Source organism: Alnus glutinosa, chromosome 2 (assembly GCF_958979055.1).
Source record: "Alnus glutinosa chromosome 2, dhAlnGlut1.1, whole genome shotgun sequence".
In the NCBI taxonomy this organism is placed as follows: Eukaryota; Viridiplantae; Streptophyta; class Magnoliopsida; order Fagales; family Betulaceae; genus Alnus; species Alnus glutinosa.
The window spans coordinates 30,482,532-30,626,710 of record NC_084887.1 but is presented as its reverse complement, the minus strand read 5'-3'; the positions used below and the strand labels follow the sequence as shown (position 1 = coordinate 30,626,710).

At 35.6% G+C, this 144,179-nt stretch overlaps 12 protein-coding genes and 1 long non-coding RNA gene across 18 annotated transcripts; 8 read left to right on the top strand and 5 right to left on the bottom strand.

Annotated features, from left to right (window-relative positions):
* Positions 1–1,604: 1,604 nt before the first annotated feature.
* Positions 1,605–7,286, top strand: LOC133859631 (transcription factor MYB1-like). The gene is made up of 3 exons (XM_062295100.1): positions 1,605–2,041; positions 2,178–2,307; positions 6,675–7,286. The coding sequence occupies exons 1-3, from the start codon at positions 1,924–1,926 to the stop codon at positions 7,165–7,167; spliced, it is 741 nt and encodes a 246-aa protein (XP_062151084.1). The 5' UTR covers positions 1,605–1,923; the 3' UTR covers positions 7,168–7,286.
* A 34,081-nt stretch (positions 7,287–41,367) lies between these two features.
* LOC133859517 (uncharacterized) lies at positions 41,368–43,780 on the bottom strand. The gene is made up of 4 exons (XR_009898768.1): positions 43,618–43,780; positions 43,476–43,541; positions 42,993–43,047; positions 41,368–41,613 (listed from the first exon to the last, which is right to left on the bottom strand). It is a non-coding gene; the product is annotated as an uncharacterized LOC133859517 (long non-coding RNA).
* Positions 43,781–47,753: 3,973 nt separating this feature from the next.
* On the top strand, positions 47,754–48,976 carry LOC133860496 (uncharacterized). The gene is made up of 3 exons (XM_062296087.1): positions 47,754–47,966; positions 48,031–48,747; positions 48,845–48,976. Exons 1-3 carry the CDS (start codon positions 47,754–47,756, stop codon positions 48,974–48,976), a joined length of 1,062 nt encoding a protein of 353 aa, XP_062152071.1.
* Positions 48,977–51,229: 2,253 nt separating this feature from the next.
* Positions 51,230–51,994, top strand: LOC133860495 (uncharacterized). Its single transcript, XM_062296086.1, has 2 exons — positions 51,230–51,308; positions 51,441–51,994. Exons 1-2 carry the CDS (start codon positions 51,230–51,232, stop codon positions 51,992–51,994), a joined length of 633 nt encoding a protein of 210 aa, XP_062152070.1.
* Positions 51,995–60,132: 8,138 nt separating this feature from the next.
* On the top strand, positions 60,133–61,470 carry LOC133860494 (stemmadenine O-acetyltransferase-like). Its single transcript, XM_062296085.1, has one exon. The coding sequence runs from the start codon at positions 60,133–60,135 to the stop codon at positions 61,468–61,470; it is 1,338 nt and encodes a 445-aa protein (XP_062152069.1).
* Positions 61,471–68,093: 6,623 nt separating this feature from the next.
* Positions 68,094–69,663, top strand: LOC133861579 (stemmadenine O-acetyltransferase-like). Its single transcript, XM_062297372.1, has one exon. It carries the CDS (start codon positions 68,152–68,154, stop codon positions 69,481–69,483), a length of 1,332 nt encoding a protein of 443 aa, XP_062153356.1. The 5' UTR covers positions 68,094–68,151; the 3' UTR covers positions 69,484–69,663.
* A 15,157-nt stretch (positions 69,664–84,820) lies between these two features.
* Positions 84,821–89,252, bottom strand: LOC133859371 (probable calcium-binding protein CML23). Of its 5 annotated transcripts, none has more exons than XM_062294764.1 (2): positions 88,605–89,252; positions 84,821–85,246 (listed from the first exon to the last, which is right to left on the bottom strand). In XM_062294764.1, the coding sequence occupies exon 1, from the start codon at positions 89,088–89,090 to the stop codon at positions 88,620–88,622; it is 471 nt and encodes a 156-aa protein (XP_062150748.1). In that variant the 5' UTR covers positions 89,091–89,252; the 3' UTR covers positions 84,821–85,246; positions 88,605–88,619. The 5 variants fall into 5 exon arrangements, with proteins under 5 accessions (XP_062150748.1, XP_062150749.1, XP_062150745.1 ...); XM_062294765.1 differs by having other exon boundaries at positions 84,821–85,243; XM_062294761.1 differs by lacking the exon at positions 84,821–85,246 and adding an exon at positions 87,783–88,011.
* A 7,237-nt stretch (positions 89,253–96,489) lies between these two features.
* On the top strand, positions 96,490–103,533 carry LOC133859368 (probable fructokinase-6, chloroplastic). The gene is made up of 7 exons (XM_062294758.1): positions 96,490–96,910; positions 98,646–98,854; positions 99,680–99,892; positions 100,689–100,886; positions 101,010–101,147; positions 102,113–102,229; positions 103,254–103,533. The coding sequence occupies exons 1-7, from the start codon at positions 96,766–96,768 to the stop codon at positions 103,386–103,388; spliced, it is 1,155 nt and encodes a 384-aa protein (XP_062150742.1). The 5' UTR covers positions 96,490–96,765; the 3' UTR covers positions 103,389–103,533.
* Positions 103,534–105,821: 2,288 nt separating this feature from the next.
* On the top strand, positions 105,822–106,154 carry LOC133859370 (polcalcin Aln g 4). Its single transcript, XM_062294759.1, has one exon. It carries the CDS (start codon positions 105,827–105,829, stop codon positions 106,082–106,084), a length of 258 nt encoding a protein of 85 aa, XP_062150743.1. The 5' UTR covers positions 105,822–105,826; the 3' UTR covers positions 106,085–106,154.
* Positions 106,155–106,188: 34 nt separating this feature from the next.
* Positions 106,189–110,039, bottom strand: LOC133859367 (probable serine/threonine-protein kinase PBL21). Its single transcript, XM_062294757.1, has 6 exons — positions 108,820–110,039; positions 108,481–108,738; positions 108,221–108,393; positions 107,861–107,940; positions 107,594–107,741; positions 106,189–106,785 (listed from the first exon to the last, which is right to left on the bottom strand). Exons 1-6 carry the CDS (start codon positions 109,382–109,384, stop codon positions 106,432–106,434), a joined length of 1,578 nt encoding a protein of 525 aa, XP_062150741.1. The 5' UTR covers positions 109,385–110,039; the 3' UTR covers positions 106,189–106,431.
* Positions 110,040–128,188: 18,149 nt separating this feature from the next.
* Positions 128,189–131,172, bottom strand: LOC133859364 (pentatricopeptide repeat-containing protein At1g77360, mitochondrial-like). Its single transcript, XM_062294754.1, has 2 exons — positions 129,519–131,172; positions 128,189–128,713 (listed from the first exon to the last, which is right to left on the bottom strand). The coding sequence occupies exon 1, from the start codon at positions 131,073–131,075 to the stop codon at positions 129,519–129,521; it is 1,557 nt and encodes a 518-aa protein (XP_062150738.1). The 5' UTR covers positions 131,076–131,172; the 3' UTR covers positions 128,189–128,713.
* Positions 131,173–131,979: 807 nt separating this feature from the next.
* LOC133859363 (double-stranded RNA-binding protein 4-like) lies at positions 131,980–137,343 on the top strand. 2 transcript variants are annotated; one of them, XM_062294753.1, is made up of 5 exons: positions 131,980–132,317; positions 133,292–133,545; positions 134,806–135,016; positions 135,121–135,697; positions 137,073–137,343. In XM_062294753.1, the coding sequence occupies exons 1-5, from the start codon at positions 132,089–132,091 to the stop codon at positions 137,128–137,130; spliced, it is 1,329 nt and encodes a 442-aa protein (XP_062150737.1). In that variant the 5' UTR covers positions 131,980–132,088; the 3' UTR covers positions 137,131–137,343. The 2 variants fall into 2 exon arrangements, with proteins under 2 accessions (XP_062150737.1, XP_062150736.1); XM_062294752.1 differs by having other exon boundaries at positions 131,981–132,317; positions 133,283–133,545.
* A 258-nt stretch (positions 137,344–137,601) lies between these two features.
* LOC133860493 (benzyl alcohol O-benzoyltransferase) lies at positions 137,602–138,981 on the bottom strand. The gene has a single exon (XM_062296084.1). It carries the CDS (start codon positions 138,979–138,981, stop codon positions 137,602–137,604), a length of 1,380 nt encoding a protein of 459 aa, XP_062152068.1.
* Positions 138,982–144,179: the final 5,198 nt, after the last annotated feature.

Here is a 144,179-nt window from a genome sequence, read left to right as displayed (position 1 = left end):
AGAAGTTTGAATGTTGCCATCAGCTGATGAGACGTCTTTGTTTTTTTATAATATATGAGAAATGATATGCTTTTCAAAAATTATTTTTCAAATTTATAACTTTTCAAATGAATGATGGGTTAGAATCTTATCTTATTTATTATTTTGATAAATGCATTATAGAATTGTGACATATTATTTGAATAACAAATTTAAAAGATTAATTTAAAAAAGTGTAACATTTTTCATATTATATATCTCATCAGTTTTAGCGGAGTAGTACTTAATTGGATGCATGTTTGGGTGTTTGGAAAAGCCACCACAAATGGGATTGATCATTTATTTACCAGTAGATAGCAGTTTTGATTTTATGATAGTATTTATTTGAAAGTTCTGAGTCTATGTTTATGATAAATGATATTGTTTAAAGTTGTTTAGTTGTCTTAGATAATTTTTTTATTTTTTATTTTTATTAATTTTCACTATAATATATTCCGAGAGTGAAGAAAATAATATGAGAGCATGGAAATAGCAAGGGAAAGGGTATTGGTAGTCTTTATCTTTGAGTAGTAATTGGCTATCAGTCGAGTCTTAGCTAAAGGGAAGAGTCATTGATCCAACATATTGTATGCCTGTGAACTCCTACCTTAAGTACTGGAGTATTATTCAATAAAATTCCTCTTCCGTTTCTACAATCTATATATCATTTTGGGGATAAAATCTCATTGTGGTCCCATTCAATCAAATTTCATTTAAATAAGTTGTTAGATGGATGACAACAACTATCCATCGTAATAACTCATAAAAAAAGAATCGAATCTCAAGATATCGGAATTTGAATATTTGAAATACTGCAGTTGAGATTACTTCTCAACCATCACATGAACATCAACAACGACAATGACTTAGCTACCAAAAACTTTAAAAGGGACACAATGCATCTGGTAAAAGGGGACAAAATTTTGAGTCCCCCCAAGCCTTTGGGTAGCTCCGCCTCCTGGGAGTGGGATTCAACTGGCACTCTCGATAAGCTTTTTTGTTTACTTTTATTGTTTTGCAGTAATCGGAATAAGCACCAACAAAAATATATGTCGACATTAATTGTACCAAAAACTGTTCTACCATATCACAACCCAATCTTCTACATCCGTAGAATCCTATCATAATAGTGCCTTCTTTACCATCTGATTCAGATTCAGACATCTGGCTAGTATTATAAGTTCATTAATCAACTAGCTAGGAAGAGTTTTATGGTCATTTAATTTTGCTGATTTATAACATATTTTCATTTGTGGTTAATGTGTTAGGATCTTAGTCCATGAATCCATACAATTGGTATCTGTTTCATAACTTTCATGGTTGTCCACAATAATTTAAAGGTATGGTGGGTATGGAACACTGCTATATATGGTATCACTCGGTGTGATTTGATGGTCCCTTTTTCTCATTATCATCTCTTTCGATTATTTAAGCGTCAGCTTTTTGTCATGTCCCAATCCATTGGCCAGTGAGTCTCTCAGTGTCTCTTGAATTTTTTTTTATGTTGAGCTTGGGCCCCTGTCCCGTCCTCACCCCAACCTTATCACCGTACCCTTTTTTTTTTTTATTTTTTATTTTGTTATTATTCTCTGTTAAGCAAATAAATCAAAAAGAAGTCGAACCCTAATTCGTGGTCAAGTGGGAAACACATGTGGATTTTGTGGATAGCGGGCATGCACGTAGGCGTGTCGGAATTGGGGAACCGCGCGCGCCTACTTAATTAGAAGTCGTGCATGCATGCTTCTCACAATACACTAATGGAATGATTTGTGTAACCACACGTGACGTCTAACCCCAAAGAAGAAGAAGGAGAAGAGCGCGCTCTGTATCAATTCCAACGTGCCTTTTGGTGGTACGTACTTTAGCTAGTTGGGGGTATAAGTACGTACGTTTTGCAGGCCCTCCATGGAGAGCTCTTTGGGTGTGAGAAAAGGTGCATGGACTGAAGAGGAAGATCTCCTTCTGAGGCAGTACGTTCACAAGTATGGAGAAGGAAAGTGGTACCAAATTCCTCTCAGAGCAGGTACGTACGACGTATTACAGATCGATCGAAGCGAGACATCGATCAATTCGATCGGTTGTTTTTTTCTCTCTTGAGCTTTTTAAATTAACTGATGAAAATGGAAAGTAAGTTTATATCGGTTTCTTGCAATTTGCAGGATTAAATAGATGCCGGAAAAGCTGTAGACTGAGGTGGCTGAACTACCTAAAGCCAAATATCAAGAGAGGAGGATTCACGGCGGATGAAGTTGACCTAATGATCAAGCTCCATAAGCTCCTGGGTAACAGGCAAGTATAGTTAATATAAGTACTCCAACTGATTACTCAGTAGTTAGACGTACATACAGGGTGTGTGAGAGAACGTATTCTTAACTCTTATTCATCCAAAAAAAAAAAAGTATTCTTAACTCTGCCCATATGCAAATGTAAGGGCATATATTTATATATATGAAAGCTGAGCTGTGAATGAAATATTTGCTATTAGTCAAGAAAGTTATATAAATTTTTCTTCTTTTTTATTGAATCTTGAAAATCATATTAAGTAAAATCTTTTTTTTTTCCAAACGTTCTTAATTAATGCTTGTAGTAATGCCAAGTGCATTACTTTCAACACCTCCACCTCTGCTCCTTCCTTCCTTCACGCCTTTCAACCAATTTCTTAATTACTGTCAAACTAGCTTGAAAAAATGACCTCCTTTGGAAAGCCCAACTCATTCCTTTCCTGCGAGGCCAAGAGCTTGTGGGTTTTATTAATGGCAGTCATCCCTGACCCAGCAGTCCTCCTCCCTTGATCTCTCTAGTCCCACTGCTAATTAATTAAAATTTTGTCGAAATTGGCTTATCTCTCATTGCTCATGCCTCAGCTAGCCCCTCACACTCTTTGGGATGAAGCATTCCAATCTGCCTGCAATCTGATAAATCGTTTCCCATCCTCTGTAACCACACTGATGAAGTCTCCATTTGAGCTTCTCTTCAATTGGAAGTCGACTACAATTTCTTGAAAGTTTTTAGCTGCCTCTGTTGGCCATTCATTTGCCCCTATAACACCCACAAAATTGATTTTCAGTCTCTTCCATGTGTTTTTGTTGGATACAGCAACTCCCACCATGGTTATTGTTGCCTTCATATTCCTACCGGACGAGTTTATTTCTCTTGTCATGTAGCCTTTGATGAAAGGCAAATTCCCTTTTTCTTCAACCTCAATCGGTTCATCTAACTCATCCTTTGCTGCACAAATTCTTCCCAAATACCATACAGATCTCCTCACAACAGTCATTTAATTCTCAGCGTCACTTGTCCATTAACAATTCTGACACCCACGGGCATTCCTCTTCCGAACCACCTGTGTTTGAGGATTTGTCCCACATACCATCTACCATGGAACCATCTGACCAACCTTCCTTTCCCACTCCTATTCAACCCAAGGACTACCCACATTTTTTAACGTACGCAATGGACCCTCTCCAGTAATTTCCATTTTTCCATTTTGGATGCATTACCCCGCGTACCTAATATATATATATATATATATATATATGTGCGTGGAGTCAGAAATCTTTTGGTGGCATTATTCCCACGTACCTAATGGCCTCAAATTTATATATATATATATATATATATATCTGCGGGCGTGTAAAATAAAAACATATAAATCTTAATCTCAACTTCATATTTAGTCATAAGTCATATTTGTATATAAAAATTACATGTCTATAAAATTATATTTAAAAATAACATTTCTTCTAAATACAAGTGTTGTACTTCGCTATATATAGACATGTACAAAAAAAACTTTGTATCTTCTTTGAATTGTGCTGATGATCTTTTAGATCCACCATCATTTCTACAGTGAAATCTTTATCAATTTCTTTTTCAATATAAACTAGTAAATGATCCGCTAAAAATGATTCTACCACGTAATCTAATTTTTACTAGTAGAGTAAATTTTTTGAAGGGGTTAGAATTTTATTTTCGTCGATGTCATCATATGATTAACCCTTAAAAAATAATTTTTTTTTAAGGGTTTTGAAAATTTTTAGGGGGCCATGAACCCCACCCTCTAAGGTGCCTCCGCCACCCATGCACCATCCCGTGCCCTTGTTGCCCAAATTTCTACACATGACGTTGAGCCCGCCTCTGTTTCCACGGCCATTACGTCAAGCCATGAATGTAGTATTTCAAGGGTCAAAATGGGAGTATTTTTGGAACAATTTGGTCAATTTGGTCACATTAATTGCAAGGCCCGTAACCACTTTTTCATTCATATTATTATTATTTTCTTTTATTTTTCACACTTCAAACACTTTTTTCTTTTTCTTAGCCCGAGTGTGTATCTTGGTGTGTTTAGAATTATAAATTACACTAGTCACGTAGTATAGTTTTTAAGCAATCGAATATGTCTTTATTGTTATTAATTTTAATTAAGAACAAAAGACCAGGAAATTATTTAACTTAAATCCTTTGGAAACGGAAAAAGGTAGTATAAATTATATTAAGAGTATTATTAGAGTTCCTTCTAGTGTTATTTTGGTGTCCATCTGGAATAATATAAGTGTAATTAAAAAAATTACATCTATGTCTTTCTAGATGACATTGATGTAATTTTTTAATTTTTTAATTACATTTATATCCTTCTAGACGAACACCAGAAGAATATTAGAAGGAGTTTTAGCATTCCTCTTATGTTAATTGTTCTATCACTATATAAGCAAAAATATATATATATAAAAAAAAAAGGGGCATTGCTCTTGGTTTCTTCCTTGAATAATTACTAGATAAAAGAGGGGTGCTACACATGCACCCCTCATCCCCCTCTCATCCTCCATTTTCATTAAAATCAATTTATTTAATGAAAAGGGGATGAAGGGGGTATGAATGATGTTTCTTAGCATTTCCCTTAAACTTAGCCCATTTACTATTACTGTACCCCTCTCTCTTCTAATTGGGCAGGGACAACTTTTATCAAACATTGATATGACCTCACAGAAAAATTTCAATTTTTGTTTTCAAAACACAACACTTTAAACATGTTTGATAATTAATTTGTTTTAAAACTAATTTTAAAAGTAAAAAGACAGGAACAATTATCAGATATATGTAGTTTTTTTTTTTCTAAAAAAAAAAAGGAAATTAGTATTAGATCTTGTCTAACTGATGTAGGGTGGGTTTCAATTAGACTTGCTTCAATACAAATGTCATATCTTTGAGTTTTTGACATCAGATGGGGGAAGTTTAGTGGCGTTGGAAAGATAATTCAAAGGCTTACAAATTAAGCCATGTTTCATGAAGTTTTGCTAATTTCAATATTTACTAAATCAAAATGGGATGCAAAAAGAAAACTGAAAAGTTGGACAGAAGTTGGCATTCCAAGTTTAGTTTGAATTGAACTTGGGAAGAGATGCTTCAAAGAATATCCAGTAGCTAGAGTTGCAAGTTCAGTTCAAACTGAACTTGGGACAAGTTGAGATTTTTTACCAGTTCGAACTAGTTGTGACAGTTTTTGTTAACCGACTTATTTAAGTATTCTACTAGGTTTTTGGGTTTTGTTACTATAAATACATATTATGTATAATCTAAAAACGCAGTTTTGATTGATTATCATTAAATAAAAGAAAAAAAAAAATCTATAAGCGTGCTTTTTCTTTTTTATACTTTTTGGAAAATAGTTATTAAACCACGAACTTTTCAAAAATAAAATACAATACACTCTTCAGAAAATATTCTATACTTTTTTTATATAAATATTTTTACGTGGGAAAGTAATCTTTAATTGTAATTACTTACAAAAAAATAAAATAAATATTTAAAATAAATAAAGAGGTGGTCACATGTCCACCGGCAAGAAAGGAGTGGTGTAAATGCCTTGCCACCTCTATTTTGGTCACGGCAAAATCTCTTTTCAAATTAAAGAGAAAAAAAAAAAAAAAGAAAAAAGAAAAAAAAAACATTTTTTTGAAAAACAATTATATATTAAATCAATTAAACATACACTTGCTTTTTAGAAACACTGTTAACTGTTTCAATCCACCGGACAAATTTTTCTTTTGTGGACCTCGATCATGACAACTTTTTGTCAACTTCAACCCCCAAAAAAATAAAATAAAAAAGTCTCAATTTTTCAGTTTTTGAGAAAAACTTTTCAAAACTTAAAATCAAAAACACTTTTTGCAAACCCTTAGCTCGATGGGACTTAATTACCTCGTGAATCACCCTACACCTTTCTTTTTGAATTGAGTAGGAACAACTTCTGTTAAATAAGAATGGGGATATTGGTAAGTAGTTGTGTTGTAGAATAAAAAGTGATCTGATATAAAATTTGAAAATATTTTATAGAAAAGTGAAAAAAATTTGTTTTGTAGTGAATTTTTTTATTTAAATAATAATAAAATATAATTGATGTGATATAAAAAGTATAAAAAAATTAAAATGTTTTTAATTTGATATTTTTAAAAAAAGTGAAAAGAAATAAAAGGAGAATAACAATAGGTTGCCGATCTAGCTCACTCTTTCCTTGAACTTATTCTGATTACGTCGCATTTAATTTTGTTAATAACAACAAACGGAGTCCTACCCTTCTATTATAAACAGGTTTAATATATAGTTTAGTGCATACTTATTGAACATTTTGTTGATATTTATATATTCTGTTTGTGTAGATGGGCACTCATTGCTGGTAGGCTTCCCGGAAGAACGGCTAATGACGTGAAGAACTATTGGAATACACACCTCCAAAAGAAGGAAATTTCTCGCAACAAAGACGCGAAAGAAAAAGCACAAGATATTGTGAAAGTGAAAGTGATAAAACCTCGACCTAGGACCTTCACCAAAAATTTCACTTGGTTAAGTGGGAAACCTACAACGACTGCAGAAAGTTTTGAACCAGAGGACAATGGGATCAGCATATCTCCAGCAATAATGGGGTCGGAGAGTAGGATTAAATGGTGGGAAAGCTTGTTAGATGACAAAGAAGATGATGAAAGAGCCACATGCAACACGAGTGCGTTAGATAAAGAGCCCAGCAGAGATCTTTGGGCCGAGAAAATAGCACCAGAGGCAAAAGGTGGGGATACTTTTGATGTTGGCGATCCGAGTTGTTTGGCTGACTTTTCTTTTGACATGAGCCTGTGGGAATTTCTGAATGCTGACTAAGAGAATATGGTCTAATGGTCAATAGCTTTTTCTGTGTTTCTATTGTTCTTAAGTACGTACGCAACATATGTAATGATTCTAGTCAATTATATTTAATTTGCAGAAGCAATTGCGCTCCAGCATTTGCTCGTGTGAACAGTGCTCGGGTTTGGGATAAGCAAGTTTTTCAAATCTTTAGAGGAAAAATGCCTCAAAATAAAATGTGATAGAGCATCTACGACTGCGTTACTTATTCCCAAAAAAAAAAAAATATAGAACTACGAGGGTACGTAAATAAATGGGTAACTTTTCAAATTATCATCCTTTGTTAACTTTTACATATTGACTTATTTCGATGCATGATCAAAACAAAAATTTAAGATTGTAAATTTTTTATCACTTCAATGTTTTGGTGTAAAAAGTTAGGTTTAGGAATACGAAGTTTTGACTGCCATAAGTAAGACCGTCCGATACCAGTCTTAACGGGATGCGTGATAAATGATTTCAAGAGGCTGAAAATAATTGAATTGCAAAGAGAAATTTTTTTGAATGATTTACATGCACAGAGAGCTACATGGACCATGGTAAAACTAGGCAACAAAAAGAAGTCGAACCATAATTCGTGGTGAACTGTGAAACACACGTGGATTTTGTGGATACCGGGCATGCACGTAGGCGTGTCGGAATTGGGGAAGCGCGCCTACTTAAGAAGTCGTGCGTGCATGCATGCTTTCTCGAGTCACAATACTAAGAGTTCGTCTATCCAGCTCCCTCCCATCCCACTTTCATCCGACTTTCATAATCACGTGGCACTTTTTTTTTTTTACTTTTCTTTTTTAAAAAATAATCAGTTCAGCTTCTAAAATACGAATTCCGAACCCCTCCACTTTTCTTACTTTTTGTTCCAAAATTTTCAAAATCTCCCTCCCCACCCAAAATCCTCCGCCCACCGCCGCCCCCCACCACCTACAGCCAAAGCCGCCCACCGCCGACCAAGAGACCTCTCTCTCTCTCTCTCTCTCCGACTTGTTCGTTCTTGAAAGTTTTTTTTTGTTTTTTGGTTTTTTTCTTTGAATCACAACCACTAGAGAAACGGAGGCGTGGTCGGAGCTAAAAGAAGCTGAAGACATGGCCACCACAACAAAGTTGGTGTTGGTAGCTCTTTTCTAGGGTCCTGATTTTGTTCGGAACCCTAGCTATCATTCAGGTACTTCCACCGTTTTATCTAAATTTTTCAGGATAATGAAACTAAAGCTGTATTTTTTTTTCTCACGATGCCGGAGTCTCATCTAAGGAAAGTGTTATCAGAAGTCAGCCCCACGAGGTTTGGAGGCTATCTTTTTGCTGTTCAAACAAACAGTTATGAATTATTTTTTCCTGTCTTGTGTTTTTTTTTTTTTTTTGGGTGGTTAAAAATATCTATTTGGTTTGAGTATGTGAACCAGAAAAACAAGTTGGAGGAGGATCTGGAGGAAGTGACCAACAAAGTTTTCTTCGATATTAAAATTGGTGGAAAAAAAAGGGTATGGCCTTTGTGGGTCTGTGTTTGACCATTTGTTGTGCTTTGTTTATTACCACAGAATTGGAATTTGAAATCGTTTTCACTTGTGCACAAATAAATGTATAAGCCAGTAAGCCTTTACTGTTTTGTCCCGCGGGATGATTCTTTTTTATATGGGATGGACTTGATACTGTGCAATATCTCTATTCTGCAAATATGATGCCGTTTTATGTCGTCAGATTTGATTCTTTGGTGAAGTGCAAATGGTTATTGCATTGCACTACAAAAATGTATGCACTTTGACACGTGCATTTTGACACGTGTACAGTGCTGTACACGTGTCAAACATTTAGACACGTGCACTTTGACACGCGTAAGACGCGTGTCAAATGTGCACGACATTAAGTGTACAAGTTGACACGTGTATCTCAATACACGTGTCAAAGTGTTTTGACACGTGTATCTCAATACACGTGTCAAACCGTTTGACACGAGTATTTTAAATACACGTGTCAAAACACTTTGACACGTGTATTGAGATACACGTGTCAAATTTGACACGTGTATCTCAATACACGTGTCAACTTGTTTTGACACGTGTATTTAGATACACGTGTCAAATTGGTTATATTTTTTTAAAAAAAATCCAAATCGAATTTTTCATTTAAATAAAATTTTAATTTAATTATTTAATTGTATTTTTAAATTAAATTAAAAATACGATTAATTAATTAAATTAAAAATTTAATTAAATAAAAAACCCAATTTGGATTTTTTTTCTTCAATTTAGTTTTGGTATTGGTTATTTAAAATTATTTGGTATAATAATTTTAATAGTTATTTCAAATTTTATTATTTCCGACCACAAATAACAAAATATTGATTTTACAGAAAAACTACACAAAATAATATTACACAAATCATAAGTTAATAACGTATTCGTTAACTAAGCAAATATTTACACATAAAAATTAATTACACAAAATATCTACAAATCTGAAGGGCGTCCCTGCGAATGAGGAGGTACCGTCCCAGGCGTGTTATCGCCAACCGGCGATTGCTGCGCAAGGAATGGTGTAGCGGGCGAAGGTGTAGCGACAATGGAATGCTGGGTCAGCCGTCGTCCAACAGGCGACAACGTACCAACCGTTGTCGAATTACCTGCAAATCATATAGACAATTAAAGTATATAATATTACTTGCAAAATTAAAGGGGTAATTAAAACAAATTGAAATTAATTTTTTCCTACACACAGTATAAATCATACCTGCAGATGCACTACTAACAGACGACGTACTACCTACGTGTGCAGGTGAAGGCGTACCAAGACATGGTGCTGATGCTCCCATGGAGGACATGAAGACCTCAACCTGTTGCAGGCGCTGCTCCAACAGGTCATTCCTCGCTCGCTCAGCCTGTAGCTCCGCTTGCATCTCTTCCATCTTCCGAGTGTTTTCGGCCCAATCCCGAGACGTGCCCTGAGATGGTCCCCCTTGTGACCGAGGCCTATATGAGAAACATGTCCCCCGAACAGGTGTGACGTTCGGCCCAACCTGCCGAACCCTCCCTGCATACTCAGGCCTCCCAACCGCCTGTTCGTAAGCGTCGTTCGGTGCCCAACGCACCGTGTCTGCGGAGACGCTTTGCGTGGCGGCTGGATTACTGGATAAACTCTGCGTCATCCTCTCCTGTACGTCGTCAACATGAACAAGTCATATATTGAATAATGACAAATTACACATAATTTTAAAAATAATAGTAAATTAAATCAGTAGCATACGCATAGGACCCGTGTACGTTCGTTCACGTGAGTGCCGTCCTTCCTCGTGTGGGTCTTCACGAACGACACGGCGCGAGTGGGGGGCGTGCCAGATGTACATGTCTGTCGTCATGCAGTTGACATATATAAGAAACAGATAGCGATAAAAATAGTATAAATAAAAATAAAAACAATTATCAACAAATATATAACATAAACATATATATTTTCATACCTCCTCGTGACTAAATCTGGCATAACTTTTAGATCCCGTACAATGAGGAAGGTCATTCTGCTCGCGCAGCCTCTTCATCCGTTCAGAGGTTGCCTACGCATTTAACATGAAAATAAAAATGTAAGCATTGACACACTTAAATTAAAACTAAAATTAAATAAACTGTTATTAAAAAACCACAACATTTTCTTGGCCTACATACGATTTTTTGCTCACGGCACCAATCTCTCAGCAGGAACTCTACATCTTCTGCGTCATAGTTGCCAAAAAAATTGTCCGGCATTCTCGCACGGATAATCTCGGGCGTGTCACCGTCTCTAATACGTAGTTTGGTTTTGAACCTCGACTTCCACGAGCGGTGCTTACGGCCAATATCACATAAAGCCTCCTGTTGTGCCCTGCGCGCGTCTACTGATACAGGTACATAGAACTCCTCCTGCACATTCAACACATTTTTGTTTTTTTCCTTTTCTAAAGGGTTTAGGGTTAGGGTTTGTAAGGGTTTAGGGTTTAGGGTTTAGGGTTAGGGTTTGTTAGGGTTTAGGAGGGTTTAGGTTTTTTTTTTTTTTTTTTAGGGTTTAGGGTTAGGGTTTAGGGTTTAGGGTTAGGGTTAGGGTATAAATTTAGAAAGTGTAAGATTTTTTTTTTTTAAAGGGTTTAGGGTTAGGGTTTGTTAGGGTTTATGGTTAGGCTTTTTTTTTTTTTAAAAAAAAAAGTGTAGGATTTTGTTTTTTTTTTTTTTTTTTTTTCTTTTCTTAAGGGTTTAGGGTTAGGGTTTGTTAGGGTTTAGGAGGGTTTAGGTTATTTTTTTTTTTTTAGGGTTTAGGGTTAGGGTTTGTTAGGGTTAGGGTTTAGGGTTAGGGTTAGGGTATAAATTTAGAAAGTGTAGGATTTTTTTTTTTTTTAAAGGGTTTAGGGTTAGGGTTTGTTAGGGTTAGGGTTTAGGGTTAGGGTTAGGTTATAAATTTAGAAAGTGTAGGATTTTTTTTTTTTTTAAAGGGTTTAGGGTTAGGGTTTGTTAGGGTTTAGGGTTAGGGTTTGTTAGGGTTAGGGTATAAATTTAGAAAGTGTAGGATTTTTTTTTATTATTTAAAGGGTTTAGGGTTAGGGTATAAATTTAGAAAGTGTAGGATTTTTTTTTTTTTTAAAGGGTTTAGGGTTAGGGTTTGTTAGGGTTAGGGTTTAGGGTTAGGGTTAGGTTATAAATTTAGAAAGTGTAGGATTTTTTTTTTTTTTTTAAAGGGTTTAGGGTTAGGGTTTGTTAGGGTTTAGGGTTAGGGTTTGTTAGGGTTAGGGTTTAGGGTTAGGGTTAGGTTATAAATTTAGAAAGTGTAGGATTTTTTTTTTTTTTTTAAAGGGTTTAGGGTTAGGGTTTGTTAGGGTTTAGGGTTAGGGTTTGTTAGGGTTAGGGTATAAATTTAGAAAGTGTAGGATTTTTTTTTATTATTTAAAGGGTTTAGGGTTAGGGTATAAATTTAGAAAGTGTAGGATTTTTTTTTTTTTTAAAGGGTTTAGGGTTAGGGTTTGTTAGGGTTTAGGGTTAGGGTTTGTTAGGGTTAGGGTATAAATTTAGAAAGTGTAGGATTTTTTTTTTTATTTTTTAAAGGGTTTAGGGTTAGGGTTAGGTTATAAATTTAGAAAGTGTAGGATTTTTTTTTTTTTTTAAAGGGTTTAGGGTTAGGGTTTGTTAGGGTTTAGGGTTAGGGTTTGTTAGGGTTAGGGTTTAGGGTTAGGGTTAGGTTATAAATTTAGAAAGTGTAGGATTTTTTTTTTTTTAAAGGGTTTAGGGTTAGGGTTTGTTAGGGTTAGGGTATAAATTTAGAAAGTGTAGGATTTTTTTTTATTTTTTAAAGGGTTTAGGGTTAGGGTATAAATTTAGAAAGTGTAGGATTTTTTTTTTTTTTTCAAAGGGTTTAGGGTTAGGGTTTGTTAGGGTTTAGGGTTAGGGTTTGTTAGGGTTAGGGTTTAGGGTTAGGGTTAGGGTATAAATTTAGAAAGTGTAGGATTTTTTTTTTTTAAAGGGTTTAGGGTTAGGGTTTGTTAGGGTTTAGGGTTAGGGTTTGTTAGGGTTAGGGTTTAGGGTTAGGGTTAGGGTATAAATTTAGAAAGTGTAGGATTTTTTTTTTTTTTTAAAGGGTTTAGGGTTAGGGTTTGTTAGGGTTTAGGGTTAGGGTTTGTTAGGGTTAGGGTATAAATTTAGAAAGTGTAGGATTTTTTTTTTATTTTTTAAAGGGTTTAGGGTTAGGGTATAAATTTAGAAAGTGTAGGATTTTTTTTTTTTTTTTTAAAGGGTTTAGGGTTAGGGTTTGTTAGGGTTAGGGTATAAATTTAGAAAGTGTAGGATTTTTTTTTTTTTTAAAGGGTTTAGGGTTAGGGTTTGTTAGGGTTTAGGGTTAGGGTTTGTTAGGGTTAGGGTTTAGGGTTAGGGTTAGGGTATAAATTTAGAAAGTGTAGGATTTTTTTTTTTTTAAAGGGTTTAGGGTTAGGGTTTGTTAGGGTTAGGGTATAAATTTAGAAAGTGTAGGATTTTTTTTTATTTTTTAAAGGGTTTAGGGTTAGGGTATAAATTTAGAAAGTGTAGGATTTTTTTTTTTTTAAAGGGTTTAGGGTTAGGGTTTGTTAGGGTTTAGGGTATAAATTTAGAAAGTGTAGGATTTTTTTTTTTTTGTTAGGGTTTAGGATTTAGGGTTCGTTATGGTTTAAGGTTAGGGTTTGGTTATAGAAAATGTAGGAATTTTTTTTTTTTTTTTAAAGGATCTAGGATTAGGGTTTAGGGTTTAGGGTTTTAGTTTCTTAGGGTTTAGGGTTTAAGGTTAGGATTTTTGTTTTTAGTGTTAGGAATTTTTTTTTTAGAAAGTGTAGGAAATTTTCTTTTTAAGGGTTTAAGGTTAGGATTTTTGTTTTTAGTGTTAGGGTTTCTTTTTTTAGAAAGTGTAGGATAATTTTTTTTTTTAGGGTTTAGGGTTTAGGGTTTAAGGATAGGACTTTTGTTTTTAGTGTTAGGGTTTCTTTTTTTAGAAAGTGTAGGATATTTTTTTTTAGGCTTTAGGGTTTAGGGTTTGTTAGGGTTTAGGGTTTAGGGTTTAAGGTTTAGGGTTAGGGTTTTTAAGGTTTCAAAGTGTAGGAATTTTTTTTTTAGGGTTTACGATTTAGGGTTTGGAGTTTAGGGTAAGGGTTTTTTTTAAGAACGTGTAGGATTCAAAGTTTATTTAAGGGTTTATTATTGTGTTGGTTTTATGGTTATGATTTGAAGATATAAAGTTTAGGGTTGGAGTTTAAGTATTTCTTAAAAAGTAGACGGTCAATTTTAATTTTTTTTTTTTTTATTCAAACCCATTTTATTTGTTGTTCCCATTTATTATTTTCAAAAGTGTCATCGTTGGTTTATAACGTTAAACTAATATCGGACATTGTTTGATTTTGTTTGACTAACAAAAAAACATTGTAATCCATAATAACACATTCAAAATATATATATATATATATATATATATATATAACCTCTCAAATAAAAAATTAGGACAGGAAAAATTAAAAACATAAAAAACACAACATGGCAAAAAAGAACATGGCTTTCAAAAAAATAAAAATACATATAACACTAAATGACACAAAAATACAAACGCCTACACAATTTCTAAATATCAAATGTGTACTAACACAAAAATACATGCAGCATTGTTAAAAAAAAAAACACAAACTATAGCAAAAATGAAATACCTACTCCAAGAAAACCCCCCCCAAAAAAAAAAAAAAAAACAGTAATTTAAGCTTACACTGATTCAGCAAAATTGAAAAAATAAAATATAACACAGTCCAAAAATTATTACAATTATCAATCAAGAACAAATGTCCAAATTATTACAATAAAAATTATTACAATATATATTCAATCAGTATTTCATTTACATGTTGAAAAAAAAAATGAAATACAAATTTAAGGGGAAATTACTCACTGTCGACGGTAGGTTGTGGATTTAGGGCTCCTTCTTTATATATATACCTGCATATTCGGATATACATTATGGAGAAAGGAAAAAAAAGTTAGCAAATGTATATATATATATAACACTAAATTTATCTGCAATATATATTAAGAGCACCGGCGACTGAACAGAGAGAGAGAGAGAGAGAGCCACTGACCGGACCGGAGGAAAGGGAACCGACGGCCTAGCCAACCCCTGCCAGAGGGACGTCCCAGTAGAGAGAGAAAGAGAGAGAAAGAGAGAGAGAGAGAGAGAGAGAGAGAGAGAGAGAGAGAGAGAGAGAGAGAGAGAGCGAGAGAGCTAGAGGGAATCGGTGAGAGAGAGACAGTCGGTGAGAGGGAGACGTGACGACGCCGAAGCTCACCACACCGGCCTGCTGAGCTCGCCGGAGAGACAGAGGGAGAGAGAGAAGAAATGAGAGAGAGAGAGAGCGAGAGAGAAGAAATGGGTAGCTTCCTCTGGAAGCTACCCATTTCTTATATATAAATATAAGTATATAATTTATATAATATAATATATATTTATATTATTAATTAGTTTTACGTATATAATATATAATGTTTGGCCAGGTGGCGCGCGGGAGAATTCCCGCGCGGCATCCGGCCAAACAGTTGGAGACGTGTTTATAAATACACGTCTCCACATGCTATATATATTTAATATTTAATATATATATATATATATATATATATATATATATATATATATATATATATATATATATATATATAATATCTATTTTATATAAACCCATGCAACCCTAAGTTCATGCAATGCATGTACTGCATGTACATGCACTGCATGAACTCATGTTAATTATTATTTTTTTTTTTTGGGTCTACATATATGCTTCACAAAGTTGGTTTAATTATGCATATAGTACAATATGTCAATTTAGGGTTAGGGTTTACGTACTTATAAGTACACCATATATATATATATATATATATAACTCATCATATAAACCCTAATCATAAGTGTATGTATTTTGTATAGCAAACAACGATAACCCTAACTGTATGTACTATATATAGCAAAAAACCCTAACCCTAAAATACACGTCCCCCATAGTAGAAATTGTATTTAATTTAAAAAGTAATAAATATATCTATATATATAATAAAAAATAATTATATATAGAAATAAATATATTATTTAAAAAATAATAATTTAATGGTCCAAAAAATTAAACTATAACCCTAAGTGTATATACTATATATAGCTATAAACTATAACCTTAAGGGTACGTACTATACTAAAACCTAAAACCATAAAAAATAAAAACTAAAACCTAACCATAAAATTAAACTCTAACCCTAAGTGCTAGACTATATATAGCTATAAACTCTAATCATGAGGGTACGTACTATATCTAGTCATAAACCCTAACCCTAATCCTCTATCCAAAAGTATATAGCTATAAAACTAAACCCTAAGTAAATGTACTATAACTATAACTATAACTATATATATATATATCGGAACAATCTAATTTTGAACTGCTCATGATTTAACATATATATATATATACTTAAAAGTGTACAATAATGACACGTGAAAAATATATTGACATTATTATTCATTAAACGTAAAATCAATAAACTTATAACACATAGCCTTAAGTGTATATATTATATATACCTATAAACCCTAAAACCCAAACCCTAAGTGTATATACTATATATATCGATAAACCATAATCCTAAGTATATATACTATATATAGGTATAAACCCTAGCCCTAAGTGTATATACTATATGCTATAAACCCTAACCCTAAGGGTATGTACTATATATAGCCATAAATTTACGAGGGACTAAACTATAAGTATTTAATTCATTATGTAGCGCAGAACTCTAAAAATAATTGCATTTACTATATATAGACATAAATAAAAAGGTTACTGTATATAGTTTCTAAACCGTTTACATGCATGCATATCTATATATATAGTATTAATTATAGGTTTTTTAACTTTGTTATGTTTAATTTTTTTTTTTTTTGGTTTCTAAACGTAGATGGTGTACAAAACTAAACCCTAATTTAAACTATTTAGTTTAATTATATATTTAGCACCAAATTTGTTTAATTATGCATATAGTACAATATGTAAATTAGGTTAGGGTTTACGTGCTTAATAGTATACTATATATATATAAATAAGGAACCTAAAAAGTATAAATTCCAACCAACAAATTTACATATAGCATATAGTACAATATGTAAATTAGGTTAGGGTAATCTACACCGTATTTTTGGATTAGATTTGTATGATTAATAATGTAAGGAGTTTTTTTTTTTGATTTTTTTTTTTAAATAATTAATACAACACAGAATTTTTTTTTTAATATATATTTGGCGAATTAATAAATTTTTGACACGTGTATTAATACACGTGTCCATTTGGACACGCATATGGAATACACGTGTCCAATTGGACGCGTGTCTATATACACGCGTCCAAAATGGACACGTGTATTCCATATGCGTGTCCAAATGGACACGTGTATTAATACACGTGTCCATTTGGACACGTATATGAAATACACATGTCCAAATGGACACGTGTATTTCATATGCGTGTCCAAATGGACACGTGTATGTCATACACGTGTCCATTTTGGACGGCTTCACAATTTGACACGTGTCTAAAATGACACGTGTCAATTTGGACGCGTGTCTACAGTAACGGGTACTGTAGACACGCGTCAAAATGAAGGTGTTTTTGTAGTGTTGGTTGGAGGGTTTTGTTTTCTTGAAAGAAAAAAAAACTTGTATTCGCAAAAGATATCCACCATGAAAATCGCAAATTGGATATACTAATGACTTCTGCATATGAAATGACATTGAAAGTGGTTTGTGATGCCTTTGAGGAGACTCTGTTACAGCATTGCTGTTTTTCTTTTCTTTTTTTTTTGTGTGTGTGTATAAGTGAAAGCTAATTTTGTATTTATTTGTTCACGAAAGTCGGACGAGAGTGGTGTTTTTGTAGTTTGTCTATGTAGAGTTTTTTGTTTAGTTATACATTTCTTTTTATTATTGCTCTTACACATTTCTTTTCACATCATTTTCAATTTTTTATGGTTACTAGAGATCTTTGTGTGCTTAAGCATTTTTAATACTCATCTAAGAAGCTATTAAAAATTTTAAAAATGTCTCATTGCATGTCTGTTGCTTGCAGGATGCTTGTGGAGTGCTTCAATCAATGGGATAGCCATGACATCTGGATTAGATGAAACATTAGAGTTATTACCAGATAATATAGAGATGAATGCCCATCTTTTCTCCTTGCAGTCATATGGGTTACATTCAACATCTTGAGTTTCACTGCTTCTGATGTGTTTATGTGAGCTGATAACATGGCATTGGCTATTTTGAATTGCGCCCAAGAATCAGAATTCAGAAGGCACCAATGAGGTTGATGCACCACAGTCTATATGGACTTCCTATATGCATGTACCTTCGTTGAAGATGATTTTCTGTTTTAACGTTTTTTGTGTTAATGTATTGTGTTTTGGAAGTTATTGGAGTTAATACTCAAGTATTGGAGTTAATTTGTTGTGTAATGGGAGTGGATGTATAACGGAATTTGATTTTTAGTGTTTTACCTTTGTGTAAAAGTGTAAAGAAAATATGCAGTGTAATGTCTCTTATCTTTGTGCACTAATCTGTAAAAGAACACTACAAAAAAACATGTAATTAGCCACGTGGCTACAGTAGCTGTTACTGTAGCCACGTGGCCAATTAGCCACGTGTAATAAATAAACGTGGCTTGATGACAGTTAGTCACGTGTATTAATTACACGTGGCTAATTGGCCACGTGTAATTAATACGCGTGGCTAAAATATTTATATTTTTTTTTATAATTTTTTATATTTATATTTGTAATTGGCAACATGTATTAATATGCGTGACCAAGTAGCAACGTGTATTTATTACACGTGGCCAATTGGCCACGTGTAATAAATACGCGTGGCTAAAATATTTATTTATTTTTTTTTAATTTTTTATATTTATATTTGCAATTGGCCACGTATATTAATTACACGTGGTCAATTAGCCACGTGTAATAAATACGCTTGGCTAAAATATTTATATTTTTTTATAATTTTTTATATTTATATTTGCAATTGGCCACGTGTATTAAATACACGTGGCCAACTGTTTTTGAAAATATATTTAAAATATAAATATAAAATAAATATATATAATAAAAATATATTTAAAATGTAAATAAAAAAGAATTCGGCCACGTGGCTTTAGACCACGTGGCCAAAATTGGTGCAGGTAGGTGCGTGGGAGTTGTCACGCGCGCCTACCTGCACCAGTTTTGAAATATATCATATATATATATATATTCTCTCGCTCTCAATTCTCTCTCTCTCAGTGTTCTCTCTCTCTCCCTCTCGCTCGCTCTCTCTCCCTCCCTCTCGCTCGCTCTCTCTCTCTCTCTCTCTCTCTCTCTCTCTCTCTCTCTCTCTCTCTCTCTCTCTCTCTCTCTCTCAGTGTTCTCTCTCTCTCTCCCTCTCGCTCTCTCTCTCTCTCTCTCTCTCTCTCTCTCTCTCTCTCTCTCTCTCTCTCTCTCTCTCTCTCTCTCTCTCTCTCTCTCTCTCTCCGTCAGACGCGCACCACCGGCCAGCTCCCCGACCACCGTGTGGCCGGCCTTCCCGACGTCGACGTCTCTCTCTTTGTCTCTAATACCTTTCTCTCTCTGTGTCTCTCTCACTCTCTCTCTGTCTCACTCTCTGTATCTCTCTCTCACTCTTTGTATCTCTCTAACTCTCGACGTCGAAGGGAAAAAAAAAAAAAAAACAAAAAAAAAAAGAAGAAGAAAATATAATATAATTGTATACTTCAGAATATTAAGTATACGTGGCCCAAAAAAATGTAATATATTTTTTTTTTTAAAAAAAAATACATTTAGCCTCGTGTATTTTAATACACGTGGCGAAATGGCCGCGTGTATTAAAATACACGCGGCTAACCCAAAAAATATAATTTTTTTTTTTTAAAAAACATTTAGCCGCGTGTATTTTAATACACGTGGCCAAATGGCCGCGTGTATTAAAATACACGCGGCTAACCCAAAAAATAATTTTTTTTTTTTTTTAAAAAAAAAATACATTTAGCCGCGTGTATTAAAATACACGCGGCTAATTGTTAGCCACGTGTATTTTAATACACGCGGCCACTTGGCCACGTAGCCAATACACGCGGCCAACTGTGCAGTTAGTGTCACCCGGATCCACCACGTGTATTTACGTGGCCACTTGCACGTGGCCAACAGTTCGCCACGTGTACAGTGACTGTACACGTGGCGAACTGCAAGTGGCAAAAAACAATTTTTTTTTGTAGTGGAAATAGAGGATTTTTTTGATAAAACTTTTATGTCATGTTCTTCTGATGAGATGACCTTTTGCCATTGAGGCAAAACTGTGAAATTGAAAAGAGCTTAATGCTTTTGGGCTGAAAAGTGTAAAACACAAAATTGATTCAATTATGGTCCAAGATTGAAGACTCCAAGTTAAATGGTCCTTCAAAACTTATGCCAAACATTCCATGCCCATTTTTGCATATGCATAATTAACATCAATCAATTTTTAACTTATTCCTGTTTGCGGTTTCTTCATTATCTCTTCAAACAAGCTCTAAACGTGCATATATTGGACAAAGTAAGAATTTTTTGGTCTGTATTGACTTCCAAATTGCGTAATAAGAAGGAAATAAACCCATCTAAGAAAATGATGAAATATTAATAAAATCATATTGGAAATATGTAATCAATCTTTAAACTCAGAGACTCAATCCCAAACAACAAAGCTCGTGAGTAAATCCAATCAACAAAGTGTTGTGCACCACCATCTTAAACACATACACATCAAAACGCCATCCATTTGCATGACAAGAGATTTCTGAAAATAAAATCAACTTTGTAACTATCTACAATCTCAATCAGCAAATAAGATTGGCATCTTCTTCATCCTTCTTCTGTTTGTAAGACTCCATTTCTTGCAAATACTTTTCCTTGTTCTCCTTTGCTATCTGCAAGCTTCAAAGAGTTTATTAAGTCATAATTGACGGGGCAGAAAAAGGAAAAGTTTGTGTCTGAAAGCAATCTAGGTGCTTTAGGCTATATACTGTTAGTCTATATAGGAGCTAAAACAATGAAACATGTATGCCGATCTAATCCGTGTTTGTGACTCCTGAAGTCTACCAGCAAAATGAAATTGAAAGTAAGCCTAAAGCAGGGAGTCTTTCAATGTAACATGTATGCCGATCTAGGTGCTTAAATAATCTATAATGTCTCTGCTTCTAAAATTCTGCTGAATTTGCAGGGAGTCTTTCAATGCCTAACAAAGAAACTTGAAGAACTCATTCACTCAGACAAAACAACATACACTTAAACTGTGTAACACAAAAAAAAAAAAAAAAAAAAAAACGAAAAAATTTGCAAATTAAGCTCTCCGTCGCCATAAACTCTTATCCCGAAGCAGATTAAATAAAAGAAAGTGACACAACAACGTCAAACCTACTTCACCACAAACTCTAAATATACACACATCCAACATGCATAAAAATCAAAACCTATTTCCCAAAGAAAAGCAAGAGAGAGAGAGAGAGAGAGAGAGAGAGAGAGAGAGAGAGAGAGAGAGAGGGAGAGAGGGAGGGAACGGCGGTGAGCGGTGGTGACGAACTCGGCGGTGGGCGACTATTCTCTGGGCGGCGTTGACAGTAGGCGGTGGGCGGAAGGATTTGTTGGGAGGGAGATTTTGAAAATTTTGAAGAAAAAAGTGGGAGAAGTGGAGGGGCATTCGAGCTAAGCGTGTTTTAAAAGCTGGCCTGATAGGTTTTTTTTTTTTTTAAATGCTACACATCATCCTTGTCCTTTTTTTGTCTCCCCAAAATTGATGTGGCTCTTAAAATCACCATTAAATTTTTGATATATCACTTTTGGATTTTGATCTAATGGTGATTTTAAGAGTCACATCAATTTTGGGAGGACAAAAGAAGAACAAGGAGATGATATGTAGCATTACTCTTTTTTTTTTTTTCTTTTTTTTTTTTTTTTTTTTTTAAAAAAGTGCCACGTGGGCACAAAAGTCGGACGAACGTGGGATGCAAGGGGGCCGTATAGACGAACTCCAATACTAATGGAATGATTAGTTTAACCACACGTCACGTCTAACCCCAAAAAGAAGAACAAGAAGAGCGCGCGGTGTATTCCAACGTGGTTTTTGGTGGTACTTTCTAGTTGGGGGTATAAGTACGTTTTGTAGGCCCTCCGCGGAGAGCTCTTTGGGTGTGAGAAAAGGTGCATGGGCTTAAAAGGAGGATCTCTTTTGTTATAAAATTTACTGAGAGTTGCTTTTTTATAAAATGAATCTTAAATGAAAAAGTTTGTCCAAGACTTATAAAATTCACAATCTAAATATACTTTAACAATATGAAACTTTTAACACTTTTGAGGCAGTGCGTTCACAAGTATGGAGAAGGAAAGTGATACCAAATTCCTCTCAGAGCAAGTACGACGTATTACAGATCGAAGCGAGAGATCAATTCGATCGGTTGTTTTTTTCTTTCTTGAGCTTATTACATTAATTGATGAAAATGAAAAGTAAGTTTATATCGATTTCTTGCATTTTACTGGATTAAGTATGTTGAGGGATTATTATCTCCTAGGCTAGGTAGGCCTGGATTGTGCACCCTCGGGATGGGCACCTGGATTGTACCTTCAAGTTATGCACAGGTCGGGCATGATCAAGATCCTTAACATTTATTAGGATCTCCAGCACTTGATAACTCAATTAAATCAAGTCATAAATCATATCAGGTGTAAGTACGGAGCCCCACGCCTAATATCTGTACATCTTATCGGGCATCAAAAAACCATAACTAGTCACTGGTCATATTGTACAATCAGCAGTTTAACTTCTTCTATACACATCAGCAATTGGAAAGAGAGGCCCATATATACACATATAATGGTTAAAGAGGCAATATATCATCTCATATGATCTTTCCCCTTCTCTTACACTGGCCTACTGACTTTGACGTTGGAGGAGGCTCCGCCGGCCAACTCCTGACAGGCTTTTCTTGTCTTTTAGGTTACAGGCGAAGGGACGGATTTGAAGCTGCCATATCACCGGACCGAAAGCTGCATTAACAAAGTAGATGCCGGAAAAGCTGTAGATTGAGGTGGCTGAACTACGTAAAGCCAAATATCAAGAGAGGAGGCTAGCTTCATGGCGGATGAAGTTGATCTAATGATCAGGCTCCATAAACTCTTAAGGCAACACGCAAGTCTCAGTTAATATAACTCCAACTGATCATAATACAAGGTGGTCAGTAGTTAGACATACATGCAGGTCTTAATTAGGACATATTCATCAGGGCCAATAAATTTTGAGGCTTAAGGCGACAAGTTTAAGTGAAATCATTATTTTATATTTAATATCAATTAAATTAAATTTATTTTGATATCTATAGTATATTATTTTTATTTAATATGTCAATTAGAGCACTTTCTTCTATTTTTATAATGTATTTTAAATTTTTTTTTTTTTTTTAACTTATTAGATATAAAATGACTTATCAATTGATTTAAAAACATGAAATAGAATATTTAAAGAAAAATAAAGAAAAAAATGGAAATAAGTTATATAACGATTGATTTTTAATAGAACATAATGTGGAAAAAATTGTTGGACATTCAAGACTCACCGGGGGTGTAATTTTATCTATTATGCACAAAGCAAACAATAGAAATTTATGCACTTTGAAGACTTTTTATATTTTTCTGAACATTCAATTCAAATAAACATTGGAGAAAAATTAATGCATGTTGGACTAATTTCATAAATGTAAAAATGGAGCTTTTAAAAAGAGTAAATAAGTGGGACTTTCCAAGAATTTATTGATTTTTTTAAGACTTTCAATTTGTAATTACTTTTACCATGATTGAGTACCTTAATTAGAGTCTTAAAATTTATTGTACAATTATTAAGGCTTCGTTCGTTCGTGGAATGGGTATCCCATTAAGAAAATTAATAGTTATTACTGGGAATGAGGAAGAGTGAAATGGAATAATTATTCAAATTTCTTAGTTTGGTGACAACACATATACCATAATTGAAATTGACCCAAATTTACTAAAAAACCTACATAATTTCTTATTTTTTTTTAAAAAAAAACTCAGATCTTAAAATATATATATATTGGACCTTAGATCTGTGGGTGGCGGCCACCACATATCTTATCGAAATTCTTTTTCTTTTTCTTTTTTTTGTTTGTTTTTGTTTTTTGTTCTAAATTTTTTAATTTTTTTGAAAAATGTTGTTTATTCCCTCAAGAATAGCTATTCCTCTAAAAAAAATAAGAGGAATAACTTTTTTTTTTTTTTTTGACATGTCCACAAAGAAGAGGGAGGGGGGATTCGAACTAGTGACCTCCGTTTCATGAGGCGTGGTCACCAGTCAATTGAGCTACTCCTTGAGGACAAATGAGAGGAATAACTATTCCTCTTCGTACGTACGGGAATAGTTATTCCTATGGAATACCATTCCAAGGAATAGGTCCCTACTAAATAAAGAAATAGCTATTTTAATGGAATAGTCATTCCATTCCAAGGACTTATTCCCTGAACCAAACGATGCCTAATTGGGGGGACTAAATTAAAGAGTATTTTATTAACTTTTTACCATATTAGAGCCTTAAAATATTTTTTTGAGCCTTAATTTTTTTTACAAAAATATATATTTATTAATTTGAGGGTTTTATTCAATTGTGGGTCTTAGGCGACTGCCTAAATTGCCTAAAACTCGAGCTACCCATGCAACTCATACGAGAATATATAAAACCATCAAATTAATAACTCAATGGTTCTTTCTTTTTTTGTTTTTCCATGAAGTGATCCCCACACACACTAGTACATGTACATATGTTTATATTTCTTATAGCTTTGTATGTGTGAGAGAGAAAGGGTCATATCTCAAAACTTTAAACCAATTGTTGAGATTTGTATATAAATCTAAAATATGATAATAGCAGTTTATATTTCTCATGGGTTTGTATGTGTGAGAGAGAAATGGTCATATCTCAAAACTTTAAACCCATTGTACGTTGAGATTTGTATATAAATCTAAAATATAATTATAGCGGAATAATAGCGGAAGCAAGAGAGATAAAAGAGACAGAATTTATGTGGTTCGATCTATGACTTACGTTTACACGGTAAAGCCCAAAGTACTACATTGTGATTAATAACTTGATTGTTTATAATACATAGGTCCCTATTTGTAGTTGAATAAGTCAACCTATACAAATAAACCTAAATCAATTTATACAAGGAAACACAAATAGAACTAGACTAGGAAATATAAATTAATAATATTATATTTAGAATATATTCTAACATCATTCTTCAAACTCAAGGTGGAAAATTCTGGAAGCTTGAGTTTGAAAATAAAAAACGGAGGCCGGTGGTGAAGATTGACAGTTGCTTCCGGAGGAGACAAGAGGTTGGCAAGCGACAGGTGACAGCCGGTGGTGAAGACTGATGAACGCTAACTTGAGCTGAAACTGAAAAAGGAATGATCCTTTTTTTTTTGGGCCTGACAACGGGCCAAAAATTGAAAAGTGGCCGACTGCAGGCCATGAACAAAAAAAAAAAATTGATGAGCCCAATTGGGCTATTGTTGGTACGTATTGTTGGCCAAGAACCGACTAGGAGCTGACTGTGAGCCAAGAAGGAAAAAGAAAAGAAAAGAAAGGTGAGCCCAATTGGGTAGTTGTCGATAGGCGTACGGGCCAAGAACTGGCTAGGGGCCAACTGTGGGCCTAGAAGAAGAAAACAAAATAAGCCCAATTGAGCAGTTATCGAGTTGCTGCACCAATCCCGACAAGGTGTGTGGCACGCGTGAAGTGGTCTGTTTGGACTACTCTTTTTTTTTTTTTTTTTTTGATGAATCCATTCAATGGGTTCAGATCTGGTGCATGCAGGTACACTCCAAGCTTGTGAGATTGGCTGAAGAATATGATCTGGTGGGTGAGTACGTACATCAAAAGGAGAGTAGGACCTCAGGGTAGCGATCCAGTGTGGCGCGCGCAACATATGGAGAATATACGTACGACCAATAATTCGGTTCGACGCATACACAGGTGCAACTGCGGACGGGATCGTGTGCGACGCCTAGTTGCGAATCTGGTGAGCTCAACTAGAATCTTCTTGGAGGGGGTGCGTGAGGTAGCGTGGAGCCTCTTATGGGCCTGTGGTAGAGGCATTCCGGTAGATCGACCAACTCCAATAAAGAATACGAGTTTTCTTCCTCAAACTGCTGACGACAACGGCGCGTGGTAGCTGACGGTGGCATGTGGAGCTCCGGGTAGGGGTGGGCATGGGGCTGGGTGGGGCGGATTTTCGCATTTTTTGGCCCCGCCCCGCACCTTTGCGGGTTGGAAATTTTCCAACCCGCAAACCACATTTATTAAAGAGTAACCGTGCGGGGCGGTTCACTGCGGGGAGGGTTCGCGCGGGGCGGGGATTGCGGGGATTGCGGGGCGGGGCGGGTATTTTGAGTGGCATTTACGTAATTTTGATTTTATTTTGTAAAAAATAAAAAATTCAAAAAAAATACTGGTTTTTTAAATAAAAAATTAAATTCATATTTCCATTCAAGAACATTTTTCATGAATTAGCCTTTTAAACTAAAAGTCCTATTAATTATAAGATAAAATTCTAAGAAACATGATTTATATTTTCTCCCATCAACAAAGCATAATGAATAAATGACAAGAATAAAAAGCTATAATATTTCACTATTCTATGTCATCAATTTTCTTGTCTTTTCCAAAAGTAATGAAAAGATTATTTCAAATAACAATACAATAAAAATGTATACACTTTAACATCCCATGAAATTGAACCATAAAAATTGTATTTTTCACACAATGAAATGAGTCCACTAGTTAGTAAACAACTAAACATGCAAAAATATAACAGTCCATTGGTTAGTAAACATGCAAAAATATAATAGTGAACCAAAACAATTTAAAACAAAAGGAAAAAATGAAGAAGATGAAGAGAAAGAGAGAGATTCCCTCTTCTAGCCTTCTAGTTTTCTTTCTTTCCTTTTTTTTTTTTTTTTTTCTCCTCCTTTGTGCGGGGTGGGGCGGGGCGGGGCGGGGACCCGCGTTTTTTAAAAGTCTAAACCCGCAACCCGCCCCGCCCCGCATAAATTTCTCAAATTAGGATCCTAACTCGCAAAAAATCTCGAAAATCCGGTCTTCTGTGGGGCGGGGTGGGGCGGGTGCTGCGGGTTTTGCACACCCCTAGCTCCGGGTTCAGACACTAAAATCTTGGCTTGGCGTGTGATGGCCCATTAGTGCTCGGACAGCGGTATTCTTGGTAGATCTAGGACAATCGGCGGCAAATCTATTTAATGGTGTGACTATCGAGGTCGTTGAATGACCAAAGTGGCGTGTGGTTGAATGTGCAAAAATTGGGGCGGTGCGTGAAAGCGCGTGACGATGACTATGGCGGCAATGGAATCGTCTGCTTTAAATCTACCAATTGGCACGACTACCAAAGTGATTGGATGACTTTGGAGGTGCAGAGTTTTCAAGGCAGAAACTCTTGACAACGCAAGGAGTCGTAACTATACTGTTTTAGGCCAAGGAAAAATGGCTCTGATACCATGTTGATATTTGTGTATAAATCTAAAATATAATAATAGAGGAAGCAAGAGAGATAAAAGAGACAGAGAATTTATGTGGATTAGTCTATGACCTACGTCTACAGGGTAAAGTCCAAAGGACTATATTGTGATAAATAACTTGATTGTTTACAATATATGCTTAAATATATTCCTATTTATAGTTGAATAAGTCGACCTATATAAGTAAACCTAAATCGACTTATATAAGGAAACACAAATCGACCTAGACTAGGAAATTTAAATAAATAATATTATATTCATAATATATTTAGAATATATTCTAACATCCATTTTTTCCTAAACTATTTCTTGCTAGGAGGAATGTATGATACGGTTTCATTGATATATATTTTTTACAGGATAATTGCCTTCTAGGCTAGATAGTAATTAGGATTTGTAAATGGGACATGTTAATCCATTGTTTAATGTGGCCGGATTCTACAAATTTAATGGCGAATTTGAAAATTAGTTGTATGTAGATGAATAGGAGATGAGTATGGAATGTGTTTGTATCATTTCTGTTTATATATATGTGATATGATTGTAATTAGGCTAATTACCTTATTTTTATCTTCAATTGTCACCCTTATTCTATTCTAATATAAACATCGATCATCAAGAACAAGAGTACAATGTAGTCTTATCGGACTTTTTCCTTGTAATGAACGTAAGTCCCTAATATCGAACCACCCATAAATTTTTTAGCTAGCTACTTTCTCCATTATTTTCTTTATTTTCCATATCATTATGAATTTCTAACCTTTGAAACCCCGATGAACCAAACCTATACCGCTAGTGCCTTCCCCATCTCGTTGGGGATTGTTAAGACATAATTTAGGAAAAGTAAAGACAAAAGGTGTTAGAATAATATATTCTCATATGATTTAATTTAGTTCCTTAATTATTTCGTTTTGTTTACTTGTTCATCACTTTTGAGTTGTCTATTTATAGAAACTTTTTAACAAATTATTATATAATGCAAATAATGTAAGATGTACGTAGTTCATACAGTCTCTTTTCGCTTCTGCTTTCTCCTCTCTTTTTATTATTCTCTTCTTACCGTCGCTTTCTCCGTGTTATCAAAGCTTTCTACGAAAGGAAAAAAAAGGGAAAAGTACACATAACCCCCTCAAACTACCACTCAATTGTCAATGTACCCCCTAAACTACCAATTGTGTCAATCTCCCCCCTTAAACTATCAGAAAATGTCAATGTCCCCCCTAAGACCAACAAAAAGACAAAAATGACCCTAATTTTTTTTAAATAAGACAAAAATGTCCTCATAAATTCAAAAAAATTAAAACTAAAACTAAAAAACTTAAAAAAATTAAAAATTAAAAATTAAATTAAATTAAATAAAAAACGAAAAAAAAAATTTAAAAAAAAAGAACAAATTTTTTAATTTTTTTTTAAAAAGTAAACAAAAAATAACTGATTTTTTTTTTTTAAAAAAAACAAATGAAAAAAATAAAAAAGAAAAACCAGTTTTTATTAAATTAAAAAACGAAAAATAACAAATTTTTTTAAACAAAAAAAAAAATAACTGAAATTTATTTATTTAAAAAAAAAAACAAATGAAAAAAAAAACCAGTTTTTATTAAATTAAAAAACGAAAAAGAACAATTTTTTTTAAAGAAAAAAAAAACGAAATAACAAAAAATAACTGAAATTTATTTATTTATTTAAAAAAAATAAAACAAATGAAAAAAAAAACCAGTTTTTATTTAATTAAAAAATCGAAAAAGAACAATTTTTTTTTTTAAAAAAAAAAGATAAAAAAAACTGAAAATTATTATTTAAAAAAAATAATAAAAAACAGTTTTAATTTTTAATTTTTTTGTTGGAATAATTTTTTGTTATTTTATATTTTTTTAATAATTTTTTTTTAGTTTTTATTTTATTTTAATAATTTTATGAAGGGCATTTTTGTCATTAGGGGGATATTGACATTTTCTGGTAGTTTAAGGGGGGAGATTGATACAATTGGTAGTTTGGGGGGTACATTGACAATGATGTGGTAGTTTGAGGGGGTTATGTGTACTTTTCCCGAAAAAAAAATACACTAGTTAATTAAACGGTGTCTATATGTCCTATAAGAGGAAAGGCGTAGGAGAGAGAGGAGTGTTTTGCCATATATATATATATATATATATATATATATATGCTCTTTCGGAATCGAGCTACGTTTGAGATATGATATGTTGTCACTCAATAATACAAATTTTTTTTTTTTTTTAAAGAAACCCATAACACAATTATTAACATAACTATTGACTTTTTTTTTTTTATTAAATAAAAATCACAAAATCATGTAAATGGGTTGTAGTCTGATTTTGTGTTTTTTTTTTTTTTAAAAAAATAAAAATAAAAAAGTCAATAATACGTCGTTTCGCAAAATATTATTTCTTAGCTACGTACGTATATATGGGTGGAAATGGAGGGAGTGAGAGATCTGCTATGAAGAGAAAGGGACGCGCGTTTTCCTTTTTATTTTCCTCGTAATTCTTTGCTTTCGTCAGCTCTAGTTTTCCTTTGCTTTCGTTAATTCTTTCTATTCATTTATATATGGGATAAATATATTTTAGTCCCTCAAACTACCACTCTTTTTTTGGATGGCCCCCAAAACTACCAATGCTTAGATTCTGGCCCCACAAGCTACCACTTTCTAATTTTTTGACCCTATCCGTCCATTTATGCCGTCAATTCTAAACAAAAATTCGAAAATACCCCTTCTACACTTTGAAATTCCCACAATTAAGGGAGGGGTATTTTCGAGTTTTTGGCCAGTTTATGTTAGAATTGATGGCATAAATAGACCGATGGGGCCAAAAAAATCAAAAAGTGGTAATTTGGGAGGCCAAAATCTAAGAATTGGTAGTTTGGGGGGCTATCAGGAGAAAGGGTGGTAGTTTGAAATGCTAAAATATATTTAACCCTTTATGTATTCTGATTGACCGATTAATGAAAATTATTATTATTATTATTATTTTACGAATAAAAGCTTTTATAGAAACAACTACCAAATACAACTATACAGTAAAAACTGGAACACAAATCCAACAAAGAATACACCCAACAACACAGGCTACTCACAACAAAGACCTAAACAGCAACAAACAAATTAATCACTACAATCACAGAAGGCTAAGAATGAAAACAAAGCCATGCAGGCTAAAAACAACAACTAAGAACTTCTCAAGATTATGCAGAAAATAGAACACTCAAGTTGCTACAAGCAGCAGATAGACCAACTAGGAATGGATATTCCATCGATGCACAAGCTCCAGGTTCTTTCCAAGACACTTAAACCTTCTTTGGCCAACATTCTAGACCGAACATCCCACCTAATCTGCTTCAAAGTAGCTTCCTCCGTGCGTGGCTTATTACAGTGCGGCAAATCATTTCTCTGCCACCATAAGTGGTATATAGTAGCACCAAGACACAGTCTTCCCAAGCTAGCCTTAAGGCTTTTTCCTTGTAGCTCAGCAGGCCCCCCAACTTTCAATATTGCCCCAATCCAACGGAACATTCTTAAAGGAACATTCAGTCATTATACTAGTCCATATCCTGCAACTAAAACTACACCTAAAAAATAGGTGTTCTCTACTTTCCTGTCTACCATATTAAAAGAGATAGAGGCTCTTCCTAGCATAGCCTCAGCAGCACATCTTTTGCTTAGTCACCAAAGCATCCTGAAAAGTGATCCAAAGCATGAAGGAATGTCTATGAATAGCCATGGGATACCAAACCAACTTCCATGTACTAGTTAACAACTGGATGGACTTCCCTCAACTTCCCCCACGTATCAGAACAAGAGTACTTGCCATTTCTAGAATCCCAAACAGCCATGTCTGCATCTCCTATTTCAACATCATGGAGCTGAATTTGAATTTCCACTAGAGCATCAGATCGAGCTGAGTTCCAAAACCAATCACCATCCTTAAAAATAGCAGCAAGTTTAGCATTAAAAGGAATGCCATAGTCATACATAATCCGGTATCCAAACCTATCAAGAAAGTAGCCTGTAGGATGCCATTTATCAAGCCAAAGAAGCACCCTGTTTCTATTACCATTTATTATTTGTTTAAAATGCATGTTTTACATCAAAACAAGTAGTAGATCTTTACTTTGTAATTTCCGATCGAGTTAGAGGATGATTATGCATGGTCTTGGTGCAAGGTTTCTGAATTTCAGAAATAATGCATGATATAATGTTGCAAAACTGGCCAACACCGTATGCCTCAATAGAGTTAATTAATTAGTGCCAGGTGGAGAATTACTTTGCTCCTATATTTTGGTTGGGAGTTTGTAAGTTGTAAGCTAATCTTCAAGTTTCGGGGACGGGCAAGTGCCTTTCCTTTTAAGCAAAAAATCTTCTGCGTAGGACATGAGAGGTGGGCGTGGGTCTAAATGGTGTACTCATGAGTTAGCTAGCTTCTGACCCTTAGTCAGAGGGTACTTCCAGATTGGAAGAAAAGGTTATGGGTGTGTTTGGTGCATGAAGTACTTTTTTTTTTTTTAATAAGAAGTGATTGATGTTAATATTAATAGTGTTCAAACTCGTTTGGCTATAACCAAGTAATAAATGCGGCTTAGGAGCCGTGCTCAGAGAAGGAGTCCAGCAGCGCCTGATAATGGATTGAGATCATTTTTAATAATTTTGTTGTTTGACTTGGTAGAAATTTGCTGCAGACATTTGAATCATAGAGAGATGGCTCCAAAGACCCCATTGGTTCCCTATAAAAAATGTAAAAATTTAAAAAATTGGAGCGGGGTGACGATCGAGTTGAGCCCTAGTTTCGTCCCTGGACTTGCTCAATAATTCATTATCAGCGTGAGACAAGCTTAAAAAATATGGATACTATTCATCATCATAATTTTATATTTTTTAATAGATGTATTAATATTAATTTTATATATACGGTTAAATGTACTAACTTTAAATCATGACATTGAAATGAATACTATCTCATATTCATTTCATTTGAAATTAAGAGGATCTTATTCTCAAAAATAGTATAAATTTAAAAAACCAAGCTGAAGTGGCCCTTACCTCAGCTAAAATTAGAGCTCATTTACCAATTTACCCCTCTCTCTTCGAATTGGTTAGAGCACTAGTAGCAAATACCTTATAGGTGGTTATCTTTCCTATATATAGGAAAAATATAAAAAAAAAAATCACAAAAAATACATGTAGCAGATTACCTAAGGTTTCCTAAGCATTGGGAATATAATGCTAAAGTACTTCCTAATGTATAATTATCCAAAAGAGCTTCCTTATCCATTATTTTAATATAAAATATTTTTCTTTCATCTTTCATCTCTCATCTTTTTACCTTATATTGGAAATTGTGTTGGAATTTTATGAAAAATGTGAGGGTAGGTACAAACTTATATTTGTAAAGAAAGAATATTTAATTGATATAAGGAAATATTTGGATAGCGAAGGAAAAAATAGTTTTATTCTCTAAATTTAAGGAAAATCAAAGAGAAGCTGTTGTGAACGCTCTTAAAGACAACTTGTTTCGAAGAAGGGTGTTCAACAAGATTTTTTAAAAAACCTTTTATTTTCAAATATTAAAAAACACTTTTCAGACAATATCTAGTTAAACAAGTTTTAATATATGGCCTCCCCACCAAAAACAATTTTCAATTTTGTTTTCAAAACACTTTTCACATGTTTGATACTTCATTTGAAAACTTATCTTAAAAATAAAAGATAGTAAAATTTTATCAAATATGTGTGGTTTTGAAAATAAAAAATAGGAATTAGTGTTAGATATATGTCTAAGAGCATTCACAATGACTTTTTCATAATTTCTCTAAATTTAACTCTCAAAATTTACTTTAAATATTTTACGCCAGTCACTTTTTTAAGCCATCACACAAAAAATTCACTAAATGTTTCTCTACTTTAAATAAAAGGTAAATATATTATCCTTGAGTAAACGCGCGATTTAAAATCACTTCCTCACTTTTTAATTTTGAAAATTAAATGCTTGGGTTTTCGATTATACTAAATAGTTCCTTCCATTAATTTACCATCCAAGTTGACGTAGTGGAAGACTAAAGTAACTAATCAAAGAGCATCATCTTTGATTCTGCAAGGAGAAGCATCTTCGTCTTCTATCCAAAAAAAAAAAAAAAAAAACAAGCCCGCAGACTAAAAGAAAGATAAAACTCCACAGAGTATTTGAGAGAGAATTCTTTGATTTTATAACAATTTAATTGATTCTTCTGTTTTACATAATAAGCAAGCCTATTTATAGAAGAGAAATACTTGTAAAGAAAGTAAACTTAATTTTAGTAGTAATTGTAAACTTAATCTTAAAATGTAAAAAATAAATAAAGCAAATCTAGTCCTAGTAAGTAAAGGAAATAAATAAAGCAAACTTAATCATAGTAAGTAAAAGAAATAAGTCTTAATTGTAAATAAGAAAATAAAATAAAATCTTTGCTTGACAATCAAATCTTTCCTTTTGTACTTCCACTGTCTGAGAATAGGTAAACTTCTAATCAAATGGTTGCTCCAATATTATTTTTGATATTTTTTTCTACGTTTGTTTTCACCGAAAATATTAGTAAACATTTCATCTTACATTAGACACCCCCATTTGAAAAAAACTCGTCCTCAAGTTTTCTTTACGATATGTCACGTGCGGCTCATTCGGAGAAAGATACTTGGAGAAATCTACGTAGATAGCACTAAGACACAACTTTTCCTTTTCGTCTCCTTCCATAAAAATTCCTCCAAATATTTTTTTCTTTGATGTTATCTTCAACTTTATTGTTTTCTTCATAGGATTCACCATTATTGTTTATTTCAGTGGTGATCGTGATGAGCTACGCTTGTGGTGGATATTCTTTCATTGGTATAGTAGTTGTAACCAATGGTTGTGGCTGCACATATTGTTTCTTTGACGGCAACTCCACTTTTTCACTATAACTAACATTCTCTTCATATACAGGTTTCCTATTCGGAGATTCGTAAATACGGCTACAAACAGGTCGAATGCAACTTACATCATCGTCACTAAGATCTTCATAGACCGGTGGTCAGTTTATGAGTGCAGGTCGTTGTTGATGAATAGGTCTCACTATGGACAAGATTGTCCCTATGATTGCGAATAGGACCCATGTGCATGCGCTCCATCCTCTTCCGCATCTCTTGTCGCATCTCCTATTGCATCGTTTGCATGATCTGCCAGAACTCTTGGAATTCGGTTATCCAATGAGCCTCCCTGTCACGAACAACGTTGTTATAAAAGTTGTTATTGTAGTATAAGTTGGCCATCAAATCCGGATAACATTGGCTCGGATACCCTATGAATTTGGCTCTCAAGAGAGCCCCTCCCTTACAAGCTGTGTTGTTGGAAACATTCGTTACCGTTGCGCTAATTGGTCATGATCCGGATAAAGCCTACTCTAATACCAACTAACGTAGCAGAAGAGTAAGGTAACTAATCAAAGAGCAATGTCTTTGATTTCGCAAGAAAAACCGTCTTCGTCTTCTACTAAAAATAAAAAATAAAACAACTCTACAGGCTAAAAGAAAGATAAAGGGTTGACTTCACAGAAGGATACTGAACTATCCCCCGTTTTGACAGAAGGATACCAAACTATCATTTCTCTTGAACCGGGGTATTAAATTATCAAAAACCATCACGTAAGGGTATTCTGTCAGGATTTGGTGTTAAATCTTGACGGAAGTGGAGTCACGTGACTTTTCTAATGTGTTTTGCTCGTTTTGCCCTTGACTTCTACGAATACATTGCTGTTTGTTAGTTTGTGATTGGCTGCATTCTGTTTAACAAAATCACTTGTATGTAATGTTGCTACATATTCAAGGATACCGTTTATTTCAGAGTCTTCGTTTCAGAAATGTGCTTCTCAAAGTTCAAAAAAGATTATGTGCAGTTTCCAAGTCAGAAGAAATCAGATCCCAAGCTTCCATCCGGACGGCCCAGTCATGTATCCAGAAGCCCATCAGTGTCTACTGTTCAAGCTTGCATCAGTCCGGACATCGCAGAAACGCGTACAGATGCTCTTAAGAGTTCCAAAAGAATCTAGCGTTTCAAGTGCATCCGTTCGGACGACGTGGAAATACCATCTTGACGCCAGTCAGTGTTCGATAAGTAAAATGATTTATTTCGCAGACATACATATGGAAAGACAGCTGCAATCGTTCGGACGACAGGTCTACACCGTCCGGACGCAATCCTTGATAAGGCAAGACGTGGAGAGGAATTGCAACTGTCCGGACGTCAGGACAACACCGTCTAGACGCTAGTCCTTATTATGGAAATTGCGTACAACGGAAGTGCAACCGTTCGGACGCAGCCTTATTCAGGAAAGAAAATCAATGCTTTTTGGAAAGCCGGTTGCACAGCTAACCATCTGGATGGCCTCAGCTTGAGTCGGACGCTGCTTAGAGAAAATCGTATTAGATTCGATTTAGGTCTTCTATAGCCTAAAAATAAAGACCTCTAGGCATGTATTATTTATGGAATACAATATTGAATTCTTTAGAGCTTAGAGAGTATATTTTAGGAGTTATTGTGTTGATCCGTTTGTTCTCAAGCCATTGCCGTTGTGTGCAGTTGCTGTGCTATAGTTGAAGTCTATCTTAGGGAGAAGCCCTAAGGTAAAGGAATCCATAAAGACCTATTCAAGTAGGAGACTTTGTTGGGAGGCGTTCACGTTGGGTTATGTGTCAGAGTGCTAGATACGATCGCTGCATTGGGTATGTGAGTGTTACTGTCTATATACTAGCTTTGTCTTCTGATAGTGGATTTCCTGGGTTTGGCTGCTCTGAAGTGATTTTTATCTTAACTGAGTTTCCACTTCGTTAACAAAATATTTGTATTATTTAAATTTTGCATTTACAATATTTTGTTACACATTGTGCACACACACACGGTAAATTAGAAGTCATTTATTTTTCACTCTTACCTTTTCTTTGTACATATTTCTAAGCCTTCCAGCCTCCTCATCCATAGGCTGATCAAGCTTATGATCCAACACCCACATACTACCTTTGGTGTTATCATTCTCTTCATCAATCTCCACTCTTGAAGCCATTTGAAACTCAGTTCAAATGATTCTGCAGCTCTCACCACCTACCCTCTTTGATATCCCCTTTCCGTAGTCTCTCACTCCACGAACTAGAACACAAATCAAAACCTTCAAACCAAACCAATCAGAAGTCACATAAATGACTGAAACCTAAAATCTCAACTTTGATCTTCACTTGAAATCCATGTCGAATCCAACTAAGAACTGTACCACCAATACAAATCTGAAAAAGAACGAAAACTGAAAATTAAACTAATAACCCAATTTAAAACTCTATCATTCAAATAGAAGACAATTCAAATCCAATTACTAGAAATTGGCGTCAATTCGGTAAATATGATTGACCCACAAAAACTGACACCAAATAGAATCTTTTTTTTTTTTTTTAAAAAAAAAAAAAAAAGAAAAAAAAGATGAATGACACCAAAGCAAAGTTGAAAAGACAAGAACCAAATATTTAAGTTATAATTAATCCCACCACGACAAGTTGAAAATGAACCAAAAAGACTTCGCTTGATACTTCAATCCAATGTAAAGAAAGCTAATACATACCAAAACTGAAAAGAAAGCCAATAAAAGCCCAGAAACCCAATTGAGGATAGAAATGCTTAGGCACACCTCACATGAAAAGAGCATAAAGGGTAAAGAGACAAAGAACCAAAACCAAAGATTCAAACTTTAATAACGCCAAGATAAGCTGAAAATTAACCAAAAAGACTAAGTTTTCTTTGTAAGTTATATCAAATTCAATGTCAACAAAGCTAACATATACTAGAACTAAACAGAATACCCAATTAAAACCTAGAAACCTAGTTGAGGACAAAAAAGCTCAAGCACATCTCCAATGCAAAGAACTTAACAAAAGGAAAACAGACAAAGAATTCAGTACTTTGTCAAAAATTCCCAAGTGGGGTTAGCTTGAGAAGAGTCTCAGTCTCAACCACAGGATGACCAACAAAAATCTCACGTACCCATGTGCCAAAACACAGAGATGACCAATACCGAGTCGCTTTCCAGAGCAAAAACGAAGGCTCTGAAACAGAGTCTTCTTGCGTCCCGGCTCTTTTGGCTCTTTGCTCAGCCCTTTCCCTGAAAGAATGAAACAAAAAAACACTGAATTCATGTGGCAAAACCGGCAGAACACATTAGAAAAGTCAGGTGGAAGCCACATGACTCCACTTTCATAAGGATTTAACATCGAATTCTGACAGAATACCCTTATGTGAGGGTTTTTGATAGTTTAATACCCCGGTTCGAGAGAAATGATTGTTCGGTACCCTTCCGTCAAAACGGCGGATAGTTCGATACCCTTATGGGAAGTAAACCCAAAGATAAAACTCTGCAGAGTATTTGAGAGAGAATTCTCTGATTTTATAACAATTCAATTTATTCTTATATTTCACTTGTAGAGAAAGTAAACCTAATCCTAATAGCAATAGTAAACTTAATCCTAAAAAGGAAAAAATAAATAAAAAACCTAATCCTAATAGCAATAGTAAACCTAATCCTAAAATGAAAAAATAAATAAAGAAAATCTAGTCCTAGTGAGTAAAGGAAATAAATAAAGCAAATCTAGTCCTAGTAAGTAAAGGAAATAGGTCTTAATTGTAAATAAGAAAATAAAATAAAATCTTGGTTTGACAATCAAGTCTTTCCTTTTGTACTTCCATTGTCTGAGAATAGATAAACTTCTAATCAAACGGCGCTACTCCAATATTATTTTTAACATTTTTTCTATTTTTATTTTCACCGAAAATATTAGTAAATTTCATCCTACATCACATGTTTACTATATACCGTTAGTGCCATATTAGCATTTTTGTTTAAAATATTTTTTTTGTTATTTTATTAAAAATTAAAATCCAAAAAATAAATTTTAGAAATAAAACTTAAAAGAAAAAAAAGAAGAAGAAGTATTCTTCAACCTAGCCTTCTTCAACCACCAGGTCTGGCAAAGATTTTCTTCAACCTTCTTGAACATTCTTTGTCTCTCCCAATTTTTAATTTTCTTTTACATCTACAAAAATAAGTAAAGAGAGAAACTATGGGGTTTTCCCATTTTTAAATGCGGAATTTAAAAGAGACAAATATTTTGTTAACGAAGTTGAAACTCTTATCAAAAGAAAAATCAGCACGGGGGTAGCCAAACCTAGGAAACTCGCTATTTAGAAGACAAAGTTAGTTACAATGTAGTAATACTCACATAACCTAATGTAGTAGTCGTACCTTTAACTCTAACATGTACCTATACACGAATGCTTCCTAGCCAGACTTCTTGTCTGAAGGGGTCTTCAATAGACTTCTTTAGCTTAGGGCTCCTTCCTAAACTAGACTTCAGTTGATCAAATCACTTACACACAAAACACTTTAAGAGAGATAGTAAATCTAACAATCTTTGTCTAAACACAATCTCTTAGCACAATGGAATTCAGTATCGAATTCTTACAAATAAGCAGCCTAGAAGCCCCTTTAAATAGGCTTCAAAAAACCTAGTTCTACTCAAACTCGAATTCCATAGGTGGTGTCTAGACTTGGTCGATCTCTGGCGTCCGGACTTGCAATAAAAACTTCAAGTGATCACTGAAGCGCGTCCGGACGGTTGCATAAAGTACTTCCAACGTTTGCAGTTAACATATTTGCATCCGGACCTTCATGCAGACTTTTGCTCTCTATAGCTCGAGTTTGGTGGGCAGTCGGTACTCCTTTTGGACTTTTGCTCTCATACTTCAACATCTGTCTGACCGTTCAGACCTTCATAGGACTTTTGCTCTTAGTGTTGAGCGCCCGGACTCTAGCATCTGGTGTCCGAACGAGCTGTTGAGAAAACTGACTTTTTGAGCTATAAAGTCTCCAGAATATTTCATTCAACATGAAATTGCCTTCTTAGGAATATTCTGTGCAGATATCATGTCTTGATCAGTCCATTCCATATTTGGAATTAATATTCTCTAATATTCTTCTAGAAGACTCTGAATTACGGTGTCCTTGTTATAACAGTCCCTGATATGGAAGCGTTTTTATCAAACAGAATGTAGCCAATAAAAATAAACCAAGAAACTCTCCCTTTTGCCATTCTGGGACAAAGGGTAAACAGAGTAATAAAATAAACTACAATGGTTTAAAAACTAATGAACAATAATCAAAGATGTTCATGAAAGTAGCTCAGTCAGAATAAAAATGTATCAAAATACATGATAAATAAATAAAGTGACACAACACTTTAAACTTCTTCATTGTCTGAGCCTTGATGCTGATAATATTTCTCCATATTGATGCTGACTCACTCCACCTTGGCATCCAACACTAGGTGATGAGTGCAAAATATTTCATAGTTAAACCCCATAATTTACTTTAGTTAATTCTTTAGATGTGTCTTAATCTAATGTTTTGTGTTAGATATATATTTTTAGTGTTTTGTAGGTTGTTAAAGGAAACAACAGTTGTAAGGTAAAAAATGCAAAGTTTGAAAGAAAGCATACTTTGAGAAGACCTAGTTGATGTGGTTATGTTTAACCAAATCAATCAAATGATTAAATCTAAATTTCTCTAATTGGAGTCAAAATCGGATTGGATTAAATTTCAGATTCTGCACACATCTTAGTATTTTGACTATAACTTTCATCTAAAGTATCGTATTAAGGTGAAACTAGCAGGGTTGGAAAGCTAACTCAAAACAATACAAATTATTGTGAAATATGATTTTCTTAATTTGGACGTTTGCTATGCCAAAAGTGTCCTGTAATATAAGGACACAAATCTGGACGAATCCTATTCCGGTTTGTACTAAGATTGCTTCCTAATTTGACATAGAGATTGAAGTACTATTTTTATTGGATCTCTAGGACTTCTAGGGTTTGTTTGTTCCCTATAAATAGAATGCTATGCCTTAAGAAAATGTGGTGGGAGACCAGAAACAAATTTCACATATTTTCTCCCTTTTACTTTAGTTTTTCTTTAGGTGTAGGTTTTATTTTTCATAATCATGTGTATCTAAATTCTCAGCTAAGGTTGAGGATGAAGCCTCACTATTGAAGAACAACAATATTTTCATGTAAGTTTATACTATCCGATTTTATAAGTTTTTTATTTCTAATTGTTCTACTTCAATTCAATTATTGAGATGGATCTTGGATATTTATTGTGATTTACGGATACATGTGATGATTTGAGATAATTTCATTTAATTGATTGATTGCTTGGAATTTTATTTATCAAAATGTTGGATATTTATAGTATTTCGTTCTACGGATACATTTGATGATTTGGTTTTAACTGGATATTTTTTGTGATTTGTGCAAAGAACGGATTCATTGAATGATTTAATTAATTGTTGAAGCATAGTAGAATATACATAAGATTTGTATGGTGAGAACTTTGAACATGTATTAATGAACATGAGAATATGTTGCTATGATTTGATGGTGTGGGTTCCAAAACCTTAGTACCTTATCTTTTGATTATTTTTACTTTATTTACTTTATGTCTTCTTTTTATGATAAATCAAATCTTTTTTGGAACTAGGTTATGATTTAATTGATTTAGATATAAAATTGTTTTCAAGAACATAATTCTCTATGGGATCGACCTCGCACTTGCAAACCTCTTTATTGCAAACGATTCGTTCACTTGCGAGTTAATAAAATTTGCACAACACTAGGAATCTCTCATCAACAGATTGAAAGTGCTCAGTCAAACGGGTGTCCATAGATTGGAACTGAGCCTGCATAGACTGCAGCTGACCCGTGATGTGACGGCCCATTTTTTTTTTTTTGTATAAAATATTTATAAAACATAAAAGGGTCATCACAGTGGCACGACTACGTGTCGCTCAGCCAACATACATACATGCTCCATATCATGTACCTGATATTCAGAGTAATATCTAACAGCGGAATAATCATAACGCTGCATCTCATAACATAAAGCACATTCAAATATACATGTGGTCCATACAAAAGAGCCATATATCTGTCTAACTGTTTAAGGCTTACAATTATCCACTAATACAAAAGAATGGCTACACAAAAGAATATGTGACACCTACGTCACTAGCCATATACAAAATACCCCAAAAGAGTGAACTCCATAGTCCAACTCAATACGACTGTCGCGGTGTGCTTCAATCGTAATATCCCAAATACACAGCTACGGGGTCCTCCTCTAAGTCAGGTGTACCTGCAGTCAAAGGGACATCATCTATACGGTTGTGGGGGTTCGCCACATCCATATAGGTGAAATGATGAGTTCACCGCCTCAGTACATAATACCGAGACCTCAGTGATATTAAACTAACTGAGTTTTCGTAAAGAATCAACTTTTTTTTTTTAGTCTCGCGTACACTATAACAGTTATCAATTTATAAAATTTTGTTTGAAAAACCCCCATAGCTGATATAGCAAACACCGACTATCAGAAAACATTTAAAACATACTATGTAGTTGGATTCATATGTAGAAGTTCCAATGGCTTGGAAGCAACTATGTATACACCCACCTACAATAATATGTTTATGTTGGTAGCTTAAATGCACAAAGAGCTAACGTTACTAACTGTGATATTACCATGCCTCAGGGAATTACAACTTCATGTCTATGGCACATAGTTGTCCATGCGGTTACTAGAGTAAAACTCTGATATCCAGGCACTTTTTACTGATGTACCACGACAATCCATCTACCTACTCCCAAGTCACACTGTTATCACAACCAATAGCGTCACAACCAAGTACACCAAGCTTAAAACATGCCATCTTGCTCTTTAGTATGAGCTTACTATCATTTTCTGAATATGGTTAACATCGAATCCTAGGGCATTACAATTTCATGTCAAGGCACATAGTTGTCCATGTGGTTACTAGAGTAAAACTCTGATATCCAAGCACTTCTTATTGATGTGCCACGACAATTCATCTACCTACACCCAGAATATTGTATTACTCATACCGAACAATGACAATACCATTGCACCTCAAAGCTCAATGTTCTTAAATCATGCAACTAGACGATAAAAGTATACATAAGTTCTTTGCCAGTAAAACTCTTAGGCATACAAATACGTCTAGCATAAAAACTACAATATTCTAGATCATGAAAACATTACACAATTTAAACAATGATATACATGCTCATGATTGTCCTTTCATTCCTTGTGCGACTCTCCTTCCCTTTCATTCTTATGAGGCTTACCCTTTCTTTCATTCTTTTGAGGTTTACTCTCCCTTTCATTCTTATGCTCATGCTTTATGCTTTACAATTTAAACTCTATACTCCTATTCTTTGCAAATCATGTTTTTTTCAAATACGATAAACCAATCAACATGTAATTTTATCATTCTACTTTACATAATTTAAATCTCAATCGCAGCTCATATTCAAACACTTTAAATCATTTCAACACATTTCATCCATACATCATTTCATAACATCATTGATATATTTGAACATACTCTAAAGTACTCAAATTAAGCAAAACAGATATATTCAACATACAGTTGGTTCGGATTTATAAAACAACATATATATTTTGCAATTCTATAATATATAAAAATAACTATTTCTCAGTGAGTAAAATATCACCTGACTGCTTGCACACCAACACTAACGAGTCCTAGGCTCAATCTACAAAGTGCCGCTGTACATAACATATTGTATCAATTTAGTTTTTATCCAATAATTACACCAATTTTCACCTTGAATTGCCCAATGACTATTTTACCCATCAATTGCCTAAATTCATAATTAACAATATTCCTAGGCTTATAAATCAATTATTCAAATTATCAACATTAAAACCTAACCCCACAAATATTTATGTTTTAGAAAACCCATGGTTAATTTGGAGTTAATCATCACCATCACCACAATTAACCCATAAATTAACAATCTTATTTTAAATAATTAAAAACCTCAAATTAATTTAATCCATTAAATTAGGGTTTTCCCAAACTTAACCCTAATAACAATATTTTTAACTCAATAGCATTTACTAAGAGTTAACTTCATAAAATCCCACAAGTATCAAATACCCAAAAATTAAGGCTTAAGGAAAAAAAAGCTTACCCAAATTCACCAAACTTCAACCCAAAGTTTGGGTAACCCCAAGTAAGCTCCAATAAGCCCAAATACCTAAAGAATATAGATAATTAAACTCATATTTAGGATTTTACCCAAAAATCACAAAATCATGAATTTAGTATTTTACCTAAAAACAATCGGTAAGAATGTAGATTCGAGTACAAGGATCACGTTTCCGAAGACGGATTGAAGATCCGACCGTTGGATCTTCGTAGATCGCAATTTTTCTTCTTATGGGACTAAGGGCTCACTCCTCCTTTCTTTTTTTCTCTTCTTTTCTATTCTGTCCGAGAGGTGTTCAACCTCTTTTCTTTTCTTCCTGAGACATGCGCCACCTCACCCCTTCTTTCTCTCTCTCTTTTTTTATTTTATTTATTTTATATATATATATATATAAAGAGGCTGACGCCTTTTTTAGATGAAGGGCCGTGTACGGCTCTTCATTTCTTTTAAGGGTGAGGCGCACGACTGTGCGTCTCATCCTATATATATATATATAACTGAAGGGCATCTGACCCTTCAGTCATGAAATGGCCATTCGGCCATTTCAGAATTGGCCGTACGACCTTTCAAATGAAAGGCCGTGCGGCCCTATATATATATATATATATATAAATCTATGTATTTTTTTATTTCTTATTTCATTTGTAATTTTGTTTTTGTAGTTCCTAATTTTTTTAGACTTTAAAAATATTCTCTTGCATTTTATTTTCTTGGCTATAATTTACAAGTCTATAGGATCAAAATAAAACATTTTGTTTTATTTTACCTCACCAAATAGACTTATTTTTATTTTATCTTATTAAACCCATTAAATATTTTCTAGGGCATTACACATGATATGCTCTAGTCACTCAATACTGCATCACCCGAAGGATGCCCCTAAGAGGAAGAAGTTGTTGATGACTCTGCATGGGCACGTGGAGCTGGATGAACTTGCTCCTCTGGATCCATATGCCTCTGCAGTTGAGCATTAGACTTCATCACAGTATGCTTTCCAAAAGCTCCTTTTGGTTTGATGTCAGGCTCAGATGCAGGAACAAAAAACTCATGTAAATCCTAGTCACCAGATAGTCATAGGGTAATCCCATCTGATGTTCCTTCAGCATCTCAATCATAATTTGAACTATGTGCTTGCAAAGACAGAAGGGAACACGTCTGAGGATGGCAAATAAAAATTTGGCTATTCGGATGGTGATATTGCTGTTTCTGGAAAGCGACCACAAATTCTACATCATGATGCGAGCCAGAAGCCGGTGATGAGATTGTAGCCATCCAATGGGAATGTTCCTCATCTCTTCATGCCACTCTTCAACCCCTTGAGGATCAAATAACAACCTCAAGTCTTCAATGGAGGGGGGATCCACAGAATCTGGATGAGGAAGCCCAGGAGCAGCAATCAATGGAATGTGAGTCGCGTTACTGATAAGCTTAGGATCAACTGTGATTGAATGGCCACGAACTTTGGCCTTTAGGATGGGAAAAATTTGTTCAATGTGATCAATCTTCAAATTGCCATAGAAGATTCTCTGCCACTTATTTTCCACGTAACGATGGACAGTGTTGCAAGTGTACATTCTTTGCCACTTATTTTCCTGAAATATATGGTCAATGAAGTCAAATGGAGACACCATCACATCCTGTCTGACAACAGCTCGTTCTATGATAATGGTCCGTAGCTCAATTCTTGCTCTTGCAGCAGCAATCTCAGATTTGGACCTTTTGTTAGGCATATCTGGAATATAGAACAAAAACAAATATACCCAAATTATGCACCAATAATCCAAACAGTTAGATTCCTTTTGCATGTCAGAAACAGTATGACCAAAAATAATAGACCATGACATGTATGACCAAACAAATAGCATACGCATGCAAAAAATAGTCTAGTCTAATAATAATTGCACATGCAAAACTAATGTAGGGCATAAAGAAATAACAGGTCCATGCATGCAATTATATGCCAGAACAAAATTTCCATCCACACCACTCATCAAGCGTTAAATATTCTCATGAATATGTAACACAATTATTCCAACCCCAACAAACATTTAATCTCAAAAACATTTCTCATAATAGCAGAATATTCCAAAAATCCCTATATTCTCATAAACAATAATAAAACTAAAAGGGAGAGAAGGACATACCTAGAATAAAGAGAAAAGGAATGAAATAAAGCCCAAAAATCCAAATAACACCCAAATTCTCGAGAGAAATCAAGAAAACTCAAGAGAAGGGAATGCGGCGGCTAGTGGAGAAAGCGACGGGTTTTATAAACCTTGGTTGCGCGTCCGGACGGGACAAGCTGATTAAAGCTCTGATCAGTGTGTCCCGACTCTAGCCACAGAGGTTCAGACTCTCCACACAGAAAAGCTAAAAATAGAGAAAAATAGCAGACAACCGAATTTTTTCTAATGTTAGCTTTAAAACACGTATGCATTTAAAACTTGTTAGTATTTTGGCCTCATTCTTTGTTTGGACAAAATCACTTGTATATGTAAAGATGTTGTAAACAGGGATTCCACTTGTTAGAGTATTTTCAAAAGACTCTGCACTGAAGATAGAAGATTTCAGATTCCCTGTCAGTCGTCCGGACGCCCATTTGTCCACTGTTCCATCCGTCCGGACGACGTGTCATCCCGTTCGGACTCCAGACAGACCAGCATCATCCGTCCGGACGATGTGTATTTCCGTACGGACCCTCCACTGTATCGAAAAGCTTCTGTTCCAGTTAGCATCCGTCCGAACGTTTCAGCAGCACGTCCGGACGCCCAGTAGTGATCGTCCAGCTTCAGATTCTTTCCAAGTTCAGAATAAGGGAAAATTGATACAGTCGTCCGGACGATGTGGTTTCCCGTCTGAACGCACTCATACATAAGGCAAGAATCGCAATTCAAATATCACCGTCCGGACGTCAGTCAGCCTTGGTCCGGACGCGCGTGCAATTAAGATGGAAATTGTCGATTCAACTTCAACCGTCCGGACGTTTGCCTCTCATGGTCCAGACGCACGCATAGCAGATATGGAAATTGCGTGTTGAAGAATTGCCGTCTGGACGTTCATCCCCCTTGGTCTGGACGCGCGAAGCCTTATATGAAAATTACTTGCAGTGAATGTACGACCGTCCGGACGCGGCTTTTAAACAGGAAAGATTTTCAGCGAAATTTTGAGAAAATCCCGTCGCACAGTTGTCCGTCCGGACGGCCCAGGTTCACCGTCCGGACGGCGTCCGTACATATTACAGCAGTCGCCCATTCTGCACCTCAGCCTATAAATAGAGGCCCCTAGGCATTGATGGATTACTCACTGTAGATCCAGTTGGGAAAAGTGGGGGGTTGGCGTTGATGTGGAAGAATGCAAATGAAGTAAAAATTTAGAATTACTCTCCCCACTATATCTTAGCTTCTATTTCCCTGGTGGATACTGAGTTTGTTTGGAAGTTTACCGGTTTTTATGGGCATCCTGACAGGGAAAGAAGGGAGGATTCTTGGAAACTCTTGACTCACCTTGGCAGGATGAATCCACGGGACTGGTTGTGTTTGGGGGACTTCAACGAGGTTGTTGATAATACTGAAAAAGTGGGGAGATCCTTCAAAACAGCCTCACAGCTCCTACCGTTTTGTTTAGCTATTGAAGAATGCTCTTTGGGTGACTTGGGCTATAAGGGCTCAAAATTTACCTAGTGCAATGACCGCATAGGGGCAGGCTTCATTAAGGAGAGACTCGATCAGGCTCTTGCTACTGAGGGGTGGTGCATGCAATACCCGGATGTGGAAGTTGAAGTTATGGAGGCAAGGAGTTTGGATCATAGGCCCCTTTGTGTTCGACTTCTGCAGGACCATACTCGCATTCACAGAGGCTTTAAAGTTGAAGCTAGTTGGAATATGGATGATGAAAGTTCCGGGGTGGTTAAGGATGAATGGGAAAAGGATGTAGTAGAACCTAATCCACTGGCAATGATGCAGAGGAAATTAGAGAGATGTGCAAGGGCCCTCACTGCCTGGAACCGGGCTAAATATGGGGATATCAGTAAACGAATTTCTTCCTTGACTTAGAAATTGGAACTCCTCCAAAGGGATCAGCAGGAAGGACATGAAGAGGGAATTTGGATCCTTCAAGAAGAACTCAACAATTTGTTGGAGATGGAAGAAATCCGGTGGCGACAAAGGGCAAAAAGAAATTGGTTCCAGGGGGGATCGAAACACGAAATTCTTCCATGCGTGGGCGAATCACAGAAGAAGAAATAACTAGATTCACAAGGTTATGGATGCGAATGGGGGTTCCTGGACTAAACCGGAGGAGATTGGGATGGCCTTTACCACAGAAAATGGAGTATGTTTTTACCAGAAACATTGGAGCATTGTTGGACGACAGGTAAAACAGACTATCCTTAACTTCTTGAATCATGGTATTTTTGGTCCTTTGATTAACTATACCTATATAGCTTTGATCCCCAAAAATTCCAATGGGGCCAAGGTTAGTGATTATAGACCTATAAGCTTGTGTAACGTGCTTTATAAATTGATTGCAAAAATTCTAGCAAACAGGTTTAAGCAAGTTCTCCCTTCCGGGAAGGTTAATAACAGACAATATTCTTGTGGCATATGAAGCACTACATACCATGGATTCCCGGATGAAAAGAAAGACAGGTTATATGGCCATTAAACTTGACATGAGTAAAGCCTACGACAGAGTTGAGTGGGCTTTTCTGGAAGAGATTATGAAGAAGCTGGGTTTTGTAGAGCGATGGATTTCACTGTTGATGACTTGTGTCCGCTCAGCTACATATTTTGTTATGGTCAATGGCACTCCAATGGGTAGCATCTCTCCATCAAGGGGTTTGAGGCAAGGGGACCCATTGTCACCCTACCTTTTTCTCCTTTGTGCGGAGGGGCTAAGCTTGCTGCTTTTGAGGGCGGAAAGTGAAGGGAAGATCACGGGAGTGCCTATATCCTTTCGGGGTACAAAGATTAGCCACTTATTCTTTGCCGACGATAGCCTCTTGTTTTGTAGGGCTAATCTTATGGAATGGAGTAGTGTTCAAGATCTGCTGCACATGTATGAGCTTGCTTCCGGTCAAAAGCTCAATTCAGAAAAGACATCAATATTCTTTAGTCGCAATACTCCAAGGCCTTTAAATAGCCATATTGCCTCTCTTGTGGGTAGTGCAACAATGAACAGTTATCACAAATACTTGGTTTTACTAGCCTTAGTGGGACGATCCAAGACTCAAACTTTTGTAGGAATCCAAGATCAGGTATGCAAACGGTTGGATGGGTGGAAAGAAAGATTTTTTCCCAAGCTGGAAAAGAAATTTTGATCAAGGCTATTGTACAAGCAATTCCTACCTATAGTATGAGTGTGTTCCGTTTTCCCAAGACCTTATGCTCTCACTTGAATTCCTTAATGAGTTGGTTTTGGTGGAGGTCAAAGGAAGGAATGAAGAAGATGGCTTGGATGAGTTGGAAGAGATCAGGAAATTCTAAAAACAGTGGAGGTATGGGGTTTAGGGATTTGGAAATCTTCAATCTTGCTCTTCTCGCAAAGCAGGGATGGCAGATTCTTCAAAATCCAGATTCTCTTGTAGCTCGGATTTTCAAAGAAAAATATTTTTCAAAGTGCTCTTTTCTGGAAACCACTGTTGGCAGGCGCCCTTCTTATGCATGGCGTAGTATCTCCCAAGCTCGGTCTCTTTTGGAAGTGGGGCTTATTTGGCGGGTAGGGAATGGCGAATCTATTTCAGTTTGGCATGATAAATGGCTGCCTAATTTACCTTCTGGCAGAATTTGGTCTCCAATTTCAATTCTCCCTACGGAGGCAAAGGTGGCAGCCCTCATAGACCAAAGGACTGGAAAATGGAATCTGGACCTTATTCATTCTCTGTTTTCTCCTATGGAAGCTGAGAGTGTTTGTGGTCTTCCATTGAGTAGTGGTAGCATCCCCGATCGGTTGAGATGGAGTGCCTCTAAACAAGGTTTTTTCATTGTGCGTAGTGCATATTTTCTTGAACAAACTAGAAGGGCACAAGAGCAAGGTGAAAGTTCAAATCAGGGCAGTGTCGGATTTGTTAAGAGGCCAGCAGGGGCCATGGCCCCTGCTGGAAAAAAGAAAAAAAAAAATTAGTAATTTTTTCTTCAGATTTTTCTAATGTCTTGTAGTCTTGGCCCCACCACTTAAGTCATTAAATCAATCAGACGACTCAACTTATGTTAAAACTTGAAAAAAAAAAAAAAAAAAAAATTTCTCCAAACCATACTCCTATATGCTTAGCCCTTCAGCCTACTACTTTAACTAGTTACTAGTGTCATTGTATCAACTTATCAAGTGTCAAGAACTCAGGAACTTCACATCATGATTCATGACATCATTACATGAAAAATGAAGAGAAAAAAAAAATCAGACTTCTTAAAGACTCAATCGTCAATCGTGTGGTGGAAGGAAGTGGAACTGTGGAAGACAAGAAGATTGAGAAGTGCTCTGCGCTTGGGAAAATGAAACAAACTAACGAAGAAGAGTCTGAAGAGGTAGTCTTAAATTTTTGACTCTTTCACTCTTTGTTACTTTACATAACCAACTCAATCAAGAGAAGACTGAAGAAGTGCCATGGAGACTAGAGAGAGGCACTGTGGCAGCGAAAAGTAAGTTTTTTTTTTTTTTTTTTTTTTTAAATATTATTGTTCATAAGTGCCTAATTTTGACTTTTAAAATTGTAGAATTGTAGTAAATTTTTTCTTGTTTGGTTGTTTAAGTTTTGTTCCTATGAAAATCAATAAAATTGTGTAAATAAATATATCTAATTATAGACAGTAGAAATTATGGAAATAAATTTTTTATGTGGAAAATGTAAAAGTCTAAAAGATAATATTATGTATTTTGTATAGCACACATCAAGTAAATTTCTTCAAACAAAATGATAAATTGCTAGTGCAAATAATCAATTGATCATTATATAATTTATATTAGATTGCCTAAGTTGAGCGATGCATAGTTGGAAATGTTAAATGTGATTAATGTATTGAAAACAAAATTTAGCTTTTGTCATTTCAAGTTAGATAAATAGAGCATATTATTAAATCAAATTTTTGCTTGTTGTGATGATCCCACCCTACACAGGTTGCATTGTAATTCATCTTCTTCTTAAGATTTGGATAGAGCTTTCACACCGAGATGGTATTAGGCGGCATTTACATTGGTATTTTTTCTCTACTTTATCTTATTTATGCTATTCCTATAATCCTATGTCTCTTTCATGATAAACAAAAAAAGACAGTGATTCTATGATTGTTTATATTATTGTTTATTAACTTTGATTGTCTCTTATAGGGTTGTAATTTAACTTGGAAAATTTAGGTTCATTAAACACTTTATATTTCTGTATTTTTGTTCTAGTGACAACATGTTTTTGTTGCTAATATATTAATTTTGGCATATATTTATGAACTTTTATAATATATTTTTGTGATTTACATTGTGTGACAAATTACTCAATTTTTTTTTAAAATTATATTTATCGGCCCCTCCAATCACAATTGTCTGGGTCCGCCAATGAATCAGGGAGCTACCAAGAAGTTTTGGAAAATGGCTTGGGCTTTGAAAATCCCTCCGGTGCTTAAGAACTTCATTTCGAAGGTTGGGATGAATCTGCTTCCTACCAAGGAGAACCTGTTTAGCAAACATCTCTCCCTTGATAATTAGTGCCCTATATGTATGTGTGAACCTGAAACTACCGAGCATATACTATGGAGTTGTCGGTCGTCACAGGCTGTCTGGCAGGAGCAATCTCGCAAGATCCAGAAGATGTCATTCAGGGGGGCGATGGTATGGAATGGATGCAGAATCTCTTAGAGAAGTTGGACGAGGAGGAGTTTGCTCAAGCGATGGGGGTGGCCAGGCTTATTTGGTTGAGGAGGAATTCATTTATTTTTTAGGGGCTTTTTCTTTCCCCTTCAGTTCTTAATAAGCAAGCTTCAGCCTCTATGGAGGGTTTTCTGCAAGCCAATGCTCCTCCCGAAACCGAGGTGCTGGGGGGTCCATGTGAGGAAAGTTCATGGATCCGTCCACCTGTGGATTTTCTGAAATGTAATTGGGATGCATCTATCGATGGACGGTCCAAGAAGATGGGAATGGGGCTAGTGTTTCGTGATTCTTCAGGAGGCTTCAGGGCGGCAGCTATTTCTAATATTCCGTATATCACTGACCCAGAGATAGCAGAATCTATTGCTGCACGGTGGGTTGTGTCCATGTGCGCAAAACTGGGTTTTCAGTCGGTGGTATTTGAAAGGGATGCTCTAGTTGTAGTGAACTCTCTTCTTTCTCCATCTCCATGCTGGAGAATTTGTGGTGGTATTGTGGAGGACACTAGAAGAATGTTGCATCAGTTTAACTCCTGGACAGTGAAGCATGCAAGGAGGTCGGCTAATCAAGTGGCATATTTTCTAGCCAAGCATGCTTTGTCTTTAGTTCAAGATATTGTTTGGAGGGGGGAGTGTCCATCTTTCCTCTAGGATCTTGTGTTTGCTGAGCAACTGTAATTTCTCAGTTTTATCAATAATATTCATATTCATCGTCAAAAAAAAAAAAAAAAAAAAAAGGCCCCAATTATGGTAAAAAATAATATTATGACAAAAAGTTAGTCAGTATTTTTTAATTAAGGCATCAATTACGGTAAAAAAAAATGCAAAGAATTGAATTCGAAGATATTAAGGAGGAAAAGAAAGAAAAATGAAAAGTTACATTAATTGCACCTTAAAACAGTTACTAACTCATAATTTCACGTGAACTGAAAACCAACATATTGACTAAATTTGGTTATCAAAATATTTTTTAGAATTTGTAAATTTCATTTTGTGTTAATTAAGTTCTACATAAAAATAATTATATGTAACTCAACATAAAATATGACATCTGTTGAAATTAAATGTTTTCTGTTGACAACTTAAGTGTGCAATCCCAAGTGCAAGTTATCGCAAGTAGTAAATTCTCGGGAATCCGAGTGTCGAACCACATGGATTTGAGGAACAAAGAACATTAACAAAATTATATTAGAAAAAATCTGTGACAATTGATTTGGTTGAATGACTTTTATAAAATGCAATAAAAGATATAAGGGAAACAATAATTAAAAGAAACTGCTAAGACATTGGGGTTTTACTTTTAACAAAACCATAATATTTATTCCTCTACTCATTTTATAACTCAATTGAGAGGCAGCTAAGGAGTGCACCCAATCGAAAAAAAAAAGAGCAGTGATCATAAAGAGAAAATATTATTTAAGAGATTAATCTTAAAAATTGATTGATTTCGTTACATAAAATTGGTTATTTAATTCGCAAGGAATTTCAAGTATTCGCTTTACCCGTGGTTAACAATGAATCAAGAAATTTTACAAAACAAAAACTATTTTCTAAAATAAATAATGCAATCAATGAAAAAGATTATACATTAAAAATCATAGAAGAGTTGGAAAATAAATACAATAATTTTATTTTAAAGTTTCACCCCTAGCCTTAACTAGAGATTTAGCTACGCATGACTACAAAAATATATTCCATCATCAAGGCCCTAAACATAATGCTAGAAAAATAAAATAATCTGAGAAGTAAATAAAAACAAGGAAAAGTTGATAAAATGCTGAACGTCGCCTTTTTTCTTCTAGAGTTGTGCTCCTTTTTAAAGAGAAGAAAAACATCTCATCCTCTTATTTTACTCTCAATTATCATGTGTGCAGCCGTGTTTGATCCAGATCTTTTTTTCTTTATTCAAAGGTCTCTTTTTTATTTGGATCACTGATTACATTGCACCTTTTATGTACGTAGGAGTCTTCACTCTTCACATAGGTAAGAATTCTCTTGTGGGTCCACTTCTTGTCTTCTTTTTCAATGACTTCTTTTAATTAAATAGGAACTCCTCTTTCTTTTTATTTCTTTTGTGATTCCTACAAAGCACAAATTCTTGCATTAATATATCATTTTAAGCTCAAGATTATTAATTAAATAATATTTCACAATTAAATGTAAAATGCAAGAATTAAATCATAATAAAGTATGACAATACTTATTTTAATAGGGAAAATAAGCACTTTTAAGCTATTATCATTTTCTACCCAAGATGAATTTTGCAAGTGGAAAAAAAAAATAAAGGCAAAGAGCAAAAAAAAAAAAAAAAGAATTAAAATTAAAATGACTTATATATATAAGGTCACACCTAAGTTTGTGGCCTTAGGCTTCAAAACATATCTCTGTCACATTGCGAGGTGACAGAGGCCCCCCCCCCCCCCCCCCCCCTCCCAAAATGGAGGGATATCAAATTATTCAAATCCCTTACGTATACAACATGCATGTGTATTTCTAATCATTTTCAGGAAAAATGATTAATATAAAATAAACCTTACAAAATTACAAAGAAAATCAAACAAACAAACAACAACATTAATTACAAATCTAAAATGTTACAAATTCAAAATCAGTCTAGAACACGGCTCACCAGAAGAGAGATCCCGAGAAAGCTACAAAACACCACGTTGACGACCCAGTTGTCCTCGTTGAAGTCGGAGATCCTCAAAAATCTCAAATAAAAACATCTCATCTCGCAATCTAGTCTAGCTTTATTTTTAACATGCATTACCACAATTGCACAGACTAACCCTATATTCAATGAGAAAGTTGGATTAGGAGATTCTGATGCTGTCAATACCTTGTTCTATACAATTGTAGAACATTTTATTGGCACACCAAGTCACCTTGCGTCTAGGGTCCATGACCAACTAAGTAACCTTAGATGTCCAACCCTAAGCAACTTTAGATGGTACAAAGATGTATTCCTTTCTAGAATCATGCTAGGAGATGATAGCAACCAACCGTTTTGAAAAGAAAAATTCATAAACGGTTTGCCTCACCTCTTTGCCCATAAGATCAAAGAAGTCTTAGTCAATGAGAACAATGTGATAGAATATGATAATCTCACTTACAGGAATATCATAAGTGCTATTCAAAAAGAAGGTCTTAAGATGTGTATCGATATGAAAATATCGAACCAAGCCAATAAAGATAAGAATATCTATATATATATATATCTGCGTGTGTGTGTGTGTGTGTGTGTGTGTATGAGTCTACGGTCTCAATAAGTATTAAGATCATTATCCTTATTATGAGCCTATGTATATATACTAGCGGTTAAGAAGAGTTTAATGTCATATTGAGAGTGTTCATCATTTTGTGTATTGTAGGGTGATTAATGCTCCCTAACTTATTACTCTATAAAACATCATAATAAGCATACACAATACATGAAAACCCTAATTAAGCCACAATGATAAGGCATCTTAGTTTCACACTGATCTATTCTATGTAAAAGTTACACTACAATTGAAAAATATTTTAGACTACCAAAGGTGTGAAATGACCGGTGCTCCCTAGCATACCAAATAAGATGACTCTTATAGGTAAACACATATCATGTCAAATAAAACCATTGCAAAAGGCATCATTCTCTTTCAAGAACGTTAATTTTATTCATGAATCCAATAAACTCATAAACAAGTAAATCTCTTTTTTCATGAATAAATAGATTGGAATATTGATAACAAAACCTTTTAGCATGAGTTTTTAGAACCTCTAGTCTTACACAATCATCACACATATCAAGAAAATTTCAAGAACATCAAGAACACTCCATGACTTAGGAAGAAATTTTGATCAAAACCCTAATGAAGGGCTTTAGCTACACATGATTAAACTAATCTAGACATGAAAATTAATCAAAGACAGTAAAGAAACAAGCTAGAAATTAACTAAGAACAATATATTTAACTTATGGAATTCGGATTACACAAAAGAAATGAAAAGGAAGGAAAACCTAAGCAAGAACATGAAGAACAAAGAAGAAAAAGAAGAAGAAGTTCCTCTTTGGATTTTGGCCAAGAGAACGTGCATCAAAGGAAATGAAAAGCACTAAAATTAACTAAGATACACTTGAGAAAATCGAAACCCCCAAAAGATGCATAAACTAAACCTAACTCTAATCTCATATATATAGAGATTTGATTTACAAAGGAACTCATCAAGGATCAATTCTAGCCGCAAAAACAGAGGAGGTCGGCGTCCATTTCTATCCATAGACACTACAAAAAAAAGGCTTTTTAAGCCGTTTTTATTAGAGCTGTTTTAGAAAAGTGGCTCTAATTAGAGCCACTTTTTTAAAGCGGCTCTAAATAATTTTGAGCCGTTTCCGTAAAAACAGCTCTAATTAGAGCCGTTTTGATAAAAAAACGGCTCTAATTGCAACAATTAAAAAAAAAAAAAAAAGTCTCACATAAATCTTACCACGATCGATCATATTGATCGTATCACTATTGATCACAAAAATTGTACCACGATCGATCACATTAATCGTACCACGATCAATCACATAGATCATTCCACGATCGATCACATGATTGTACCACGATCGATCATATAGATCATACCACTATTGATCACACATGATCGTACTACGATTGATCACACATGATCGTACTACGATTGATCACACATGATCGTACCACAGTTGATTACATTGATCGTACCACGATCAATCACACTTAGATCCTACCACGATCGATAACACTTAGAGCCGTTTTTCTAAAAGGGCTCTAATTAGAGCCGTTTTAGTTAAAACGACTTCAATTAGATTCGTTTTGATATAAAAAAAATAATAATAAAAAAAAAACTGGCTCTAATTGCAACAATTAAAAAAAAAAAAAAAAAGTCTCACATAAATCGTATCACGATTGATCACAAAAATTGTACCACGATCGATCACATTGATCGTACCACGATCGATCACAAAAATTGTACCACGATCGATCACATTGATCGTACCACGATTGATCACATAGATCGTTCCACGATCGATCACATGATCGTACCACGATCAATCATATAGATCGTACCACTATTGATCACACATGATCGTACCACGATTGATCACACATGATTGTACCACAATTGATCACATTGATCGTACCACGATCAATCACACTTAGATCCTACCACGATCGATCACATTGATCGTACCACGATCGATCACATAGATCGTTCCACGATCGATCACATGATGGTACCACGATCAATCACATAGATCATACCACTATTGATCACACATGATCGTACCATGATTGATCACACATGATCGTACCACAATCGATCACATTAATCGTACCACGATCGATCACACTTAGATCCTACCACGATCGATCACATAGATCGTACCATAATCGTGGTACGATCTATGTGATTGATCATGGTACGGTCAATGTGATGGATCGTGGTACAATCTATGTGATCGATTGTGGTACGATCATGTGTGATCGATCGTGGTACAATCTAAGTGATGGATCGTGGTATGATCATATGATGGATCGTGGTACGATCTATGTGATCGATTGTGATACTATCAATTATGTCAATGTTTACCTTTGAACTAACAAAAAATGTCAATGTTCCCCCTAATGACAAAAATACCCTTCATAAAATTATTAAAATTTTAAAATATATATATATATATATATATATATATATATATATATATATATATATATATATATATATATAAGATAACAAAAAATTATAGGAAGAATAAATAAATAAATAAAAACTAGTTTTAATTTTTTTTTTTTTCGTTTGTTTATTTATTTTTTATAATTTTCAGTTTTTTTTTAAACAAAAATTTGTTTTTAATTTGTTTTTCCTTTTTTCTTTAATTTGTTTTTAATTTGTATATATATATTTTTTATTTTTTATTTTTTTTTTTAAAATTATTTTTGTTGGAGCCCTTTTAGGCAAAAACGACTCCAACTAGAGTCGTTTTCTCCTAAAACGACTCCAACTTGGAGTCGTTTTCTCCCAAAACGACTCCAAGTCGTTTTGGAGGGGGTCCGTGAGACACGAAAATTTCGTGTCCCGCGCGCCCCCTCATCATTTTGTTCAAAAAGTTTCAAACATTTTTTATTTCTTTTTCTCTCTTATAAAATGAGCCCACTGAGCACTGCCCCACACGGCCACACGACTCTTTTCTCTCTTCTTTCTTTTTCTTCTTTCTTCTTTCTCCTTTCTTCTTTCTCCTCTTCTCGCCTGAACCCAGAGATATGAAAAGAGAGAGTTTGAGAGAGAGTGAGACTGAGAGATAGAAATCGAGAGAGAACAGAGTCTGAGAGAGGGAGAGACAGAGAAGGAGAGATCGAGAGTGAGGGAGTTCGAGAGAGAGAGAGCTGGGAGCTAGGAGAAACGCTGCCGGTAGGAGCAGAGAGGAGATCCGGCGAACCCGTGACCCAGAGACCTGATTTTCTCCAGATAAGCAAAAAAATCCTCCAGCAGCCTACAGCCTACAACAACCGACTCCCTCTCCTTGATTTGCTCCGGATTCTCCTCAATTGCCTGACAGCATCGACTTGATTTTTGCAGAATCTCATCCCTGATTTCCTCTTCTTTATTTCCATGTTTTCTCCATATCTTACTGCATGATTCATGGGATGTGCTCCCCTTAATGAGCCTATAGATTGTTCACTCTTGTAACTGAAGAATGTAACGAAATCAGTGAAGATGTAGTCTTATTTTTCCTCTTTGTTTCTCTGAATTTGTTTGTTGCTGTTTTTTGTTCTGGCCATAGCAGAGTTTTGTTGCTAACTGCGTGTGGTTGTAGCCATTTAGTCCAGCTCATTAGTGTTCCTGGCTAGAGGGATTCTTGATCGGATGTATATAGTGTATAGAAAAGGGGTTTTGATTTTTTTTTGTTTAATTTTTTTATTTAGAGTTGTTTTAGAGACTCTAAAGCGACTCCAAATTTTTTTGTAAATTTTTTTTTATTTAGAACTGTTTTAGGGACCCTAAAACGGCTCTAAAAAAAATTATTATTTTTTTTAAAAAAAAATATATTTAGAGCCGTTTTAGGGTTTTTAAAACGACTCCAATTATTTATAGTCGTTTTTGTCCAAAACGGCTCAAACCGATTTGAACCGTTTTTACAAAAGCGGCTCAAACCGGTTTGAGCCGTTTTTGACAAAACGACTCTAAATAATTGGAGCCGTTTTAAAAAGCGGCTTAAACCGGTTTGAGTCGTTTTTATTAAAACGGCTCAAATTAGAGTCGTTTTAGTGAAAAACGGCTCAAACCGAGACTTTAATACTTGATATGTTGAGCCACTTTGAAAACGGCTAAAAAAAAAGGGCTCAAAACATTTAGAGCCATTTTTAGGCCTTAAAACGGCTATAAAAAAAGGGTTCAAAACACCTTTTTTTTTTTGTAGTGAGAAATCAACTTCTGATTTGGATTGCACAAAGATTTGGAAATATCTGAACCTTCTGGAAGACACGAAGTCGATTGATCGCATTTAGATCAATCAAATTCTTGGTGCTCTGAGAATCGATCGATCCCATCTCAACTGATCGAAGTTGGTTCAACTGAAAGTCGATCGATCAAATTATTGGTTGTACAAATAATCGATAGTTCGAATTGGCTTAGTCAACTTTTTATCTTTTCAGGATCAACTTTGAACTCTAGAAATGACCAAATTGCACTTGATGTATTTTCAAGTCTAATTCAAGTGTTTTGAACTAAATTTCAACTAAGACCTGCAAATAAGACATAACACAAAACTACAACAAAACGTTATATATACAACACAAATTAGGTATAACAAATGCAAATTAAGGGGTCTTGAATCGAATAATTCAAAACTTATCAGAGATATATAAGAAAAAGATTCTCTTGTAAGGGAGGTAATCAATTTCCTTCCAAATTACATTTACTAGCTGAGAGAAGTTATTTGAATTGACTTAACCATCGGATGAGGTTTTATCGGACGACTCCTGATAAGCCTTTATTGTTTTGCTGGTTATCAGATTCACCCTACTGAAGGTCCACTTGGAGCTCGACACGTCATCATTTGGAAACTGTCTCTAACATTGACAAATAGCATGTCTCTTTCGAAAATAGCCTCTCAAATGCTTTTGTCAAAGGACCCCCATATTTATGTTTGGTCCAAAATCAGGTCCCCCTCTCTTTCCACAATTAATAAACATCTTGAAAAAGGAGATATTTAAATTCCTATGGCGGACGCGTTTGGCTTTAAATTTTGCAGCGAATTTGCCTTTCCTCAAAAATCAGGTCCCTGCTTTCTCTAGGAAGTTGGATCATCTCCATTTGAAAGGGAGGGAACTCCATTTAGTGTAAAAATGAGGGTATAATTATTTTTTTACATTATGTAAAAATGTGAAAAAACAATCATACCCTCCCTATTTAACAAAATGAAGAGAATCCTCTTCCTTTCAAAATAGAGAGAATCCTTTTCCTTTCTCTAGCTAGCATCCTTATCCTTTCTCTAGCTAGCTAGTCTTTAGCGCGCGCCGCCCCCGGCCCCCCCCCCTCCCCCCAACAATATAGAAAATAGATTAGCATCGTTTTAAATGCTAACCAGTAATTAGCACTCTTTTCCCCTTCACCACGTAATCCTAATTGCCTTTTTCACACGTCTCTGCATGTCGTCAACATTAATACGTACACACCCACTACATGCACTTGCAAATTCCAATAAAAGCTTGCCGTTTCCCGGCCCGAAACAGAAGGCCAAAAGATCGAGACGTCTGTCTTTTTCCAAAAAAAAGGAAACCATGCAAGTTCGTGTCATTTTAAGAGAAAACATCAAGCCCTCATCACCAACGCCCTCTCACCTCAAAACCTTAAAACTCTCCCTCTTCGACCAGATTGTTACCAAAAGCTATTTTCCAGCAATCTTGTTTTACCCTACAAATGATGGCCTTCTCAAACTTCCTCAATTAAAGAAATCACTGTCGGAAGCTCTAACTCGCTTTTACCCTTTGTCAGGAAGGGTAAAGGATCAGTTCTCTATCGAATGTAATGACGAGGGAGCCTCGTATTCAGAAGCCCTTGTGGACTACAATATGTCTGACTTTCTCGATCCACCCAAAATAGATTTACTGAACCAATTGCTTCCATGCCATTGCCAGCCTTGGGTGGCTTGCCAAGACCGTGCTTCAGCGGTCTGCCTGGCTATTCAAGTTAATGTTTTCAATTGCGGTGGAATAGCCATTGGTGTTTGCGTGCTTCACACCATCGCTGATGGAATCACACTGAGTGCATTCCTTAAAAGTTGGGCAGCCATCGCACGTGGGGCTAATGATCAGCAATTGTTCTGCCCCGACTTCACCACTTCATCGACGCTCTTTCCTCCAAGAGATCTGCTGTCATTGCCTTGTTCAAATCGATTCATGGTCGCTTGGCATAAAGAAGCAATATCCGTCACAAGGAGATTTGTGTTTGATGCCAACGCGATAGCCACCCTGAAGGCCAAAGCAAAAGGCGAATACGTGTCCAACCCTACGCGCTACGAATCGTTGACTGCACTTATATGGAAATGTTTGATTAATGCCTCTATGAAGATGTCGGGTTTCGCAAGGCCGTCCCTGTTAGAGCATGCGGTGGACATGAGAAGGCGAATGGGGCAACCCTTGTCGGCTTATTCGATGGGAAACGTGACAATAGTAGCCCATACTGTGTATAACCCATCTGACGACACAAATATTAGTATCCTACGGGACTTGGCGACCATAGTAAGACAATCCATCGAGGAAGTCAATGGAGATTTAATGAGAACTTTACAAGGTGATGAAGGGTTTTTGCTGCTTCGTAGTTTCGCGGAAATGATAGCGGAAATGTTTCAAAAAGAAGAGCCGAAATCATTTGGGTTTACAAATTGGTGTAATTTTGGTCTCAACAAGATTGATTTTGGATGGGGGAAGCCACTTTGGGTTGGTGCTTCTGGGGGAGGTAACTTATCCTGTGTTAATTATGTTCTTTTTAAGGATATGGAATCTGGTCAGGGCACAGAGGCATGGGTGACTTTAGAAGAAAAGGAAATGGCTGTGTTTGAAAATGACCCAGACCTGCTTGCTTTCGCTTTGCGGAATCCAAGTGTTTCTCGCCCATAATTCCTGGCCTCTTTCGGAAGTCAATAATCTTCACAGCAATCATCAGTAGGAATCGAAGATGCCAATCAATGACAGTGAGATCGATCCTTATATTGGAACACAAAATAAAATATCCAAGTACTTTCAAGTGATCACTCTCTAACTTAGCATTAAAAAATTATCATTACTTATCACTTTATGAAATTAGCATTACTTATCACTCTATGAAAATATGTGTATCACTATGTTCTCTAGTTTTCTGTATGTCCGTAGTCGATCTGTACACTTTGGGTATATTTTTTATTTTCACTATGAGTTTAATTTCAGAAAATATATGAAATTTAGACAGTTCCGTACGTTTTTCGGTTGTCTATATTGACTGCTGGTTTTCTTTCTCAAATAAATATTATTTGTGAGTATTTACGTAGGAAGAAAACAATATTTTAAGTAGTGTAACTTGACGAGAATTATGACTGAGAATTTACTATTACCAATTTTTCAGGGCTCGTGTATAGTATGAATTAATCCTATTGGATTTGGATTTCAACAACCTTTCACTTATTTAGCAAAACCACTACAAAAATACTGACAATTGGACGCGTGTCTACAGTACCGGTTACTGTAAACACGCGTCCAATTTGACACGTGTCTTATGAGACACGTGTCTAATTGTACAGCCGCCACAATTGGACGCGTGTATGTAATACACGTGTCCAATTGGACACGCGTATTAAATACACGCGTCCAATTTGACACGTGTATTTAATACGCGTGTCCAATTGGACACGTGTATTAAATACACGTGTCAAACTGTTATTTTTTTCAAATATAATTTTTTTTAATTAAATAGAATTTCAACAATTGGACACGCGTATTTAATACGCGTGTCCAATTGGACACGTGTATTTAATACGCGTGTCCAATTAGACACGTGTATTAAATACGCGTGTCCAATTAGACACGTGTATTAAATACACGTGTCAAAATGTTATTTTTTTCCAAATATATATTTTTTTTAATTAAATAGAATTTTAACAATTGGACACGCGTATTAAATACGCGTGTCCAATAATACGCGTGTCCAATTGGACACATGTATTAAATACACGTGTCAAAATGTTATTTTTTTTAAATATAATTTTTTTAATTAAATAAAATTTTAACAATTGGGGACGTGTATTTAAATACACGTCCCGGAATGGTGTAGGTAGGCGCGCGGGAGTTATCCCGCGCCCACCTGATGAGCATTCAAAAAGAAATTTTTTTTTTTTTTTATACACTCTCGTTCGCTCTCTCTCTCTCTCTGCGCGCTCTCACCTCTCTCTCTCGCCTCTCTGTCTCTGTCTCTCGCGGGGTCACGCCGGAGGGCCGGCTGGGTCGCGGTTTTGGTATCCTCTCCTCACGGGTTTCGCTGGAAGATCACTGGAGCCGCCGGAAGTCAGTCGGGTTCCGTCGGACTGCAGCGTACCTGCTGGGTGGTTTCACTCGGAGGCAGTTCTGTAGGGCCCGGAACGGCTTTGTGCCGTTCCTGGAGTGGAACTCGGCGAGGTGGGGGCAGGGCTGGGTTCCCCTGAGCTCACCGATCCAATCAGCCCTCCCTCTCACGCAGGTTCACAGCCACTCCAACCCACTCTCGATCTCTCACTCTCTCGCTCTCCGTCACTCTCTCTGTCTCTGTCTCTCGCTCTCTCTCACTCTCTCGCTCTCTGTCTCTCGCTCTCTCTCACTCTCTCGCTCTCTGTCTCTCGCTTTCTCTCACTCTCTCGCTCTCTGTCTCTCGCTCTCCGTCAACACCCTCTCGCCTCTCTGTCTCTGTCTCTCGCTCTCTCTCACTCTCTAGCTCTCTGTCTCTCGCTCTCCGTCACTCTCTCTGTCTCTCGCTCTCTCTCACTCTCTAGCTCTCTATCTCTCTCTCTCTCGTTCTCTCTGTCTCTCGCTCTCTCTCTCTCTCGTCAATACCGGACCACCGGCCAGTTCTAAGTGGACGACGACTGGTTCTGCATGTGTTTCGAAACTGGTTCTGCATGTGTCAATTTTCTTTTTTGATTTTAGCAATATTTTAAATAACAATTTTCTTTTAAATAGCAATATTTTAGCAATATTTTAAATAACAAGTTTCGAAACTGGTTCTGCATGTGTCAATTTTCTTTTTTTTTAAAGCAATACATTTAGCCACGTGTATACATACACGTGGCTAACAATTTAGAATTTTTTTTTTAAAAAAAAAAAGCGGTTTGACACGTGTATTAGAATACACGTGTCAAACGGTTTGACACGTGTATTATAATACACGTGTCGAACCGTTTTGACACGAGTATTTTCATACACGTGTCAAATTGTGCAGTTCGTGACATGCACATTTGACACGCGTATCACGCGTGTCAAAATGCACGTGTCTAACTGTTTGACACGTGTACGACACTGTACACGTGTCAATTGTAGTGAACATTCATAATTTCATTCTACAAGGAAAAACAACCTTTGGCGACCACATTTTTAACGACTAGCCAATTGTTTTTAATAAGAACTAATTTAAGAATTGATTGAGAATGCTAGCCACATAAGCATTATAGGATATTTGTAGGATAAATATACAGTTTCCAACATTACTCTTATTAATTGTTTTAATGAAATTTATCTTAAAACCACGGGTCCTAAAACTTTTGGTTTATTTTTATTGGCTACATTCTGTTTGACAAAAACGCTTCCATATCAGGAACTGCTATAACAGGGACACCATAATTCAGAGTCTTCCAGAAGAATATTGCAGAATATTAATTCCAAACATGGAATGGACTGATCAAGACATGATATCTGCACAGAATATCCCTCAAAAGGCAATTTCCTGTTGAAGAAAATATCCTAGAGACTTTACAGCTTAGAAAGTCAGTTTTCCCTACAACCCATCCGGACGCCCAGATGCCTGAGTCCAGACGCTCAACATCGAGAGCAAAAGTCCTATAAAGGTCCGAACGATCCAGCAAATGCTGAAGATTGAGAGAAAAAGTTCGGAAAGAGTCCGGACGGCCTAGCAGACGCGAGCCACAGAGGGCAAAAGTTTGCATGAAGGTCCGGACGTAAATGCGTTGACTGCGGACATTGGAAGTACTTTTTGCAACTGTCTAGACGCTAGGGTTGCAAGTCTGGACGCGCTTCAGTGATTACTCGAAGTTTTAGTTGTAGGTCTAGACGCCACCTATGGAATCCGAGTTTGAGTAGAATTAGGTTTTTTGAAGCCTATTTAAATGGGCTTCTAGGCTGCTTATTTGTAAGAATTTGATACTGAATTTCATTGTGCTAAGAGAGGTTGTTTAGGCAGAGATTGTTAGATTTGCTATCTCTCTTAGAATGTTTTTGTGTGCGTGATTTGATCAACTGAAGTCTAGTTTAGGGAGGAGCCATAAGCTAAATGAGTCCATTGAAGACCCATTCAGATAGGAGGTCTGGTTGGGAAGCGTTCACATATAGGTACGTGTCAGAGTTAGAGGTATAACTACTGCAATGAGTTATGTAAATATTACTGCCTTGTAACTAGTTTTGTCTTCTAAATAGTGAATTTTCAGAGTTTGGCTGCCCCAAAGTAGTTTTTCTCTTGATAAGAGTTTCCACTTCGTCAACAAAATATTTGTCTCTTTTAAATTCTGCATTTAATATTGTGTTGTATTGTTGATTACACACATATCAAAATTAAATTATGAGTCACTGTATTTTTTTTTATCAAAAACCAAGTGTAGCTAGAAAATGTATGCATTGCAAGGTGACAGAGACCCCCAATGGAGGGATATCAAATCCCTTACAAATTGCATCTGTATTTCTAATCATCTTCAGGAAAAATGATTAAAATAAAATAAACCTTACAAAATTACAAAGAAAATCAAACAAACCAACAACATTAATTACAAATCCAATCGTTACGAATTCAAAATCAGTCTAGAACACAGCACACCAGATTAGAGATCCCGAGAAAGCAACAAAACACCACGTTGATGGCCCAGTCGTCCTCGTTCATGAAGTCGGAGACCTTGAAGAGTTCAAGAGATTGTGAACTTGAAGATTTCAAGAAAAAAAAAAAAAAAAAAAAAAAACCCTAGGTGCGTGACTCAGTCTCAAACAGTCAAAGTACTGTCAAACCCTTACCCCTATACGCACGCACGCCACACGGTTTTAGGTTTTAATTTTTATTATTTTTAATTTAATTTAATTATATATATAAATTTGACTGTTTTTACAATATATATTGTAAAAACAGTCAAATTTTTCTTTTAATACACATTATAAAATTACTAATAAAATATGCCAGAGCTACTAATTAATTACAAAATAAATCTTAACTGTTGAACATAGTTAATGAAATATGTCACAAGAAGCTTATAAATACAAACTGAGAAGACTGACTTATTGCAAGTCAGTGCTTCATGGACTAGAGACCCTCGAAATCCTCAAAGGAAAACATCCCATCTTGCAATCGAGTCTACCTTTATTTTTAACTGCATCACAATCTATGCAATTGCAGTGCCACCACAATTGCATAGGCGGATATATAAGTACTCCACGGTCTCAATAAGTATCGAGATCATTATCCTTATTATCAGCCTGCTTTTTAGAAAATCTCGGCATGTGAATATAATAACAAATATGTGAGGTTTTTCTTGAAAAAGCTTGACATTTGAGATATTAATATGTAAGATTGTACGTTCCATTGTATTAAGTGCACAGTTAACAATTTTTGAAGTAGTGTTTTGGCTGTTGGTGGTGATGGGCAGTAAGAGTATAGTTGTGGTCCCCTGTTGTACGTTTAGTTGTTGGGATCTTTAATTTTTAGGCGATGGGCAGTGAGAGTAATTAATTAAGCCATCAAGATGGAGTTATGTTTAGTTGTTGGCGATGTAGCTGAAAGTCAACATATGGTTTTGTTTTGTTCGTTGTGGTATATATATATAGGCCGGCGCATATAGGGTTCAGTGAGCGAGAGTAAAACATTCGATCTAATATTCGTTGTGGTATATAATGATACTGTCATATTTTTCAATTACTTTTATACTCCATTTAATTAGTATATACCACAACCAACATTAGATCTTGTCATAATCAGCATTATCATGACATCAACAATGCTAACATTCTGTAGAAGAGTTATTACCAGCCTCCTCAAAGTTTATCAACTCCAATGAAATAGCTAGCAACTGATCATGACTCCAGCAATAGTTTTGCATATGATAAAAATGAAGATGAGGGGATTGGATTATCATGGCAGCTATTGAATTTTCGTCACTGTTTAATTTGTAGAAGTGTATCAATTAAATTGTAATTGTAAATAACTAGAGTTGTTATCTTTTTACTTGATATGTTCATTATCATGATCGACTACTATACATTGTAACAGTGTATAAATTGAATGTGAATACAACATATATAATATTATTGTCCAAATTCAAACTTTATTTATTTTCTTGCATGCAGTACCAATGATAATATTTGCATGTCATCGAATATACCAAATTTCCATTAATAATATATATATCATGTACAAAGCTTAGAGAATTAATTCTGTGTATAACAGCATCCCATGTGACATCTTCATCCCAGACACAAACATATATGTTTACTAAACCCACATGATAGGGCTGCTACACGTACACCCAAGTTTTACATCCAAATCTAACACCCTGACGTGGCAACTCTTTTTTTCCTCCGTTTTTTTCTTTGGAAAGCCAAGATCGGGTGGCTTTCCAAAACCAAAATTGCCCACCCCGAACCACCCCAGTGCCGCCCACTCCGAACCACCCCGTCGCCACCCACCTCGAAATACGCCATCACTGTCCACCACGAACCACACCGGTACCACCAACCACAGACCACGCACCACCCAAGTTCCGGATCGGATCCGTGCGTGGAGAAGAACCATCTGTGCCCGACCCTCCACGCCGCCTGAACCTAGTTGTCGTTCCACGTGGACCCTCTGCGTTGCTGGACCTGACCGATCTCATCACCAGAGTCGTCAGAGCCGTGAGACTCCCGAATCAAAAACACACCCACTGACGAGCAACCGAGGCAGATCCACCTGAGTTCTAGGTCGAATCCATGCGCAACCGAGACGACGACGTGCGTCCCGAACGTCGCCGGTTTTGATGGTGACAGTTACAAAGATGCCGGAAGAACGAAAAAAAAGGAACCACCAATCTGCTTTCAAAGAAAATAAAAAAGAAAAGAAAAGGGAAATGGTAAAAAAACTCATGGCGCACATGTGCACTCCCCCAATGTGTATTGGGGTGGGGCTTACACACTAGCCCCACCCCAATGTGTTTTGAGAAAGTGCAATTGTTATGTACGGAGAGTGCAGTATTCACTCAAAAAAAAAAAAAAAAAAAAAAAAAAAAAAAGAAAAAAAAAAGTAGTGATGGAAGTGTTACCACGTTAGGGTGTGAAATTAAAGTCTCTGAAAAAATAGGTATGTGTGTAGCATTTTCAAAGAGAGAAAAGAGAAAGAGCATCGTATTAAATGCTAACCAGTTATTAGCACCCTTTTTTCCCTTTCACAACTCATAATTGCCTTTTTCACACGTCTCTGCATGTCGTTAACATTAATAAGTACCCATCCACTACATGCAATTGCAAATTCCTATAAAAGCTTGCCGTTTCTCGACACAGAAAGCCAAAACATCGAGACATCTGTCTTTTTCCGAAAAAAAAAAAAAAGAAACCATGCAAGTTCGTGTCATTTTAAGAGAAACCATCAAGCCCTCATCACCAACGCCCTCTCACCTCAAAACCCTAAAACTCTCCCTCTTCGACCAGATTGCTCCCAAAAGCTATATTCCAGCAATCTTGTTTTACCCTATAAATGATGGCCTTCTCAAACTTGCTCAATTAAAGAAATCACTGTCGGAAGCTCTAACTCGCTTTTATCCTTTGTCAGGAAGGGCAAAGGATCAGTTCTCTATCGAATGTAATGACGAGGGAGCCTCGTATTCAGAAGCCCTTGTGGACTACAATATGTCTGACTTTCTCGATCCACCCAAAATAGATTTACTGAACCAATTGCTTCCATGCCATTGCCAGCCTTGGGTGACTTGCCAAGACCGTGCTTCAGCGGTCTGCCTGGCTATTCAAGTTAATGTTTTCAATTGCGGTGGAATAGCCATTGGTGTTTGCGTGCTTCACACCATCGCTGATGGAATCACACTGAGTGCATTCCTTAAAAGTTGGGCAGCCATCGCACGTGGGGCTAATGATCAGCAATTGTTCTGCCCCGACTTCACCACTGCAGCGACGCTCTTTCCTCCAAGAGATCTGCTGTCATTGCCTTGTTCAAATCGATTCGTGGTCGCTTGGCATAAAGAAGCAATATCCGTCACAAGGAGATTTGTGTTTGATGACAACGCGATAGCCACCCTGAAGGCCAAAGCAAAAGGCGAATACGTGTCTAACCCTACGCGCTACGAATCGTTGACTGCACTTATATGGAAATGTTTGATTAATGCCTCTATGAAGATGTCGGGTTTGGCAAGGCCGTCCGTGTTAGAGCATGCGGTGGACATGAGAAGGCGAATGGGGCAACCCTTGTCGGCTTATTCGATGGGAAACGTGACAATAGTAGCCAACGCAGTATATGACCCAGCTGAGACAAATATTATCCTACGGGACTTAGCGACCATAGTAAGACAATCCATCGAGGAAGTCAATGGCGATTTTATGAGAACTTTACAAGGTGACGGAGGGTTTTTGCTGATTAGTGGTTACGAGGCAATGATAGCGGAAATGCTTCAAAAAGAAGAGCCGGAATCATTTGGATTTACAAATTGGTGTAATTTTGGTCTCAACGAGGTTGATTTTGGATGGGGCAAGCCACTTTGGGTTGGTGCTTCTGGGGGAGATAACTTATCGTTTGTTAATTGTGTTCTTTTTAAGGATATGGAATGTGGTAAGGGCACAGAGGCATGGGTGACTTTAGAGGGAAAAGAAATGGCGGCGTTTGAAAACGATCCAGACCTGCTTGCTTACGCTTTTCCGAATCCAAGTGTTTCTCGCCCATAATTCCTGGCCTCTTTCGGAAGTCAATAATCTTCACAGAAATCATCAGTAGGAATCGAAGATGCCAATGAAATAATTAAAGACAGTGAGATCTATCGTTATATTGGAGCACAAAATAAAATAGCCATGTTACTTGTACTTTCGTTTGTTAGACAACTGTTAAAAACATGTTTTCTTTGGTCAGTTCCGTTTTTCGGTTGTCTATATTGACTGCGGGTTTTCTTTCTCAAATAAATATTATTTGTGAGTATTTATGTAGGAAGAAAACAATATTTTAAGTAGTGTAACTTGACAAGAATATTTATATATGACTGGGAATTTACTATTACCAATTTTTCAAGGCCCGTGTATACTTATGAATTAATCCCTAATGGATTTGGTTTTCAACAACCTTTCAATTTTTATATAGGTAGGAAAGCCACCACCGCCTATAAAGCTAATTAAGAAAACCAAACCCAAGAAGAAGAACAAGAACAGTAGCATGAAGAAGAAGAACCCCTTCCCCACACGGCAGCGAGGGCTGTCCTTGCTTCCTAGAACAACCTCCTCTTCAATTCGTTTGTACCCAGCCATCTCGGAAAGTGCTATGTACCAGCTGGTATGCATATATGCATGTGTTTTCCGATTTTATTCAATGGTTATTGCTCTTTGATTGTTTAGAAGCAAAAAGTTACTCTTCAGACATTCTAGCTTGTTTGGATTAACTTCTGGCCGGGTTAAGTTTTTTCTTTCTTTCTTTTTTTTTTTTCTTTTTTTTTTTTTTTCTTTTTTTAAGTTGGAAAAAAAAAAATACAAAATTGGTCCTATTCAACCTAATTTGCAAATTACTCTACGTGGTATAAAACTTAACTAAGAGGTTCGTATGGCATGTAAAATTAAAAAATTACTTCTTAAAGTCAATTTTCGTCTACTAACTTAACATAAACTGTTAGGTTACTATGTCATGTCTAATTAAAACGCACCATGTGTCACTTTTAATAATAATAATAATAAATTATATGGCAGCTACCTCCAAACTTCCATTTTTTCTCGCTTTTATTTTTTTAAAAAATAAAATAATAATAATAATATTTTAAGTTTTAATAGATTAATATTTTTATTTATTAAGAGCGATACATGTTGCGTTTTTATTGGGTAAGACAGGGCAACCAAACAGTTTTTATCAAGTTTGTAAATTAGGCTAACCAATTTTGCATTTTCCTTTACTTTAATGCCGATGAGTTTTGTTCCCAAAAAAAGGTCTAAGAGAGAAAACTTTCGGTGGAAAAAGAATCAGAAATGATTCTATTTAATTGGATTTGAAGGTACGTAGTTTTAGGGATATTGACTACTACTTTGGAAGGAAATCTTCTGGGTACATAAATTATGCTGGAGTTCCCTTTGGTTGCTGAAGAAGAAATTTATAAAAATATAAAGAAAAGAAAAATGAATTCATTGCTGTATTCTTTTCATTGGTTCCTTTAATTATGTTGAAAATTAAGGTTTTTTCAATCAAGCCCAATTAAACTTTTATCATGGATCGATGGTTTTCATTAGGCAGTACTTATTCCCAAACAGAACCAATACATGAATGGTAGATGTTAAGATCCAAAGTATATATTAATTCTACAGGTATATAAGCTTTTGGGCAAACTATTATGCCGAATATGAGATCGAACCGAGTCACGGAAGGAAATTTATAAGTTGAATTAAAATGTCTTAGTATTATGTATGTGAATAATATTAAGTTATTGAATACTAATAAATGAGTGAAGCCGTTTAAAAAAAAAAAAAAATTAGTCTACTATTAAGTCAGTGTAAAAGAAAGAGAACATACCGAATATTATTGCTAAATAAATTTTCCAAACTATGTTTATTTTAATTTTGACTCTCTTTTTATTTTTTAACTTTTGCATTGGTTTGATTTTTGCTTTCAAGTGTCAAATTAAAGTTTCCTCTATATGCATTCAAGATAGACAGAGAGGAAAGGTGGAAATGTGAAATCGTACGAGGAAACAACCTGTCATGCATCTTTCCTGCACAATTTGTTGCTTGGACATGGGTGCCTTGTGGCCCAGGCAACATAGCCTAGTTGATAATTTTACTAGAAAAGCTTTGTTTGTAGTTTTAGGATTAGGAGCCCGTTTGAAATTACGTTAAAAAGTTTAAAAAATAATAATTTTACTGTATAAAAAGTTGTGCCAAGCAAAAATTGGTCTATTTGGTCCAAAAAAAAAAAAATTTAAAAAAAAACCTCTTTTTTTTTTTCTCAACTTTTTTGTTCTAAAAAACTCTGAAGCTGTGTTTTGAGGAAAGTTTGAAAATAAGACTTTTTTTAAAAAAGTTTTATTAGGCTTTTTCAATAGACAAAAGTTTTATTTTTCAACGCAATTCCTCGTATTCTAGATGGTGTTCTTCGTTCAAAAGGTCACGAGGCTCTTGGCAATAAGTTTGGGGGTTAAATACCCTACACACCCTTGTGGTTTGCAATGATTCATTGCTACCTTTTATACAACTTTTCACCACCTTTACCTATGTGGCAAGGTGGTCCTCTACTACTTTTTAAATTTTAAAAATAAAATCAAGTGGGGGACCACCTTGCCACATAGGCAAGGTGGTGAAAAGTTGTATAAAAAGATGGCAATGAATCATTATTCTTATTTTTTATTCCTTGAGTTTTAATTTTTATTTTAAGTAGTATCTCTGGTATGAAAAAAGATGAAAATGGTACCTCCGTTCATTTTTTTAAAGCTGACAGAAATCCACGTCAGTGCCACATGGCACCATTCAAAAAGAAATAGTGTGGCCACGTGTTGCATTTTGAATGGTGTCATGTGGCGCTGATGTGGATTTCCATAAGTTTTGGATGGAAAAATGTACGAAAGTATCATTTTCATCTTTTTTCACACCAAAAATACCACCTATAATAAAAATTAAAATTCAATAGACAAAAAATAAAATTTACAAATCACATATGCCAATTTTGTATTTACCCCTAAGTTTGAAGCATAAATTGCAATTGGTGTAAGAGAGGCTTAGGGATGACTTTTTGAAAAGTCTCTTTCGGCAAGGACAAACTTTTTATTCCAAAGGACATCTTTAACGTTGCTTATCTTTGTTTGTTGCAAATTGAGTATTTTGTGCTTGATTAGGACTGATTGGTGGGCTAGCTTTGACTTGTGAGAATAGCTGGAGAGCTTTCACCCCATCAAGATATTTTAATCTACTCTAGCTAGCCTATATTGTGTAATCGGTTCTTTTTTTTTTTTTTTTTTTTTGTAAGTGGTTCTTGCGCATGCCTTTTCAGCGTACCTATAAGCCCACCCTAACAAGCTAGAGTTCCCATATCATAAATGCATGCATTGACACACACTTACAGAGATTACTTTAGTGATTGTTTGTGAAGTGTCTCCCGTCAAGAGTAACACTATTTAGTAAATTATTATACAGTTGGCATTACTGATGAAGAGAGACTAATTTGGTTGCTTGGCCCGTACGTATGTCAATGTTTTGCGGAGAACCAAGCACTTGGAGAAGTAAGGCAGGATATTGTAGACACTCAAGTAAACCCTGCAGTGTGGGAGATCAGCGGACACATAGTGGTGAAGAGAAGTAAGGATCGATTTTGATGGTGCATCGGAGGCATATATATATATATATGCATGGAGACTTCTTGCTGAGGTTTGTTTGTCTGAAGAGATAGAGGTTCCAAGAGCTGAAGAAGGCTTATATATTTGACGAGCAGGCTTCCAGGAGGTAAATCATGTGGAGGCCAGGAGAATGGATCCGGCTTCAATGCTGTTAAAAAAAGAACAGCATATTTGCTGTAAAAAACAGACGGTGTAGATTGTATGGTAGAAATTTTAAAATAGACGAGGTCGTCTATTTAAAAAACTAATAGATTCTTTTAAACGGTGCTCAAGTCTGATTCTTTTTTTCTTTTTTTTTTTTTTTGAACACGAGAATAGCACCTTCATTACTATGGAAATAAGTCCCAGAGGGAATACAAATAACCAAAGGACGTACATCAGTTCAAAAGGCTAACAACAAAGCTCGAAAGCTAAATCACTGCCCGAAAACCATCACAGTGACTAGAGATGAAGAATCTCTACCCACTAAGTCAGGAAAGTCCCAACTTGAAGTAGCTACCAAGGGTAGACTGTGACCAAGATCAAAAATATACAAAAACTACAGCTATCCAAATAATAAACAAATATTACAAGGAGCAGACATTAAGCCTCTCTTGACAGTGAAGCACAACCAAAACAAATAAAGAGAAGCAGATCTAGCATCAGGCCATCAGACAGATCCTCATAATGTCTGAAAATTACAAAAGATAAACTGTAAAAAACACAAGCAGAAAAAAAACATCTTCAGAGCATGCATAGAGAAGACAACATCCCGGCACCGGCGTGTGGCTTACAGGCGCCACCCCCCGGACTCTCATTTTGCTGTCAAACGCCGACCAACCCGAAAGCACCAACAACCAGGCCGGAAGAAATGGAGCGTGGCCCTCACATGCAGTTCCATCCCCGGCGCGTGCAAGCTATGCTCCTAGCGTGGAGTTCTGACGCGGCCGAAAGTTACAGTGACTGAAACGGAAGTTGACGGTGAGCAACTTTGAAAGGGACATGTCGCAAGATTTCCAGCGTATCAACGTAGATCTAGCTCAAAAGGAGGCCGGAAAAAAAAAAAAAAAAAAAAAACGAAACGGTCACTCCCATGAACATCTCCACCGAAGTGCTTATGCCAAAAGAAAAACATAAAAAGCAAACAAATAAACAAAGCTTCATAGCCCCAACAGCTAGGAGGACAACAACCTCCACCGGATCTAACCGGAAGTAACAAAAAACTCCACAGCCCTAGTGGCTGGGAGCACAACTATCCCCACTGGAACAAGCCAGGGGAACCAAAAGAGCCCTTGGCTAAAGACTATATCATCCTATTCCTTAATTAGCGGACCCAATTCTGCAAACCACTTCTCATGCCTTTCGAAACACTGCGTTGGGTTTCTTCAAAGTTGCACATGGCAACAAGGTCCTTTGAAATCTCGTCCTTGTGGATGTTCTTAATCTCATCACGTGTCTTTCCAGCTATTTTGGGGTTCATGCATTCAAGGAAGCATCCTGGCAGACGTTTGTCAAAAAAGCTCCACTACACCCCTCTGATCGGCAAGCCACTTCGTCAATATCTACATCAGAGATCACTCTTTACCTCAGGTCGTAGCTAAAGCATTCACTATCTTCTTTCTTATCTTTTCTTCCCCTCATTATATTTTTCCCTAGGCCTCCATTGTTAGGCAGATAAAAGACTAGAGATGGCCATGTAGTGGACCATGTGTTAAGGATATATGACCCGTGATCCCCCGGCCAGTTCAAGCACCTTGTGGAGAGAATCATGCAGCCCATAATGATGTTGATGAGGAGCTACCGGTGAGGCACAGCTCATGCTGTATAGAAGGCAAGTGAAGCAGGAAATCCGGTTGCATGCATACAGCCGTGTGCATCACTCCATTCCTCCAAAGGAAAGTAGCGACTACACAAGGCAAACAATGCCATCATAGGCACAAGTATCCGGCCACACTTACACTGTCAATCAATCACTGATTTGGCAGCTATACAATCCTACCATGTTTCCAATTATACCATATTTTCTTTCCTTCTGTACATCTTCACTCATGTATATAATGTGCTGTATATCACACTGTAATATTATTTTTCATTCAATAGATTCAAACCTTCAATATTTCTAACTCCATGATCTACCAGCTAACAAGCCGCTTGCGAGTGCTCCTACAATATGCTCCATCCAATCGCCTTCTCTTTGAATATTATGCTTCAATTATCACATATGACCATGCCAATCACTACTTGGTAACTTGAGTTCCATATGCAAGTTCTCGCTAACCAGTGTGATAAAATATGAACAATTTAAATATGTTTTCTGCCTTGCTTAATCAAGCTTAGGCTGATTGTATTTATAGATGAAATGTAACAAGATTACAAAACAGAATAACAACATAAAAGAGTTATACATGAACTCAATGACTTATCTTAGATAGCTATGATATTTGAATTTTAAACTTGATTGAAGATCTATCAGTTGTAATCTTATCTAATGCTTGTATTTGAATTGGAGTGTTGTAGCTGAGAGATATCCGTAATACGCCCCCTCAAGCTCGAAGTGGCTGAAACAACTCGGAGCTTGTCCCGTAAGGTTGAAAATCTGGAAGAAGACAGTGGTTTGGTGAAAATGTCTGCAACTTGATCTTTGGTAGAAATGAAACGTATATTAAGAGACTTGGCAGCGACCATTTCACGAACAAAGTGGAAATCAATGGCGACGTGCTTTGTGCGAGCGTGAAAAACTGGATTTGAAGAAAGATAGGTAGCACCAATGTTGTCGCACCATAACACCGGAGGTACATGAATTTGAATACCAAGTTCTGTTAACAAAGACTGTAACCAGGTGAGCTCAGCAGCAGTGTTGGCTAAGGCTTTGTACTCTGACTCGGTGCTTGAACGTGCAACAGTAGCCTGTTTCTTGCAACTCCAAGAAATAAGATTTTTTCCTAAATAAACACAATAACCTCCAGTTGAACGTCTGTCATCTCGAGAACCAGCCCAATCCGCATCTGAAAATGCTTGGAGAGATGTTGAAGAAGACTGCTGAATATGTAAACCAAAATTAACCGTCTGCTTAAGATACCGCAAGAGACGTTTAGCAGCCTGCCAATGTGGTAACAATGGTTTTTGCAAGAACTGAGATAGACGATTGACAGTGAAAGCAATATCCGGTCTTGTGAGTTGCAGATATTGGAAAGCTCCAATTGTGCTACGGTAAAGAGTAGGATCATCAAAAATTTCTCCATCATGTGCAGTTAAGTGGACTGAAGTTGCCATTGGAGTGCTAACAGGCTTAGCATCAGACATATTTGTTCGTTTCAGAATATCTAAAATATACCTCCTTTGAGAAAGAGTGATACCATTTGGCTGCTGTGAGACTTCAATCCCCAAGAAAAAATTTAAATCACCCAGTTGCTTGACTGCAAATTCAGACTCCATTTGATTGAGCAATTCAGTAATAGCTTCCGGCTTGGAACTTGTAATTATTATATCATCCACATATATGAGAATATATGTGATGAAAGTTGCAGACTTGTAGATAAATAAGGAAGAGTCAGATTGAGAAGGCACAAAACCAAACTCAATCAATTTGGAGCTCAATCGGGAGAACCAAGCACGCGAAGCCTGTTTCAAACCATATAAAGCCTTTTGGAGGCGACATACATGGTCTGGAAACTGAGGATGAGTAAACCCCGGAGGTTGAGACATATATACTTCTTCAGATAGCAGTCCATGTAAAAAGGCATTTTGTATGTCTATTTGTTTAATAGACCAACCAGATGAGAGAGCAATGGAGAGAACCAAACGTACCGTGGTAGGCTTAATCACTGGGCTGTAGGTTTCTGAAAAATCAACACCAGCTTGTTGATGGAACCCTTTTGCGACCAGTCGTGCTTTGTAACGATCAATAGAACCATCGGCTTTCCTTTTGATGCGGAAGACCCATTTACAACCTACCAAATTTTTGGCTTTGGAAGCTGGAACAAGGCGCCATGTGTGGTTCTTCAGTAGGGCATCAAATTCAGAATTCATTGCCTGTCTCCAATTTGAATCAGTGGAAGCCTGAGAAAAACAAGTAGGTTCTGTGATACTAAGATCACTTGTGGCAGTTAAAGCATGAGCAATGGGATGAGGGGAAGTACCATCGTTGAACTTTTTGGGTTTAAAGATATTATTTTTGGCTCGTGTGAGCATGGGATGAGAATTAGGAGGTGGATTTGGATGAGATAACAGAGGAGATGACACAGCAGAATGGTCTGACGAAGGAGATAATGGAATAGGAGAAATAGAACTTTCTGGAGGTGTTGGGCTTGGTGTGGAGTGAGATATATTTGGGTGAGGGTGGGCTGATGGAGGAGTTGGAAAAGAGACAATGGGCTGGGTTAGAACAGGTGCAGAATTAGTAGATCCAGATTGTAGTGTGTTGGTGGATTGAAAAGGAAAAATGAATTCCTCAAAAAGAACATCTCGGGAGATATATAAACGACCGGTATTGAGATTGAGACATTTGTAGCCTTTGTGACGTAGGCTGTAACCTAAAAACACACACTGAGCTGATCTAGGTTGGAGTTTGTGGGAATTATAAGGACATAAATTAGGCCAACAAGCACACCCAAATATACGTAGATTTGAATAATCTGGAGGAGTTTGAAAAAGCAATTCATATGGTGATTTGTTTTTCAAAAGATGAGTTGGGAGACGATTTATTAGATAACAAGCAGTTTGAAAAGCATCATCCCAGTGAGTTAAAGGAACATAAGCATGAGAAAGTAAAGCAAGACCAGTTTCGACAATATGTCTATGTTTACGTTCGACAGCCCCATTTTGTTGATGTGTATGAGGACAGGAGAGACGATGAGAAATTCCCATATTTTGTAGAAGTTTGGAGAGGGAACGATATTCTCCTCCCCAGTCAGATTGAATTATTTTGATTTTTGAAGAAAACAGACGCTCAACATTTCTTTGAAATTGGAGAAAAATATCACACACATCACTCTTATTAGACATTGGAAATAACCAAGTATATCTACTGTAGGCATCCAAAAAAGAAACATAATATTTATTGCCAAAAGTAGAAACCAAAGGAGAAGGTCCCCATACATCAGTGTATAGCAACTCTAGAGGATGATTAACACGTGTTGAGGATAATTTAAAAGAAAGCTGTTTGCTCTTTGACATGTGGCATGCAGGGCAGCTCACAGGAGCATTATTTGGTATAACAGGTAAATGAAATTTAGAAACAACTTCAGAGCAGATACTAAGGGCTGGATGACCAAGCCGTGAATGCCAATTTCCAAGAGAGGTGCGTTCGCCAACCAGAGCACAGGGTGCACGGAAAGGAGAAATCACAGAGCTATCCGGAAACTGACTGGAACGAGAAGAAGATGGATGGCAACTGGGAGGGGAGGAGCTGGACGACATGGAGGAGGGAAGCTTGTACAACCCATTATCATTCAGGCCTTGAAGAAGAATTCTCCCCGAGCCCTGTTCCTTTACCAGAAAAAACCAAGGATGAAACTCAATGTAAGTATTAGTTTCAAGAGTGAATTTGTGCACAGAAAGTAGATTTTTGGTGATTAATGGAACATGTAAAACATTCTGGAGAAGGAAGGAAGTAGTGGGTGAGGATAATTTTGTGGTACCAATGTGTTCAATCGGTAACCCATTACCATTGCCCATGCGAATTTGGTCGCCTCCAGAGTAGGACTCTGCATTGATGTTCAGATTTGCAAGATCTGAGGTCAAGTGGTGAGTCGCGCCAGAGTCTGGATACCATGCTGAATCAGCCGGAGTATGCTGAGATGCGAAATACACCTGTGGAGAGCCGTGAGCTGAAGAGTCACGCTGGAATGAGTTGTCAAAGCGATGGTAGCAGTCCAGAGCATCATGACCGGGCTTGTGGCATACTTGACAGACCTGCCGGGATGCATTGGAGGTAGGTGGAAAATTTCTTCCACGCCCCCTGCCTCGGGAATTTCGTCCATATGAGGTGTTTGAGAAATTGCCCCTTCCAGAAGAGGGGAAAGAATTACGACCACCACGGCCTCCACGGGAAGAGCCACGTTTAGCAGCAAAATTTGCACTCCCATGTGTGGTGCTTCCTGTCGTGAGATCAACAGCAGGTTGATTTTGTTCTAGGCGCTGTTCATGAGCAAGAAGATGCGCATAGAGTTCCTCCACGGAGAGAGGATCCACCCGAGTGGTCACGGACGTGACAAATGAGTCAAAGTCACTGCCTAGTCCGCCAAGAAGAAAAGACGAAGCCTCAAATGGGTTCAAGGGCTGATCAACGGCTGCGAGAGTGTCCACAAGAGTAGTAAATTTGTGGAAATAATCAGCAACAGAGGAATTACCTTTCTTTAAGGTAACTAGTTGATAGTGAATCTGCATAGTTCGGGCTCGAGCTTGCGAGAGGAACATGCGTTCAAAAGTTTCCCAAACCTCTCGAGATGTGACACAATGTACCACATGGGTGATGAGATGTTCATCAATTGAGGAGAGAAGGGCTCCAAGAATCAGTTGATCCTGGAGGTGCCACTGGATATACTCAGGATTGGAAACAATGGCGTTGTCGACAGTAATGGTTTGGGACGGAGCTGGAGTGGAACCATCAACATGACCGAAAATACTAACTCCCTTCAATTGAGGTATGATCTGAGCACGCCATGTACGATAATTGTCCTGTTTCAGTTTGTGTTGAAAATTGTTGTGAAGGCTATGTAGGATGGGTGTGGAAGTGGGTAGGACAGTGGAAGAAGATGGGGGAACTATTGTGGAAGCGGGAGGTGAACCAGATGAAGAAGAAGATGCCATAGATTTAAACGACGTTAGTCACTATAGGCTCTGATACCATGTGATAAAATATGAACAATTTAAATATGTTTTCTGCCTTGCTTAATCAAGCTTAGGCTGATTGTATTTATAGATGAAATGTAACAAGATTACAAAACAGAATAACAACATAAAAGAGTTATACATGAACTCAATGACTTATCTTAGATAGCTATGATATTTGAATTTTAAACTTGATTGAAGATCTATCAGTTGTAATCTTATCTAATGCTTGTATTTGAATTGGAGTGTTGTAGCTGAGAGATATCCGTAATAACCAGTGACTTCTTATTTATCCCCCCATTTTCCCATAACTCTAGACATGTACTCTTATTAATCACCCACTACGTCGACACAACTACCCATTATATACTGGAAGTTACCTATATTCTTAACACCTCACCCATCCTCAATTCTACCCACGTTGCTCAACTTCCCTGCCCATTAACATTCCTCTATTCACCCCTGTTTTACCCAACAAAAACAGATGCCACTTGCTACACGTTTCCTTCGTGTTCTGATGCTACGGTTATATCATTCCTTGGTTAGTTGTGTCAAATATGACACTAAATATAGTTTTTCCAGGATAAATTTGAATATGGCTAATCCATTGAATATATGGAAGTTACAGATTAAAGGTAGTTACAGAGATCAAAACAAAAGCAATAAAAGATATACATGAGACTAAGCTAACAATGCATGACTACAAGATAATTATAAGTGATAAGTCATACAGAAGATAAATCTAATCTATCGTGATTAGATGAAACAATATCAGTAGTAAGAATCCCACAAGCAGCAGAGTCTCTGTTAGAAGCAGTCGGCAATGTATTTGATTGATGTTTGGCGGGAACAGTGGAGTTATCTTGATAACACTCTGGAAGCTAAGTCGTTCTTTATCCATATCTGATATGTTGACATTCTGATCAACAAATTGTTCAAAGTATTTATGATTGGGTTTCCTGGCCCTTCGACTTTGAACTGTATCATGTTCATTGTAGTTGGAGTGAGAATGCCTCATTAACATTTTGTGTCAAACCAGGCTTTGAATATAGAAGCAAAAAATAGAATCTAAAGCTTATTTTTTGTTTAGTCCATCCTTGAAAGAGGAATTAAGTTCCTCTTTTGGCAGGATTTTTGCAGTCAAATGTTTGCAACAGGGGTAACATTTACCTTAATTAATTAATCTCTGATAGCAATTAGATGTCTGCTAGTTTTATCAAAGTTAAGACAGTACTGTTGCTATTGTACACATATAATTTGTTTCTGAGAATATTCATAACCTTAATTAGCGTTGTCTTCCTGAACCTCAGCATATATAAATCATAAATTCTTTTTGGAACGAATTTTTTATGCTATTCTCCGCAAGAATTTCATCAATCACCTCTTTTTTCAGCTTGATCATGTTGAATAATATATACATGGGAATGGGATCGATCCTAAAACAAATTAAATCCTTCAACTCGATGATTAATGTTTTGCCTAGCTTTTAAACAAATTATAAATGGTGCCGATTTGCTATTTATATGGGCTTCTCATGTAGACAATTGTCTTTTGGTTTTTGCTGCAGATTCGATCGAATAAAGTTATATTATAGTTCAACTTTCAGATCAATGAAATCCTGCAGTGTACGTAATTATATTCATTAGCGATGCTGCCCTTATCCGTTTAGCGGACTTTCTCTACAAATATTAATCCTGAAATCCACTCCAAATCACAATAAATTTTTCTAATTTTTTATTATTGTTATTGTTATTAATGTTTCTCCCAAACCCCAAAAGAACCAAGCATTTTTTTATCTGGTAGAAAAAAGCTTTTAGTTTTTGTGGTTTGATAGAGAAAATTTTAATTTCTCTTTTAAAAAAAAAAAAAAATTTGTTTAGCAAAAGCTTTTCATTTTTTGGAATGACAGGGAAAGCTTTCGTTCTTCTCCAAAAAAAACTACATTCTTTTTTATTTAGCACCAAAAATTTTATTTGTCTATTTTTAATAATTGATTTTGGTCTTTTTTTGGTCTAGGAGACAGACATGCGTAGAATTTTCGTTAACAAGTTAATAATTTTTTTTTTTTTTTTAAATCTTGTTATCGACGAAAACTACATATAATTTTTTTAAGAATTAAGTTACTAAAACCATTATCTAAAAACTCATTATGGTATCAACTTATATCAAATCAATTATTCCGTACAAATTTCTTTTTAAAGCCTTTTCAAAATTATAATTACATCCTCAAACGCAAAAAATATAAAAATAAATATTAAAAATAAAAGTTAGGTAACTTATGTGGTGGCATTCTTTAAGAGTGTACATACAAATGTAATTATTTGTAATATTCGCAGCAACATTCGCAAAACGTAGATATCACCTTTAGACATCTACATTCACGTCATATTTTTACTAATAGCATCCACATGATTATTTCGGTTATTATTCGCTATCTACATATTAAGTAATTGGTTTTTTGGGCTTATTTTATTTATGAGTGTAATTCCAGACCGTTTATAACTGGCAAAGAAACCGTAACCACTAACCAGCTCTGGGTAACCGGGAAACCGGTTTAGTACCCGGAGATGGAGTTGATATATATATAAATATATAATTACACCTATACCCTTTACCCTAATCTTTGATCTACATCTTTCTAGACTTTTCTTTTACTTTCCCTTTCGTTTAGTCTCTTTTCCTTCAAGTGACTTTTCTTCTCTTCAGATGACACTGCTGCTACATCTGGGTTTGGTCTCTTTGCTGCTCGAAACACTTGTGGACAGCGAAAGAAGCGTATGCGAGTAGGCGATTGGTGTTCTTGATGGGATATACAACGGAGAAAAGGGGAGAGAAAATGCCTAGAGGTTTTTGAATTTTGCGATTTGCAAAGAAACTTGCGCCTTCATATCTATTTCTACTTTCTATCTCTTTGCCCACAAACGTCTACCCAAAAGTAAGGAAAACTTATCCTGTTCTACTATATCTCCATCTTGTTTCAACATTTGGTGGACAATAGAGAAAAATGGAGAGAAAATGAAAGAAGCCAAGAACCTTCAGATGTAGAACTTCTAGATTTGGAGGTTCTTGAATCTTCACATGGAAAGGTTGGAGTGCATTGATTTAGAATTATAGACAATAACTATGGTTCTTAATGTTATCTAGACTCCTCCTGCTTGTCAAAATAGCATCAAAACACCATTCCATATTCTGGATCCTCTACAACGATGCCTCCCAATGTGATCCACACTGCTGGTGATCTTCTGTGCACTGTTGCAAAAAGAGACGACATAATGGTGATGAAGGAATTACTAAAACAATGAGTAGATGTTGACTCCAAGGATCGCCACAAGTTAAAAGTAATCCAGATTGCCATGGCCAAAAACAACATTGACATGGTGAATCTTCTAGTGGGAAACGGTGCCGATATTGTTAATGCAAAAATTTACGAGTTTCCTCCGACAACTTTGAATGAAATCCTACAAAGAAGAGAGGTTGGTCATCGGATTACGATAGTCAGAAATCTTAGAGCTAGGACAACTTTGAAAATTCTCGATGAGATTTTTTTTTTTGTACCTAGTCCGGATAACCGGGTACACCCAGGGTAAACGGGTAGCCAGTTAACTACCCGGTTATCAGAGCCGATTATGGATTTTCAATAACCAGGGACCCCGAAGCCGGTTTCCGATTTTAGCCAATAATAGGGAACCGGCTCCGGGTTTACACCCCTAATTTTATTCATTTGGGTCTCTATTAGAGCTTATTTTAAAACGATTTTAAAAATAATTTATGCCAATCTTTTTAGTGTTTTGGGCTTGTTTAAATTTTTTTTAAAGCCATGATCTTTTGAAAATATATTAATTTGACATCACTTTTGTCTTTATGACCACGAGTTACTTGAAAAGCAAAATAGCAAACCAAACAAGTGTGTACATAACCTATATCTAATCCAAAAAGACGTCGTTTTTTGGTGAATTTATTAAGTAATATATATAACCACAATTCGCATTCGCTTATGTGGATAATGATTTTTGCTAATCGCATTCGCATGTGCAGATAGCAAATAGTTACAAATAGCAAATGCAACTATTAATATCCGCCTGCATGTACACCCCTAGTGTCCATGTGGCTGATAGCAGCCACCCCTCATCCATGAAAGACAACCACCTCATAGCTTAGCTTTGATTATTCCGTACAAATTGTATCTTTTTTTTTTTATTATTTTTCTTTTTAAAGCCTTTTCAAAATTATAATTACATCCTCAAACACAAGTTATAAAAATAAATAATAAAAATTAAAGTTAGGTAACTTAGGGGGTGGCATTCTTTAAGAGTATACATACGAATGTGATTATTTGTAATATCCGCAGCCGCATCCGCAAAATGTGGTTATCACCTTTAGATGTCTATATTCGCATCAGGTTTTTACTAATAGCATCCGCATGGTTATTTCGGTTATTAAGTAATTGGTTTTTTGGGCTTATTTTATTTATGAGTGTAATTCCGAACCAGTTATAACTGGCCAAGAAACCGTAACCGAGCACTAACTAGCTTCGTGTAACCGGAAAACCGATTTGGTACCCGGTTATAAACTGGGTACCTAAAGTCGGAGCCAATCCTTCAATTCTTAGAAACCCGATTATAACTGGGTAACCGACTCCGTGTGTAATATATATATATATATATATATATATATATATATACCCTTTACCCTTGTCTTTTTCTACATCTTTCTAGACTTTTCTTTTACTTTCCCTTTCGTTTCGTCTCTTTTCCTTTCGGTGACTTTTCTTCTCTTAAGATGACACTGCTGCTACATATGGGTTTGGTCTCTTTGCTACTGGAAACAATTGTGGATAGCCAAAGGAGCGTATGCAAGTAGGCGATGGGTGTTCTTGACGGGATATACAGCGGAAAAAAGGGGAGAGAAAATGCCTGGAAGTTCTTGAATCTTGCAATTTGCAAAGAAACTTGTGCCTTCATATATGTTTTTACTCTCTATCTCTTTGCCCACAAACGTCTACCCAAAAGTAAGGAAGACTTATCATGTTCTACTATATCTTTGTCTTGTTTCAACATTTGGTGGACAATAGAGAAAAGGGGAGAGAAAATGAGAGAAGGCAAGAACCTCTAGATCTAGAACTTCTAGATCTGGAGGTTCTTGAATCTTCACGGGGATAGGTTGGAGTGCATTGATTCAGAATTACAGAAAATAACGGTGGTTCTTAATGTTATCTAGACTCCTCCTGCTTTTCAAAATAGCATCAAAACACCATTCCATATTCCAGATCCTCTACAACGATGCTGCCCAATGCAATCCACACACTGCCGGTGATCTTCTGTGCACTGCTACAAAAATAGATAACATAACAGTGACGAAGGAATTACTAAAACAAGGAGTAGATGTTGACTCCAAGGATCGCCACGGGTTAATAGTAATCCAAATTGCCATGGCCAAAAACAACATTGACATGGTGAATCTTCTAGTGGGAAATGGTGTCGATATTGTTAATGCAAAATTTTACGAGTTTCCTCTAGCAACTTTGAATGAAATCCTACAAAGAAGAGAGGTTGGTCACCAAATTACGATAGCCAGAAATCTTAGAGCTAGGACAACTTTGAATGAAATCCTATGGAGTCTAAGTGTATTTTTTCTTTTGGTTGCTCGAAAATTCTCAATGAGTTTTTTTTTTTTTTAAAAAAAAAAAAATTTTTGGTACCCGGTCCGGATAACCGGTTACCGGAGCCGATTACGGATTTTCAATAATCGGGGACCCCGGAGCCGGTTTCCAATTTTAGCCAATAACCAAGAACCAGCTCTGGGTTTACACCTCTAATTTTATTCATTTGGACCTTCTTTGGGTTTCTATTAGAGCCTATTTTAAAATGATTTTGAAAATAATTTATGCCTACTTTTTTTAGTGTTTTGGACTTGTTTAATTTTTTTTTTAAAATCCATAATTTTTGAAAATATATCAATTTCACATCACTTTTGTCTTTTTGCCAAGGAGTTACACAAAAAGCAAAACAACCAAGCAAACAAGTGTAAACATAACCTATATATAATCCAAAAAGACTTCATTTTGATGAATTTATTAAGTAATATATATAACCACAATCCGCATTCACATATATGGATAATGATTCTTTCTAACCACATTCGCATATGCAAATAAAAGATAGTTACAAATAACAAATACAACGATTAATATTTACCCACATGTACACCCCTAGTGTGCAAGTAGCTGATAGTAAATAACAAATACAACGATTAATATTTACCCACATGTACACCCCTAGTGTGCATGTAGCTGGTAGTGGCCAATCGGCTACCCCTCATCCATGAAGGACAACTGCCTCATGGCTTTTGAGGGCACCCCCTCTAGCCAATTAAGGGTGGTTCAACTATCCTTCAAATTATATTTATTTATTTATTTTATTGAAAGGGACGCATTCGTAATATGATTGATGTAGATGTGACACTCTAACGATTTTCTTCAAAATTTTAAACAAAAGTTTAAGTATTATTTACCAAAGAGTTTTCGGTCACTTTTTATATCACAAAGTTATTTACAAACCGGTGAAACCCAAAAAATTGATTTTGCATTTTTTTTTTTCCAAAATAAAATGATAGGAAAGGTCCAAACCAGCTAGCGGCAAGCCCAAATAAGTCGATTTTTTTAGAAACCTAAGTAACCCTTAAAAATGCTTACATAAGAGCACAAACAACAACTTTCTTAAAACCTATTCCCTTCTTTAGATATAAGAAAAATTCCTAAAAGAACCCCTCTAAAGCATATTCTATTGTTGTTCCCTAAACTAAAAAAATCACAAGTTGTACCATAAATCTAATAAAGCACAAGTGATTCTCTTTATATTATTTTAATATTAAAAAAATAAAAAATAAAAGTAAAAAAGCTTAATCTTTCCTCCTTCATTCTTTCCTCCCGCATTTATTAATTTGATTTCTCTATTTTCTCCATTTTTCCTAACATTTAATTTAAAAAATATTTAACTTGTATAGAGAAAGGAAAATGAAAACTATTGCAAAATTTATTTGAATAGGAAGACAAAAAACAATTTGGTTTTTGTACATTAAAGAAAATTCTATGTGAAGCTGTGCTAGTGCTCATACTATAAACATATTTTTCGATCTATACTAATAATTGTTAATGTTTTTTTAGATGATACTTTTTATTTTTTTTGATCTGACATAAAAAAAAAAAAATTAAGTATTGTTTTTTAGGTTTTTTCTTTTACTTTTTTTGAAAAACAAAAAAGAAGAAGAGAGAAACAAAAAATTATTATTAAAAAAAAAATTATTTTTATTTGGGGATGGAGGAAAAACTCAGGTATGTAATTCTCGATTACCAGAACAAATTAATATAAAACATTCTAAAAAAGGAAGGGGAAAGAGAGAAGTACACGGGCTAACAGGGTCCCCATGTGGCTCCGGTGATTTCTCTAATCTATTAATTACCCTGCATCAACCTATCAAGGACCTTACTTTTTCCCCTTTTGTTTTCCTATATTTATGAACAGTAGATTGCCCTAAAGGGGACAACACTAAGGCACGTTATGGTGTTGTAATTTGAACATTTCCCTTTATGAACTCACGAACTGGCATAGAAAAAGATTATTGACCAGTTTATTATAGTAAAAAGTAAATACGCATCCAACCGCGCAATAGTTACACATATGTTTGGCAAGCAATTTTCTCTTGTTTTTTTTTTTTACATCTTTCCAAAAAAATCCAAATATTTTTTAAGAGTTATCACCAAACAACTTTCCTTAATTTTCGATCACAAAAAATTCAAATCTTATTTCACCCTTATATTACATCAATCATTCTTATTATTGAACCAAAAACTCTCACACACAAAAAAAAAAAAAAAAAAAAAAAAAAAAAAAAATCTTTACCAAACATACATGGTGCCGAATCTAGAAAGAGTGCTAAAGCTAGCTGTGAAAGAATTGAAAATTCCTTCCCCGAAAGGAAAGGAAAGATAAAAGAATTGCCGCAACTCGCAAGCAAAGGATTCCGCGTTGAGCTCAGCATTGACGACAGACCCAACCATACCGCGTGCGTGAAGCATAAGTTTTGCGCCACTAACCTCCATACGAATTCCACACCAAAAGTTAGACCATCACACTTGACACTTCACACCATGACGGAAGTAACAATTCAATTCACGTGACATGGACCACAAAAATATTAAAAGCAAAAAATAGAAAAAGAAAGTTCACGGGATGTTCATGCATCCCCGGCCCAAACCATAGCCCATAGGGGCAAAATCAAAATCAAGCTATTCCCAATTCCACTACTGTTTGTACATGATGCTTCCACTACTTGTACGCACGCCAAAGTCTAAGTTAGTCAAGCAGCAACAACAGTACACATCCTCACAAGTCACAAACCACATAACATCCAAGCATTCACGAGATTTGCATGAACCTAATCCATAACGGTGAAAATCAAACCATATTAACAATTCAATCCAAACAGATCTACTTCTACTTCCAGTACTCCTATTTCTACTGCTTCCATAACTACCTTAACCAAAGTGCGAGGATTAGCAGTGGAAACGGGAAAAATACTACTATAAGTCCAAACTACGTCAATTAATCTAATAAATCTCTAGTCTACCGTTGATGCTTTCTTTTTACTTTGATTGTTAAAGTTCGTTGTCAATGATGAGTAACCTACCTTTGGTTCCGAGACCTAACCACGTTTCATCATGTTCTTGAATTCCTCGAAATTCACGTGAGCATCGCCGTCGACGTCAACGGCACTGATCATCTTGCTACAGTCCACGAGCGTGCACTTCTCGCCCAGCCGCTTGAGCACCGCGTGGAGCTCACTGGCTGAGATCAGCCCGTTCTTGTCGAGGTCGTACAAGTCGAACGCGTCGCGGAGCTCCCTGGTATAACTAAGCGAATCGTCCGATGACGATCCGGCGAGGTGGAAGTCGGTGAACTCGTCGAGGCTGATGACTCCGTCGCCGTCCTTGTCGATCTCGGACATTATGCGCTGGACCTCGTCGGACGAGGTCCTCGAGCCGAGCGCATGGAGAATGTCCTTGAGCTCATTGCACGAGATCTTCCCGTCGCCGTTCTTGTCGAACTTGTTGAAGATCTTCTTGACCTCGTCCGTGGAGCCCAGAGAAGTACCGTTGGAGTTTCTCGAAGCCATTGTCGTCGCAAACAGAGAAAGAGATTATAGGGTTTTCTTCGGTTCAGCAGAAAAGAAAAGTTTCTGGATCGGCGTGGGGTGGGGGATTTATATATGAAAAGTCCACGCGGTTTTAAAGGACGCGTTTGGAGAATTGGAGCTACATAATTATACTTGAGAAATCAGAAATGCTAAGGCGGTGATCACATGTGTGAGGGTGCGTAGGGGTTCCTTATATGGCGTGGTTTAGGAAGTATTGGTCAATTGGTTGGTGACCAATAATGTTATGACACGTTTGGACTGATACTCGCTGAGCTTAATTTCTTTCCGTCCACGGACTCTACCTGTTTTTTTCTTTACGTCTACGGACTCTACCTGTTAACGCGTTAATTGTTTCGTCTAGATCCCAGATTTTTTGGAAAGCGCGTAGTAGTTTTAGTGTGGTAGACGGCCTCTGGCCTGTGGCTTGAATAATAATAATTATTATTATTTTATTGTTTATTCTTTTCATTGAAAAGGACTCGGACTTCACTATGCGTATGCTATAACGCGTTATCCTTTATACTAACCAACTTACAATCCTTTGGGCGTTAGGGCAGTTGAATGTTGCTGAAAAAAACAGTTGAATATTTCACCTTTTGTTTGTGAAATCAAACAAAAATTGCAAGACAATAATGTTGTGAAATTATAATATATGAAACTCCGTCTTTAGGAACTCTATATTAATTAGAGATATCTTACCTGCACAATTATTTTGCATAACAATTGCACAACAATATTGATGTGTTTAATATTTTCAATTTTTGTTTTTTTTTAAAAAAAAAAAAAAAAAAAAACTTGACACATCAATATTGTTGTGTAAATAACATATTTCTATTAATTATTCCTCTCGTTTGATTTGTACTTGTGTTGTGTATTTCTCATACTCCTCAACGAGGGAGAGGGAGAATAAAAGGGATTTGATTCTTGTACAACACCAATACAACAATTGTACAACAACCCCTCACATGAGGGTGGGTCCCACTATTTTTCAGCATAAAATCATGAGAAATGATCCCTACACTCATTTCTCACAACAGCCCCACAACAAGCTGACATGGCTGGTAATATTTTATTATTTTTTTTGTTTTGTTTTCTTTTCTTTTTGTAAAAAAATAATAAAATATTACCAGCCACATCAGCTTGTTGTGGGGCTGTTGTGAGAAATGAGTGTAGGGAACATTTCTCTAAAATCATAGCAGGAGGATTAGATTCAACAGGTTACATGAATGTAGTAGGAATTGTATTAATGAGATTGAAACCAAATGGTCATCCGCCTGGCTAATGCTTGAATGTATTCATAACATTTCCCTTTAGATGATAACAAACTAAGAATATGCCTCGTTAAAACCTTGCTAAAGAAACTCAGTGAAAAAAAAAACTTGTGACTAAAGAAAATGAGTATAATATTCTTATATACCTTTGTATGCTTTAGGATTATATCATTAAAATCTTGAAAAGAAAACCTTATGAGAAAAAGCCTAATGAACGAAGGAAAAAAAAATATTACAATCGCCATACTCATGGACTCCCCCTCATATGAAAAAAATATATATATTTCTTTCTATTACGACCCATGAATAAGCGAGGGTTAAACATTTAAAATTAATTTTGATCGTGATGAGTAGGGATTAAACATTTATCAGTTCTAGCCCATGGTTGAGCGGGGATTAAACGCTCAATAATATTATTTTTTTGTATATGCATCTACTTTTTGCTTTGTAATGTTTTGATTTAACTGTTGTTGACCATTATTATCTAATGTAAAGTAAGTTGAAATGAGCTATAGATACATATATACTGATGTTTTGGTATTTATCTGAAATCTATTATGAAAGAAAACTCTCTCTAGCTCAGAATTTAAAATGCCTGTACACTGATGGAGAGCGTTTTTACCCAAGTTTTATGAGAAGCCCTACATTTATTTGAGAAATTATTTGCTTTGAAAAAGATAAGAGAAAGAAATTTTGGAAAGAATGGCTCACTTCATACACAGATATTGGTTTGTTAAGCATTTACTTACTGTTACTAAGTTGTGGATTCATTGTTTCCACTTATAAAATTAATTGTGGGATTTTATAAATGTACGTAAGCACACTGAAGGAGGAGGAGCCTTATCGACTTGACTTTTGTGGATTTCAGCCCGTATGCTAGTTGCCCTCTATGGCTCTTTTGTAATAGGAGAAATAGTATTTTTTTTTCACAGGAAAAGTGGCCGGCCAACAAGATCGGACAACAAGGCCAAACTAAGCCACGTGGCTTACAAGCTAATTGGGTGATAAAATATTAATAAGGGAAAAGATACTAAGAAGATTACAAGCTAATTGGGTGATAAAATATTAATAAATAAATAAATAAATATATATATATATATATATATATATATATATATATATATATATATATATATATATATATATATATTAAAATAATTAATAGTAATAATAATAAAAACTCCATCCCGTCAAAGGCTGCATGTGGAGAAAGGTGCAACCAGGCCACCATCATGGCAAGCGTGCAAAGACAAAGAAAAGGAAGGTCAAATCCCAAATCACCCGATTAAGGTAAATTTGTGTATATCTTCATTTATTTTAGACCGTGGAATTTGTTTTCATGAACCCTCCGACTAGTAACTTTCCTGGACAAATACCAATTGTTTCACCTTTGATGCATCTAGACACAAGCCCTAGTGAGACATGAGGATTTGTCTGTCTAAAACATCTCAATGAGATGCTCAAGGGGGAGGGGGGGTGTTACGTACCAAATATGGGAGTATTAATGGATAAGAAGAAGAGTCTCACCAGCAATAAACAAGCAATACCCGTTGTATGAGTTATTATAAGAGTTTATCTATAGGAGTTTATTAGTAGATAACAAATTAAAGGATATTGTATATCCTTAAGTATTAATTAAGTATATTAGTAGAAGTCCGTAAGAGTTACATTTATCCTTATTATAGGTATTTTTGAACCATCGTAAATATCCATATTTACGCGTTGTCAATGATGAAGGATATAGGATTGATCATCATCATATTGAGGCAATAATTATAAGCATTCAAGAGACAAAAGTTACAAGTACACAAGAGATAAGAGTTACACGATGATAAATTAGATTTGTTATTATTAATGTGGAAGTAGAAGAAACTCCGTTCAAATTGTTTCTCTATAAATAGAGTATTGTATACAATCAAATAAGTCAATGAAAGATGTAGCCAAAGAAAAAACTTTGACTTATGGATATAGGTGGCCAAACTATTTTAATTCTTTCTCTTTTTTGTTTTCATCTCTTACCTAAATGACATGATCTTACATACTATTAAAAAATTTCTGTCGTAGCCAAAAAAAAAAAAATGTATTCTTCTTTCATTTCATAATTAGATTCTTCTGAACCTCCTTAAAAGTAATCAGTTTTCGTAGTGTTAAAACTTTTTGGTCAATCCACTACATAAATCTTATGATTACGGGCAAGTTTCTAAAGCTTACTAGAAATGTTGGTGTTTCTCTTAATTATGGCATATGGATGTCTGGTACTCGATAACCAAAGACCAAGTCACAAGCTTGGCATCAATAAAATAACAAACGGACAAATTTTTTTTACAACGAATATATAAAAGTGACATGTGTCTTTTAAGCGTGTGAGAAACAAATGTTTTCTTATTATGCTATTAAAAAAGCATGTGAAAAGTACATGTTATTAAAACAATATATGTTTTTTACATATTAAAGAACACATGTCAATCTTAAAAATGATTTATATGAAATGTTCTGTAAACCAGATTGTAAAAAAATTTTGTCCATAACAAACTCCTACAAGATTTGGGGGATCGGAAACCCAAAAAGGGCACTAGGAATCACTTGAAAAAAGAGGAAGAAGACCAAAAACAACAGTCCTTGAAAAACTTTTCAAATCTCATAAGAATGACCTCGGTTGTAAGCAAAAAAACAAAATTCTCAATGTTCAACCAGTTTGACAAGTCGACTATGATCGAGAATGGTGGCAATTGATGATATCATAAATAAGCATAAGGTCCAAAGCCTTGGGCCAAATTAATACAAAGGCCTACTCATTAGAAATGCTAAAATGCCCAAAAGCCTCCACAATCATAAGCCCGTTAGAGCATTCTTAATAGCCTCACCAAATTTTATTAGCCAAAATAGTTAAAATTCACTTTTTTTCTATTCTGGTGTGTCATTTTTTTAAAACACCCTAGCAGCCTCACTATTTTAACTATTTACTATCGTTATTTCATTTAAATAATATTTTTTCTCAGATTTCTTTTTTTTCTTTCTCTATTTAATCTTTTTTGAATGTTTGTCTTTTCCTAACGATCATATTTTTGAATATTTGTATTATTCTAATTGTCATATTTTTAAAAATTTGTCCTTCCTAATGATCATATTTATGAATATTTGTCTTATCCTAACAATTATATTTTTGAAAATTTGTCTTTTCCTAACCGGGTTGTGCTGAGACTGTTTTGTATGAGAAAGAAAGGAGTAAAAAAAATAGAAATGACAATTTTGATAGTTTTTATAGTGATTTGGTGAGTGAATCGTACCCACAAAAAGTATTGTTCACTTACCAAAATTTTTTGGTTAAATTGATGGGAGTATTTTTTATTTTTTTTTTGTGTTTCACCAAATTGCCTTACCAAAATAGCCTTTTGGTAAGGCTACTAAGAATGCTCTTATTTAGAGCATTCCTAGTAGCCTCATCAAATTTTTCTCATCAAAATAACTAAAAATCACTTTTCTCTATTCTGATGAGCCACTTTTTTAAAATTCTCCCGGCAGCTTCACCATTTTAACTATTCACTATCATTATTCCATTTAAATTCCATTTTTTCAGAATTCTATATTCTTTTTCTATTTAATCTTTTTATACAACAAGCTACCATACACCTTCATCTTTCTTTTTCTTTTTTTTTTTTTAATTTCATACACCTTTATCTTGAGATTAGATCATTGCTAAGAAATTTACAGAAGTTTTCATTTGCTTCTCAACCAAATTCAAAAAAGAAAGAAAGAAAAGATAGAAAAAGAACCACAAAGTTATGTTAGGGACAAAGAAAATTAAACATTCATGTCCTTGAAATAAGGACATTATCGTGTGAGAGCGATGAGAGATGGGAGAAGAAAATGAGAGAAAAAATGAAAAAAGTGTGCTGATCATGTGAGAGAGAAAAGGGAAGCAAAATTGGTGAGAGAGTTGGTGAGTGAATATTACTCATCAAAATTGGTGAGTATTTTCACTCACCAAAACTTTTTGGTTAAAGTGGTGAGACTGCTAGGAGTGATTTTTTAGTGTTTTCATCAAATTAGCTCACAAAAATAACTAAAAAGCTATTTTGGTGAGGCTACTAGGAATGCTCTTAGATGGCAGTTAAACAATGAGTCTAATATAAAGGAGGGTCACAATACCCCAAAAAAGATAATAGTTTATTTCTCCCAAAAAACTCTTTATTCTATTTTCTTTCTATAAATGCTTTATTAACTTAGCCATCAAAGGCTCTCCATCAGCCTTTAGCTAGCACTAGGGGTGTACATGGGATGGGGTGGATTTTCAGCTTTTTTGCTTCCGCCCCGCACCCATGCGGGTTGAGAAAATCTCAACTGCGAACTGCACAAAAAAGGAAAAATCTGTGTGGTGAGAGATGATGCGGGACGAGGGGTGCGGGTTGGGTGGGGCGGGTTTTCAACAAAAACCAGATATGGGGTTCATAAAGTCACAAACACACACAGAGCGAGAGAAAGTCTAACAAATCACAAATTCAAACCAAAACCAAACAAAGCTAGATTCAAATCAAAGCCAAATAAATCACAAACTTGTTACAATTTGAGAGGCAAATCATTTAAAACCGGTCTTGAAGCGAGTATCGACGATCTTCCTGCCGTTCTTGGTCTCCTCGTCAACCCTGATCTGGAGCTTCATGGCGTCCCCAAACTCCCCACAAGACTAGTGGCTAAAAGATTAAGCCACTACGACCCTGCCAGTAAGACGACGCCGTTTTGGGGGGCAAAAAAAATGAGAGATATGTACTGCAAGTGCACATGAAGTGAAAGAAGAAGAAGAGGAGGAGGAGGAGGAGAGGGAGAGAGAGAGATGGAGAGGTGGCGACTGCGAGGGGAGCTACTGGTGTTGGAACTCATGGAAGAGTCTAGAAGTTAAAAGGTGTGCGGCGAATACTATAAAAAAAAATGAAAAAATGAAGAAGGGTGCTAGGGTTAACTGGGAGTCCGAACTTGGGTTTTATTTTTTATTTTTTCTACGGGGCGTGGCGGGTCTCCGAGGCTTTTAAAAACCCAAACCCACAATCTGCAACCCGCATGGGTATACAATTTTTAGACCCATACCCGCAAAAAATCAACTAATAACTGGAATTTTCGAGGCGAGGCGGGACGAGGGGCGGGGGTCAGTGCGGGTGGGGTGGGCAAAAAGGGTAGGCGGGTTTTTGCCCACCCCTAGTTGGCACCACTCTGATGGTCGTTTTCTTATCCTACAAGTGGCCTGTCATCTAATCCAATTGTGTGAAATTCTACTTTTACATATATTATTAATGAAGTTTTTTATGTTCTACACTTTGGATTTTTGTTTAAAACAATGTAAAGTATTTTGTATATGTTCTACTAACAGTTTAATGGGTCTATTAAAATATGTTATGTCAAGAGATTGTTGAATGGATTCTAACTAAAAAATTTGACTATGCTACAATGCTAACATTTTCAAGTGCAAAAGTAAATTGTTGTTAGAGATCACAAAAAAGTTATCAATAAGTAACAATTATTAGATCATATACTTCAAAATTTAAGAAATGTAGAAAAAGAAATTAATAAACGAAATATTCATAAAATAATAATGATAATAATTAAAAAAAAAAAAAAGAAGAAGAGAGAGAGAGAGAGAGAGAGAGAGGTGGTTGTGACTTGTGTATCGTGTGTTGGAATAGTGGCTATGGCTCGTGAGATTCCCTAAGGCTACCCGTATTGGTATTTGGATCCTCTCCGTTGAAATGAGTTGGAGGGAATTCGGTTACTGTTTTTTAAAGGGTATGATTGTCCTTTCAAATGTGAAAAAGACAATTACATCCCTTCCGGTCCAGTTCATTTGAACCGGAGACTATCCTTTTCCACGGTATTGATTCTGGTGACGAGTTTGAGGAACGAGCTTTGTTACCTACACAACAGGTTGTGCACTTGTTGTGCACAACCTGTTGTGTAGCAAGCATTTTTCTTGAGGAACATCTCCACATGGCAACTGAAGAAAGGAAGAGCTAATAACCAAAAAGCGTTAACAAAGTTCAGACAATATTGAATGTTAAACTGCTCCTCCCCCTCCTTGCTTTCTCCGCTACCCTCCCTCTCTCTCTCTCTCAACACGCGCACACAGTTATCCAACACTGATTGCTGATTGCTGACTGCTCCTCACTTTTCTTCGTTCAATTTCGCGGCCAATCCAATGCTAAATCCGCTTCCCAAACACTCTTTATTCGAATCTTCCTCCCCGGCCCATCAATTTTAACGCCTTGTCTGAGCTGAGCTCAATATTAGTTACACACTAAAGCAGTTATCATCACGATTAGGTGCTTTTTTTTTTTTCTTCTTTGCTTTTGAGAGATCGAGATTGATACACTGCTGCGTTTGCGGTTTGCCTCCTGATGGCTCTTCATTCAAGTGCTTTCTGCTTCAACAGTGTGGCCTTGGACTCTCGTAATTCAGCGAGATTTTATACTCAACGGACTGGCAGACCGTCAGGTTTTTCTTGTCAGCCGCTTGCTCCGGTTGCGCGGTTGAACTTGCAAGGTACGGTACCTGTTCAGTTTTTGGCGTTTTACATTTATTCTTTCTATAGAGTTAATGGGGTACTTTAGTTCACTATTTTTTTTAAAAAAAAAAAAAAAAAAATTAACGTAGGAGAAGATATGGGGGCTGAAAATGAACAGATTGTAGTGCGATAGTTCTCATTGCCTCCATTTTTTCGGAGATGAGTTCGGAATCTGTTTGTCTAACTCAGGGGGGCGGTGAAAGCAGATCAACATGTGGCTTGGAGAGTATCTGACAAGAAAAATGTAAAGCAAAAATTTAGTGGAATTATGTAATGGAAAAAGGAAATAGAGAAGCATGTACTTGAACTATATTTGAATGTCAGATAGAAAAATTTCAAAGGGAGAAAACTTGGAAAGTTTACAATTTTATGAGGATGTCTCTGAAGCATAAAATTCTGCTTATCAAGTACATTGGCAAAAGAAAGAAAATTTGCATTAGATCATCTGAAACAGAGAACAAGATAAGTTTCTGGAGTGAAGATAAGGTGAATGTTTTTTGGTAAGTAATTATGGGCCTAATGGTCCGCAGGTTTGTGGCCGTTACCCAACTCAATAGATAGGAAAATGCTAGGGTACTACAGATTTTACTACATCTCCTCACAAACTGATGTTATAGTCCACGTGGTATATACTACACAGCCCTAACCCTCTCTTCCATGTCAGCCGCGCCACCGTAAGGGCTTTTGAGCTGATTATGGGGTAGTCAAACCATTCTTGATGGCTCATGGGGGTTGGTCGCGACCATCCTGGTGGCTAAGGGGGTGATTGGCGCCCACCCCAACCAGTCCCCTAAAGGGTAAAACGGAGGGGTGGTCTGGCTATCTTTTTATTTATTTTTTTCCTTTCCTTTCCAATATAAAAACATGTGAAGTTACCAAAAGAAATGCTGAAAAATATTTTAGAAAAGTTCAATGAGTTGGACAAATAGAATGTTAGGGTCCTCATAAGGTTTCATCCGTACTGATGCCATACTGCTGGTGTTAGCAACCTTATGGTAGATGCTGTCTCTTCAACTGTTCTTGCCTCTTTTCTCTGCACCTGCTTATTATTTAGTTGTGATGTAATACCAAGTTAAGGAATTCCTGTAGGAAACACAAGAAGAGAGAAAAGGAGACTTGCCCTTTCCTTAGGCCTTAGGTAGTTTGTATAAGTGATTCAAAATGACAAACATGCCCTTATATATTAGTATTAATTCACGCAATAGTTATGAGAGCTTTTAGGATAACATCAGAAATTTAATATCCAACTCTGATGCAATATTTTGATAGGAGTAAATTAATTTCACTTCTGATAAACAATTTTCATTATAAGTTGTGAGTTGTGTATACCACCCATTTCAATGTTTAAATTTGCATCTTTTATTTGGGGAGCTGCAATTAGGACAGGCTGCCCATATGCTATTAATTTGAAGTATATATACTCAATGAGTGAACTTTAGGTATGATTCTAATCAGAAGTCTCTTTTCTTACTCCACTGGAAAGGCCACATAGGGCTATAATATACATAGAAGGAATTAGCCCTGGCCCATCCTTGGTGAAGGCAGGATTTCACCTTAGGGATCTGATATGACAACCAAAGACTTTCCACAACCAAGCTACCTGCCAAATTAAAATCACAATTGTTATTACCAGACTGTTTTAATGACCTAGTTACTTTTACTTTTCTTTAAATACAGCTAAAAAAATTTGTTATCAACTTTCATGTATTTTAGGAAAAGCATTTTCTGGTGATGGAGTGCCTGAAACAAAGGAATCCCCCCTAGTTGTTTGTTTTGGGGAAATGCTGATTGATTTTGTCCCAACTGTTAGTGGGATTTCATTGGCTGAAGCACCTGCATTTAAAAAAGCTCCAGGAGGTGCACCTGCTAACGTTGCTGTTGGCATAGCTCGTCTTGGTGGCTCATCAGCTTTTATAGGGAAGGTATAGTTCTTAATAATACATGTCCAAATTTTCTTCGTTTTCATGGTTTGTAAGGCATGAGAGAGCAGCAATAACAATATAATGCTCAAGTTTTAACGAAGCCACTTTCACTTTAGGTTGGTTTACCCCTACCCCCTTCCCTTTTATCAGTCTGTGTGTTTGTGTGTGTCTGAATGTGGTGTTTAAAGGAAGTCCTCTGTCTGAGGCTGGAGTCGTTTATCCTACCTAAAGTAATTACTTGATCATTAATGTCTGGCATGTGACTGTTTCTGAATGTCTAAGTCTGCATTCTATTGACTCGGTGGTATTGTACTTGTGGGAGATCCAGAGATCAAATTTCAAGTGCACAAGTTTTTTTTTTTTTTTTTGGTATGGTAGGTTTGGCCTGGAAAGAACAAATGTTTCTAACAAACCACAATAATGTAGCCTCTGAACGTCTTGCCCCTCATTAGAGCGAGATTTTTGGAAACTGGCTATGAGGTTAATGAGTTAAATCAAATTTAACAAAACATTAGGGAACTGCCTGATTTGGCGATCATGAAATGTCTTTCTCCTCAGTCAAGTGAAATAATAGGAAACTGGACCAGCAATACCCATGTACTCTGTAATTCCATGTTGAGATTTGTTATCACCTTCAATCTAGTCAATTGTTGTGTCTTCAATCCATATTTCAATAATTCACAAATTTGGTATTCTATAATTATACGTTGGAATGATACGTCAAGATCCGTCTCTTATGTACTTTCAAGAACGAATATTCAAAGAAGAAATCTACTTATTATGTATATTATCTCATATATTTAATTCTATACTCAATGCGAACAGGTTGGTGAAGATGAATTTGGCTACATGCTTGCTGATATATTAAAGGAGAATAATGTGAACAATGAAGGGATGCGTTTTGATCCTGGTGCACGAACTGCTTTAGCATTTGTTACTCTAAGGAGCGATGGGGAGCGTGAGTTCATGTTTTACCGTAACCCTAGTGCCGATATGTTGCTTCAAGAGGCTGAACTTGATTTCGACTTAATTAGGAAGGTGAGTGTGAGTTGCTATCATATCAAAATTAATATTAGGTAAAATCATAAGTTTAATAATAGAGAGAAATATCATAATTTATATCTTATAAAGGAAACAGTTATGGAACAGGTATTTAATATAGTAAGTTATTTGATTCAAGCATCCTATTGGTTATACTTAAACTAGCTTAGTTCAACCACCCGTAATTGAACATGTGACAAGGAACCTCCAATTTTATAAATTTATAATGTCAGTTCCATATGTTAAATTATCATTTTTTCTAAAAGCTTAAGCTGATAGGAAACGATGAATTTAATCATTTATTTTATATTCTAACACTCAACCTCACGAGTGGGCTCAAACTCCATCTTAATTAGTGAGGCTCAACATGTGAAATATTCAATTGAAATGGGAGGTGAACAATGGAGACAAGGTTTGAAATCAGGACTTTTGGCTTTGATACCATGTTAAATCACTACTTTTCCCAAAAGCTTATACTTATAGGAAGATATGAATTTAATCATTTAATTTATTTTCTAACACACCAACATGTATAAATCTCATACATCCTTTTGGTAACTGACACCAAGATCAACGTTTATTTCAATTTGAGATCACCATAGCAGGGATCTCTTTTCTATGCTCAAAATTGACACTCATTTCATATTTATGTCCTTGTTATCCTCATTCTCTCCCCAGTGTTTGCAAATTGAATTTTATGTGACTAATTGAGTTTTGATATATATTATTGATGTATTTATCAATATATATGTATTATTGATGCATCTTTTTTTGTACCCTTATCCTGTGGCAGGCAAAAATCTTTCATTATGGTTCTATTAGCCTTATCACTAAACCATGCAAATCAGCCCACATTGCTGCAGCAAAAGCTGCAAAGGATGCTGGTGCAGTACTATCTTATGATCCCAACCTGAGGCTTCCATTGTGGCCTTCTGCCGAAAGTGCAAGAGAAGGAATTTTTAGCATGTGGGAGACTGCAGATATTATCAAGGTTTTCACCCTTTTAGAAATGTAGACTTAGGGGTTCACATTGACTTTTGTTGTCCCTTTTCTAGAAGATGGAGGTACAAGGCAATGCAAAAATTAAAATCTTTGATTATTTCCATGAATCCAGATAAGTGAAGAAGAGATTTCTTTTCTAACTAAAGGGGAGGATCCATATGATGACAACGTTGTTCGAAAATTATTTCATCCGAATCTTAAATTACTCCTTGTCACTGAGGGCCCAGATGGTTGCAGATATTATGCCAAGGTAAACTTCCCAAATATGATCTTTTTTTTATGTATTCTTTTTTCCAACTCGTGGACATTTCTCTCTTTCTCTCTTTTACCTTTAGCTCTCTTAGAAGTGTCAATGTTCATTGAAGCATTAATCAAAGAGTTACTTAAGACATCTCCCAGAGAATAATTCATTAAATCATCATATTGGAGGATACAGAAAAATGAAAAAATAAAAATAAATTCCTTTTCTGAGCAAGATAATTCTTTCCAGTGATGAATAGATAATGGCATAATGCCTTATTATTCTAGACCAGTTTTGTATGGATCTTGAAGGAAAATGGGAATGAAATTTTGACGTGTGAATTGTTTTGCTTCCCTGATAAATGAGGTCTGAACTTTTTAGTCTCTGAATTAAAGAGATGTGGTAGCTTCCATTGATGGAGATGATTTGAATATTGTCTGACGGTTATGCAGCATATGTTCTCATCTGCCAACATCATTCCATATTTTAATTTCAAGGAGTAGCAAAATTCAACATAAAATGTGAAGAGGGCCATCCTGCATTCGATTCACGAAAGTCTTCCATATCGGGTAAAAAGAAAAAGAAAATATATATCATTTAGGTAAAACGAAAAACTTTCGTATTATATATATAGAAGATCAATTTCCATGATTTGGTCATTCAGCATTAATGCACTTTCCCTTGCTCTATCTGGTCTTCTCCAGCAAGAAATATATGAAAAGGCAAGGAACAAGAAGAGTTCACATCGTTGATCCTCAAAAGTACTTGAGGAGACTAGGAGTCATATACTGATGAAGAAGGGTCTGGATCTAATCGGTTAAAGGATCCAGTTTAATTCATTCCACAGAGAAAAAAAAAAATACAAGTGCCATAAATCAATATATTAGTCTTCTAACATGCAAATTACATGTTTGAAGGTCTCTGGATTGTTGGGCTGAAGTCTTACAATTTCATGGTGTTCTATATTTCTGCAGGATTTCAGTGGGAGAGTCAAGGGCTTGAAGGTGGATGCTGTGGACACCACTGGTGCTGGGGATGCTTTTGTTGCTGGAATATTGTCACAACTAGCTGTTGATCTCTCCTTGCTTCAGGTACTGCTTTTCAGATACAGAGCTAATAATGCTTCTTTAAAGTCAATACTTCATTATGTTCTATATCTTTGTGGTAAAACTAATTTGGTTACAAACTGTTTGATTTATATTTATTGAATAACACTTTCCATTGCCTTTGTTATCATATGAGTTATTGCCCCTACCATTTGGGCATGTCATCATAATGCATCACACAACCATAATTGAAGAACGACAAGGCCTGCGCGGAAAAGGTGGTTGTTGGTGTCACAACCCAAGATTCTAGTAGGTCGAGTCTCAAGTTGTGACAGGTCCCTTTATTTCAATGATCTCATAAGCAATCTTTAAAATAAATTTGTTTCCAAAGGTATATGCAATCAAATCAGAGCATAACTAAATAAGTTTCAAAAGAGTTACATCATCATTTTAACATGATAAAGTACTTCAGCAAAAGTATGGTCCATATTTAATACATTCTGACCCAAAGATGATAAGCTAAATTTGTAATAAATCATTGTCAGTTTCACATCATATTATACCTTTAAAAGATACAAAAACAAGGTGTCTCCTTGCTCATTGCGCAGTCTCTAACAAAATAACCCAGCTCGTTTTGCAACTCTCAGCTCCACTCTAGCCTCCTTACTCCTATCTTTGCAAACTCTGAAATTGTAGTAATTGAAAGGGTGAGTTTACACAACTCAGTAACCAACAAGTTCATGGCCTGTAAGACATAAGAATGAATTCACATGACATGAACGGTAAATGAAACAAATTCAAGTGCAAAATGAATTTAGAAGTTCATATCTCACAATAGAATTTAAAGACAGATTCTAATATGTTTCTGGATGATTCTAAAATATTGGAGAGCTTGTTCTGAATTTTGTTCAGCATGCTTGGAAAAGTCCAAATATCCTCACCAATATTTCAGATGAGGCCTAAATAAGTTGTTTAATTTGTCACATTGGCCTGTAGTCTTGTGTAATTTACATAATTAGGTTCTCTGCCACCTTAATAAGTTGGTGATGTATCTGGTTTTAAATTGTAGAAAGAGGATTTACTGAGAGATGCTCTCAAGTTTGCTAATGCTTGTGGTGCATTGACTGTGACGGAGAGAGGTGCAATTCCGGCTTTGCCAACTAGAGATGCTGTGCTGAATGCCATTTTTCAGTCTGTAATATAGATTTACATTCCAATTCTGTATTTGTGTAAGTACATTCTTGTTTCCTGGCTATTTGTTCAAACATAATGATGATAGTGCTGAATAAACAAATTTTAGAAGAAATAATTTAAGCATATCCCAGTTCGTTTTCTTTTTGTATCATTAATCTTGACCTAGCATCTGAAATTATTTTAATCCAGCAGATTCATCAGCCCTTGTATAAGAGCATTTTATGAAAATTCGCGCTGAGAAATACCAGCAATGTGGTCTGTACTTTTGTGATGTCTGAAACACACATTCATCTTGCCGTTTACATTGAAGCCTTAAACTTGATGAATTTAGTTTTGCAAGTTGTTTATTGACCTAGATTGTACTTTTGAGGTAAAGACTCGCTGTGTTTATCCTGAGAAATTCCAGGGATTCAGCCAGGTAAGATGAGGTCGTTTTGGGTGGAAAACAGGAGGCCTGATTGGCCGGGGACGTTTTACTGTCCCCTGTCCCCCTCTTTTTGATAAAAAAAAATGTTTTTTTTAATTAAAACAGCCGGTTGGGGAACGGTTTACCATCCCTCAACAAGCATTTCCCGAAAAACAGAACTGAAATATGAAAAGGAAAATGATTCTTCTACGACAGTTATGCAAGGTCTTAGATACATGAGGTGGGTCTTATGTGGTGGGTTCCACCACATGAGACCCATCCCATGTCTCTAGAGTCGTGCACAACAGTTATGCAACTGTTGTATGCCAATAACTCTTTAGAAAGAAATACTATTCCAAGGATTTTATAGGTATATAACAATAAATTTCTAAAGGAATAAAACTTTTTTATCTTTCTTTTTTTATTTTCTATTCAATATGGGAGAGGGAAAATGGGGCCTAAAGGAATAAAACATTGCCATCATAAAGTGATGAACTTACGTTTGGAAGTAAAAAAAAAAGGAGTCTCAGAACTAGAAATTCTAATTTACCCTAACTTGTTATTAATTAGATTAACAAAGTTAATAACCTTAAAGCCAAACACCACAAACATCAATACCAAAATCGAAGCAAGCATAAAAGAGAATTTACGTGGAGATTTTAGTAATGAAGTGTAAACCTTTTGAAGAACTCTTTAAAAGTAAAACCATTTCAAGATAACCCAAAGGCATCTACTGTATAATATTTTTGTTGCAAATTGATCTTATCTACAAAATCTTTGTAACTTCCAAGACTCAATTTGTAATCCCAGCAAACGACTCGTTCACCTCTTACTACAGTGACTTCAAAACTTTTGGCCTTTTTTCTTCTATAGGAATTACCTTTATGAACAAACCTTGTCTGGTACATTGCAAAACTCTAGGAGTTGAAAGTTTTTATGTGGTTTGATTGATGAAAATCAAGGAGAAGAGTTAAAATGTTTAAGGTTCAAAGATGTTTAAGAACTTATGCAAGAACAATGAAAAATAGCTTTTAGCTATTATGTTAATAAAACATACTTGTTGGAATGTTGTTCGATCGAGTTTGCAAACTAGTTATTTTGTCTTTCACTTTAAACCAAGTTTTTGAACCCCATCGGCCATCTCAAGAACTGACTTAAACCCTAAACCTAGACTTACAACACAAGTTTTGACATTGAATTTTCCAACAAGAGATAATTGCACCATTAATCCTGTGGTAGCAACATGAATTTAGAAATTCCTGTGGTTAGCTTAATTTACAAATTGATCTCTGGAGTCCAATTCCGTTAAAAAATTTGACAGATTTTGTTAAACGTCACGTCAGCCAATAAGATGGTGACACGTGTCCATTTCAATAAAAAAAATATAAATATATTAAAAAATAAATAAATAAAACTTATTTTTTAAAAAAAATAAATAAATTAAAAAAGAAGAAGAAAGAAGCAAAGCGGTGGCTGCCCGTTTTTGGGGGTGGCCTTGCTTTTTTTATTTTAATTTTTTTTTAAAAAAATAAGTTTTATTTATTTAGTTTTTAATATATTTATATTTTTTTTTTATTAAGATTGACATGTGTCGCCATCTTATTGGCGTTGAATTTTTCAACAACACAAAACCTAACCAAAAGAAAATATGTAGACTGGCAATTCTTGCCAAGTCATTATTAAATATCGGAGCAAGGGCTTTGTTTAAGCAAGATAGATTGAGATTTAATTCCAACTCTCTTACATGATGACATCTCATCCCAGTTCTCATGCGTGTAGTAGACTAGGTGGAACGTTTCAACCTGTCTTTTAACTTTTAAGAGAAGTTAATTTATTGCTTTTATGTTAATTCAGTAAAAAAAAAAAAAAAAAGTTGGGAGTTACATTTGATAGGTGATCCGAGGCTTATGGTAAAAGCCCGAAAGTGAAGGACGGCCTTACCCTACACACAACAATCTCTTTACCCTACCATCTCTCAGTCTCTCATCCAATATAAACCAAAACCCAACAAGGAATTCAGTATCACTATCACAACAACGGTAATGGCTGACGATCATCCACAGGACCAGGCTGAACACGAGCGCATTTTCAAGTGCTTTGACGCTAATGGCGACGGTAAAATCTCTGCGTCAGAGCTTGGGGATGCCTTGAAAACACTCGGCTCCGTCACTCCGGACGAGGTGAAGCATATGATGGCCGAGATTGATACCGATGGCGACGGCTTCATTTCTTTCCAAGAGTTCACGAATTTTGCTCGTGCTAATCGTGGTTTAGTGAAGGATGTTGCCAAGATATTCTAATGTTTTTTTTTTATTATTATTATTAATCATATTTTCATGTTCAATTGTTTAAAGCTATAACATGCGTGGGTTTTCCAAAGTAGTAAGAATTATGCAAAGATTACTTTTACTGTAAAACGAGGTTCATTGCAAATCGGAACTTGAAACGATCTATTACACTTTTTCCCTCTGAGAACAGGGACAGGTAAATGGAAGATATGTACACACCAATCGTTCGTTAGACTCCTTTCCTACATACAAATTCAACACTCTTCCAAATTCTAATTTCTAGCACTCTCTTCAAGCAAAGCAACCGTTAAAAATAATGGGAAGAAAATTCCAGAAAGTTCAAAGTATTAATTAATGCCTCATCGACAGAAAAAGTGATCATCATCATCAAACTCAGAAACTCCTAGCATTGCCAAAGCTAAGTGACTACTCATCTCACTATTTGTTTGATGTAATTGCGGGTAACAATCAATGACGCATCCATTTCCAAGAAAACCAGGCTTCTTCCTTTTAGAGAGAACAGGTGATTCTTCACCTCTCAATATTGCGATAATCTCGTCAATGCCTGGCCTCCGAGATTCTTCGTTGGTTATGCAGGGAGCTGCAGCTTCAATCATCCGTGCTATTTGATTCGAATTTCTCAAGGTGCATTTCAGCTGTGGATCAAGCAGCTCTTCAATGGCTCCTTTCCCTTTCTGCAAGAGGGGTTTTGCCTGGAAAAGAATGTCGAGTTCGTCGTTACAGACATATTACTAATCATTTGAATGCCCATCCTACAAAAACGAAAAATACCCCCGAACAGAGCAAATAACAGAAAACCCCAACAGAGATATACTGCTTAAATTCACCAAGTAGTTTTCATTCATATCTTGTGTTCAAAAACTGGTTTAAATTCCATGGAAATTATTTTCAAGCACTATGTTCATCCAAAAGATTTACGAGTATTCGGTCAGTCAATCTAGATAGAGTCATAAATTTTTAAGTGCAGAGAGCTCAGTGATCAGATCTTGCTTCCTGCTCCCCAAATCATTTTGATTCTCAGATTATGTGAGTCAACTTTCAATGGTAATATGTTTATCTATCCTAATATTCACAGCATAAACATCCTAGGACTCAGGAGGAACATACAAAACACATTATTCTCATACACGATATGGCTTCCAGATGGAAACACTAATATAAGTGGAATAATTGTTAACAGATATAAAATAAACACTAGTATAGTTTCGACAAAGGCAAAAACAATCTTCTACACTCATGAGAATATTTATATACAATTTAATAACTATACACCAAGGTCATATATATGCTGTCCACCCATTTATTATATGACCCACTCGCTCAAAAATTCTTGGTTCACCTGATTTAATGAATTTATGTTTGGTCATTTGGGCAATTGTAAAAAATTAGCCTTTAGGAAAACTTCATTTTTCCAACATGGGAAGCAAATAAGCGGAACTAATACAACCCAAAGTCAAAGGAATTTAAGGAAACTTGAAAAGGAGAGCTACTTTAACCTACCCATAGCACCAAGTTTTCTTCCCCTGGTGGCCTTCTTGCTTCTATTGGCTTCCGGCCAGTTATGAGTTCCAGTAAGACCACCCCAAAAGCATATACATCGGTTTTATCTGATACTTTTCCGTGCTGGAAATACTCAGGAGCCAAATAACTGTGCATATCGTTTGAAATTCAGTTAATGGAAGAAAATCAAGTCTTTTATGTAACAATCAACAGAAAAGATTTCCTTTCTCATGCTTTATCACTTAATAAGTTCCTTTGTGATCATACCCAAATGTTCCTTTGACAGTTTTGCAAAGGAAAGGAACTGAAGGTGCGGAAGTCCATGTAGCTAATCCAAAATCGCATAACTGTAAACACGTAATAATCCATCAGAACGACTTGTATATACTACGGACCAAGTTGAGTGTGAAACCATGTTCGATCACCGTTTATTCCAAAAGCTAATACGTGAAATATTTAATTGAAATAAGAGGTGAAGGACGGTGACAAGGTTCGAATTCGGGACTTTACTTCGGTACCATATTAAATCACTTATCCTAAAAACTTAAACTAAGAAATGTAGACTTAATCATTTAAATTAATATTCTAACAAACCAAAATGAAATTCAACAGAAAATACCCCTCTACCTTCGGTGTCTTCTTTGAAGAAAGGAGAATGTTAGAGGGCTTGATGTCTCTATGAACAACACATCTCTCAGTTCCATTATGTAGATATGCTACCGCCTCTGCAATCCCTATGGCAACCTTATACCTCACAGACCATGGAAGTGAAGAACCACCTTTTACACACTTCTTCTTCCCTGCAAACGTGTATATCAGAAATAACTTCAACTTCATCACACGATCACATCAAATCAAATTCCCAATGAAAGACCAAAAGAACATACCATGCAAATGGCGCTCTAAGCTTCCACCAGAGACATACTTGTACACCAGGAAAAGGCCCTCCTCTGGATCAATACAAAAACCCACAAGAGGAACAACATTTGGGTTGTGAAGAGAGCTAGCAATCATCAATTCTCTACAGAATGCCTTTGCAGACTCCTTGTCTTCCTTGTCCAACCGTTTAATCGCCACGGCCGTCCTCAGAAGCCCTACTCTCCCCCTAAAAACACAGCTCAAAGCCCCTCTTCCCAAAACTCTGCCTAAACATCACAACAAATTCAGTTACAATTTAATAGAAAGAAACCAAATTTTATTCACCCAAAAGAAACCCATTAAAGTACCTATGGAGAAATTGCGAGTAGCCGAAAGAATTTCACCATAGCTGAATCTGACCAGAGTATTGGCCACTGGGGATATGCTCCTCTCCAATGACTCAATTCTGCGCCACTTAAGCGCTGCTGCTCGAGACTCGGTCATTCCACTATCCAAATTCACCATCAAAACTGTAGCAGCAGTCGAAGGATTCATGTTCAGAGACTCGAGCTCAACCTGAGAGCAAAAACTGAACCTGAAAGATGAGTGAACCGATTGTGGGTCAGCACTAGTCAACTCTGCGCCACACCCACCAGACTCTGCTAGCAACCATGCCTTGTTGTGTTCCAAATTCTTGTTGTCAATGTTGTTGTGTCGGTCAGCTTGGCTCTGCTTCTTGCTAGAGCTTCGCCTGAGACGAGCTGGGATAACACAGGCCAACCCAAGTTCCCAAATCATCTTTCTCAAAACGGACTTTACTTTGAGGTCATTATAGTGACAGTATTGGTTTGCAGCTCGAGAGGAAGAGTATTGACCATCTGGGCTATTGGGTGGCTCCCTAGAGCTAGTGCAAGTGCCTTGGAGAAAACCCATTTTGAAGCAGATCTCAATGAGATAGCACAGAAACCCAGAAACCAAAAGGTGAGAGAAAGACAGAAAAGTAGAGAGAGAACCCAAAAGAACAAAAAAGAAAAGTGAAAGCTGCTTTGCTTGCAGGGTGGGAGAGAATTTCTCTACAGAACCAAAAAAAAAAAAAAGAGGCAGAGAGAGGGAGATGGGTGTTTGGTATGGGCTACGTATATACAACGTGGAATTAGATTAGAGAAATGCTACATTATAGCAGGAGAAGGTGAAAATATAAGGATTAGAGGTTTATGGTTCCCCCTAGCAGATTTCAGATTGCTCTTTATTATATGGCGTTGGTTTATGTGTTATGCAATTATTTCAAGGAGAGGGAGAGCGTGAGAGAGAGAGAGAGAGGCTCTTGATGTGAATTGTGAATGACAAAGTTAAAGAGATAGCGAGAGGCGGAGAGAGCAAGATTCTTGTTGTCAGGGACAAAGTAGACGAGTGTGGAGGGTAAATAACACACGCAAGTGCAGGTTTTTTTTGCATAATTTGGATTTGACAAAAGAAAAGGAAACGATGGTAAGAAGTAAGGGAAAAGGAGAAGCTTGCTTTTATGGGATTTACAATTAAGTTTATGAATTTGATACCATTCAAATGATCAGCCAAGGAGAGAGAGAGAGAGAGAGAGAGAGAGAGAGAGAGAGAGAGAGAGAGAGAGAGAGAGAGAGAGAGAGGGCCTATGTGCAATGATGATGTGAAGAGGAAAAGAGGAAGCTTGTGGCTTTGTGAGTCTTTTAGGATTCTATTTGGAACAAAGATAGTTAATAAAAAAATAAATCATATTTAGATGACTTTGTAGTTCGGTGACCAGCCAACAAAAAAAACAAAAAAAAAACCAGCCAACACCATCCAACCCCCCAACAACCTTCTTGACAGCCCAGCTTAGCTAGGATTTGCCATGGAGCCTGTCCTACTTAGCTATTGGCTGGTTTTGTTAATGGTTTTTTAGAATTGTTTTTTTCTTTATATATATATTAACAAAAAAGCTCAACAACATAAAACGCTCAAATTTATTTTTATCTTTAGTCACATCATAACCAAAAATAAATAAATAAATAAAAATACCATCTAAAATGCATTACCAAATAAATCCCTAGTTCTTGATCGAATTAAAATTGGATTTTTGGTGTCCTCAGATAAACGTATCAAAGAATTCAATTCAGTTGTACGATTTAAATCACCCATACCTTCTTGTTTCTATAATGATTAATGACCGTGTGTTACCATCAGAGTAAGATATGTGAATGTTCTTGGCTAGATAGGCCACCCCATTGTCCTTATTTCTAATCTATTTAATTACAACAAAAAATTATATTTAATCCTTCGAACCGTCATCTTTAATCTTTTCTTTATAGGCACACTTCCAAATTTTAATTTGTGACGAGTCGTATGACTATCTGTATGAGTTTATTTAACTTTATTTTAAAAAATAATTCGCTTACGGTTACTCTAATTTTTTAATTGTTTGCAATCACTTAAGATTGGAGGATTGTTTCCATTATTTTCGTTATTCATTCTATTATTCCAACTTTCATTAATTGGACAATTTGAAAAGTTAATCGAAATACAAATTTTTGTGTCCATCTTTTATAATTTTGGCCGCAATTAAAATGTTTTTTAACTGCATTTTCATAGTTTCTCTTTTTTTCTAGTTCTTTTCATCTATGCAGCGGAAAAGATTCTTCTTCTTCCTTTTATTTTCCTTTGCTTTTTGTTTCTTAGTGTACTTTAAAAAAAAAAAAAAAAAAAAAAAGGGAGAAGGAGAAAAAAGAAAGAAAAAGAACCGCACATGTATCATGCATCCGCAAAATTTTTTTTGGTTGAAATGTCTAAATTGACCTTTTTTGGATTGATTTTAACATTAAAATGGGTTAAAGGTTGCCACATAACCCGCATGTGCAAATGTTTTGCTTGAAATATCTTCTTCTTTTTTTTTGTTTTTTTTAAGTGTTTTACTTGAAATATCTGAATTCTTCTTCTATAACTCCACCGTTTTTGTTTTTGTTTTTTTTCTCTAAAGCCACCACATGGGCATCTCTTTAAACAATACATGTATTAAAAAAATAATTAACCATCTAAGTTCTTCACAACCCCTAAAAATTATTTAAAAATGTCAAAAAAAAAAGAGGAAAAAATAATTATTAAAAAATAATGAGGGGTTAAAATGGTAGTTGAAATACCGAATCACTACCTCAAGGTTGAGAAGGTGCTTAGCCACCCTCAAAAGCTTTGAGGAGGTGATTAGCTACGAAGGCAGTCGACCACCCTCTTAGCCTTAAAGGGGTGGTTCGACCACATCTAAAAGTTTTGAAGAGATGGTTTGATCACATTTAAAAAGCCTTGAAGGGATGATCTACTGTAACGATTCACTTAGATAAATGCATTATTCGTAATATTCATATGGTTCTACTACTATTCCTAATAATCAACGCAACGAGAAAATATGCTATATATTTTCTTCTTTGAACTTTAACTGAATTATATCTATAAGAAGAACTAACAGCACTAAACTGAAACATAACTTTCATTCATACATATCTTTAAGTACAATTTTGGTTCAATGTATACAACTCATTACTGTTCATGAGTTTCATAACTATACCTCAACAGAAATGACAAATATATAGGCCAACTAAATTTAACCTTTAGTCTTCAAAAGTTAAGCCCTTGTCTTAAGCTTTCCAAAACTATGACCCCATAGCTATATAGGTCATACGAGACGTATCCCTCGGGCTCATCTGCGACCTGTGCGACTATAGCTGTAAAATTAACAATTTTACAAATGCTTATGAGTCCATAGTAGCAAGTAAAAACTTCCAAACATGCTATATGTAATGTGAACCTTTTTTTAGGTGTTACATCCACCACTCTCTCAATTATTTTTAGGGGTGGCTGGACAACCTACTCAACCTTAAAGAGGTGGTTCGGCCATCCCTTAAAACCTTAAGGGAAGTAATTTGAGTGATTAAATGGGTGATTCAACCACACTCTAAACCTCGAGAATTGGTTCGTCCTTCTTAAAATTGGCTTTTAGAGTTATTCAAATTATCCCTTGGCCACATAGGATGGTCAACCACTCTCAAAAGCTAGTGTTAGGGTGTCCAAACCACCCCTTCAAGCCTCGACCCCTCACCTTCTTCTTTTTTTAATTAATTTTTTTGTTTTACTTTCATCTTTTTTTAAATAATTTTTTAGGAGTTGTGAAGAACTTAGGTGATTGGTTAATAATAATAATAATAAAGCAAACCAAAATGACAAATGGTGATAGAGAGGTAATTTGGGTATTTCAAGTAAAAAATTAGCACGTGTGCATCACGCATGTAACTTTCCATCCATTTTAATCCTAGAATATACTTGAAGGTGTAAATAATAATAATTATTGTAAGTTGAAGGGGTCAAATGTCAGATGTTGAAGTCTGAATTTATTTTTTACGAAAACAATTTCAATTTAAGCTCTATCATAAAATTATTTTACAAATTCCAGAGGATCCCAATTTGATTTTAAGCTCTACTATGAAATTATTGTACGAAATTTAAACGATTATAATTCAAAATGGATTATAATTAGCTTTCTTAATTTATTGAATATAAAAACGCTTTCCAATTGTTATAGTTGTCAAGAACTTAAAGTCATCGATCGGTATAGTTTCAAATTTTCTCGAATTTCCAGTTTTTCAAAATGTGATAAATCCATCCAAATTTCTAACCAATTTTAAGTTAAATTTCTACACAATTTTATTGACAAGAGAAAAAGGAAATTGTCATTTTTTTCCTTCCCAAAACTTGAGGAGCTTAATGTGATATAAAATTATAAAGTTGAGAAGTGTTTTTAATGTAATCTACGGTCTCTACATTTGAAAAAATGTTTTACCTATGATCCACTTTAGAAAATTGTTTGGAAAACTTGTTGGAAAACATGCTTCGGGTGAGAAAAAACAAGAAGTGTGAGGTTGACTTCTTCACTTACAAAAAAATAAAAAGAAAGTGTTTGTGTGCACATCATCAATAGAGGAGATGATGGTCGTGCAACCACCTCTATCAGATAGGGGTGGCCACACAGCCACCTCTATCCTATTGGATTAGCTGCTAGGCCACCATTTTCATTCTTTAAGGATGAGTCTGGATGACTGTGCAACTTCCAGGTTCACCTCGTTATTTTTTTTGAAGTAATAAGTTAAGTTATATCCTAACAAAAATAAACATTCGTTTTCTCAAAATATTATTATAAAAACGTGTGAACAGTTTTGTAAAAAAGTCTGTTGTGTTTTGAAAAGTGAATTATTTTTTAAATATTTTGAAAAAAAGTGTGTTTTTGTATTTGAAAACATAAAAGGCTTTTTTTGGGAAGTAAAAAACATAAGCTTAATATTTTTTTTTCATTATCAAGTTAAATAAAGGATCTACATGCTAATTGGTTAAGCATGCCAAATTGAGATAAAGCTTTCACGGGTTTATTTAAAAAAAAAAATGAAAAATATTTGTGGTATTATAACTTTTTCTACAATTCTCTTATAAACTCACGTGGCATATCTTAATGATAAAAATAAAATAAAAAATTAAGAAACAAATTTTTCTTAAAAAAAAAAAAAACAAAATTAATTATTTAATGGCCAATGAATTACATGCAACATGAGTCTGCAATTGACAATAACATACGTTAGGAGCTTGAGCTGAAGCCAAGTTAGAGTAGCTAGCTACTTCCTAGCTTGGGTTAATTAATGGAGCAACCATTTGTTAATAATCAAAAGGGGGCCCAATTTGGTTCCCTAACTTACTAGTTTCTGATGGGGGAAGGAGGCCAAAATATTGGGTGATAATGAGAGTTCGATCTGGTACGGTTGGTCACTTTTAATTGATAAAAAAATTAAAAATTATTTTTTTTTTTTTTTGTAAAAAAAAAAATGTAAGAGAGAATTGCATAATTGTGAAGGTCACCCTTGCCCGTGTGCTGGCCTGTTGGTACCGTAACGGTCCTACCAAGATGATGATATTAAACCTCCTTTGGCTCTCTATCAAATAATGGATATGCGTTATTCTAAAATAATCACTTTTTAAAGGTACAAAATCAATCCAGATCCATGACACAAATTCAATGGTCAGGTTCATTCCATTAGGCTTGAGGCAAAATAATAATAATAATAATAATAATAATAAAATAAAAAAGAGGAGCCATTTCTATATTAGGAATCTTTTTCCTTTTTTTTAGTCGGTACTTATGGTGCAATAAGAATCTGTTTTTGTGTTTGGGAAACATTACGATGTTCATTAATCATTAAATTTATTTTAAAAATCGAAATTCCCTTTTATAGGAATTTTGTTTGGTCAGTATAGCAAGAATGTTATACTAATACTAAGACGAGTAATGTTAGAAGCTTTTCTTGTATTCCTTCAATAATAATGTCGTTTTTTAAAATTACTATTAAAATTTTAATTGATTATTATTAAAATTTAATTAAATAATTATTTTAAATATCACCTCATTATTGAATGGACATAACATATATTAGACTAATTATTTGACAAATTGAAAGTACACATATCAGTGGATCTCAAACAGATTGCAGAAAAAGAAGTATGACAATTCCTAGAATGAGAAAAAGGAAACATCATATTTCCCTTTTGAGAGTGATTATTAATTTGAACATAGAGAAGCTAAAATTCCATACACCCATATTGCAGAAAAGAAAACAATTAATTCCCTTTTGTCCCAGAATGATATTATGATAATCAAATGCAAGAACACTGACCCGAGAAAAATACAAAAATTTCAGAACAAACCACAGTATCAAATCTTATAGCTCCAAATCTTAAATCTCCGACCGTGGAGACAATTTTTGCTTCTTATTCCTTCTTGCTGTTGGTATCACTTGTGTCTGCACACATCAATAGCTTCAAATCTTGCTTGTTACCTCCGCAAGGGTGGTGCTGGCGCGACCACCCCGTGCATCCACAGCATGGGGTGGTCACGGGGGGCTCCACAACAAGCGACCACCTCTCACAACATGGATTTGTTCTTAGTCTCGCCATCTATAGTTTTCTCCACCACTAGTGACACCTTCCGCCTAAGCTGATGGTAGCGACTCACTGTATCTTCTCTGGGCACTCTTTATACCCGTTGTGAAAGACCATAAATGATAAAGAGGAGAGAGCCAAAGATTAAATCCCATTTTGTTTAGATTTTTTTGTTAAGTAATTTTAAACGTGGTGTTTTCAATTTAACTACGATAAATTTGTCACAAAAAAATATTTCAGTGTCACGTGTCACGTGCCACTTACATGTGACAGATTTCATCAAATTTCTAATGCCCAAATCTAACTTGGGGACCTACTCGTAATAAAGTGGTAGTTCAAAGAGCATGTTGCAATGAGTCATAGTTTAAAAGTAAAAATGTAAATGGGAAGGTAGTTTAGGGGGACAAAGTGTAACACCTCCAACTTAATTAACTCATAATTAACTAGGGTGCCACTATTTTCCTTTCCTAGTAGGTATTGTAGTGGAAAAACTTTGGTATTTTTTGTTATAACTAAACAGCCAATAAACCCAAAGAGCTTGTTTCTCTATTCTCTCTGTCTATTGAGGCTAGAGCACACACCAAATGGTGCCTTAGTGTCTACCTAAGGGTTTAAATAAGCTTATCCCCGTGTTTTGCGGTTTTGGACCTATCTAATTCGTATGCAGGACATTCACGCTTGAACAATCTATGGCGTGTTCTAACGGTTGTTTCAGCTCACTTATGACATTGTATCCTATGTGACACATTCGAGTGAAATTCAAAAAACTTTCCTTGTCCTAGCAATCCTCGTTCGAACGAGTGTCGAGTCATTCTAACGGTAAATTCAAATCATTCATGACGCATCGTCCTACATGGACATTCAAACGATATTCGAACTACTTTCTTCATCCTAACGCGGCTTAGGTCGTTCGAATGCCACCCAAAAATTCTAAGTGTTTTGAACCCCATTTTTCCTATGTTTCAATCACATCACGACTAGCCTCATTCAATTAACAACCATAATTATTCCCTTACTCTAATCTCGATTTCGAAATTGGAATTAATTAATAATTGTCATGTGTTTGAGTGAGGTGTTACACAAAGTGTAATTAACCCTTTTGTTTACTAAGTAAATTATAAGAACACAGTCTATAGGGTCGCCTCAACTGGCAAGTGGGTGTGTTTTTCATATTGTTAGTCGATGTTTGAATCTCTTTAACATGCTTAGTATATTGAATGTTTGATTCATAAATAAGCTCAAATCAAGCATAATAATATACTTGTAACACCCCCGACCTTAAACCCTAACTTAGTCTGTAGGTTAGGCCATGGTGATGGGCATAAATGTTTAGGCCCAATTGAGTAATTCTAGACATTATGACCATGTTCTTATAATAATAATGCAGCTTTTAAAATCATGATTTGGTCAAAATTCAATAATGATCAATCACAAGTCCAATAGTAATTTTAAAAATCACATCATTATTAGATGAACAAAAGAGTAACATGAATATGACATCTAGAATTACTATGCCCTACTAATTGGACCCAAGATAACATAGTAAAATGGATCATAGGCCCACAAATGTGAAAATAAATTTTCAATTTTATTTATATTAAAGGACGTAGGTTTAAATCTCGCAAAAATCCTACAGTTGTTATTATTTTATATAAGGAAAAAAAAATAAAAGGAAAGAGAATTAGAATTCCAAATTCTTAAAAAGCATGAATGTAGGTGTTTTAAATGCTATTAAATAAATAAGCATATGATATGTTCCTTTTTTTTTTTTTAATTTTTTTGATTTATGGTGCGTTTGGGATTGCGATTTCATAGACAATAAACCAAATCGCAGAAAATGAATCGTTTAGGAATTGCGTTTTTTAAAAATTGCGATTTGAAAATGCAGAAATCAGTTTTTTCAAATCGCAGGTAAAATTGTGTTTTTTTGAAAACGCTGAATTTTAAAGGCTAACCTACGATTTTAAATGCCAAACTGTGATTTTGCCAAATATTTAACTATTTTCAAATTACACATTTTAAAATTGTATTTTTTGAAATCACAAACCCAAACTGGCCATTAGTTCAAACTCCTATTCCTAGACTAACCATGATGAGTAGAGTGTTAGAGAAAGGCCACCTAACTCCAAGCCACTTTTTAAGCCCTTGTTTTAGCATTGTGAAATGACTTTACAAAAGCATGTTTACAAAATACAGAAAAGCAATATAGCATAGTGCCATAAGGTGGGGTAAGATTCGGTCAAGGGGAAAATCCTAGTAGTGATAGTCATTAAGTGGCAGTTCTTGCATGAAATTGATTGAGGGGATTTAACTTTAGGCTTATAAAACATTATTTGATGTAAAAAAAACTTTTAAAAATCATTATGATGGAGAATTGGCCAAGGCAGCAACTTTCAAGGCCAAAAACTCCATGATTAAGATGCTTTTTGGTTTAGAGCATAAACATGAATTCATAACCTAATGACTAGTGTTAAACCAATCTTTCCGAGACAAATTGGTTTCTTGAAAATGTCATGAAAAATGAACATTACATATTAAATATGAAATTTTCTGTCCAAAATGTCTAAAAAGAATTGTTGGTCCATTTTATTAAGTTATGGGCCTTAAGTTATGTTATAGCCATAGGTTAATAAATCCAATTAAGCTAAGAGTTATAATTATGTTTAGGCTCATTAAGTGAGTTATTAGCCTTAGTTAGAAACCTAATTTGTAGAAGGTCCAAGTGGACCATTTATGATCTATTCCTCCTAATGAAAGATTGAAAGTAATTTTATAATTTTTGAATAAAAAAATTAATTATGTATTTTCAAAAAATGATCAACAAATTTAAATTATGCATTTTCTATCTTATTTAATTCCAACATGTATTTTCGAAAAATGGATTAGCAAGCCATGGCACGTCCGCGGCCACGGGTGATGCCAGATCTCAAAGGTTGGATCGTACAACCGATGCATACGGACATAATTGTATGCAATTCTATATTAAAAAATAAAAATAAAAATAAATAGAGGAATAGGTTTTGAGCACAGCAAAAAAAAAAAAAGTTTATGTTATATGTTTTACGCTATATATTATCTGAACTCCTATTTCTATTTATTAAATGATTTTCAATTCAACCATTTTTACAACAGTTAAGAATATTACTTGTTGAACCTTACGCTCATTCTTTCCCCTCTTAGGTTATGAAACCGGCAAGATAGGCCGATAAAATGCGTAGGTCTGAAGGGGAAGTCATTTATGCATTCTTTGTTTTATTTTTAGTATTTACTTGGGGCACTGTGATGACATTTATGACATTAAATTTGTTTAATTTGTGATTGAGCTTTTAAGATTTTCATGGTAATTTTAATCAGTTAATGTGTCACATTTTCCTTGAAGAGAGAGCCTCCCTCAATCCCTCTCCGGCATATCTTATATCATTCAGCCAAAAAAAAAGAGACAAACATGCACACACACACAAAAGGTTACTTTTTTCTTTGTCGCCAAACAGAATGGGCCTAGAGGTCACAGCTGCAAACTGTTTTTTTATTTTTATTTTTATTTTTAATTATTTTTAAGGAAGGGATACTAATTGTTAACTTTTAACACCCATAATAATTGCATACCCAATATAAAACATTTGGTTCGGTGTTTCCTCGCCCGCTGACATAAATCTTGTAAATATTAATCAGTCCATTAGGTCCAGGCAATGGATTTTTTTATTTTTTTTTTCTTCCAAAAAATAAAAAATTGTAATAATCAATTTCTATGTGTTTAGTTTATTTATGAAAAACATCATTGTAAGCAATATAAATGATAACTATGATTGTCACAATGAAGTCAACCATGATGGAGAATAGAGCTAATCGCCTAGTGGGGTGGGCAAGGGCAAGAGAAATAGGCTTTAGACGCTATAAGGCGCACTTTACACCTAGAAAGAAGGTTGAGTTTAAATCAACTATCTCGATCGGCCGAGATCCGAGCCATTTGAAGGTACTAAAATGCTCGTTAAGGTGGCAATTAAATGGGATATAGTGGTTATAATTTGTGGCCGTTAGATTGAATCAGTTTGGACCGTTGAGATGAGTCCAAAATCACTGTAAATAGGAACAACTTATGGTTATCTCCAAAGACACAACACAATAGCCATATTCTCTTCTCTTACAATCCTTTTGCATTATTCTCATTCTAAGGGTGTTTTAAGTTACTCTAAAAAATGCTATTCTAGAGTAAAATATTAATTATTTTGTGATCGGGCCTTGAAGCCTTTAATTTTTTGCCTTCATATTTTTCCTTTTCCATACATATTTTCCAACAAATAACGGCAGTGAAATGATTGGTTGAGGAGTGAAAATGGATAAGTCGACCGGCAATTAATAAAGAAGACCTTGTATATCCGGTCACATTGCTGTCAAAATATTAGTTAAATTATTAAACTAACAATTTTCTATCTGCGCAAGTTTTTGAAATAAGAACAACATAGACTTTTCAAAAGCAAATCAATCAGATCTCAAGTATGGATGTAGTAAAAACATCAAGTTCTTTGTCATATTTTCTTCAAGGATTTGGCTTCGAACTTGGGTTGGGTCCATTTCCAATTAGCACCGGACTCGTCGAGAATAAAACACGTGTCTCTTATGTCTTGTTATAGGACACACGTCACAATCTCAACCCATAGAAAGTAACTAAAACCTAAGTCTTTTTTCTTTAATCGTACTTGTGTTGTAATTATTTTGAGTTGACAAACTAGACAAGTGAGATCCATGAGGTAAACCACCAAAGTGGTAATTGAGTTGGTAAAGCAAGAGGAGATAGGGTTTAACTCTTTCCTCCTTTCTTCTTTGTGGTCACGAATTCAAACTCGCTTATAGTAGTAGTCTACGAACTAGATGCTATTAAGAATGGGGTTTACCAACTTGCATTTTGGTGGGGCTGTGGTGACGGACTTGCCTTCCAAGGCAGTAGCTATGACGCAATCCGAACATTCAACAGCGGGTGGGAACCCTGATAGTCACGCCCAAGGGAAATAATTACACTTGTCGCCCCTTCACGCCTTTTTAATTAGATAAAAAAAAAAGAAAAAAAAAAGAAAAAAAAAAGAAAAAAAAAAAAAAAAAGAGAGATCCATGAGGTGCGGTAAAGAAGAACACCACCTTCAATTCCTCATACTTGAGTTACCTCCTCAGTAATGTTACATACTCAATGACGCTCATCTTATTTGGCTGGTATGACAATGTCCATCGGTCATTGAATCAACATTTATTAAAAAAAGAAAAAAAAAAAAAAATCTAAAGGCTAATAAACACAACCAACAGAATAAGAGTGGATGAAAGTCTTTGGCGAGTGGGGATGGAATGGCAATAAAGAAACATTTACGCAACCCCCCCCCCCCCCCCCCCCCCCCCCCCCCTAAAGAGCATATGCCAAGCAATCCCAGTACATGTTATACTTGGAAGATGAATGAAGCAAGAGCCTTCAGAAAAAAAAAAAAAAAAAAAAAAAAGAGATAACTATGCAAAGGGGTGAGTAGGGCATGCTTTTTCCCACTAACTATTTCGCAATATATTCCTTGAGTGTAACACTATTGAAGGTAGACCATGTGCTACGAGAAATATTGGAATGGTACTTAAATCTATTTTTTTGCCTATTCTATTGTTTAAAATTCCGATATTAAAATAAATAAATAAAGTAATGGAATTTATCAAAATTGTCTGATTGACTCGAGCACATGATCATGTGCTAATGGTTTAATTAATAATTGGTTTGGGACTGATCCAGAGACGATTAGGTTCCCCATACAGTGGATATATCACACCCATTTTTTCACTCCAATTTTTATTTTTCATTGAGTGGCCAAAAAACGTATTATTAGGGCAAAACTTGTTCATTGAATGGCATAAAAACGTATTTATATTTGGGTAAAAGGAATGGGTTATCCAAACCACAAAATAAATTACTTATAAGTTAATATTTAGGGATAACTTTACAAAAGGGTATCGAATTATACGTCATTTTGAGATGAGGTTACTAAATTAGCAAACGTTTCAAACTGGAGTAATCACGTTTCTAAACGTTTCACTTAAAGGTATCCCATTAGGATTTGCTGTTAAATCCTAACGGAGTACTCAAAATAACCCTATTTTTTTAGGAAAAAAAAAAGAATAAAAAAAGAAAATAGGATTTAGGTGTTGGTCAAAATTTAATGAAATTTGTAAAAATACCTATGCTTGAATCTTAAAAAAATTTATAATTTTTTTTTTTAAAAAAAACATTGGTATTTTTGAAATTTTGGCAGGATTTAATAGCAAATTCTAACGGAATATCCTTAAGTGAAACGTTTAGAAAAGTTATTAACGCAGTTTGAAACGTTTGCAGTTCGTACATTTATCCTAAAACGGCGTATAGTTCGGTAGTCTTATAAAATTATTCATAATATTTAATAAAAATAATAAATAAATAAATAAATGTTTGGCGGTAGGAGGCATCAAATCATGTGAGGAATATATAATGGGAGGCATGTGATGTGCGCATTCAATCTACACCGTTCATGCAAAGTGGGAATCATATATCTGTATTAATTGTTGATGCCTTGTGACTCGGTGATTCATTCATTTTGTATCTCCACCATTATGCCTCCCATCGCATTTCTCTTATATATATATATATATATATATATATATATATATATTCCATGTATGTGATGGTCTTCAGCCATTTATGCTACAATATTATTGTTATATATATCACATACATGGAATGAGATAAATGTCATTTCAGCCATAATTTATTGAAAATTTGATAAATACCCCTCACCAACAACACCTACCATACCACCACAAAGCATGGCCTGGTGAGTGGTGGCCACCACTTACGGTTGCGGCGACAATCAATTCTCAATAACTATTTTTTAAAACTATCCTTTCGCCGCTGGCCACCAAGTGACCGATGATTGGATGGTCAGCAACCGTGATGAGACTTGACGGTGACCTTAAGGTAATCAATTACAATTCATTCAAAACCAAAGGAACCCATACCATCTTATCATATCCAACCACATACGAAAATACCTCTTTCCTCTATAATATAATATATTAGTTTTTGATTTTCTGACTAAGCTTTACATACTTTATGTCATGTTTTTTGCACAACAGACAACCACGTAAATCAAGACATGGACAAAATTGAAAGACAAGTTTTAACAACTGATATGTTTCTCAGATGGACTAATATTGCCTACACATTCAACTCACGAAATGTCAGTCTCACTCAATTTTTGGAACAGTATTTATTAAAAAATGAGATAAAAAAATTTAAGGATCGACGAGCAATGCCACATTAACTTAATGGGATGAGAGTCGAATATTTATAATTACTCCTCTAAATATATTAGTTTAATAGATTAAATTGGAAAAAAATTTCTCCAACTTAATTTGAAGGAAAACTTTGTCCATCAATAAAGTTATATTTGGCACGCAGAATGACTATTCTAATAATAGAAGAAAGTTGAATGAGTAGTTGAAATAGTCATTCTGCCCGTGAGGGAATGCATATTCCTTAAATTGAGGAAAAATTATTTATCTCAAGAGATTCCCTCATGGGCAATAGGAATTGAGATATGTTAGCTGCATAACAATGCTGATTTGTTCAGCATTTTTTTTTTTTTTTTTTTTATTATTCAAAATGCTGTACACATCAACATTATTGTACAATTGTTGTGTAAGAGTTGTACAAATAATACATCTCATATGAATGACTATTCTAAATGTTAGTCTTACCATATATACTAACATCAAGACTTCTATTCAACCTTCTTCATTTCTAAGATAAACTATTCATTTTTTTTTTTTAATAGAATAGTCATTCCGCGTACCAATCATACCTAGATATTTTTGGAGAAATCCAACATCCACCAAAAATTAGGGGTGGATATCGGTTCGGTTTGGTTAACTGAAAAAGTTGGTTAATTCACCGACTTCATTTTGACAACCTATAATTTTAAAATTTTCGAGTAAAGGGGTAAAGTCGATTAAAATGTGGTCGATTAAGTCAGTGAAAAGGCAGTCAGTTAATAATCGTTTAATGAAACGATATCGTTTTGATTTTTTTTTTTAAAAAAAAAAGAAAAAGAAAAAGAAATGACCAAATTAAAAGACTTTGTTTCTCTCCAAAGTGTTGGTTTGGTTTGGTTCGGTTAATTAAAAGTCCGTTCAATTAATCAGTTAAAAATCAGCTATACTGACAACCGAACCGAACCGACTTTCGGAATAAAAATCTATACCGATTACCGAATTGAAATAAGTTGGTAGAATCGGTAGGTAATCGGTGACAATTCAGTAGGCGGTAGTCGAATATTTTGCCCACCCCTACCATAAACTCAAAACTTGGCCAAACATCAAGACCAAATCAAGTAATCTTTCATAGCTGTTGAAACATAAAATTATTATCATGGCGAATCTATAGTGCACCAAAAAAAGGTTTACAACTATTGAATTATGGATTACAACAAAACCCATCTACAGACTCACCACGTAATGCCTTCTCATAAAGATTGCTGGTAAATTGATGAACAATATCTATATGACACTTACGTACTAAGCTGGCCATCGGATATATGTCATCTACAACAATCTCCATTGCCTTATTCTAAAGCTCTAGATATCCAGTTTGATCCAATTCCCTTCCCTTGAGCTATCTGCCTAACCCATTAGAATGTACCAGTTGTGGTAATATGGTACCTTTTCTGCTTCAATATCTATCCTCAGCCATTTCTTGAGGGCAGCCATCACCGGATCTTTCATTCGATGAGGAAGTAATACACAGTCTTCAGTTTTCATGCATCTTTACTAGCTGATCCTATCTATCACTAAATTTTTCTTCCATTGCATCTTTGATTGAAATTCTGGAAAACTTTCTCCCTCCCCCCTCTTTTTTCTTCCCTTTTAGGATCAAAAGCAAGGATATTATACAATAGTATATATTAGCATATGGTTACTAGTATATGTTACTAACTACTAACTAGTGTACATTATTACAGTCTATAGGAGGAAAAATTAGATGATGAACTAGAATTGGTAACAACATTGGCTAGAAGGATTTGGTGCCGCAGGTATTGTGTAGTCTTCAAAGGGGATCTTACACACCTCTCTCTAGTAGTAAAACGTGGCCAAAGATTTAATGGAGGAGTTTCATCAAGCAACTCATGTCTCTGGAAATAATGAGGAAAATAATAGAAGAGAGAGGCAAAGGAGGAGGAAGCCTCCTAAGAGGGTGGTTAAAATAAATTGAGATGCAGCCATTGATAACCTGAACAAGAAGATGGGTGTGAGAGTGATAACTAGAGATGTTGAGGGTTTTGTTCTAGCAGCTATATGTACCACCGTACCTTTTAGTATTGATCCAATAGTAGCTGAAGCGGTGGCAGCTTGGAAGGCAGTAGAATTTTGTAGAGATGTGGGGCTTCAACAAGTATTTATAGAGGGAGATGCGTTGAAAATTGTACATGCTTTGGAACAGGAGGCTCTTGTTGGAGTCGATATGGTAAATTGATCAAGGATACTCTAGCCATGCTAAATGGTCTCCAATTATGGTTTGTAGGATATATTAGAAGGGAAACAAATGAAGCAGCCCATCATTTGGCGGAAAAAAAAATAAAAATCTTCACCAAACTCTAGACCAAGTGTGGATGGACAATAGTCCTATTTTTTATCCAAACTATTGTATTTGCTCAGCAAAATGATTCTCTTTGATTTAACGAAAACTAGAAATTTCCTCCAAAGAAAAAAAAAATTACAGTCTATACCATATGACTATAGTTAACCATATCTTATATAGTATGTATATAGTTATATATACTTTAATACTTATATTGGGTAACTAGGGTATAAGTTATAACATATTTTTTTTGATAAGTAAATGAAATTTTATAAAAGTGTAAATTGCCCCTCTAAGTACACTGGAAGCATACACAAGAAAGTTATAACATATTAGATATGGTAACTAACTTACTACTTAGTAGTATTAGCATATATACTATTTACGATAATATAGTATGTGTATTGTACATTGTACAATAGTATACACATTTTACAATAGTATATATTAACATATTATATATCGGTACTACTTACTAGTGCACGTAATTACTAAGTTCTAACAAGTATAACTATAGCATAGTGTATAATAATCTTATATTTATATAGGATATTACTATTTATGCTTTTATATATATATATATATATATATATGAACGAACCTAACAAGTTGAGCTGAATTTATACGAATTTATCGCATTTAATAATCAAGCATAATTTTATGTCCACGAAAACTCATTTATTAAATGAACCGAATCTGAATTAAGTATATCCAAGCTAAGTCAAAGCCCGTTCACAATCGGCTCTGTTTGTTTACAGCCCTATATCTATGCATGCATACGCTTAACATTTTTTTTATTGGTAAGTTACACATGCATCCGGTGGGACTGGACTTAAACCAACGACCTTGCCCTCCACCTTGCTACAAAGAGAAAAGGTACCATTTGAGCTAAAGCTCATCGGTATGCATATGCTTACTTACATAATATGTCTGTGTATGTGTATTTACATCTATATATATTATTTATGTACCTATGTTAAAATTCTATATCATGAATCATAATTAACATAATGTGTTCAATAGTCAGAAACTCTAGCGTATAAAACATTTTATGGAATAAAACTATGGATTCATTTCATTAAAATAGTCTGTCACATCACGAAGTGCTTCAAATCTGGACTTCTATCTTCTGAAATTCAAAAATAAATAAATTTAATCTACAAAAGAAACAGTTTTGAGTAATATATAGAGATCCATATGATCATTATACATCTATCGATTGTGTTATAATGTTCTAGTGCATCAAACAAATAAATATAAAGTTCAATCCGGAAGAAGAGAAAAGCCTTAATCGAGAATAGGTCATTAAAAGATGCACTATTGCTTAGAAATCTGAAAAAAAGAGTTCAAAAGATGGAAGCATGAAACTCTAAATTAAATGCAAGTTAACAGTAAGATGCTAATATATATTTTGCTCTAATGTCTGCAACCTAGATAGTGAAAAAATTGACAGGAAATAACAAATAAAGTATCTAGAACAAGCATATTACAAGCAACAAGAACCACATGATGTTGGAGATAAGCCATGACATGAGACAGAAAGAAAGAAAGTAAAAAGAAAAAGTGAGATGAGGAGTGGATCAACCAATGAAAAAGAAACAACCACTTCAACTAGGATGTACATCAAGGAAGACAACTTACAACCATGGGGCATAACAGTCCACCCTGTGAGTGGCACTGGTTTGGGAATCAAATTCGCCAATTATAGATCCATTAAAAGAGGTTATACTAGAAACCAAACCTAAGACAATGAAAAGATAACAGAATAAACAAAAATTTCCCAAACCTAAATCAAATGCAATAATAGTTTCTCTACTTTCTCAAGGAAACATAGCCTCACCATCATGGAAAAGAATGGTCACACTATTCATTTAGATATAGAGCAAAAAAGAAAAAAACAAAAGGAAATCAACATCTTAGTAAATATGTATAATCCCTACCAATTGCACTACATAATCAGTGGCTTTCCAAGTTCCAACAAACAATTTCCAGAATTTGTACCCTCAACCCACCACCCAGCAAGCAAATATGCTACTCGATAGCCCAACTGACTCCAAACTGAAGATGATAGACTATAGATTGCAATTTAAAAACAGTAAATTTAACATATAAATGGGACCTATTTACAGAGTTCAACAGGTCAGAGAGACAACAGAGCATTTTAATCAGATCCTTTCAGTTTTACAAGCAAAATATATCCATGTAGATTATGAACATAAAACCCAACAACCAAATTACAATATTCCTAAGATGATGGTCAAGGAGATTGGAAATATGGTACAAATTATAATTGTTGAATGGTAGATTCTCGATAAAAAGGATCCATAGATGAATATGAGGAAATAACAAGTATAAACATGTGCTCCTCACCACCAACAGCAAAAAATCTTCAAAAGAACACTGCCTTTAATGCACCTAATAATAAAACCTGTTCTATTCATGCAAAGATGAATAAACAGCAAGAGGCAACCCAAAGGGAATTCTTTTCTCAGGCAAACAAATGGACAAGCTCATATACATGAAAAAGAAAAGGGCAGCCAATGTAGATAAACACAATTTCTACATTGATAGAATGTTCTACACAGAGACAGATAACCAAAATTTCTAAGAGATGTCTGGCAATCATAAAAATTCCTTGTGCTCCAAACCTTTTTTCAATCATTAATTATGCATCTGCAAAATTTTGCAGCCTCATGAGGTCACAGATACCAAGCACCTTCTCGCCAAAAAGAGAAGGGAAACTAAAAGGATAATGGATAAAAATCAACTTTAGACCAAGTAAACAGAAGAGTTTATATTGCAATGAGCACAGACACTTAAAGAAGTCAGGCATTCCAATGTAAAGGCTCCATCTGTGACCATGGTATTTAATTCCTTGGAGATCTAAACAATGCAATATTAGTGTCAAATGATGTAACTGATAGTTATATATGGACCTCCAGTGGTGAAACACACTCAACACCAAATTGTAACCTTTTGTCCTATGATTACACCAAATTTTTTTTTGATAAGTATATGATTACACCAAATTGTACCTTATAAGATAGATTTTCCACCGGATTAGTAAAAATTAAGCAATAATTGGGAAGAAATCCTATGCATTAACTTTCCAATTCCAACAGATATAAACTTGAAAGAAAATTTACTGTGGCTCATTACCAGAGACTTCACTCTGACAATGAGCACTAAAATCTTGTAATTCGTGACCATTTCCAATTGAATTTTTAGATAAATATCCACCATCTAATAAGTTGCAGGACCAAGTGCAGAAAATAATCAGTTTTGATTGGATAATAGTTACCTTGTGATCTAAATGCTCTCTCATACACAATATCTCCAAACTGACCCATCATCTAAGAATTCAATTTGAATCAAACAGCTAAAATCAACGAATCAGACAGTTTTGTGGTTCAACTGAGCTACCACAAAATGCTTGCCACATGGTGGTTCTCAAAGCTCTTTTGTCACTGATGTGCAGCAGAAATAGCAACATTCTCAGGGTGACAGGAACATATGGCCAAGAAGTCACCAGAGAGGAGCCAAAACCAAGAATCACATAATCGATTGAAACATTACTCTTTCCCCCTTCCAGAAAATGGTTGCAGTCCAACAAAGAGAGCCATAGAAAGAATTTGAAAACTGCTTCCTTCCTAAAAGTTGTCAGAAACTAGGTAAGTTCTCTGGATTCCACAAATTAAGGCTTGGCCTTTATAAAAATGTGTTTGCAGATCCTTTAGAGCAATCGGGAAAGATGCCTCAACCTCAACATAACTTTTGAACAGGTGGGGGAGAGGGGCTCTTTATTAGTGACTATTACTAGACCAGCATGCTGCAATTTAAGGATCTTTTGAGAGAGATTGAAATTGATTTAAAAGGCACAGAGAATGTTAAATGCTTATCTGCAATTTCATGAACCTAGAAACTGGTTTTATGGAACCAACAACCTTTACAAGAGAGAGACAACCGAATACTGCATTCGAGCATATGAAGAAAAGTAGCACAGCCCCAGTTTTGGAATTTCTAGTAATGGTGGTTTCTAATACCTAATTGCCACAAGGATAAGTCCTAATAACCTGTTTGAGGCACAAATCATTTACGTCTTTTATTTCTACATGAAGATTATTGATGTATCAAATGATGAAGAAATATAAATCTGTCAGACAGCTGACTCAACTGATCCAGACTGATGCCTTCTAAAGTAGACGTTAGCTAGTTAATGTCATTGAATTCTATTTGCATTTTTCTACAAGTTATACAATCTTAGTTACAAGTTATACGATCCTAATTACAAGTCTAGACCATGTGAAATGATCCCCATAAACTCTCATGGAAGAACAAAACAAAGATAAAACCATGTCACAAGGTCCATGGAACTTCCACGTATCACTTGGCCAAAAAAAAAAATTGACAAGTACTTGGCCATAAATATCAAAACGCATATAGGAGATTACCTACCTACTGATATTTGAACTTTCTAAAAAGTTCATCATACACAAGTTGCTTTCCAGATTTGAAAAGGCTTTGTTTCAGCTTTGACAATGTGGAAGGGTTCAACTTGATTCTTCTACCAATCATATCCTCAGCATACTTAACTGCTTCTGGAAGCCTATTCATATCATGAAGCCCCACAACCAACAGATTCCCAGTCTTCTCCAAATCAGAATTATAATTCTCTGTCATGCATTTCCAAACTTTTATAGCCATGTTATATTCCCGAGAATCCATATAAATCCTAACTGCTGAACTACAATTAACATGGTCTGGAACACACTCATTTTTAATCATCTCATTGAACATCACCGAAGCCTCCCCTAACCTCCTGCTCTTCATCAAGTACTGAAAGACCACGTTGTAAGTTTGTGAATCCGGGAATGACCCATAACAAATCATCTCATCCAACAACCTTTTCGCTAAATCTGTACCCTTACATCGACAATATAAAGCAATGACCGAATTATACATCTGTGTGTCGGGTCTAAAACCAATCTCACCCACCATCGCGTCCCAAACCAATGCAGCTCCACGAGCATCGTCTTTCTTCGAACACTCGTCGAGAGCAACCTTGAAGAACTTCAAACCCGGATAACACCGTTTATCCTTCATCATATCGAGGAACTTCATCGCCTCGCGAGGCCCATCAGGGCCCTTAATTAAAGTGCTCAATAACGAGTCGTAAGCGGGCACATTGCTCGGGTCCCAACCGATCTCAAACACCATCTCCGTGAAAGTCTGCCTAGCACAATCAGCATTGCCTTCCTTCTCCCACCCTTCCAACAGGATCGCATACGTATCCACGTCCGGCCTGATCTTCTCCTTCGCAACCCGCAAGAACTCCACCGCATCCGCAGTCTCCCCGTCTCTACAAATTGCGCTCAGAAGCGAATTCAACGCCACGATATCGCGCGGAACACCGTATTGGTCCATGACCTCGAACGTCAGGAACGCTTCTCGGACGCGGCCGGCGATGACATAGCTGCTAAAGACGGAGGCAAAGGTGGCCAGGGAGAGCAAGCGGCCCTCCGTGCTCATGGATTTTATGGCGCTCCACATGGGGTCGAAGAGGGAATTCTTGCCCAACAGGTCCACGACGAGGTTCAAGGCGTAGGGGCTGTGGTTGTCGTTGAGCTGGCGGCCGGACCAGCGGAAGAACTTGAGGGCGGGTCCGGGGAAAGCGTAGGAGAGCTTGAGTACGTGCTCGACGTCGGCTTGTGTGACGCGGAGGCCGGTGTCTTTGAGGGCCTCCTCGACGGAGGGGGAGTCAGTGGTGGCGACAATCCCGCAGAGGAGCTTCACTTTGGGAGGGAGGTCGGGGGCGTCAAGGTATGAGGCGAAGGCTGGGCGCTTAGTAGAGAGCTGTGGTGGGTTTCTGGTGGGGGGAAGGGACGGTGCAGGTGTTGGCGTTTGCGTTTGTGTCGGAGATAATGGACGGTGTTTTTTGATGCGGGGGAGTGGGATTGGAGGACGGTGGTCATGGCAGGGTCTCTTCTTGTTCTTGTTCCTGTTCTTGCCCATGATTTTTCACAGAGGAAGTTGAGAAGAGGATCAAGAACCCTAGGAGGGTTTGGGGAGAGGAGAGCGGAGAGATGTCGCTGATGTGGTCAGGCTTCAAATCCATGGTATTTTTTATTTTATTAAAGCAAGCACAATATTTGTCTTTAGATATTTCCTCAAAAAAAATAATAATAATAATAAAGAGATAAATGTAAAAAAAAAAAAAAAAACACCTAAACTAACAGCCGATTTTTTGTATTTTTATTTTTTACCATGTGTCAAAAACTAATGTAGCACTTTTGTATTTCATTGGACTATTTTATTCGATTATATATGTCTATGTGCCACAATTTTTCATTAAAAATGTTAATATTAAACGAGTAATTTCATAACAGAATAATTTGAAAAGTATCCAATAGTTAAACCCAACACCTCTTCAAGCAAATACTATAATAAGAGGATTATTCTGGAAGGCAACTCGTTAATCACTGTAAGCACTTAATCAAGTCTAAAAAATGCGATTTAAAAATAAGAATTTTAAAATTTGTGATTTGAAACTGCAATTTTTAAAAAGACAATTAAGTATTTAGTAAAATTACTGTTTAGCATTTAAAATTGTGTTTTTTTTTTTAAAAAATACACCTTATTGCATGCAATTTAAAAACGTAAATTTTTCTATTTTTTTAAATTGTAATTTTTTAAAAATGCACTCGCATATAATATATTTTATACGATTTTATTTAAAGTCATATTTTTTATTTGTAAAATTGCAATGTCAAAAAGCACTTTAAGTAAATTTAAATAATTAGAAATTAAATTTAAAGGCTATTTTTAGTGCCACGTCGTTTGTATCATTTCTCATTGCACGACTATTTAATATAGTTTTCCTTTCTAAAATTTAGAAAATTTGACTAAATGATTTAAAAATGAAAGAACCAAGGCCTATTTAGGGTTTCCCCATTTGATCGAATATCAAGAGTCATTACACACGCACATCTCACTGTTTCTGCATCGTCCCCTTGCTTTGCTATACGATGGATGCAACCGAGTCTGTCAAAATGTGGCAATGGTTATGTACTCTTCCTCAGCCTCAGCTCCCAGCCGCAGCTGCAACTGCAACTGCGGCTCCTGATCCGGCTCAAGTTCAAGCTGGAGCTCCATCTGCAACTGCGGATCCGGCTCAGACTACGGCTACGGCTACGACTACTGCTACGGCTACGGCTACGGCTGGGCCTCCTTCTGCCGCAAAGTCCACTCCTTCTGGTGAGTAAAAGAAACTTCTCCACTGAAGTAAAATTTTAGGGATTTTATTTGTTTTCTTCTTTTTTAATTAATCAGTCGCTAGTTTGAAATGAGGTTACTTTTGCTAATTTTTCTTTGGTTTGATTAATGTGCCTAGTAAAGAGAGTTCGAAACTTTAAATTTTTTACTTATTCTCTGTCCAAAAATTGTAATAAAACGAGCTTGGACTTCTTTATATATATATTAGGGTCTCTCAGTGAACAAATAACGGTAATCGTATTTTTTTTTTCTTCCTATTTTTTAGTTTTTTTTTTCGGTGCTTTCCTTCATTTCCTGTTGTTAATACTTAATATATAATTTATTTTTACTTTTTTAAGTTTGTTCTTTTAGCAGTGAAAACGGTGCATGTTTATTAAGCTTTACAATTTCATGGACTCTGTGACTGAAAAGGAAAAAAATGTAATCAGAATTTGAAATGTGATATTAATGTAGATGGGGCTGTGCAGATTCATAGTTAGTATTGTGTTTGTTTCTGCCTCATACGTTTGATTCAATTTATTGACGTACACACAATAAAATGAGCAAACCCAATTGCCTTGTTTAGCCATTCTCAAATTGTTATTCCATATGAAGCGTATGTTGTTACTTATAATTTGCTTTTAGGGCCATAATTTTTGGTAGTTCAATTGTTTAAATAGGGCCTAAAATTGGTGATACTTCTATTTTCGATGTACTAAATGATGCTTAAGTTGTATGTTAGTTCACTTCTATTGTTCTTCATATTAAGCATTTTGTGTGCCTTTGGAACTGCCCTTTAAGATGTCATGTGATATTGGAAAATGCCAAAATATTTGTTTATTGATGTATGTGCTTAAATAATTAACATTATTCGTATATAGTATCAACAATATTTTGGTTGAATTTGTTATGCTATTACTGGTGGAGAAGTAATGTCTAAATGTTATGTGGATCAAATTTTGATTTAGGTCTTTCAGAACACTTGAAGCATAAGAATCGGCTACAAGAATACACCCAGAGGTCTGGAATTCCACTCCCAATATACCGGACTATCAATGAAGGATCCCAGCATGCACCTCAATTTAGGTCAAGTGTTTGGATAGATGGAGAAAGTTATACCTCTCCACATACTTTTTCTCATCGAAAAGCAGCCGAACAGGATGTTGCCAAACTTGCGCTAGAGGGCATATCACTAAAGATCAAGGAGGAAGGATGTCCTCTCATTTGTGAGGTTTGTTGCAGTGTAATTGTAGATTTAGACATTGAATGTTTAGTGACTCCTTTTTGGATCAAATTGTAATATTCTTTAGTTCAATCTTCTACATGTTATATTATCTTTCCTAGTAGAACCAAGGTCACAAAGTAGTTTTCAAGTCCTTTTCCCATACTATGTTACTTGCTAAAGCCAATATGCCTTCTTGGAAAAATATCTAATTAAATTTGTAGGAGCATGCATTACTACCATATCAGCGAGGAGGTCAACCATTATGGTACCAAACCCAAATCACATTTTTTTGGCAGTGGTAATTTGCATCCTTTCTTTCATCATGGTTTACTTGATTTAGGCTTTCATTTTTCAACCACTTACAACCAATATAGATTACTTGTTGGTGTATGTTCTTTTTAATATTTTGGATAAGGTCACTGCTCAATGCTTTCTTAAGTAAATAGCAACTGTCCTTGCCCTTTCTGTTGAATTCATATAGGGGTTCACATTTTATGTTCAGCATAGAACCCATTTAACCTGCCATTAGCCTTGGCTCATCCATTCAAGCTTGATTCAGCCATGGAATTCCGGGAAGGATTCATCTTAATTTATGTCTAGATTTCATTAAATTTGGACCATTTTGTTGGATATAAATATCCTTCTTGCCTGCCCTGCAATATGACATGGGCAATTCAATTATCAAGATAATCTTTTCAATTTACTGCTGTAAAGTTTTGCTCAACTGCTAGAACATAAATATTTAGGTTGTATCTTTTCTAAGTGGATCAATTTTCAATATCAATAATGTAGTCTGAGTCATAACCATTTGAGCTATTAGTAACCAATATTCCCTTAAATGTCTTATCCATACAAAACTTGTTATATCAGAAGTACAACATTGTTCATCTGATTTCGCGTTCACGTGTGAGATCTTAATTTTGTTACGGCAGAACTAGTGTGGTTGTGGTTATTGATAAGTTAGATAAGCTGGAAAATATGTGTTATTGTCTTGGAGACAATTTTTTTTTTCCCAATTTGGAACTACCTTTATCATGCAATTTTTATATGTTATCCAAGGTCTCACTGCTATTTTTGATGGTTCTGTAATTTTATTCATGTTTCTTGTTGCGAAGAATGGCAGGAATTGAGATAATAAAATTAGGTGTTGGATTCTCATGGCATATATTATTACATGTAGTCTTCTATTATTGCTTGAAATATTGTCCAATATCTTAATTTTTATTGTTTTAATTAATTTTTTTTTTTTTGGGTGGTATTTTCCAGGATACGGTGTTTTGCAAGTCTATCCTTAATGAATTTGCTGGCAAGATGAATCTAGAACAGCCTACTTACTGCATGGTCAGGCGAGATGGTTTGCTTCCTGCTTTCATATCTTCTTTGGTTTTCAATGGTGTAAGTTACACCGGTGAAGCTGGTAGAAACAAGAAAGAAGCTGAACAATTGGCAGCACGTGCTGTTATTGTATCTCTCCTAGGTATCCTTTTTCTCTGCAATCAATATGAATTTGTTTTTAATCTACTCATTTAATGTGTGCTCTTATCTTTTGTGTAGCTGAATATTTGAAATAATATAATTCAGGTAGTTCTGGGTCAGGAACACTTCTTTCTGAGATAATCAAGTCCAAACGCAAACTCTATGCTGCTTTGGATAAAGTGAAGGACCAAAGCGGTGCCCATAAGAGTCTTGTATCCAAGGGAGCAAATGTGGAACTAATTAATGCCATGCCCCAAGGCGTGAGCATAGGACAAATTAGTGTCATACCTCCAGGGGGAAGCCTAGGACAAATTAATGCCATATCCGGAGTAAGTGTCGGACAAATCAGTGCTGCACCGCAGGGAGTAGGCACAGGACAAATTCCCGGGGTACTTGATAAAGATAAGGGAGTTGAAATGGCTGTTGCTGACAAGAATGTATCAAAAGGTTCAATTCCAGGGGCTTCCTCACTAATGGTTCCATTGAGGCATGAGTTCAAAGCACCAAAACAAGAACAATCCTCTCGACCAATCAATATAGAACCATCATCACAAACAATCAATCTTCCAATTGAGTTTGTGCCTCCTGTTTTACAACAGCCTCTGGGTGAACGTCCTAGTTCTGCAAAAAGGCGCCGCAAGAATAAGAAAAAACCTAACAAGAAATTGCGATCCGACACTCAGTAAGTTTTAGTTTCTGTTTTTTCATGTTTGGCATGATTCCTTTGTTTGGTGTGCTGTGGATTTCATTATCTTCACTATAGTACTGCTTTAGGTACTTTGTAACCCTTCATTGCTTGTGTTGGATGGTATATTTGTTGGTTATGGTGTTCATTGCAGCTTACGTTCCTAATTTAATTGGCTTTTGAAGCATGCTGTAATACAACCTATTTTGTTTTACATTTTTTAATCTGCTCCCTGTCTGTCTCTGCCTATATATAATCTCTCTCAATTATATGTAACTATTCTACACATGATTCCTGGGTGATGCTCTTTTCATGGCTTATCTGTGTGATTTTGTTCATTTAGTTCTCTTTCAATACAGTCAGATGGAACATTTTTGTTGTGACTTTCTTTTGAATCACCTTTCACCCATAAGCCATTTATTGCCCCTAGTGTCCCTCTTTGTTGACAGTAGAGTCAGTTGCAACCAGATCTTTATCCAAAGCCTTCAATTTGAACCCTTTTGCTTAGAAAAAGAAACTCAGTAATGAAATTTGACTGGTTTCCCTCTAATAAAAACAAATCACAACTTATTGAACTAACGTCACATTCATTTACCTGATTTTGTTTATTCTGATCCCATTGGCTGAATTTTTTTTCCTGGAGGTAGTGCCGGAGCTACTTATTTCTAAAGACCTGCCATTTAATTCTGCAATTTCTTCTGATAAATGATAGACACAGCTACAAGCATCTTGTTATCATCAAACTTGTTAGCTGGGTTTTGAACATGCTAAGCTTGGTTGATAAAATGCTGCCCCTTTTCATATTATAGAGGGTGCCCCATCCTTATGTTCACCATAACAGCCCTACTCCTTATGCTATGGCAGCCCTCAGAACCTAGATAAGATCTGGAATAATTAATCCCTTCCATACATTAGCATCGAACATACTACATATTTTCCAAAAAGGTATTCTGAATGAATTTCTATTGCTGATAATTCTACATAATATTACTTTCTCCTCCCTTTACTCAAATGGGTTTGCACTCCCACTTTGAATGACACTGAGAAGGTCTTAAAAAGAATGCCGTGGTTTACATTTCTGTCAAATTACCATCAGTTCTTGGCTTGCAGTGTTCCTCACTTAATTTTAAGGTTTTTTTCTCGTTCTGTCTCCATTACTCTAGTACTGTGTGGGATATCATTTAAGCTAGCCGGCATCTCATCTCTCTCTCTCTCTCTCTCCTTTTCTTGCCTTTCTCTGCAACATAAATTTATTTGTGCATAAATACTGTTCTACTTTGTGTTAAATTATGGTTATTATATAGTTATCTATGCTGCTTTATGGAAGTTTATTTGTTGTGAGGGTTCATTTACTTTGCCCTTCATTTTGCAGGTTGCCGGTTGCTGCCTTGCCCCTGACTCAAGCCCCACCTTGTTCTGTAGCCCAATAAACATATAGTAATCTGTTGTTTATTGTGTATATATTTAGTTAGGCGTGACTCGATCCTTCATCTTGGATTTTGTTGGACATTAATCCCTTGTGCGCATTGTAGGTAAAAACAATTTAGTTGTATCTGACTGTTTTGTGTCCATGACTATTGTGAAAACCCTGTCACCATCAGGTGGTTGCATTAATCATCATGCTAATATTTCTGTTTGGTTCTCGCAACACGTCCCAGTGTGATGATCATGTTGCTTTAGTATGTGTGCAACATTTGAAAATTAACATGATTCAGAAAAATGCACCAATGATTTTTTGTCGCCATAGTAATTTAAGATGTAGGTCTTATAACTTTGAAATCAGTTAAGAGACTACGGTTCACTTTTTTTTTATTTGTGAAGCCTTTGATATCATGTTGCTTTATTGTAATCGATCACAACGTTTCTTATCAGTTGTAATTTTAACGTTCCCTGTCACTCTACTATAGTGCAGAGATGGGTTTGCAAGGAGTAGCAGAATCAATCTCTTTTCTCACCTCCTTGTGAAACCTCTCCAGCGACGCTGGTGGCAAAGAAACTAAGGCCAACGCCCCTTCAACACCCTCCTCATCCTTGTGCCCTATAACTGAAGTTACCATCCCAGGAACCATCCCAGTCCCGGCTCTTGCCGGACCGCCGTACACTCCTCCTCCCCATCCAAAATCCACATCAACAAACCTCAAACGACTCATGTCAGACACCACAAATGCCCCTTCACTGCAGAACCCCCTGCGTCCATTCACCTCAATCAAGTCCAAGACGGACGCCCGATACTCGTCCCTGATGACATCTTTTTTCACTTCCCAAATCAGCTTTGCAGTGTAGGATAACGGTTCCTCCACAAGCTTGGCCGCCTTTATAACGGTACAAGGAAATACAACAGCTGTTCCATAGTAACCGTTTGGTAATGAAGGTTTGTATCGAAAACGGGTGTCAATAGGAAAGATCAGTCTTGTACTGGATTCAGGGCTAATGAGCGTTCGAGTTCTTGCTCTCCATAGACATGAAGCGATTGCGTCAAAGGTGGGATATTTGTTGCCATCAATTTGGCTTTTGAGGGCTGATATGTCTGCACGAGAGAAGAAAATAGATGTTTGAGCCAGACTTTTGAAGTCGGATACACTGCAAGAGATGGTAGGGTTTTTCAAGTCGTCATCATACTCATGATGGGGGTAAGAGATAATGGGAGGAGATCGTGGTTTTAGTGTTTCTCGTCCCCAAGTGGGTAAGGCGGAAGGAGCGTTTCTGTTTGGATTTTTACAGAATTCCGACACAGCTGTTATGAACTGATAAGCACCATAGGCATCGCATATGCAATGGTTGAATGTGTAAGCTAAGATGAACCCTCCGCAAGCAAGTGTTGTCACCTGCACATGGAGCAATGGTGAATTGGTTATCAAGTTGCTGCCCCATACGTCATCGACAAGCAGCTTGTCCCATTGAGGGAATGGTGGCTTCAACCCTCCATTAATCTTGCGCAGTTGTGTCAGTGTAATATCAGCACTGGCTCTACGAAACATCACTCCCTGCCCACAGCAGTCCACAACAAGCTTGCCTTTGTCAGCATTTCTTAGCCGGCCGGCTACCGGGTAGTAGAATACTAGAACCTTAGCCAGGGACTGTTTTATCATCATGATTGGGTCCTGCACCCGCGCACCCACGGTTGCGCATGGAGGATACAAGTGCACAAATGGTATGTGATTTCTTAGGCCACTTTGGTCATCAATGTTGGATAAGTATTTGAATTCTTGTGGGGTTGGTTTCTCTGGCGAGACTAGCTCTGGCTCACTGACATGCACCGAGAAGTTGAGTGGTGGTGCCATTTTGGTAAAGATTTAATTAGCAATGACCTTATATAAGAGCAAATTAGTTAGCCCTTTTTAACTTTTTGACGTACTCAAAATGTAAAGCGGCCCTTTTTGGGAGAGTTTGCTTCATGGATTTCATGTTAAACGGTTAGCAGCCTTCATAACTATAGCGATCTCATTTTGAACAGTTAGCATAGCAACCTCTGGAAAAGGAAACGAAGATGCTTCATTAACCTCACCTTTTTGATGGCGTCCCTGAATTGGGTTTGTATAAAACCTTCGTTAGATGGAGTGTGGGACTCAACATAAAGGTGGTTGTAACTGTTATAGCGGTTTCTTTCCAATGTTAAACCATACTTCTCATTCCTATTAGCATTTGCTACATGTATTGATGATATCATGATACAATAAATAAGCATAGGGCCCAAAGTCTGAGGCCCATTTTATGTAAAGGCCCATTTAGACAACCCGCTATATGACACATAATTGAACTGTTATTGCACAGTTGTAGTTCCCCACGTGGCAACCAATCAAACACTCCATCAGCGACCACCTCCGAGGAGTCTCACATTAAAAATGTATCCTTACATAAATCATATTTCACCATTTTTTTTTTCTCTATACACTCCATTTTTTTTTAATGTAAATACCCCACTAATTTAAAAATTGGAGACTCCCGAATCCCTTAGGAGCCGATAGTTTTTCAATAACTCTTTTCCTTGTCTTGTAGGTGACCCGTCGTTCCGTTCGGTAACATGTACCTTACTAAACACATCACATTTGCTTCTGAGTTTGCAAAGATCCCATGTAAACCTTGAATATCACTGCCCATTGGCGCTGGCCAACTTCACTTGAACAATATTTTATTTTCATTTCCCCCAAATTTGAACTGCCTATAATTATTTATGGTCTATGATTGAGTAACTACTATCTAGGCTTGTTAAATCAGATGAATTAGAGAGGAGTTAACTATCTTGATGAGATCAATGCTTAAATTTGGTGCATTGGATAGAAAGACTGCAACCTCAGCGGGGTTGATCGACCAGAACTTTTGAGCATATTACAATTGGGGCATTAATTGCATTGTGAATTGAGATTTCTTAACCTTGACCCGGGTTTAGAGTTGTAATTCAGATTTACCTTCTAATCTGTCCTAACTGCAGCCAGAGAGTGGTAATTCAGATTTACTGCAGGATTATTTTGTTATCATTACCCAAAGGAAAGTTTATAGGACTTGGGTGATGAAACTTTCTAGTAATTACAGTTGCCGCTGAGGCATAAATCTCAATGTGGTGCGTGCGAATAATTGTAGCAAGTTGTAAATAAATAAATAAATATATATTTGGGTCAAAGTTGTGAAACTAAATCCATTATTTTTAATTGCCGTTAGATTTTATTTTTTAAAATAAAATAAATAAATTATGACGCATCACATTTTTAGGTTAGTTGACTAATTGAAGGAAAACTCATCACGATTCAATGATGCCATCCCATTCGTTTTAAAACAACGTTCCAATATTTCCAGTACTGCAGAATCATTTATAACCTTTTTTTTTTTTTTTTTAATATATATAAAAATGAATTTAGAAATCATATAATAAAATTTCATATGTTTCATCTGAGTTTTAGAACAAGCAAGGTATGAACTTAGCTGATTCATACTCTTATAGGTACTATACATAAAATTTAAGGTCAGAATGTAAAGCACGTGTACAATAAAATGTGGATGCATTGGATGATCATTAAAACCAACAGATAAGTCTATTGAAACGTCAATTTTTAATATGACTCGTAAATTTCAATAAAAGCTCATTATAAAATTAGTAGGGTTGAGGAGTCTGATTAGTTTAATTAAATGGGTCGAGTTAAAATTGACCTATATATCCATGTCTCGATACTCTAACCCGTTTAATTAAATTTACCGAATTATGATTAACCTTTACAATTCAGGAACCTCCGCCGAGGTGATAGAAAGCTGGATTGGTTTCCATTTTGCATTTAACTCAAATACAATATACGTACACAATGTCAGTGAATATGCATTGTCAATATACATGAATGTTAACATTCGTACCCTTACACAGAGACTACGTACATGCATGTATGGGACACATGCATCATTTTTCAACTTGTTGGGACAACCAAGAACTTGTGTTTCAACTTTAATTAAGAATTGGGACAACAAATTAATGATTATAAGGGTTTCCAAGTTCATCATGAGAGGAATAACACACAACTCCTTGAGATAAGGGATAGCTCTTCCTTCCATGCCAGCTCGATCTGTTTCTCCCTAATCAATTTTTTCATGTCTGGAAACAGAACACGTGGATGATGATTGATGGATGATCTTCGTTGGGAACGTGAATGATATACCTACCTTCTTCTTTTTCTTTGCACCCAAAAGTTTAATCTATATAATTCTTTACAATTTATTCACTTAAACCAATGTTTAATATAGATATCATACAATTTGTGGATGGATAGGCTTAAATACATGCATCGGGATTCTGATATATTAAACTACTTAAATTTTTGGAAATTTTAGACCGTTTAAAAAAGGGATTTGCAAAACGTCTACTTGTTTCGGATAATTTAAAATGTGAGATTCATTTGCTCGGAGTAGATGAGCCTCTCTTTTAAGTTACCAAAATTTTAATAAAATTTGAATGACAGAAAACTCCGATTCAGACAGAAGACAATTTTAAAGAGTATTTAAGAATTTGCTTGCATAACATTAATTGCTAGTTTGCTAACGTTGAGTGCATGCCTAAGTAAGTAGAAAGCCCTGGTGGTTAAGAAAATTTAATTAATTTTTTAATCCATTATTATAGTCTTTGAACAAAGATATTAATGTTATTATAAAGGATCAAAGCTGGAAGTTGTAGTACAAAGTATGGTAAGGGAATGAGTTCAGTCGGTTGGTAACTGCAGATAACGACATATTGAAAACAAATCAAGAAAATTCTAATTTTTTTTTTTTTTTTAAAAGTGACTGGTATGAAAATTCACTTAAAATATGTGATATCAGTCGGTATAAAATGAGAATTATGGTCTCATAAGTAAATATATGAATATATATGATTTCTTGCATTTTATCGTCCTCCTATTTTATAAATTAACTATTGGACATGTACCTACAAATTTAATAGTTAATTTATTTTATTTTATTTTATTTTTAACGAAAAAGCTAAGTATTACATTGAACAAAGATTACGAGTATAAAGCTATTACATCACAAAGCTTTATGCTTTACATCACAAATCATAGGCACATGCTATGAAGTTACATAACTATATATACAAATTAACAAAATTCTTACAATAAAGTGTTATTTATGACTTTCATTTTTCACTAACCCATGTACAAAAATAGTTAAAGAGCAGATCTGCTCCGAGCATACTAGATTTAAAACAAGGGTAACCAAATATCCTATAAAAATTTATTTAAACCGGCCGTGCATGAGAGAAAACCCCTCACATCGAACTATCCAGGCCGTGAGAGATAATACTTCACACCTAACTAACCTTCATCTCATAAATCGTTCATGATGGCAGATCTAAAGAGAATAAAACTCTTATTCAAAATAAAAACACAACCAACAAACAACAGCAACGGACAGGAGTAGATGAATAGCATAACATGGAGGTAGATAAATGGATGCATAACGGAGAGGTCAAAATTACAGATCTAGTTGGAAAACACCTACAAACAAAAGAAAAAATCAGAATGGGAGGAGGAGGGTAGGAGTGGGGAGTAGAAAGTGAAAGGGTGAGGAGGCGGCCTCCTCCTCTCAGATATGTTATTTTGAAGGGTGAAGTCTAGACCCAGCTTTTTTTTTATTTTTTTCTCAAGTGGATGCCATGTTGGGTTTATTGTAACTTATTCTTTTATGGTTAATTTTCAAAACGAGAAGATGAGTGAATAACCAAAATATATTTAATAACAAATCTCATGTGTGAATATGTTGTCCAAAACATTAATTGAGTGGGGACTACGTCACTTAAGGTAAAGGATAATAGTTGGATGGAATCTCATCCACCCGCCCGTTGGAGTCAAAACTCATTTATAACAATAACAACGAAAAAGTATTTAGAAAAAAATAAAAACAAAAAAAAAATGGAGAAATGTTTGTTTTCATTTTTTTGTGTAAATATTTGTAGAATTCATGGGTCCCACAACTTTATGTACTGTTTGTTTCGACGTAAAAAAATTTTCATTTGAAATTTTTTTTCAATTTAATCATTTTTTTTTTTTTAGAAAAGATGATTTTCCTGAAAATGTTTTTCGATGTTTCTCTTACGAAAAAATTATCGACGACGAAAAGCGACCGGCGACAAGATTCGGGCGATGGTGGCCAAAATCTGGCAACAGTACTAGCCAGATTGCAGAATTTGACACAATGGCTGAATTCTGGCAACACTAGCCAGATTCTAGTATAACTGGCCGGAATCTGGCACAGTAGCCGGATTCTGGTTAGTATCGTCAAAATCTATTCCAACTACACTGTTGGAATCCAGTCAGTACCGTCGAATTCCGGCAATCAGATCCCAAAATTTAAGGACCTTTAACGACAAATTCGGATTACCAACAAACTCAAATGGTCAGCAGTAGCAAATTTTCACAAATGTGCATGCAAGAATGAGAATCTTAAATTTAGAAATGATTTACGGTTTTAAAAACCGTAAATCATTTTCAAAAAATTAAAGAGGTTTTTTCGATCAAACTCAAAATGATTTTTGTTAACCATCATTTTCGGTTATACAAAATACTGGAAATATATATATATATATATATATATATATATATGAACAAAAAATATGCAGAATAATGACACCAAACGCGTCTCAAAAGTATATACCTACATTTTTTTTATGACGGATCGACAAATTGGCATTAAGTAACACAAGGTAATTTCACTCTATGAGATATCTCACCTAGCCTTCCAAGTGCGCTCATAGCATGTATATCATCAGCACTGTGTTATCATCTGCAGTGCATTACAACTGGGAATCATACAATATAGATAATGAGTTGGAGATAATTGACGGTTGGAAAATAAAACTCATCCTTGATCCTTCCGATGAGATATATATTGGTATGCAAATTAATGCAATAAGCATGCATGAAAGTTACATCTATGTCCATGCATGCATGCATGACCAGCATACACACGCTTACACAGAATGTAAGATATAGTATAAAATACAGCATGC

Bases quoted from the DNA above. Each gene is read 5' to 3' on its own strand.
- LOC133860496 (XM_062296087.1), top strand. From the start codon at position 47,754: ATGGATGCGAATGGGGGTTCCTGGACTAAACCGGAGGAGATTGGGATG. The intron at 47,967-48,030 runs GTTAGTGATTAT...CAAAAATTCTAG, and splicing joins AAAATTCCAATGGGGCCAAG to CAAACAGGTTTAAGCAAGTT. The intron at 48,748-48,844 runs GTATGCAAACGG...TCCTACCTATAG, and splicing joins TTGTAGGAATCCAAGATCAG to TATGAGTGTGTTCCGTTTTC.
- LOC133859631 (XM_062295100.1), top strand. From the start codon at position 1,924: ATGGAGAGCTCTTTGGGTGTGAGAAAAGGTGCATGGACTGAAGAGGAA. The intron at 2,042-2,177 runs GTACGTACGACG...TGCAATTTGCAG, and splicing joins CCAAATTCCTCTCAGAGCAG to GATTAAATAGATGCCGGAAA. The intron at 2,308-6,674 runs GCAAGTATAGTT...CTGTTTGTGTAG, and splicing joins CATAAGCTCCTGGGTAACAG to ATGGGCACTCATTGCTGGTA.
- LOC133859371 (XM_062294764.1), bottom strand. From the start codon at position 89,090: ATGGCTTCGAGAAACTCCAACGGTACTTCTCTGGGCTCCACGGACGAG.
- LOC133859363 (XM_062294752.1), top strand. From the start codon at position 132,089: ATGGATGCAACCGAGTCTGTCAAAATGTGGCAATGGTTATGTACTCTT. The intron at 132,318-133,282 runs GTGAGTAAAAGA...ATTTTGATTTAG, and splicing joins CGCAAAGTCCACTCCTTCTG to GTCTTTCAGAACACTTGAAG. The intron at 135,698-137,072 runs GTAAGTTTTAGT...TTCATTTTGCAG, and splicing joins AAATTGCGATCCGACACTCA to GTTGCCGGTTGCTGCCTTGC.
- LOC133859370 (XM_062294759.1), top strand. From the start codon at position 105,827: ATGGCTGACGATCATCCACAGGACCAGGCTGAACACGAGCGCATTTTC.
- LOC133861579 (XM_062297372.1), top strand. From the start codon at position 68,152: ATGCAAGTTCGTGTCATTTTAAGAGAAACCATCAAGCCCTCATCACCA.
- LOC133860493 (XM_062296084.1), bottom strand. From the start codon at position 138,981: ATGGCACCACCACTCAACTTCTCGGTGCATGTCAGTGAGCCAGAGCTA.
- LOC133860495 (XM_062296086.1), top strand. From the start codon at position 51,230: ATGGAGTTGTCGGTCGTCACAGGCTGTCTGGCAGGAGCAATCTCGCAA. The intron at 51,309-51,440 runs GTATGGAATGGA...TTTCCCCTTCAG, and splicing joins TGTCATTCAGGGGGGCGATG to TTCTTAATAAGCAAGCTTCA.
- LOC133859368 (XM_062294758.1), top strand. From the start codon at position 96,766: ATGGCTCTTCATTCAAGTGCTTTCTGCTTCAACAGTGTGGCCTTGGAC. The intron at 98,855-99,679 runs GTATAGTTCTTA...CAATGCGAACAG, and splicing joins CATCAGCTTTTATAGGGAAG to GTTGGTGAAGATGAATTTGG. The intron at 102,230-103,253 runs GTACTGCTTTTC...TTTAAATTGTAG, and splicing joins TTGATCTCTCCTTGCTTCAG to AAAGAGGATTTACTGAGAGA.
- LOC133859367 (XM_062294757.1), bottom strand. From the start codon at position 109,384: ATGGGTTTTCTCCAAGGCACTTGCACTAGCTCTAGGGAGCCACCCAAT. The intron at 108,394-108,480 runs GTATGTTCTTTT...ACACGTTTGCAG, and splicing joins CTTAGAGCGCCATTTGCATG to GGAAGAAGAAGTGTGTAAAA. The intron at 107,941-108,220 runs GTAGAGGGGTAT...ACGTGTTTACAG, and splicing joins CTTCAAAGAAGACACCGAAG to TTATGCGATTTTGGATTAGC.
- LOC133859364 (XM_062294754.1), bottom strand. From the start codon at position 131,075: ATGGGCAAGAACAGGAACAAGAACAAGAAGAGACCCTGCCATGACCAC.
- LOC133860494 (XM_062296085.1), top strand. From the start codon at position 60,133: ATGCAAGTTCGTGTCATTTTAAGAGAAAACATCAAGCCCTCATCACCA.